This window comes from Ylistrum balloti, unplaced genomic scaffold (genome assembly GCF_031769215.1).
Source record: "Ylistrum balloti isolate Yb309-2 unplaced genomic scaffold, AGI_CSIRO_Ybal_v1 Utg370700, whole genome shotgun sequence".
Lineage (NCBI taxonomy): Eukaryota > Metazoa > Mollusca > Bivalvia > Pectinida > Pectinidae > Ylistrum > Ylistrum balloti.
In genome coordinates this window covers 262,979-407,157 of record NW_026782420.1, presented here as the reverse complement: position 1 = coordinate 407,157, position 144,179 = coordinate 262,979, and the positions used below count along the sequence as shown (strand labels likewise).

The following is a 144,179-nucleotide window of genomic DNA, read 5'->3' as shown; positions in this document are numbered from 1 at the left end:
AACCAGCTAGTGAGACAGAAAACAGATATGTCAACCAGCAAGTTAGACTCAACAGACAGGTCAACCAGCAAGTTAGACTGAAAACAGATAGGTAAACCAGCAAGTTAGACTGAAAACAGACAGGTCAACCACCAAGTTAGACTGAAAACAGATAGGTAAACCAGCAAGCTAGACTGAAAACAGACAGGTCAACCAGCAAGTTAGACTCAACAAACAGGTAAACCAGCAAGTCAGATTGAAAACAGACAGGTCAACCAGCAAGTCAGACTGAAAACACACAGATCAACTGCAATTTAGACTGATAACAGACAGGTCAACCAGCAAGTTAGACTTAAAAAGACAGGTCAACCAGCAAGTAAGATTCAACAGACAGATCAACCAGCAAGTTAGATTCAACAGACAGATCAACCAGCAAGTTAGACTCAACAGACAGATCAACCAGCTAGTGAGACAGAAAACAGATATGTCAACCAGCAAGTTAGACTGAAAACAGACAGGTCAACCAGCGAGTGAGACAGAAAACAGATAGGTAAACCAGCAAGTTAGACTCAACGGACAGATCAACCAGCAAGTGAGACAGAAAAAAGACAGGTCAACCACCAAGTTAGACTCAACAGGCAGGTCAACCAGCAAGTGAGACAGAAAACAGATATGTCAACCAGCAAGTTAGACTGAAAACAGACAGGTCAACCAGCAAGTGAGACAGAAAACAGATAGGTCAACCAGCAAGTAAGACTAAAACCAGATAGGTCAACCAGCAAGTGAGACAGAAAACAGATAGGTAAACCAGCAAGCTAGACTGAAAACAGACAGGTCAACCAGCAAGTTAGACTCAACAGACAGGTAAACCAGCAAGTCAGATTGAAAACAGACAGGTCAACCAGCAAGTCAGACTGAAAACAGACAGATCAACAGCAAGTTAGACTGATAACAGACAGGTCAACCAGCAAGTTAGACTTAAAAAGACAGGTCAACCAGCAAGTTAGACTCAACAGACAGATCAGCTGCAAGTTAGACTGATAACAGACAGGTCAACCAACAAGTCAGATTGAAAACAGACAGGTCAACCACCAAGTTAGACTCAACAGACAGGTCAACCAGCAAGTGAGACAGAAAACAGACAGGTCAACCACCAAGTTAGACTGAAAACAGATAGGTAAACCAGCAAGTTAGACTCAAGAGTGAGGTCAACAAGCAAGTTAGACTGAAAAAGACAGGTCAACCAGCAAGTAAGATTCAACAGATAGGTCAACCAGCAAGTAAGACTAAAACCAGACAGGTCAACCAGCGAGTGAGATAGAAAACAGATAGGTAAACCAGCAAGTTAGACTCAACAGACAGGTCAACCAGCAAGTTAGACTCAACAGACAGGTCAACTAGCAAGTCAGATTAAAAACAGACAGGTCAACAAGCAAGTTAGACTCAACAGACAGATCAACCAACATGTTAGACTGAAAACAGATAGGTCAACCAGCAAGTTAGACTGAAAACAGACAGGTCAACCACTAAGTTAGACTCAACAGACAGGTAAACCAGCAAGTCAGATTGAAAACAGACAGGTCAACCAGCAAGTCAGACTGAAAACAGACAGATCAACAGCAAGTTAGACTAATAACAGACAGGTCGACCAGCAAGTTAGTCTGATATCAGACAGGTCAACCAGCAAGTATGATTCAACAGACAGGTCAACCAACAACAGAGATTCAACAGACAGGTCAACAGCAAATGAGACACAACAGATAGGTCAACCAGCAAGTTAGATTGAAAACAGACAGGTCAACCAGCAAGTTAGACTCAACAGACCGGTCAACCAGCAAATTAGATTCAACAGACAGGTCAACCACCTAGTTAGACTCAACAGACAGATCAACAGCAAGTTAGACTTAACAGACAGATCAACCAGCAAATAAGACTCAACAGACAGGTCAACTAGCAAGTTAGATTCAACAAACAGATCAACCAGCAAGTCAGATTCAACAGACAGGTCAACCAGCAAGTTAGACTGATAACAGACAGGTCAAACAGCAAGTTAGTCTGATAACAGACAGGTCAACCAGCAAGTCAGACTGAAAACAGACAGATCAACAGCAAGTTAGACTGATAACAGACAGGTCAACCGGCAAGTTAGACTCAACAGACAGGTCAACTAGCAAGTTAGACTCAACTGACAGGTCAACTAGCAAGTTAGACTGAAAACAGACAGATCAACAGCAAGTTAGACTCAACAGACAGGTCAACAAGCAAGTTATACTCAACAGACAGATCAACCAACAAGTTAGACTGAAAACAGATAGGTCAACCAGCATGTTGGACTGAAAACAGGCAGGTCAACCACTAAGTTAGACTCAACAGACAAGTAAACCAGCAAGTCAGATTGAAAACAGACAGGTCAACCAGCAAGTTAAACTGAAAACAGACAGATCAACAGCAAGTTAGACTGATAACAGACAGGTCAACCAGCAAGTTAGTCTGATAACAGACAGGTCAACCGGCAAGTAAGATTCAACAGACAGGTCAACCGGCAAGTGAGACTCAACAGACAGGTCAACCAGCAAATTAGACTCAACAGACAGGTCAACCAACAAGTTAGACTTTCACTATACAGTTAGCTTACAATTGAACAACAGACAGGTAAATTCTCGATAATGTATCTCGATATTTTTTCCCAGTATAAATTTGGTTAATAAAGAAATTTAACATATATGAAATTATTCCTGTATTTTTAAATACTGTACTAGGAAAATGTTTTGGGCAAAAAGGATATTTTTCCCCATTTAGTGAATTTCTTGCTGCATTTTTTCGAGAACAAAAGTACGCTAAAAGAGTTGACTATAGGTGAGGGTTGACTTACAGAATTTCAAAACACACAAATGGGAGAGATATTAAAATTACAGAAACAGTTTTCACATAGAATATTAACTATCTATGGAAATTTGAGTGTTAAGCAATGTCGGGAAGCACCAGAAGAAATTCGGTCAGTTGACGAGGAGACGCAGATTGTTACTTGTTAACATATGGCGTCTAAGGAGTTTATAAAATGTCTGTCAAATGTCTATAACATTAACAGTAAGTCAACAGTTAGTACACACGCGGATGTTAATCAGTTTTCTTTACCTGACCACTCTGGTCAGCTCTCAAACTGTCCATGGAACGGTAAATTGAGATTTGTTGATCATGGAACTAGCACAGGAAATAGAAAATATGTAAAAAAAAAAAAAAAAAATGATGAAATAAAATAACGTTAATGAATTTAAATTTTTTTATGTGAATTTCTACATTAAAGTGGTTAATACACACTTCTATGAAATTTAAATAACTTGTATGTGTTGGGCAACACTTACATCAACCTTGCTGAACTGAAAGTCAAAACATTCACCATTGGAGGATATTCGGACGAAAATGACAAAACTGACCAGAAATCCGACTGGATATGTTTTAACGTAACCTAGATCTGACTGAATTATACACTGATAGATAGATACTCAACTGGATACGTTTTACACTGAGAAGGATTCTGACTGGAAATGTTATAAAGTAAGAATACACGGATAGATAGAATACTCAACTGGATATGTTTTACACTGAGAAGGATTCTGACTGGAAATGTTATAAAGTAACAATACACGGATAGATAGATACTTAACTGGATATGTTTTACACTGACAAGGATATTGACTGAATATTTTGTAGATTGGCAATACATCCAAATCAACAGTATTGTGATATAAACTGAAAAGAACCCTGCAGGATCAATTTTACACTGACAAGAAATCAGGATGACTTAAATTATCTGACGTTTAATTAAATTATGAGAATTCTCAAAATATAAGCGGTTCTTATATTAGTTTGAAATATTTCAAGATTACATTTGCTTAATGTACATGTACTTTACAACTCAAAAGAAAGATAAACAGCAGCATTATTCTAACACTTAATAACCCGGAGACAAAATAGAGGATCGAAGCGACTTATGTGAATACATACTGGAACCATTTGACCCGGGAACGTTCGACTGGTGGCTGATAATGGAGCGTAACTTCTGTAATCTTCCGCCATGGATTGACCATGGGCCGTGTAAATGCTCCTTTTCGTATCTCTTAATGCCATGTGGTTCGGGTCCTGATATTTGTGGCGTAATCTGCAAATTCAGAATAATGGTCAGAACGATATGACTTTTCGCAAATATGGGACAATTGTCAAGGTCAGTGACGCGATATCACAGAAATGGTAAGACGTTAAATCAGGTCAAACATCACAAATAACTGTAAAATAACTTACTTTACGAAATGGTAAGTTAGTACGAGTAAGGCCACGATACCGACACCCAGAACACCGGCTAATACCAACATTGGTATGAACCACTGGTTACTGGTGTCTGGAGAGGGTCTACAGTCGACGGGGTCTCCGGTGAGGACAATCTCCACAGAACAGTACCTACAACATTTATATTTACAGACTCATTTCAACCATTTAGTAACAACACAATATAAAATTTGTTTTAGTGACGCCGTTAGTCTGACTGGGTCACTTAAATAGACGGATACAAACTCATTCAACGTTTTCAGTACAGAGTATGGATGATGGGAGGTCAAGGTAATCTAATTCCCTACCAGTAGCTTAAGATCACAGTTCATTACTTTTATAGACGTTAGAGTTTGTATGTGGGATTGTTAGTGGACAATGTTGAATACTCAATACACACCAGCGCTTGATTTTCGACAACATACCCCGTTTTTGGTATAATCCCTCCATCCTTTGCCTGGATAGTCATGTTAACGATATTTGTAGTAAGGTCGATGACATAGGCAACAGATAGTTGTCCTGTTAGTGAATCAATGCTAAAAATATCCTGTAAAAATAATCACGTGATACCTAGAAGTAAATACATACCTTAAGCTGTCATTTGGTTGCAATATTTACACCATGAAAGTCAACAACACCAAATTTCTGACAACTAATATTATGCTCCGAACTTTTTGAAACATCGTCAAAACCGTTATTTAAACGAAATTGCTTTAAATAACACAAATCTAATCTTTATATTATTTGGCTGTAACCTGCATTAATGGTCATGGAAGGTGTCTAAAGGAGCTCTTGAGCTCCACATTTTTATATGTCATCATGGTCACCGCGAAAAAATCCGAGACAATCATTCTCTATGTGTTCTATCTCTAATCTTGCTGAAACGGTATTATTTCCATTTCCATAAAGTTCTAATTTCCAAATTAGTTCAGTGATATTTACGTAAGACTGACTTGACTTATCCTTACCCTGATATTGCCAGCTGTAATTCTATAACTGATCGCTCCGTCAGCGCCGGTGTCACGGTCAGAAGCTGTCACATTGATGTCCAACACTGTTCCAATAGTGACTGATTTGGCTAACGAAGTGCGATATTTATCTGCAGCGATAATAGAATTATAAGATGAGTTATTTTAAAAAGACATCTCATAGAGTGAAATGATGGTAGGCATCATTAACAAATAGAACCACAGGATGTATTCCTTATCAGTGTTGGATAAACAAACTAGCCAATTTATAAAAAAAAATGGTGCTTCATGAAAACCAAAGAGAGAAGAAATTCACCATGATAATGGTTACATGCCCCTTCAGAACTAACTAGAGGAAAGAGTGGCCATGACAACATGCTCCTTCAGAACTAACTTGAGGAAAGAGTGGCCATAACAACATGCTCCTTCAGAACTAAGAGAGGAGAGAGTGGCCATGACAACATGCTCCTTCAGAACTAACGAGAGGAAAGAGTGGCCATGACAACATGCTCCTTCAGAACTAACGAGAGGAAAGAGTAGCCATGACAACATGCTCCTTCAGAACTAACGAGAGGAAAGAGTGGCCATGACAACATGCTCCTTCAGAACTAACGAGAGGAAAGAGTAGCCATGACAACATGCTCCTTCAGAACTAACGAGAGGAAAGAGTGGCCATGACAACATGCTCCTTCAGAACTAACGAGAGGAAAGAGTGGCCATGACAACATGTTCCTTCAGAACTAAGAGAGGAGAGAGTGGTCATGACAACATGCTCCTTCAGAACTAAGTCAAATGTTTCTGGAGGATAAACAAGAGTAGAGTGTAACCAAAGTAATTTGTTTCTGGCGAATCTGGAAAGTAATCATATTGAAACATACCTGGATGGTAAAAAGGAGTGGAGAGTAATCATAGGAGTGAAGAGTAATCATAGTGAAATATACCCGGAGTGTAAAGAGGAGTGGAGAGTAATCATAGTGAAATATACCTGGAGTGTAAAGAGGAGTGGAGAGTAATCATAGTGAAATATACCTGGAGTGTAAAGAGGAGTGGAGAGTAATCATAGTGAAATATACCTGGAGTGTAAAGAGGAGTGGAGAGTAATCATAGTGAAATATACCCGGAGTGTAAAGAGGAGTGGAGAGTAATCATAGTGAAATATACCTGGAGTGTAAAGAGGAGTGGAGAGTAATCATAGTGAAATATACCTGGAGTGTAAAGAGGAGTGGAGAGTAATCATAGTGAAATATACCTGGAGTGTAAAGAGGAGTGGAGAGTAATCATAGTGAAATATACCTGGAGTGTAAAGAGGAGTGGAGAGTAATCATAGTGAAATATACCTGGAGTGGAAAGAGGAATTGAGAGTAATCATAGTGAAATATACATGGAGTGTAAAGAGGAGTGGAGAGTAATCATAGTGAAATATACCCGGAGTGTAAAGAGGAGTGGAGAGTAATCATAGTGAAATATACCTGGAGTGTAAAGAGGAGTGGAGAGTAATCATAGTGAAATATACCCGGAGTGTAAAGAGGAGTGGAGAGTAATCATAGTGAAATATACCCGGAGTGTAAAGAGGAGTGGAGAGTAATCATAGTGAAATATACCCGGAGTGTAAAGAGGAGTGGAGAGTAATCATAGTGAAATATACCTGGAGTGGAAAGAGGAATGGAGAGTAATCATAGTGAAATATACCTGGAGTGTAAAGAGGAGTGGAGAGTAATCATAGTGAAATATACATGGAGTGTAAAGAGGAGTGGAGAGTAATCATAGTGAAATATACCCGGAGTGTAAAGAGGAGTGGAGAGTAATCATAGTGAAATATACCTGGAGTGTAAAGAGGAGTGGAGAGTAATCATAGTGAAATATACCTGGAGTGGAAAGAGGAATGGAGTGTAACAAAGATAACTGATTATCTAGGAACTGCTGTGAGTGATAACATAGGAAGTGTTATGATCTTCAGTGTCTATAGTAACAGATTTACCATATACTGGGGAAACCTAGGAGTAACCATGGTTACCTTGAGAAAACTCCGGACGGTAACCGTTAGGATCTTCGTAATCCACCTGGATGATGACTTTTGTTTCTGTGGCCTTTAAACTGTCCTTTGAGTCTTCAGCTCTCACAACCAGCTGTAGAGAAAACGATGCGAAGGAAAAGATGTAATAAATTCTTAACTATAATACATATACTTTGACTGAATTATGCTTTTTTAAAGTCTGTGTGAAAATGATACACAAAACTTAACTCACAACAAATTAATTTTAAGCAATTTAAAAAAAAAACAGCTGGTAATGAACAAAACTTAGACTCACTAATTCGATCATGTCTATGGGTATAAGATTAGGAAGCTGTAACGATATTTGAAACACGCACCTCAATGTAAAAGTTTCTTGTAGCATTAAGATCTAAAGAGCCGTTGGTGAAGATGGTACCATTTTGAGGGTAGATACCGACAGGTATGGCCGAGAATAGGTCTGTGGGGTTGGCTATCAGTGGGGACCAGGAATAACTCGCACCTCTTAATGAATATATTGGAATGGCGTTTTCCTCTGCATCCGCGTCCTCAGCAATCACAGTCCCCACGACGGAGCCAACCGGAGCCGCCTGGAGCCAGGGTTCAACGTGTATCATTTATTAATAAATAAGCTTTTTATATAAATCCAGTTTCATTGATAATATAAGAATGATTCAAATGCAAGTACGAGCAATCTAGACGTGATAGCTGTGTGAATATTTGACATCATTTCAGGTTGAAAGCGTTGATATCAGCGATACTAAAGTGTGACCCTCACCTGTAACAGTGTAAATCTATAGTCTCCATCCCTAATGTCCGTAAAGACAGGGCTTTGGTCATTGATGTCCGCTATAGTGAGTGTCAGACTGACAGGTAGGGAGTCCTTATTACCAGGATCAGTAGCTATTATATACAAGATGATTTCTGGTGTTTTTTCTCTGTCAATGTCAACCCCCTGCTTGACGTTGATTTCGCCGGTGGTGTTGTTGATTTCAAAGGTTTCTACAGATATGTGTGAAATAAAACTATAAAATCTCAACTCAAAATATAACAGCTAAATACACCTATGTTGTTTTACCATCTATTCAGGGCATGAACAATCATCATGCATATGCATCTTTTGACAATGTATTCACAAGTAAACTTATTAATCAAATGTCAATTACTCAAACAATACCCACACAATGAGATCGTCCAACCATATACTTTTAAGCATTCTATCTGGTGCTTCTTCGTTAAATCAGTTTTAAACATATTTTCACGTGACACCCTTTATCACAAGCATAGGTATGTAATTTTGTTTTCCGGGTAGGAACTGTGGATCTCACTTGAAAATAAGTTAGCATCATTTCCCCTTAATTGTTGAAAAAATGAAGTCTTTATTACAGGAACACGCACCTGAAGGGGTTTCGAACCTATAGGTACAGTTACAACGTTCAGGATCCTGTCTTCCGACACGGTCTGTTGCCACGGCGGTGAAGATAGGATTGACAACACTAGCGTGTTCAATAAGTTCCAGTATTTCCACGGGTTTTTCAAAGACGGGACGTATGTTATCATCCTTGATTGATATGCTAACCTAATTCACAAAAAAGAAATAGAATCAGCTTATTCATCGACAATCGAATGTCCAGTATTGATCGCTCACTTCCGTTTTATTTAGCATTTTGTGTCAGAATAGAAAAGATGTGTTAAGTTTGCAGCTACTTTAGTGTCAGTAGCAGTGCCATAACGTCTTGTTTTAAATATAGAAAGAAAACCCGGATGTAGCTGTAATCGGTGCATTCTCAAGCAGAATACCTATTGACAACTGTTTCACTGACCGAATAATTGCCTTACATCTGAGACCGTCACGTCGCAAGTACCTTTCTCAAGATATCTATTCTTTTTGTTTCATTTCTAAGACCATGCAGTCCAACACTTACAGTGGCTGTAGCCGACAGCGGCGGGAGGCCTCCATCCTCTGCTATAACGTTTAGGACCAAGTCATCTCGTTGGAGGTCAACAAGTTTTAAGTTCACTGTGATTCTAGCCGTTACAAAATTGATATTGAAGTATTCAATATAATCCATTTCATCAGACGTAGGTGCAGCTGAAACACAAAGACAGTAATGATATTTGTATTTACTTTTTCTAGCTTGGTCTCAAGGTTGGGTTAGGTAGATAATTAAAGAATTATCACAAAGAACTTATTTACATTCACTTCAACGCCACACACATAAAGATTGAATTTGCCACAACTTAGTTTCAATCAGCGCTCTTCTTGGTTTCAAAATTTAGGTCCTTAGCATCACGGACGAGACCTTGAAGCACGAATCAGGTGTGTAATGAAGTTAAATTCATTTAAAATTAAACTTTATTTATCTTACAACATTGCGAAACAAGCTTTTCCAGCCTATACTGATAATGAATGAAACTGCTTTTTCGTTCTTCTAGGATTCGTCAGCAGCGCTAAGGGACTTAATTGTTGATACGGAGGAAGATCCGAAATGATCCAATATATGTAAGAAAAAAAAAAAAAAAAAACAGATGGGGGTGTACTAACACGTAAATTCAGTTTATTTCATTATTTTAGATATTTATTTTTTCAAAAGAACGTCAATTACACGTGTACATTTTGATATGAGCCATTATTCGAATGAATATAGACTACGGTAACCTCGAGGATTGAACGTCCACCAACAGAGTCTACAACCTGTTATGAACGTTGACCAAAAGTATTTTTATGCACTCATTGTAATGTTGTTTCATCATTTACGACAGCAAATAGATATATAGGATATAACTTAACCTTAAGTATGATAATATTGACAAACTAATGACATTCCGTTACATAGACTAAGATGTCATTCACTTCTGTCCTCATTACCTCCTCCTTACCTAACTTAAAGCTTAGATCTGTTGACTCCGCATCAGTTGCATTTATTTCATCAGTTATCACATGACCTATGTTTGCATCACGTGATACGTCAACGTTGTAATTTTTAACAGAGAAGACGGGTGGGTTGTCATTCACGTCAGCGACTGTGATATCGACCTTTACAGTGTTGTTCAAGGATGGTATCCCTTTATCGAACACCAGTACTTCACAAGTATGGAACTTCACTGCTTCATAGTCCAGTATGGATGCCAATGTGAGGATGATTTTGAAGACATCGGAAATGACAACTGTTGTGAATTCTATTGAAAAAAAGTGTTTTATAGGCTAGGCTTGAAAGGAAACGACTTAAAAGCGGAGACATAACTATTCCCTCCCTGCCAGCATCGTGTAGTGTTATAACAATCATCATAAGCATGTATTACATTATTGGGCTACATAATGGTAAGAACTAGCATCGTCAAGGGAAACTTATATACTACCACTATACAGAGAAAATTCCATCTTGCTTAAAAACAAATTCTTGTCAATATGATAGGTTCATGTGACTCATTTACAAAAACTGAAATAATATCGTTTACAAACTTGTGAAACTGCATTCCATGACCGATTCCATGAAAAATCAACGTTGACTTAATAAGGAACCTCTGATATCATCACTTCAAGGAAAAGAAGCAAATTACTTTTTTCATTCCAAACTAAGCTTCATCGGAATTAATTGTTAAGCCTTGGGCAAGAACTGATGAAACCCATAAAATACCACTTAAAATATTAACATATTTATGTATGAGGTCAGATTGAAGAAGAGCCCTACCTGGTGTGTTTCACTAAAATACATACCTAACTTAGCTGAAAAAGGACAAAGAGCATCTGGAGAGAGAGAAATATCTACAGCACCATTCGGTCCTATGTCAGCATCAGTGATGTACCCAAAGGGCTCCGTCTGAAAGCAGTTATCAAAAGTACCTGAATATTGTTAAAAAGAGGTCCATTTCCCTTGCATATATATGTAGAATTTTGATTACATGATGTTTATATAATGTGACTATCATACAAATTTTTATACTTGATACTTGATATGAATCCTTGACACAGGTCCATCCCTCATGAATCCACAATGTCAACTCTCCTTTCCTTCACAATGTCCAGTCTATATTTCCCCCTTTCTTTCCCCATGATACCCGTCTTTACCTGGTCACTGATACGCAGGTCCTCCATCACTGTAATGTCATACCCCCCTGTAGAGGACAGATCACTAAAGAGCGGACTGTTGTCGTTAACATCAGTCACTGTCACTTCTACTGGAACAGTAGCTGTAAGACTTGGACTGCCTCCGTCCGTGGCCTGCTCATAACAGATAAACGGATGGCCATGATATTTGTTCTTCAAAGTAAAAGCAATAATACTGAAATTTAATTACCTTAAATTACCAACAATTTGATCACATTCTTTATTACTTTTTTCATATCAGAATTAACATGACTCTCCATAGTAATGTCACCTGATGCCAGGCTGAAATACAATATTAAAACGTGTTCATCTGTGAAACCCATTGTAGATACTGTCCAATCTCGGTATCGCGAACTCACTTAACTCGATAACCGCGTTTAATTCAATGCATTTATATTATACAAAATAATCGAACTCGCTTAAATCGAATATTCAGTTATCTCGAAGTTTTTCCATGGTCCCGCCGAGCTCGAAATAACGAGGTTTAACTGTATATAGAAAACTGTCTTATCGTTCAAGTTACTGCATTTTACGTATCTAAATCCATTCTACTTACTTTAATTGAGAAAGCACAGAAAGAAAATGACCCTTCTCGGTCAAGGTTTCTGTCCAACGAGATGATACCGGTTGTTGAGGCAACAACAAAATGGTCAGAACAATCTGTCAAATAGAGATTACGTTCATGATTCAAATGTACAACATCACATATCCCATCGCATATCCCCTGTATGTACAACATCACTTATCCCCTGTATGTACAACATCACTTATCCCCTGTATGTACAACATCACTTATCCCCTGTATGTACAACATCACTTATCCCCTGTATGTTCCACCAACATCAATACCCTGTATGTTATAAACATCATATATCCCCTGTATGTACAACATCACATATCCTGTATGTACAACATCACATATCCCCTGTATGTTCCACCAACATCAATACCCTGTATGTTATAAACATCATATATCCCCTGTATGTACTACATCACATATCCCTTGTATGTACAACATCACATATCCCCTGTATGTACATCACATATCACCTGTATGTTCCAGCCAACATCAATGCCCTGTATGTTATAAGCTTCACATATTCTCTGTATGTTATAAACATCACGTATCCCCTGTTCCACCAACATCAACATCCTGTATGTTACAAACATCACATATCCTCTGTATGTTCCAATCAACATTAATATCCTGTATGTTATAAGCATCACATATCCCCTGTATGTACAACATCACTTATCCGCTGTATGTTCCAACCAACATCAATATCCTGTATGTTACAAACATCACATATCCCCTGTATGTTCCAACCAACATTAATATCCTGTATGTTATAAGCATCACATATCCCCTGTATGTTACACCAACATCAATATCCTGTATGTTATAAGCATCACATATCCCCTGTATGTTCCAACCAACATTAATATCCTGTATGTTATAAGCATCACATATCCCCTGTATGTACAACATCACTTATCCGCTGTATGTTCCACCAACAACAATACCCTGTATGTTACAAACATCACATATCCCCTGTATGTTATAAACATCACGTATCCCCTGTATGTTCCACCAACATCAATATTCTGTATGTTATAAGCTTCACATATCCCCTGTATGCTTCAACCAACATCTATATCCTGTATGTCCCAAACAACATTAATTTCCAGTATGTCCCAAACAACATTAATTTCCAGTATGTCCCAATCAACATTATTGGCCAGTATGTCCCAAACAGCACTAATTTCCAGTATGTCCCAAACAACCTTAATTTCCAGTATGTCTCAAACAATATTAATTTCCAGTATGTCCCAAACAACATTAATTTCCAGTGTCCCAAACAATATTAATTTCCAGTATGTCCAAAACAACATTATTGGCTAGTACGTCACAAACAACATTAATATCCAGTATGTCCCAAAAAACATTAATTTCCAGTATGTCCGAAACCACATTAATTTCCAGTATGTCCGAAACCACATTAATTTCCAGTATGTCCCAAACAATATTAATTTCCAGTATGTCCCAAACAACATTAATTTCCAGTGTCCCAAACAATATGAATTTCCAGTATGTCCCAAACAACATTAATTACCAGTGTCCCAAACAACATTAATTTCCAGTATGTCTCAAACAATATTAATTTCCAGTATGTCCCGAACAACATTAATTTCCAGTATGTCCCAAACAACATTAATTTCCAGTATGTCCCAAACAACATTAATTTCCAGTGTCCCAAACAATATTAATTTCCAGTATGTCCCAAACAACATTAATTTCCAGTATGTCCCAAACAACATTAATTTCCAGTATGTCCCAAACAACATTAATTTCCAGTATGTCCCAAACAACATTAATTTCCAGTATGTCCCAAACCACATTAATTTCCAGTATGTCCCAAACAACATTAATTTCCAGTATGTCCGAAAACACATTAATTTCCAGTATGTCCCAAACAATATTAATTTCCAGTATGTCCCAAACAATATTAATTTCCAGTATGTCCCAAACAACATTAATTTCCAGTATGTCCCAAACAACATTAATTTCCAGTATGTCCCAAACAACATTAATTTCCAGTATGTCCCAAACCACATTAATTTCCAGTATGTCCCAAACAACATTAATTTCCAGTATGTCCCAAACAACATTAATTTCCAGTATGTCCCAAACAACATTAATTTCCAGTGTCCCAAACAATATTAATTTCCAGTATGTCCCAAACAACATTAATTTCCAGTATGTCCCAAACAACATTAATTTCCAGTATGTCCCAAACAATATTAATTTCCAGTATGTCCCAAACAACATTAATTTCCAGTATGTCCCAAACCACATTAATTTCCAGTATGTCCCAAACAACATTAATTACCAGTATGTCCAAAACAACATTAATTTCCAGTATGTCCCAAACAACCCAGTATGTCATTAATTTCCAGTATGTCCCAAACAACATTAATTTCCAGTATGTCCCAAACAACATTAATTTCCAGTATGTCCCAAACAACATTAATTTCCAGTATGTCCCAATCCAGTATGTCCCAAACATTAATTTCATTAATTTCCAGTATGTCCCAAACAATTTCCATTAATTTTAATTTCCAGTATGTCCCAAACAACATTAATTTCCAGTATGTCCAAAACAAAATTAATTTCACAAACAACTTTAATTTCCAGTATGTCCCAAACAACATTAATTTCCAGTATGTCCCAAACAACATTAATTTCCAGTATGTCCCAAACAACATTAATTTCCAGTATGTCCCAAACAACATTAATTTCCAGTATGTCCCAAACAACATTAATTTCCAGTATGTCCCAAACAACATTAATTTCCAGTATGTCCCAAACAACATTAATTTCCAGTATGTCCCAAACAACATTAATTTCCAGTATGTCCCAAACAACATTAATTTCCAGTATGTCCGAAACCACATTAATTTCCAGTATGTCCCAAACAACATTAATTTCCAGTATGTCCCAAACAACATTAATTTCCAGTATGTCCCAAACAACATTAATTTCCAGTATGTCCCAAACAACATTAATTTCCAGTATGTCCCAAACAACATTAATTTCCAGTATGTCCCAAACCAATGTCATTAATTTCCAGTATGTCCCAAACAACATTAATTTCCAGTATGTCCCAAACAACATTAATTTCCAGTATGTCCCAAACAACATTAATTTCCAGTATGTCCCATTTAATTTCCAGTATGTCCCAAACAACATTAATTTCCAGTATGTCCCAAACAACATTAATTTCCAGTATGTCCCATGTCCCAAACAACATTAATTTCCAGTATGTCCCAAACAACATTAATTTCCAGTATGTCCCAAACAACATTAATTTCCAGTATGTCCCAAACAACATTAATTTCCAGTATGTCCCAAACAACATTAATTTCCAGTATGTCCCAAACAACATTAATTTCCATTTTTCCAGTATGTCCCAAACAACATTAATTTCCAGTATGTCCCAAACAACATTAATTTCCAGTATGTCCAAACAACATTAATTTCCAGTATGTATTAATTTCCAGTCCCAAACAACATTAATTTCCAGTATGTCCCAAACCACATTAATTTCCAGTATGTCCCAAACAACATTAATTTCCAGTATGTCCCAAACAACATTAATTTCCAGTATGTCCCAAACAACATTAATTTCCAGTATGTCCCAAACAACATTAATTTCCAGTATGTCCCAAACCACATTAATTTCCAGTATGTCCCAAACAACATTAATTTCCAGTATGTCCCAAACAACATTAATTTCCAGTATGTCCCAAACAATATTAATTTCCAGTATGTCCCAAACAACATTAATTTCCAGTATGTCCCAAACAACATTAATATCCAGTATGTCCCAAACCACATTAATTTCCAGTATGTCCGAAACCACATTAATTTCCAGTATGTCCCAAACAACATTAATTTCCAGTATGTCCCAAACAACATTAATTTCCAGTATGTCCCACAACATTAATTTCCAGTATGTCCCAAACAACATTAATTTCCAGTATGTCCCAAACAATATTAATTTCCAGTATGTCCCAAACAACATTAATTTCCAGTATGTCCCAAACAACATTAATTTCCATTAATTTCCAGTATGTCCCAAACAACATTAATTTCCAGTATGTCCGGAACCACATTAATTTCCAGTATGTCCCAAACAACATTAATTTCCAGTATGTCCCAAACGAAACCACATTAATTTCCAGTATGTCCCAAACAACATTAATTTCCAGTATGTCCCAAACAATATTAATTTCCAGTATGTCCCAAACAACATTAATTTCCAGTATGTCCCAAACAACATTAATTTCCAGTATGTCCCAAACAACATTAATTTCCAGTATGTTAATTTCCAGTATGTCCCAAACAACATTAATTTCCAGTATGTCCCAAACAATTATTAATTTCCAGTATGTCCCAAACAACATTAATTTCCAGTATGTCCCAAATTTCCAGTATGTCCACAACATTAATTTCCAGTATGTCCCAAACAACATTAATTTCCAGTATGTCCCAAACAATATTAATTTCCAGTATGTCCCAAACAATATTAATTTCCAGTATGTCCCAAACCACATTAATTTCCAGTATGTCCCAAACAACATTAATTTCCAGTATGTCCGAAACCACATTAATTTCCAGTATGTCCCAAACAACATTAATTTCCAGTATGTCCCAAACAACATTAATTTCCAGTATGTCCGAAACCACATTAATTTCCAGTATGTCCCAAACAACATTAATTTCCAGTATGTCCCAAACAACATTAATTTCCAGTATGTCCCAAACAACATTAATTTCCAGTATGTCCCAAACTATATTAATTTCCAGTATGTCCTAAACAACATTAATTTCCAGTATGTCCCAAACAACATTAATTTCCAGTATGTCCCAAACAACATTAATTTCCAGTATGTCCCAAACCACATTAATTTCCAGTATGTCCCAAACAACATTAATTTCCAGTATGTCCCAAACAACATTAATTTCCAGTATGTCCGAAACCACATTAATTTCCAGTATGTCCCAAACAACATTAATTTCCAGTATGTCCCAAACCACATTAATTTCCAGTATGTCCCAAACAACATTAATTTCCAGTATGTCCCAAACAATATTAATTTCCAGTATGTCCCAAACAATATTAATTTCCAGTATGTCCCAAACAATATTAATTTCCAGTATGTCCCAAACAATATTGATTTCCAGTATGTACATATAGACAATGTCTAACTAATGGATTATTTACTTCGTTTGAGATAATGTAAAACTACTTATGATAAGGTGATTTTTAAGCTTATATTTTCACATCTACATTCCTTTGAGGAAAGGCTGTGCACATAGGTTAAGGGTGAAGATCAGGTGATTTTGTCGTTGTATCAGAACAGTGATTTGGTTGGTCTCACCAGGATCAAAAACAAGTAGTTACATGGGAGGGTGCACATAAAGAGTTAGTTGTTTTCTTCTAAGTAGGCAATATTTCAAAGTCTGACATTTTTTAATGAGCATAAACAATATTTGACCTCTTTATATTGAAAATGATATTCAATAATCTATAAAGTACGTGGAAATCAACAGGTCGAGAGTAAAAATTCCCTACTTACCGCCAGAAGTTATTATTGTGTAGGTTATTTTTTGATTGGAACCATCATCCTGGTCTGTAGCCACAGCAGTAGCTACCTCATTATCCATGGCGAAGTCTTCGGCAAGAATACGACGGTACTTGTCCACTGAACCAAATGTTGGATGGTTGTCATTCAGGTCATCAACGGTCACTGTTAGCTGTAATATCCATCGTCTTATATACTACTTACTTTGGTACATAAGGATACATCACTTTATAACTATACCTCGTCAAACTAGTTCTTACTTCATATCCCAGTGTTATCTTTCAAGCCTAACTAGGATAGCATGCATAGGGATATCCTCATACCAAGAAATCATAGGATGACGCCAAAAATCAAAGGTTTAACAATCTGTCATCAATATTTTGACATTTTAATTTTTTAATTATTAGTGAACTCCTAAAACGATAGGCAATTTAAAATGGTATATCATATATCACCCCTAGACAATACACGATCTCAAGTTAGATTCTACGATTTCAGATCACTGCTACTACCATTGCTGATCGCCCATACTGTTGTTGCCTAGATGGTACGACGATGTTATAAAATAGTTTTTGGGTGATCGAAGAAATTACAATTATAATTTCGTGTAGTAAGGAATACTTTGGCCATATCAAAAGTATAAATAAGCCATAAATTTCCGTAATGCTGCTTAACATTACACCTCTTCCATAATGAAACACAATTAGTGTTATTTGCGACCAATTAAGACGGAAGTTTCATACAAAACAATGAGAAAACTTACAAGTGCCAAGTCTGATTCGTCATCTACAGTAGCTCGAACAACGATTACAGTTGAGCTTATCGTTTCTCTGTCAAACGGATCTTCGACCTTTACAATGCCGGACGAATCAATTTTCACGTTTTCAGCTCCCGAAACTTTGTCGAACAAGACTGTTGCACCAGGTAAATAAGTCACCCGACTGGCCAACGATCCAATTTCTCTGTTGGAAGTGTTCTCTTCAATATTCATTGAAATGTCCTGATCCTGAAACTGCACTTTTCCTTCTGTCGTGCCGTCATCCACTATTTCCAAAGTCAGTGTGGCCGTGGAGGAAAGAGATGGAAAGCCTTTATCCGTGGCTGTCATTATGACTGTGAGATTCTGGATTGGAGGATCGGATCTGTTCGTGCGCAGAACACCACTCTCTTCAAGAGTGAGACTTAGTCCAGTTGGCAAGGTAAGACCGATTGGTGTCTTAATTTGGCCGTTCAGACCACTGTCCCGGTCAACAACGGTCACTACCATGACTGGCTTTCCAGCCTGACCAGCGAAATCCGACCTGTCAGAATGAAGTAAGAGGTCGATTCAAAAAAGAAATATCAAAATATGAGAAAAAAAAATTATATTGGCAACCACATTTGTGAATAAGCTTAGTTTGGAAACAATTCTTTAAGACACTAAATTAATATAAATTGATATAATGTCAGACAATTACGTGTCCTTCGTGAGAGTAAAGAAAACTAAGTTGGTGATCAGTGCCGTTTTCCATCGACCGTCTCCTTGCTGGTAACGTTTCCTGGAGACGGCAATAGCAATTCGTGACAAAAATAGAGGATAGTTTGCTTGTTTCCTTTTTTTACAAATATACTGCAGATGAAATAATGCATTTTGTTAAAACGTCGAAATTCATTTATCGTCTAAAACGTCGAAAAAGATCACAAAGATATCATCATCGTACTATCCCCCTTACATTTCGATGACATAGTCGATGAGGTCGTAATCACAAACTTTTCCAATGATGAGGTTGATAATCTGCTTCTGTAGCGAATATTTGTGCAAGCTAGCTTCCTATTCATGTATTGAGTATTACCACTGACCTAGTGGTATTAGCAATTTCCTGTTCAAAACGAGTCCATTTAGAGTATTTTGTTGTGAAAACCTGTTATCTTCATTTCAAAAATTTCTTTTCTTTCAAATAAACAAATTTTGTGCATGGTTCTCAATTGAACACTTAACTGCTACATTAGTGTGAAATGTTACATATCGTGATTGTTTATATGTTTAAAACATACCCATATTTACTGACGTCACCGCTAAATGAAAAATACATTGTCGGTAACGAACCCAATGTTTCCAGGATACTGTATTTTACATTGCTACACTACAATGCATAGCAGTGCAATGTATAAACTTTGTGTTAACTTACTTCCTGATTTTTATGAAGTGGGACCCAGAAGAAAGTTCTTGTGTAAACGAAGGTATGTTGTCGTTAATGTCGGAGATCGTTATTGTGACAGTGGAGGAGCTGCTTCGGGGAGGATTTCCATTATCCGTTGCTACGGTAACCAGTTTATACTCAGCAGTAGTTTCGTAATCTAAACCTTTGCTACATCGAATTACTCCACCAGTATCGATTGTAAAAACTCCATCTTCATTTCCTCTGAAACACAAGAGTATCAGCGAAACTGATGAATGCTTCCCGAAAAGGACTTTATTGGACACAAAATTGTAACAAAGGGCAATAATACTGTAATCAAGTGATTATAGGCACTGAATTTGGTACACTGAACATCCGCGTAGTATGACCAATGTCTCCACCAAGTTACATTACCTAATTCAAACCAAGGCAAAGTAATGCTATCGACAGGAAATTTAACAAAGATGACTAACTAGCAATAAACGGATTGTTGGACTCGAATTTGATTAATTGCACATCTCCCTCGTATTCTCAATGTGTAGAATAAGTTTCATTATCCTAGTTTTAATGCAAGCAAAGTTATGCTCAGGGCAAGGTATTTTAACAAGGGGCAATAACTCTATAATTGAGGGTCGAGGGCCCTAAATTTGGTACACTGCACATCATGTCACAGTATGATCAATGTATACACCAAGTTCCATGATCATTGCTTATCTGTGGCCAAAGTTATGGACCGACGAATGAACAAAGCGCCGTCTATATGCTCCCCAAATTTTTTGGGGCACATAATTAAACATATTAAGAGGAAGTTAAAGTGAAAACATATCAAATACATAATTAAATTTGAAATATTGAAATCAACAGCTCATTACCCGGTGAAGGAATAGCTTGCAATCTCCCCGTTCGAACCGTCGTCTTCGTCGGTAGCAGATACCGTCAACAAAGGCGCACCAATTAGTGCACAAGCGTCCTCTGGTTTCGTCGTTTCTAGAGTAGTGAAATTAAATACGGGGTCGTTGTCATTAATGTCTATCAGGCTTACAGTTATCGATGTATTTACGCTTAGAAACGGAATTCCATTGTCACGTGCTAGCACAGTAAAAGTGTGAACTGGTTTTTCCTCTCTGTCTAAGTTATGCGCAACAGTGATTACACCAGAAAGTCTGTCATCCATTCGGAAGTAGCCAGAGTCTCCTTGGATACTGTAAAATATTCTGCCATTTTCGCCAGCGTCAAGGTCGCTCGTTGTAACTGTGGTGACGACATTTCCAACGGAGATTCCCTCACTTATACTTGTTGACCTCCTTAAGAAAAAGTATACTTGAACTAAAAAAAATCTTTCATAATATGTTTCATCTTTTCAAAATATCATTTTCCCTTTTTTTCGTATTATCATTTCAGATTTTTTCAGTATGTTTTTTTCCGTATTACAGTAAACCACTGTTTACATGGTAAAGGCCTTCTGTACCTGCGATCGAAATTATTTCGCAACCGAATTATAATCGCGAAAATGAATAGCTGCGACATAGTTTCAATCTCAGGTCCAGTAGGCCGTTAACATGTAAACTTTAGTTTATTTTTCCAGTTGACCGACGATACATGATTTCTGAAAGGAAAGATAATTTCCACATAGCAATCACAACAAAAAATTGATTTACTTTCTTGAGCATAAAGCGAGAAGCAAGTAAATACTATACAAGTCAGTTATGAAAGTACAAGATGTTTGCTTGTCTGGTGTAAAATTGAATGGTTGTAACGTTAGAATGGAATTTGCGGTAAGAAGTCAAACTTTGAACGCCAGCTCGATAAGACATACGTACGAAAAGAGAAATGAACAGTGTTCACAATACAATCACCTATATTTAGAAAAACTAACCTCATGCAGCATATATGCCATTACTAATATGACATTTTACTCTCATTAAAATTTGACAGAACTAAAAATCCGGTCCTAAATATCCGCATTGATTTTATCTATTATTCGCAAAATTAAATCGCCACAAAAATTCGTTACACAATGAACACGCGAAATCAAGCTGGTAGTCAGTATAATTTTTACTTCTATACATTGTGATATCAAATCGTTGTCCTGAATGTTTGATGAAAAGTAAGCTCACCTATCCTCTACCACAGTATTGAAAAGTAAGCAGAAAATGAATGGAAATATGCCTTCTTCGGTAACATTTCTGATCGGAGTGAAAAAAAAGCCTTGGAAGATTGGTGTAACTTTTATATACACTTTCTTCCAGGAAAGGAAATAACAAAATTGTAATCAACACTGAAACATTAACAAAAAGTATTCAAAAGCTTATCAAATTTTCCTACATAAATAGTGAAAAGGAAACCAACAATGTAAACAATGGAATTGCATGAACAGTATAACAGATGCCCAAACAGTGAAAACACTATCAACAGGTGTTAGATTTTTAATGCTATAATGAACAGGAACATGATGCAAAGATGCCTTTGTCAAAAGAAAGTGAATGAAAGCATCAATAACAGACATACCAGTTCCCTGCTGTGAATGTGAACGCTGGTGGATTATCATTGACATCTATCACTGTGATGACTATGCTAACAGAAGCTGTGTTAACGCCGTCGTCAGCTGTAACGACAAGAGTCATCGTCTCCATCTCCTCGCGATCAATTTCTGAGATCGTTGTTATTACGCCTGTCATTCCATCAATCGCAAATTTACTGCTGGATACACCAAAAGTAAAGGATGAGTCCACATCAGCATCAGTAGCTGCGATGGAAACTTGAAGCTGCAAATGATAATAATAAAGGTTAAAAGTATAGCCATTAAAAAGTCAGGAAAAAATGACTGGGAATATGTCTTCTTTTGATAACATTTCTGAGTGAAAATGATCTTGAATGTTACTCAACCTCAAATACACACCTCAACAGTTCTACCAGTAGTGCTACCCTCCGCTATCTGACCCGTGTACTCCGAATGTTGAAACACAGGCGCGTTGTCATTGACATCATCCACCGTCACTTCAAGATCCCCAAGTACCTGTTAAATAATAAAGAAAAAATCAGATTCCCATCTGCAAATTACTTTTAAAATCAAAATGTTTACTTATTACCACCCTTTGCCACAACCAAGAAGAACGCGTCTAAATCTTAAGAACAGAGACAATGACTCTTCTGAATTGTTAATGTCTGCTCGAATCATTTTGTCATTTATTTAGTTTTATTTGCACCAAACACCTCTGGAAAGTCCTAAAATGATAAAATACTTAAAGGATGTAGCTTAATTCATCGGAAAGGGGTCACTGGTCTTTCGAAACACTTCTCGAAGTTATAATGGCCGCAATGATAAAGGTTGTTCATTTTCATTCCTAATTCTAACAAAATTAATTCTGCCCTAATAACTGTGCATGAAAAATGCAAGTAATGGACGAGATAAAGAAAAAAATACATAAACAGACTTACGGTGAGAGAGCAGGTCGTTTCACTGCTTTTGAATGCCGTAATTGCAAACCGAAGCTTATTTTCATCCTCGTTTTCTCGGTCAAGTTGTTTATTGGTGAAAACCTCCCCCTTAAATAAATCAAATAAATCGAAATTCAAACTATTTCATAGTACAATATCATACAAGTGCATTTACATTTACAAGACAATCAAAAAAAAGATAAAAACATTTTTTACCGTAGTAATATTGAGAGAGAAATACTCCTGTGCGCTATCGCTCGCAAACTCGAAGTTGCTGTAATCGCTGATATTTGCCGTCAAGACGTATGTACCAGGTGGGCTGTTTTCAAATATATTGGCAACAAAGGTCAGCCCTAGGTTTGTTCCTGGTAGACGAGCCAAGTTTACGGTGACCTGTGCCATTCCGCTTCTCACTCCGTCACTCACTGTCACGTTTAGAAGGTATTTTGACTCTCCTGTTATCTCCACGAATGGTATAACTTCAGTCCTAGTCAATGTCTTGATGACGCCTTTGCTGTCAATACCGAAGTATGAGCTGTCCACGCTGAAGGACAGAGATGTCATGCTGTCAATATCAGTTGCTGTGACTGCACCGACTAACAAACCCGCCAGAGAAGCAGGAAAGATATCAAATGAATATGTGCTACTTGAGAATTGAGGTGCAATGTCGTTGACGTCCGTTATATGTAAAACTACTTTTGTCGAAGCCGTCAATGAACATACCCTGACTTCAATGTTGAAAATAATCGGTGACATATTGCTCTCAAAATCTAGGCGACCAGATCCAACTCTAACGTTGGAGACTCCAAGTGTCAGATTTGTATATGGTAGATCTGTAGATATCAATGTAAATGAATCTGAAATTGAATATTTTAATATAATTGAATTTGTTGACGTGTCCTCCCTTTTGGTGACGTCCATTTCAACTCTAACAATAAGGAATTTTATCGTTAAAGTTTTCGACCCATAAGTAAGGATAAACTTGTCTAGAAAAGCAGCAATATCGGACTGTCCCGTGATGGTAGTGAGGTTGATAGAATCTCTACAGTACACATTTTCCCCTTGTAACGCGTATTTACTTGATACTGGTGCATCGTAAGATTCTCCAGACCGTAAGGTAGGTAAAGTGGCCAGTAACTGGCCGGAAAACGTTCCATCAGTCACAGTTACACATAATTCTGTGGGTATGGAAACATCCGAGTATGTCTCAAATATGGTGACAATTTCGTCAGAGATTATCAGGTCACTAAATGTCATCTTCGCTTGAATGCTTAAAGCAAAACTCGTATCAGTGTCGGACAATGAGGAATCCAAAATCACTGACACAGCAGTACAGTTAACCTCATACCGGAAGTTGTTATCTGTGAATGCTTTTACAAAAGAAACCTCTGGTATGGTAGTACACAAATTAGCGACGTCATTGGAGAAAGGGATGGAAAAAACTGCAAAGACAAAGAGATAGATATGTATGGTAAGTATTAAAAACCATTCTTTACCTAATCAATGTAACAGTTATTCATTTCACAAGGGGCTGAAATCATGATCCAACATTCACCAAAGAATTCAATCAATAGTATGACAAAACGTTTTGAAGGGCGTTCGAGTTTACCGCCAACTTTTTTTCTAATCGTTTTGAATAAATCACTAAATAATTCAAAACGTTTCTGAATACACAAGATCGAAACAACCACCATTTTGATAAGTATTTACAATAGTATTGTGCACTTACGTTGTGTTCCGACAGGTTTTGGTACTTGCAGAGTTACAGTGAGGTTGTGATAAGCAAACAGGTCTGTCGGTGCTATAGACAATAAAGTAATAACAATCAATAATCGATAAGCACATTTTAAAAGCTAATTGATATGAAAATAGATCAATGATAACGAACTTTCAGAAATAATTTGAGTTTAAAAGTGACGCTGATATCGCTATACCAACGAAATTAAACAAGGATTAGGATCAGCACATTTTTGTTAAAACAGTCCCTCATACATGCTTAGCCAATCAAAATATTCCTTTCAACCACCAATGATTTAAAAGCTAACGAGGCATTCAAGTCATCGATCGATAAGGATGAGGATGAAGGCCGAGGTATATAAAAATGCTTTAAATGTTTATCTCTACGTGGCATTTCTGCCAAATTGTTGTCCTCATTAATACCTAATGTACGTATCCGTACTTCGTCGTGTCTATCCCTGAACGGTAAAGGTATTAGAATAAACTGATAAAACAACGGACATCATGGACATGCTTCGACAAGTGATATCAGATTCATCATACACTAACTGTTAGTACATTCTGTGATTTGAACATATGTATGTATTTATCCAGTAGCAATAGGAAACAGTGATATGTGAAATGTAATTTCATTTAGTTATCATATTACAATTGTAACTGATCCCTGAATTGAAAAAGTCTGCCGTTACCGACAAGCTCATTTGGAAGTTGAAAAAAAAAAGAATCGGAATATGTCTCTATCATTTTATTCTCCAGCTTACACGTCCTTAGCATATTCATAATCATACAAGTCTACAATGTAGAGGTCGATTAAAATCTGATAGTTTGAATAGTATCCTATATGCATTTGGTGTTTAACTATCTTTCTGCAAATATCAAACTTTTCACGGTTTCGGAGCTGACTAGCCTGAGCTGGCCCACTCCTTTACAAGAAACCGTAGATTTTGACACTCCCGAATCCTGCGGATGCGTGATATTGAATCTATTTAGATTAACTTTTGATACGACGTAGCTATACTGAAGTTAACATTCCTTACAGAAAGAGTATGTATTACATGGGTTTAGCTTACATTCATTACTAAAGGTAGTTAAAGCCCTTCAAACAAAGAAACTGGTCTAAGTATATCTTCATCAGTTAGAAGGCAAAATTACACAGATTCATGAAGAAAAGTTTAAAGTTAAATATGACAATATAAGCAGTCCCAGACATTTCTAGCATATATATATATCAGTTGTAACTTTATAATTTGGGTTCACACAGAAGTGTTGACATGAGGAGACACCTACCAGGTGTGCAGTTCCTTTGGTCCTTAGTTTGAATGAAGCCCGATTCACAGCGACATCTCCAAACTCCTAGCCTGTCCACACACGCACTGTTAGGTGTCACACAGATACCAGTGGCGCTGTGATCTCCACACCGACCGTTCAGGGGGATATCTGTTCTGTTGGCCGAAGTCTGCACACAGGGTACTTGCTCTACAATGGATAACACATTTTTTCTTACTGGTTGTGTAATATGGTTGTTATTTCATCTTGGTTTCTACATATCTATATCTTTATTATTTTGATGAAAATATTGTTGTAATAACAAGTTCTTGAAAAACGCCACCCATATTCCGTTTGCATGAAAGAAGCTGTTTCTGTTAAACTTATCGATGAAATTATGTATATTCTAGATGATGGCATGTTATAACTGACCAAAATATCTCAAAAATCTTAACACTTGTAACTTGCTGAAGTTCCCAATTTTAGGGAAACATACTTAACACGAAAAATAATCGACATCTTTCATCATTTAGGTGTAGAACATTTACAACATTTACGATAGACACAATATAACAGATATCATAATCATTGATCAGTCAAAACGAAGATTAATATTTTGCAAAACATCTTGCACTATAACGGAAGACATACAAAAAATAAATGTTATAATGAGTTTATTACTATTTACCTATAAATTATGGATAAAGCTTCCGAACAATGTAATTTTATCTCTGTTCATAGAGATAAAAAATAATCTCTAAATATCATACCAAAAGGTGTTTTCGCAACAATATGAAGTATTTTGGTTTATTAGACAATACGAAGAGGTTCTGTGGTATATCATTATAATACATTCTGTTAGATGAAACAAATGAGATATTTGGTAGAAAATGAAAATGATGCGTTTATGAAAAAAAGTCCTGCTTTCCTGGGGCTAAATTTTCGTAGTCTTTTTGAATGCCTATTTTCCAGACACTTGCTTTCGTGAATAATATAGCTCAATGATTTTTTTAGATAAACAGAATAAAATGTATACGGAATATTCCAAAAACCCTCTTAGATATTGGGCGCAGATAGCAATCGAAAAAGAAACACTGATTGACTGAAATGTGTTTAAGGTCAGTCCAAATGATCAGGCTTAGTAAAGTAACCCAGATATATTGTGTTTCTATAGATGCCAGACAACGCCTACCTGATTCAGTAACGGCGATAGAGTTAGGATCAATGCTTGTGATGAAGTTCAAATTGTTGAGATTAGCCGCTTGACCATTGACCACAGCTGTTTGCAGTGTATCAGGTGTTACGGACTTGGACAGTGTGACAACGTAGTCTATTTTGATACTGCCTGGCCTTTGAAAGACAATGTACACCTCAAATAAAACTTTTGCATCAATCTAGATTTCATTGCTTCATTCATAAAATTGATTCTGGTTGATTCTAATTAAGAATGAAAGAGAACAGCATTTTAACGAGCACTAAACTAATGCAGCAACAATAAGGTGCTGTTGATAAAGAGGATGTCAAGGTTATTACTGATGGAGGGGATGTCAAGGTTACTGGTAATGTAGGGGACGTCAAAGGTTTCTGGTGATGTAGGGGATGTCAAAGGTTGCTGGTAATGTAGGGGATGTCAAAAGTTTTTGGTGATGAAGGGGAGGTCAAGATTACTAGTGACGGAAGAAATGTCAAGAGTCAAGAGTGCTGTTGATAAAGAGGATGTCAAGGTTATTACTGATGAAGGGGTTGTCATGGTTACTGGTAATGTAGGGGATGTCAAAGGTTTCTGGTGATGTAGGGGATGTCAAAGGTTGCTGGTAATGTAGGGGATGCCAAAGGTTACTGGTGATGTAGGGGGTGTCAAATGTTACTGGTGATGTAGGGGATGTCAATGGTTACTGGTGATGTAGGGGGTGTCAAAGGTTACTGGTGATGTAGGGGATGTCAAGATTACTGGTGATGTAGGGGGTGTCAAGGTTACTGATGATGAAGAGCGGGTTAAGGTTGCTCCGGAGGAAGAGTATGCTGATGATATAGGTGATGTGTAGGTCGATTGTGATGAAGAAATCAATATAACTGTGGACAAAAAAAAACTTACGATAAAAGGGTCAGAACAACTGCTAGCAGTACGTTACCAAGTTCGCTTTGAAGGATTATTCTAAGCTGAGAAAGAAAATGAAAGAGCATTTACATTATGGACATTAAAGTATCGATACACATAGGAATCAGATCGTAATCAGGTCTGGTGGTACATTTGAACTAAGATAGTACGCAATACTGTTTTATAACCGAATAGCGTTTGAGATGCAATGTAATTTCAGCGAGTAAAACAAATCGCGGAAGAAAGCCTTTCTAATTTTTTGAATGATAACGGAAGTAGATATGTTCATCCTTACATCTCCTGCAATTTGTTTAGAAGCGTCACTTTCCAGATCGTTCATTTCTATTGTAAACACCTGATTCAATGTCAAACTGCAATCATATGTTTTAAGTTCAGGCTCGCTGTTCCCTGAAAAGTGTCAAACCGTAATAACATTAATATATTTGTTTGAGAAATCCTATTGTAAAGTACATTATGTATAGGTCACTACAAAAATACATGTCCGAGAAACGATATATAAATAAAGACATTGACTTATCCTTCGAACGAGGCTTACTAACATATATAATAACATGGATATACTCAAATTCAAAGTCGACAATCAATTAGGACAGGTTCGTTTCTAAACCGTACTTGGAGCACAGGTACCACCAGTCTCTGCCCCGTTAGTGTCGTAGAATCCTGTTACACAAGCACAGTTCCCCTTGCACTCAGAATCGGCCGTTCCGCATTCACCATCAACATTGTTACACGTGTCACCAAGTTCCAGTTCTGTTAACAATGACCAAAACAGCTGATTCATTTACACGTGCAGATGAAGCAGAGAGTAACTCCATTTACATAATTATGCTAATTTTTATTTCTCATTTATTATTAAACATTATGACAATGTTATCTACCGGCGTTGTATCATTTACAATTAAATTATATTTTGTACATACCTAATAAACAGAGATAATGTTTTCAGGGTAGTCAAAGCCATTACTCGCACGACCACTACAATAAATTTTATAGCAATCGGGATGGCGTCATTGCATCGTGTAAAAGGACAGCTTTGTCACTGAATAAGTATCACAATCTGCTAGATCAAATTGGAATATAACGACCAAAACGTTAAGTGTAACCATTGCACTCTCTTTAAAGAGTATACGAAGACAATATGAATGACATTTGAACATAACTTGCAAAGCTCTCTTTCACACTGATTAGAACACCTGAATACCAGATCAGTAATTTTCCAAGCTTGATTGAACCAACCTGCAGCACAACTGCTTCCAAGTATATAAAATCCGGCGTTGCAATCACAGGTGTTGGTGTCTCCACATTCTGCATTTTCGTCCGCGCATTGGTTAGATACACCAGAAGCACAGCTTGCCCCAATGGCTATTTCTGTATTGAAATAATAAAGGTTCATATATATATAAGATACGCTGACAATATGCTGAAATGATTTAAACTAGTATTCACAACAAGGTTATGGTTAAGGAATTCAAACCTTTGTCATCAACTCCACATAATGAGAAGAGAATATTGAGCAAACAGGTATAAATGCATATTGTAAACATTTGCTACGAAAAAAAGAAACTGAGTAATGATAGCTTATCAAGCTTGATTATAAGAAGATTATATCACCTTTGATGTAAAATAATCTCAAAACAATTTCCCCTGGATGAAAAATATCTTTACAGTAATATCTTACTTTCTTCACATTTGCCAGCAGGGCTCCTGTAGAATGCCAGCTGACAGCCACACGAGGCAATGCCACCATTCACCTTGCAATCAGCGTTAGGATCCGTACACTGGTCAGGGATTCCAAGAGAACACGTCTGACCAAGTGATAATTCTGTAGAACGTAATCGAAAGGATAATTAGAATTATGTAAGTGATCAAACGCAAGAATGCATCAAACATTAAACAATGAAGAATTAGCAAAGACTAGTTAACATTATTCATTGAAATGGTAGATAAGGCACGAAATTCTCTGTAAAAGGATCGATGAATTTTAGCCATTTGGTGTCCATGTCTTCCCGTTCGAACGACGCATCACATGTATTTTGATCATATATGTTCATGAGTATAATCATTTATGCCTGGTGTAGCTTTGGCAGAGCTGACTAGAGTAAAAAGTATCTCAGGGTTGTTTTTCTTCAATGTGGACGTATATCCATAATGTACTATTTTCCGGCTAAAGCCAAAACGAGAATGCGACTCACTCACTGTATTGTTTTCTACTGGTGAGCATATTTTAGTCGTCTTTAAAGGAAATCCATTTTTCTTTATTTATTTATTTATCTATTTTTTCGTAGTGCGTATAAAAAATATTACAAATACTATTTAAAATGAGAAAATCGCACATTCACATTTTTTGCGTGATTTTCATCATCGGAAAAAGATATTTACAAAAATAAACATAGCGGTAGAACGGTAATACACTCTCTTTGTAGTCTGAAATCCTATTCGGTGGTCAACATAGCTTTGATTCCTTCAAAATCTTCTGCTTAACTAGGTCAATATGTTTTTACCAATATAACAAATGAGAGAGTTTGGTAAAATTAGCAGTACATTCCATGTGTTATATGTTTTCAAACTTACCGCTGAGACAGCTTCCAGCATCAGCAAGTCCGTTCGAGTCGAAAAAATCATTCGCGCAGACACATTTTCCTTGGACACACTCAGAATTTGATTCATTACATGCAGAAGGTGCGAAGGTACAGTTAGCTCCAAGAGGAATTTCTGACCATAGTAAACGTATGTATTTACAGTAATTACAATAAACATAATCTATACAGTACATTCCCAGGTAAAGATTAACAGGGATAACAGCATTGGTCTCCAGTATTTAGATATATAAAGAATACATTTAACATGCATAGAGAGTACCAGAAACATGACATCATATGTATTATCAATTACAGATGGTAATTGACCAAACGGCACGAAAAATCCAACATTACTCTTTCATTGAAGAAATAATGAAAAAGATGTTGTTTAATATAGCTTTAATAAAAACAGAAATGATTGAAGTATGCTCGTACACACACTGAGTAAACAAAATACACGGAATCACAAAACTAATATTATATCATCATAAACAGAAAAAGGAAACAAAGATAAGAAATATTTTAAGTTTTAAAAAATGCACAGAATTAGAAATATCTATGTTAAATTTATTGCAGACAATAAACATTGCAACATTGATATGAAACATTGAAACTGAAACATTGAAATGACATGCTAAAACATTGATACAACACACTGAAACATTGATATGACACACTGAAACATTGATATGACACACTGAAAAAATGAAATGACACACTGAACATTTATATGACACACTGAAACATTGATATGACATACTGAAACATTGATATGACACACTGAACATTTATATGACACACTGAAACATTGATATGACACACTGAAACATTGATATGACACACTGAAACATTGAAATGACACACTGAAACATTGATATGACACACTGAAACATTGATATGACACACTGAAACATTGAAATGACACACTGAAACATTGATATGACACACTGAAACATTGAAATGACACACTGAAACATTGATATGACACACTGAAACATTGAAATGACACACTGAAACATTTATATGATACACTGAACATTTGAAATGTCCATTAATATGACACATAGAAACATTTTATGCCACAGAGAAACATTCAAATGACACACTGAAACATTGATATGACACACTGAAACATTGAAATGACACACTGAAACATTGATATGACACACTTAAACATTGGTGTCGCACATTGAAACATGGATATGACACATTGAAACATGGATATGACACATTGAAATATGGATATGACATATTGAAACATGGATATGGCACATTGAAACATGGATATGGCACACTTAAACATGGGTATGGCACACTTAAACATTGGTGTCGCACATTGAAACATGGATATGACACATTGAAACATTGATATGACACACTGAAACATTGATATGACACACTGAAACATTGAAATGACACACTGAAACATTGATATGACACACTGAAACATTTGACACACTGAAACATTGATATGACACATTGAAACATTGAAATGACACACTGAACATTGAAATGACACACTGAAACATTGATATGACACACTGAAACATTGATATGACACATTGAAACATTGAAATGACACACTGAACATTGAAATGACACACTGAAACATTGATATGACACACTGAAACATTGAAATGACACACTGAAACATTTATATGATACACTGAACATTTGAAATGTCCATTAAAATGACACATAGAAACATTTTATGCCACACAGAAACATTCAAATGACACAATGAAACATTTATAAGGCTCATTGACACATGAATATGACACATTGAAACATTGATATGACACACTGAAACATTTATATGACACACTGAAACATTGATATGACACACTGAAACATTGATATGACACACTGAAACATTGAAATGACACACTGAAACATTGATATGACACACTGAAACATTGATATGACACACTGAAACATTGAAATGACACACTGAACATTGAAATGACACACTGAAACATTGATATGACACACTGAAACATTGAAATGACACACTGAAACATTTATATGATACACTGAACATTTGAAATGTCCATTAAAATGACACATAGAAACATTTTATGCCACACAGAAACATTCAAATGACACAATGAAACATTTATAAGGCTCACTGACACATGGATATGACACATTGAAACATTGATATGACACATTGAAACATTGAAATGACACACTGAACATTGAAATGACACACTGAAACATTGATATGACACACTGAAACATTGAAATGACACACTGAAACATTTATATGATACACTGAACATTTGAAATGTCCATTAAAATGACACATAGAAACATTTTATGCCACACAGAAACATTCAAATGACACAATGAAACATTTATAAGGCTCATTGACACATGAATATGACACATTGAAACATTGATATGACACACTGAAACATTGATATGACACACTGAAACATTTATATGACACACTGAAACATTGATATGACACACTGAAACATTGATATGACACACTGAAACATTGATATGACACACTGAAACATTGATATGACACACTGAAACATTGATATGACACACTGAAACATTGAAATGACACACTGAAACATTGATATGACACACTGAAACATTGATATGACACACTGAAACATTGAAATGACACACTGAACATTGAAATGACACACTGAAACATTGATATGACACACTGAAACATTGAAATGACACACTGAAACATTTATATGATACACTGAACATTTGAAATGTCCATTAAAATGACACATAGAAACATTTTATGCAACACAGAAACATTCAAATGACACAATGAAACATTTATAAGGCTCATTGACACATGGATATGACACACTGAAACATTGATATGACACACTGAAACATTTATATGACACACTGAAACATTGATATGACACACTGAAACATTGATATGACACACTGAAACATTGAAATGACACACTGAAACATTTGAAATGTCCATTAATATGACACACTGAAACATTTTATGCCACACAGAAACATTCAAATGACACACTGAAACATTGATATGACACTGAAACATTGAAATGACACACTGAAACATTGATATGACACACTTAAACATTGGTGTCGCACATTGAAACATGGATATGACACATTGAAACATGGATATGACACATTGAAACATGGATATGGCACATTGAAACATGGATATGGCACACTTAAACATGGGTATGGCACACTTAAACATTGGTGTCGCACATTGAAACATGGATATGACACATTGAAACATTGATATGACACACTGAAACATTGATATGACACACTGAAACATTGAAATGACACACTGAAACATTGATATGACACACTGAAACATTTGACACACTGAAACATTGATATGACACACTAAAACATTGAAATGACACACTGAAACATTGAAATGACACACTGAAACATTTGACACACTGAAACATTGATATGACACATTGAAACATTGAAATGACACACTGAACATTGAAATGACACACTGAAACATTGATATGACACACTGAAACATTGAAATGACACACTGAAACATTTATATGATACACTGAACATTTGAAATGTCCATTAAAATGACACATAGAAACATTTTATGCCACACAGAAACATTCAAATGACACAATGAAACATTTATAAGGCTCATTGACACATGAATATGACACATTGAAACATTGATATGACACACTGAAACATTGAAATGACACACTGAAACATTGATATGACACACTGAAACATTGATATGACACACTGAAACATTGAAATGACACACTGAAACATTGATATGACACACTGAAACATTGATATGACACACTGAAACATTGAAATGACACACTGAACATTGAAATGACACACTGAAACATTGATATGACACACTGAAACATTGAAATGACACACTGAAACATTTATATGATACACTGAACATTTGAAATGTCCATTAAAATGACACATAGAAACATTTTATGCCACACAGAAACATTCAAATGACACAATGAAACATTTATAAGGCTCACTGACACATGGATATGACACATTGAAACATTGATATGACACATTGAAACATTGAAATGACACACTGAACATTGAAATGACACACTGAAACATTGATATGACACACTGAAACATTGATATGACACACTGAAACATTTATATGATACACTGAACATTTGAAATGTCCATTAAAATGACACATAGAAACATTTTATGCCACACAGAAACATTCAAATGACACAATGAAACATTTATAAGGCTCATTGACACATGAATATGACACATTGAAACATTGATATGACACACTGAAACATTGATATGACACACTGAAACATTGATATGACACACTGAAACATTGATATGACACACTGAAACATTGAAATGACACACTGAAACATTGATATGACACACTGAAACATTGATATGACACACTGAAACATTGATATGACACACTGAAACATTGAAATGACACACTGAAACATTGATATGACACACTGAAACATTGATATGACACACTGAAACATTGAAATGACACACTGAACATTGAAATGACACACTGAAACATTGATATGACACACTGAAACATTGAAATGACACACTGAAACATTTATATGATACACTGAACATTTGAAATGTCCATTAAAATGACACATAGAAACATTTTATGCCACACAGAAACATTCAAATGACACAATGAAACATTTATAAGGCTCATTGACACATGGATATGACACACTGAAACATTGAAATGACACACTGAAACATTGTTATGACACTGAAACATTGATATCACACACTGAAACATTGATATGACACACTGAAACATTGATATGATACACTGAACATTTGAAATGTCCATTAATATGACACACTGAAACATTTTATGCCACACAGAAACATTCAAATGACACACTGAAACATTGATATGACACTGAAACATTGAAATGACACACTGAAACATTGATATGACACACTTAAACATTGGTGTCGCACATTGAAACATGGATATGACACATTGAAACATGGATATGACACATTGAAACATGGATATGGCACACTTAAACATGGGTATGGCACACTTAAACATTGGTGTCGCACATTGAAACATGGATATGACACATTGAAACATTGATATGACACACTGAAACATTGATATGACACACTGAAACATTGAAATGACACACTGAAACATTGATATGACACACTGAAACATTGAAATGACACACTGAAACATTGATATGACACACTTAAACATTGGTGTCGCACATTGAAACATGGATATGACACATTGAAACATGGATATGACACATTGAAATATGGATATGACATATTGAAACATGGATATGGCACATTGAAACATGGATATGGCACACTTAAACATGGGTATGGCACACTTAAACATTGGTGTCGCACATTGAAACATGGATATGACACATTGAAACATTGATATGACACACTGAAACATTGATATGACACACTGAAACATTGAAATGACACACTGAAACATTGATATGACACACTGAAACATTTGACACACTGAAACATTGATATGACACACTAAAACATTGAAATGACACACTGAAACATTGAAATGACACACTGAAACATTTGACACACTGAAACATTGATATGACACATTGAAACATTGAAATGACACACTGAACATTGAAATGACACACTGAAACATTGATATGACACACTGAAACATTGAAATGACACACTGAAACATTTATATGATACACTGAACATTTGAAATGTCCATTAAAATGACACATAGAAACATTTTATGCCACACAGAAACATTCAAATGACACAATGAAACATTTATAAGGCTCATTGACACATGGATATGACACATTGAAATGACACACTGAAACATTGAAATGACACACTGAAACATTGATATGACACACTTAAACATTGGTGTCGCACATTGAAACATGGATATGACACATTGAAACATGGATATGACACATTGAAATATGGATATGACACATTGAAACATGGATCTGACACATTAAAACCTGGATCTGATACATTGAAACATGGATATCGCACACTTACGCATGGGTATGGCACACTTAAACATGGATATGGCACATTGAAACATGGATATGGCACACTTAAACATGGGTATGGCACACTTAAACATTGGTGTCGCACATTGAAACATGGATATGACACATTGAAACATGGATATGACACACTGAAACATTGATATGACACACTGAAACATTTGACACACTGAAACATTGATATGACACACTAAAACATTGTTATGACACACTGAAACATTGAAATGACACATTGAAACATTTGACACACTGAAACATTGATATGACACACTGAAACATTGAAATGACACACTGAACATTGAAATGACACACTGAAACATTGATATGACACACTGAAACATTGAAATGACACACTGAAACATTTATATGATACACTGAACATTTGAAATGTCCATTAAAATGACACATAGAAACATTTTATGCCACACAGAAACATTCAAATGACACAATGAAACATTTATAATGCTCATTGACACATGGATATGACACATTGAAACATTGATATGGCACACTGAAACATTGATATGACACACTGAAACATTGGTGTCGCACATTGAAACATGGATATGACACATTGAAACATGGATCTGGCACATTGAAACATGGATATGGCACACATATACATTGGTGTCGCACATTTAAACATAGATATGACACATTGAAACATGGATATGACACATTGAAACATGGATATGACACATTGAAACATGGATATGACACATTGAAACATGGATCTGATACATTGAAACATGGATATGGCACACTTAAACATTGGTGTCGCATATCTAAACATAGATATGACACATTGAAACATGGATATGACACATTGAAACATGGATCTGATACATTGAAACATGGATATGGCACACATATACATTGGTGTCGCACATTTAAACATAGATATGACACATTGAAACATGGATATGACACATTGAAACATGGATATGACACATTGAAACATGGATCTGATACATTGAAACATGGACATACATTGAAACATGGATATGGCACACTTAAACATTGGTGTCGCATATCTAAACATAGATATGACACATTGAAACATGGATATGACACATTGAAACATGGATATGGCACACATATACATTGGTGTCGCACATTTAAACATAGATATGACACATTGAAACATGGATATGACACATTGAAACATGGATATGGCACACTTAAACATTGGTGTCGCACATTTAAACATAGATATGACACATTGAAACATGGATATGAAACATTGAAACATGGATATGGCACACATATACATTGGTGTCGCATATTTAAACATAGATATGACACATTGAAACATGGATATGACACATTGAAATATGGATATGACACATTGAAATATGGATATGACACATTGAAACATGGATCTGATACACTGAAACATTGGTGTCGCATATTTAAACATAGATATGACACATTGAAACATGGATATGACACACTGAAACATAGATATGACACATTGAAACATGGATATGACACATTGAAACATGGATCTGACACATTGTAACATGGATATGGTACACTGAAACATTAATAAGGCTCATTGAAATATTCATATTGAACACTGAAACGTTTATATTGAACACTGAAACATCGATACAGCGCATTAAAACATTTAAAAAAAAATCGCAATTGACACCGAGAAGACACCATAATGATATAGAATGAACATTGAACACTGAAATGTAGATTGAAACGAAAAACATGAGCAGCTAGCTATTCACATGTTAACACTGGCAATACAAGATAAAAAAAACACCGAGAAAGCATAATGTTATAATACCCAGTAAACAGTGAGAAAGCATATAAAATTGAAGATCTGACAATCAAATTAAAACATGCATAATACTTACCGAAACACTGACAAAGCATTATAAAGCCACATTAAGCGCTTGGTGTTTCATCATTTCACAATATCAAAATGTAACAAGTGACACAAACCCCTAACGAGTGTTACTCTGTTCATACATTATTTCCAAGGCCCCTGTCTGTACATGTCATTCCACAAGTTGTTTGGTAGGTCCCTCTTTATGCATGGCCTTCAATACTTTATTTACTAGGCCATTCTCTGTATATGACCTTTCATACTTAATTTTAAAGGCCACTGTTTGTACATGACATTTTATTCTTTGTTTCTAGGCCCCTGTCTGTACATGGCCTGCTATACTTTGTTTCTAGGCCCCTGTCTGTAAATGACCTTCTGTACTTTGTTTCTAGACCCCTGTCTGTACACGACCTTTTATACTTTGTTTCTAGGCCCCTGTCTTTAACTGACCTTCTATACTTTGTTTCTAGGCCCCTGTCTTTACCTGACCTTCTATACTTTGTTTCTAGTCCCCTGTCTTTACCTGACCTTCTATACTTTGTTTCTAGTCCACTATCTTTACCTGACCTTCTATACTTTGTTTCTAGTCCACTGTCTGTACATGACCTTTTATACTTTGTTTCTAGTCCCCTGTCTTTACCTGACCTTCTATAGTTTTTTTCTAGTCCACTGTCTTTACCTGACCTTCTATACTTTGTTTCTAGTCCACTGTCTTTACCTGACCTTCTATACTTTGTTTCTAGTCCACTGTCTTTACCTGACCTTCTATACTTTGTTTCTAGTCCACTGTCTGTACATGACCTTCTATACTTTGTTTCTAGTCCCCTGTCTTTAACTGGCCTTCTATGCTTTGTTTCTAGTCCCCTGTCTTTACCTGACCATCTATACTTTGTTTCTAGTCCACTGTCTTTACCTGACCTTCTATACTTTGTTTCTAGTCCCCTGTCTTTAACTGGCCTTCTATACTTTGTTTCTAGTCCCCTGTCTTTACCTGACCATCTATACTTTGTTTCTAGTCCCCTGTCTTTACCTGACCTTCTATACTTTGTTTCTAGTCCACTGTCTTTACCTGACCTTCTATACTTTGTTTCTAGTCCACTGTCTTTACCTGACCTTCTATACTTTGTTTCTAGTCCACTGTCTGTACATGACCTTCTATACTTTGTTTCTAGTCCCCTGTCTTTACCTGACCTTCTATAGTTTGTTTCTAGTCCACTGTCTTTACCTGACCTTCTATACTTTGTTTCTAGTCCACTGTCTTTACCTGACCTTCTATACTTTGTTTCTAGTCCACTGTCTTTACCTGACCTTCTATACTTTGTTTCTAGTCCACTGTCTTTACCTGACCTCCTATAGTTTGTTTCTAGTCCACTGTCTTTACCTGACCTTCTATACTTTGTTTTCTAGGCCCCTGTCTGTACATGACCTTCTATACTTTGTTTCTAGTCCACTGTCTTTACCTGACCTTCTATACTTTGTTTCTAGTCCCCTGTCTTTAACTGGCCTTCTATACTTTGTTCCTAGTCCCCTGTCTTTAACTGGCCTTCTATACTTTGTTCCTAGTCCCCTGTCTTTACCTGACCTTCTATACTTTGTTTCTAGTCCACTGTCTTTACCTGACCTCCTATAGTTTGTTTCTAGTCCACTGTCTTTACCTGACCTTCTATACTTTGTTTTCTAGGCCCCTGTCTGTACATGACCTTCTATACTTTGTTTCTAGTCCACTGTTTTTACCTGACCTTCTATACTTTGTTTCTAGTCCCCTGTCTTTAACTGGCCTTCTATACTTTGTTCCTAGTCCCCTGTCTTTACCTGACCATCTATACTTTGTTTCTAGTCCACTGTCTTTACCTGACCTTCTATACTTTGTTTCTAGTCCACTGTCTGTACATGACCTTCTATAGTTTGTTTCTAGTCCCCTGTCTTTACCTGACCTTCTATAGTTTGTTTCTAGTCCACTCTCTTTACCTGACCTTCTATACTTTGTTTCTAGTCCCCTGTCTTTACCTGACCTTCTATAGTTTGTTTCTAGTCCCCTGTCTTTACCTGACCTTCTATAGTTTGTTTTCTAGGCCCCTGTCTGTTCATGACCTTCTATAGTTTGTTTCTAGGCCTCTGTCTTTACCTGACCTTCTATACTTTGTTTCTAGTCCCCTGTCTTTACCTGACCTTCTATACTTTGTTTCTAGTCCCCTGTCTTTACCTGACCTTCTATACTTTGTTTCTAGTCCACTGTCTTTACCTGACCTTCTATACTTTGTTTCTAGTCCACTGTCTGTACATGACCTTCTATACTTTGTTTCTAGTTCTCTGTCTTTACCTGACCTTCTATACTTTGTTTCTAGGCCTCTGTCTTTACCTGACCTTCTATACTTTGTTTCTAGTCCCCTGTCATTACCTGACCTTCTATACATTGTTTCTAGTCCCCTGTCTTTACCTGACCTTCTATACTTTGTTTCTAGTCCCCTGTCTTTACCTGACCTTCTATACTTTGTTTTCTAGGCCCCTGTCTTTACCTGACCTTCTATACTTTGTTTCTAGTCCACTGTCTTTACCTGACCTTCTATACTTTGTTTCTAGTCCCCTGTCTTTACCTGACCTTCTATACTTTGTTTCTAGTCCCCTGTTTTTACCTGACCTTCTATACTTTGTTTCTAGTCCCCTGTCTTTACCTGACCTTCTATAGTTTGTTTTCTAGGCCCCTGTCTCTTCATGACCTTCTATAGTTTGTTTCTAGTCCACTGTCTTTACCTGACCTTCTATACTTTGTTTCTAGTCCCCTGTCTTTACCTGACCTTCTATAGTTTGTTTCTAGGCCTCTGTCTTTACCTGACCTTCTATAGTTTGTTTCTAGGCCCCTGTCTGTTCATGACCTTCTATACTTTGATTCTAAGCCCCTGTCTGTTCATGACCTTCTATGTCTTGTTTTTAGCTTTAAGTGTTGAAAGGTTTGTTGTAGCCTTGGAAGTGGTGATCGTAGGTGTGAAATTGGTAGGTGTGGAAGAGGTTGTTGCATAGGCGGTGATGGTTGTATGTTGTGTAGTAATAGCAGGACGTGGTGTAGATGTAGTGGTAATTGTTGTGTTAAAGTGTATTTTAATGTTTGTTAATACTGAGGATACTGTTGAGGCGACTGAAAAAGAACAGGATGAAAAATATATTTATGGCATTTATCATCACAGTATCGTCATCATTATAAATACTTACATAGAGAGTAACCTATAAGAAGTATAGTCCGTCGACCGGCTCCTCAGGGAAGAAATACATCAGCATTCTTTCTTCTACTTGTCCGTTGTAGCAGAACTTTAAACGTATAAAGATGAAATTAACTCACCTGGATTGTCTGTCGTTGTTGTAGTAGTTGGTGTGGTAGTGGTTGTGGGAGTGGTAGTGGTGGTTGTGGGAGTGGTAGTGGTGGTTGTGGGAGTGGAAGTGGTGGTTGTGGGTGTGGTAGTGGTGGTTGTAGGTGTAGTAGTGGTGGTTGTGGGAGTGGTAGTGGTGGTTGTAGGTGTAGTAGTGGTGGTTGTGGGAGTGGTAGTGGTGGTTGTAGGTGTAGTAGTGGTGGTTGTGGGAGTGGTAGTGGTGGTTGTAGGTGTATTAATGGTGGTTGTGGGAGTGGTAGTGGTGGTTGTGGGAGTGGTAGTGGTGGTTGTGGGAGTGGAAGTGGTGGTTGTGGGTGTGGTAGTGGTGGTTGTAGGTGTAGTAGTGGTGGTTGTTGGAGTGGTAGTGGTGGTTGTAGGTGTAGTAGTGGTGGTTGTGGGAGTGGTAGTGGTGGTTGTAGGTGTAATAGTGGTGGTTGTGGGAGTGGTAGTGGTGGTTGTAGGTGTAGTAGTGGTGGTTGTGGGAGTGGTAGTGGTGGTTGTAGGTGTAGTAATGGTGGTAATGGGAGTGGTAGTGGTGGTTGTAGGTGTAGTAGTGGTGGTTGTGGGATTGGTAGTGGTGGTTGTGGGAGTAGTAGTGGTGGTTGTGGGAGTGGTAGTGGTGGTTGTAGGTTCTGTAGTTGTAGTTGTAGGGTCTGTAGTTGTAGGTTCTGTAGTTGTAGGTTCTGTAGTTGTAGTTGTAGGGTCTGTAATTGTAGTTGTAGGGTCTGTAGTTGTAGGTTCTGTAGTTGTAGGGTATGTAGTTGTAGTTGTAGGGTCTATAGTTGTAGTTGTAGGTTCTGTAGTTGTAGTTGTAGGTTCTGTAGTTGTAGGTTCTGTAGTTGTAGGTTCTGTAGTTGTAGTTGTAGGGTCTATAGTTGTAGGTTCTGTAGTTGTAGTTGTAGGGTCTGTAGTTGTAGGTTCTGTAGTTGTAGTTGTAGGTTCTGTAGTTGTAGTTGTAGGTTCTGTAGTTGTAGGTTCTGTAGTTGTAGTTGTAGGGTCTGTAGTTGTAGGTTCTGTAGTTGTAGGTTCTGTAGTTGTAGTTGTAGGGTCTGTAATTGTAGTTGTAGGGTCTGTAGTTGTAGTTGTAGGGTCTGTAATTCCCGTTGTCTGTGCGGTCGTTGATATGGTCGATTCGTCTGAAAAAAAAACAATAATTAATACAATTGCTCAATTAGTGTTAAACATAAAATCTAAATAAAGTATAGGTTTAAAATAGATACTTACCATACTCACCTTCCCGCCAATCGGGTGACCTTGATCTGCTGAAATGTACCAGTACATACTTACCAGCAGTGTCCATCTTTACTTGCCTATACTGCTATCATGTCAGTGTCATAGTCCTTTTAATGTTGAGAAGAACCAGTTTGCTGATTAAATGCGTGCTGATTGAGGATATACCGCTTCATTCGGCTATTACCACATGCTTCCCATTGTTTTCTCTGATGGTATCTACAAATACAATACGTGAAAAAAACTATCGACCACAACTGTAAACTACTATGGGTAGTCTTCAACATATCCTGTAAACATACCAATTATCTGACTGACGTTCGACATATCCTGTAAACATACCAGTTATCTGACTGACCTTCGACATATCCTGTAAACATACCAGTTATCTTGAGTAACCTCCGACCATTCCTATAAACTTACAAATCATTCTTAGTAACCTTCGACAACTCATATTAACTTACAATTCACTTTCCTTAACATTCCACCTCTCCTGTAAATTTAAAGTTAAGTTAAGTTTACCCTCATTGTACTTCTGTATATAACATGTTAAGTTGCCCTCATTGTACTTCTGTATATAACATGTTTAGTTAACCCTCATTGTACTTCTGTATATAACATGTTAAGTTGCTGTCATTTTACTCCTGTATATAACATGTTAAGTTGCCGTCATTGTACTCCTGTATATAACATGTTATGTTAACCCTGATTGTACTTCTGTATATAACATGTTAAGTTGCCGTCCTTGTACTTCTGTATATAACATGTTTTGTTAACCCTCATTGTACTTTTGTATATAACATGTTAAGTTGCCCTCATTGTACTTCTGTATATAACATGTTAAGTTGCCCTCATTGTACTTCTGTATATAACATGTTAAGTTGCCGTCATTTTACTCCTGTATATAACATGTTAAGTTGCCGTCATTGTACTCCTGTATATAACATGTTATGTTAACCCTGATTGTACTTCTGTATATAACATGTTAAGTTGCCGTCATTGTACTTCTGTATATAACATGTTTTGTTAACCCTCATTGTACTTCTGTATATAACATGTTAAGTTGCCCTCATTGTTCTTCTGTATATAACATGTTAAGTTCCCCTTATTGTACTTCTGTATATAACATGTTTTGTTAACCCTCATTGTACTTCTGTATATAACATGTTAAGTTGCCGTCCTTGTACTTCTGTATATAACATGTTTTGTTAACCCTCATTGTACTTCTGTATATAACATGTTAAGTTGCCCTCATTGTTCTTCTGTATATAACATGTTAAGTTGCCCTCATTGTACTTCTGTATATAACATGTTTTGTTAACCCTCATTGTACTTCTGTATATAACATGTTAAGTTGCCCTCATTGTACTTCTGTATATAACATGTTAAGTTGCCCTCATTGTACTTCTGTATATAACATGTTAAGTTGCCCTCATTGTACTTCTGTATATAACATGTTTTGTTAACCCTCATTGTACTTCTGTATATAACATGTTAAGTTGCCGTCATTTTACTTCTGTATATAACATGTTAAGTTTACCCTCATTGTACTTCTGTATATAACATGTTAAGTTGCCCTCATTGTACTTCTGTATATAAACATGTTAAGTTGCCGTCATTGTACTTCTGTATATAACATGTTAAGTTGCCCTCATTGTACTTCTGTATATAACATGTTAAGTTGCCCTCATTGTACTTCTGTATATAACATGTTACGTTTATCCTCATTGTACTTCTGTATATAACATGTTAAGTTTACCCTCATTGAATCTGTATCTGCCCTTAGACTGTTCACTTGGTAACATAAAATGAACTAAATTGATCCTGGCTCGCATCAGTACCATTTAACTCTATGTTTGTTTTCCCTTCTTTGTTCTTTTTCATGAAACATATCTTTAATTTCGAGAATATCATTAAAATACTTTGATTATCTTTAAAAAAAATACACCATAAATCTTTGATACACTAGACTAGGTTTAAGTCTCGTGACGTGGTTTACAAATCACCCAATGTGCGATTCGAGTTTAATTTTACACATGTGATGAACATCTTTCAATACAAATATATATAACAGTAGAGCCATATAATTGATTAAAATGAATATCATAAAGGTGCTCTTCTTGGACAGTTATGCTGAAGGGCCTGAGTTGAAAATCGCAGGAACTGACCGAGAAAAATTAAAATTCATCAGAAAAACAAGAAAAGGTGCGAATTCCAGAGAATTTCATAATTTTCTATTTAGGATAACTTTGAAAGATGCGTGTGTATACTGAACCGTGCCATTTTTCATGAATATTAAAGACATTTGTTCCCTCTTTGCGTCTGATGACAGGTCTTCCATGACGCGATACAAGCATGTTGTTAAGTATTGTCGTCGTATGATATATTGTAGCAGGGTGAAACATCATGCTGGTGAACAAAAGCCATTCACTTCCTGTTTGATAAAGATCTAAAGAGGTGTCAGATTAACATTCATGTCAGTCAGAGATCTTGGAGACTATGACCAAAAACTTAGAAACAAACTCCTGATAATATATATATGAAGGATATATATATGCCAAAAAAATGAATAAGATAGATGGGTTGTCCTTCTAGGACTTGGTGATTATATGGACCTAAGATGTAGAAATCTAACAGGTGAACTCCTACTTGTATCCCGTAATCCAATATAACATAGCCATACCCGATATCTGTCAGCTGTGAATAGGTTCAGTAGACTCGGGTAATACTTCAAGTCGGTAGCGATCAAACTAGCCCCCTATCTACCTATGAGTTGCTCAATTAAACATCTGGGCGTAAGGTAGTGAATGTGACACAGACATTGCATTGAAAAAGAAAAAAATTGTTAAGCTAAATTCCTGAGAAACCTGCACCCGTGTATTAATAAAACACGCAATATACATTGCATGACTTGTTGGTCACTGAAAATGACTCAGGATCTTACGTGTGTAACTTATATTACAGGATGAGAAGTGATTTTATGTAAGAAAACGCCACACAGAAAGAGTTCTTATGGTCCATGTAACAGGCGTTGTTCCCACGTCTAATCCTAAGGTGAATGTAAAATAAATAAATTCATCGAAAATAATGAAATAATATTTGCATCAAAAACTGTTTGGGAATAATTCAGAAAGCCCCCCGGGTTTACTTCGGTTTGATTTCCAAGACTTAAATGGCAGGTATCGTCGACGAAGCAAAAGACACTCACCCTTCTGGAACACTTAGTCTTATTTTTCCTTGTACATTTCAGTCTGTGCGTCTTTCTTTAGTTTCATCTATCAGGAGTTTGAATAAAAATTCTTTTGACATGTCGGTATTCTCTTTGTTCATATTGTGCAAATGGCACAAGGTGATACACTTTTTACTAACAACTGACTTTACAAATGATGTAACTATTTAAAAGTGTGCCATTGTGTCCTCGAAGGAATTGGAAATCTAAATATCAAATGTGGCCAAAACACTTCCCTGTAAACACGACTAATTGTACATTTGCATATATGGATAATTTTAAGAGGTCAAGCACGAGTGTATACGGCACGTAACTGATAACAGGGTTACGGCAAGCGTTGGGAGTTTAAAAAAACTACCAGCAAAGCTTACCAACCTACAAAATCTAACATCAACCGGAACACATTTGCTTTACTTTTCTATAATACGAAGTGTTTACTCACCATAGTCATTTCTTAGTAACGTTAACAAAAGCCGAACACTTCAGGAATATTTCACATCAACTCCAGTGTCATTCAGTGTCATTCATACCCGTTCACGGAACCAGCAGCATCTGATACAGTATTTTTTACATCTGCACACAGTACTTACAGCATCTGATACAGTATTTTTCACATCTGCACACGGTATTTAAAGTATCTGATCCAGTATTTTTCACATCCGCACACGGCACCTACAGCATCTGATCCAGTATTTTTCCACATCTGCACACGGTATTTAAAGTATCTGACCCTGTATTTTTCACATCTGCACACGGTATCTAAAGCATCTGATCCAGTATTTTTCACATCTGCACACGGTATCTAAAACATCTGATCCAGTATTTTTCCACATCTGCACACGGTATCTAAAGCATCTGATCCAGTATTTTTGACATCTGCACACGGTACCTACAACATCTGATCCAGTATTTTTCACATCTGCACACGGTACTAACAGCATCTGATACAGTATTTTTCACATCTGCACACGGTACTTACAGCATCTGATACAGTATTTTTCACATCTGCACACGGTATCTAAAGTGTCTGATCCAGTATTTTTCACATCCGCACACGGTACCAACAGCATATGAACCAGTAATTTTCACATCCGCACACGGTACCTATAGCATCTGATCCAGTATTTTTCACGATACACGGTAAATACAGCATCTGATCCAGTATTTTAGACATCTGCACACGGTACCTACAGCATCTGATCCAGTATTTTTCACATCTGCACACGGTACCTACAGCATCTGATCCAGTATTTTTCTCATCTGCACACATTATCTAAAGCATCTGATCCAGTATTTTTCACATCTGCACACGGTACTTACAGCATCTGATCCAGTATTTTTCACGATACACGGTAAATACAGCATCTGATACAGTATTTCTCACATCTGCAAACATTATCTACAGCATCTGATCCAGTATTTTTCATATCTGCACACGGTATCTAAAGCATCTGATCCAGTATTTTTGACATCTGCACACGGTACCTACAGCATCTGATCCAGTATTTTTGACATCTGCACACGGAACCTACAACATCTGATCCAGTATTTTTCACATCTGCACACGGTATCTACAGCATCTGATCCAGTATTTTTTACATCCGCACACGGTACCTATACCATCTGATCCATTACTTTTTTACATCTGCACACGGTACCTACAGCATCTGATCCAGTATTTTTCACATCTGCACACGGTATCTAAAGCATCTGATCGAGTATTTTTCAAATCTGTACACGGTATTTAAAGTATCTGATCCAGTATTTTTCACATCTGTACACATTATCTACAGCATCGGATCCAGTATTTTTCACGATACACGGTACCTACAGCATCTGATCCAGTATTTTTCACGATACACGGTAAATACAGCATCTGATCCAGTATTTTTCACATCTGCACACGGTACCTACAGCATCTGATCCATTATTTTTCACATCTGCAAACATTATCTACAGCATCCGATCCAGTATTTTTCACGATACACGGTAAATACAGCATTTGATACAGTATTTCTCGCATCTGCACAAGGTACCTACAACATCTGATCCAGTATTTTTCACATCTGCACACATTATCTACAGCATCTGATCCAGTATTTTTCACATCTGCACACGGTACTTACAGCATCTGATCCAGTATTTTTCACATCTAAACACGGTATCTACAGCATCTGATCCCGAATTAGCCAGCATTTGATAAGTTACCCGTCACGCTAGCACGGAAAAGGTGGTATATATTCTAGCTGTTTACACCAGGTGAAGTGGGGTAAAGTAACTTGATTACAAGGAATGATAAGGTCATATATCACTTCCTTGTCTTCAATACAACAGGTCTGTGTAATGTAAATACCATAGTAATATCTATCCTGGTAATTCAGGAATACTTCTTAATGTGACGCAAAGTATTTTATTGTGTGGAACAACTGTGATATGGTGTTTGTATATTAGTGTGATATAGCGGTGTTATGGTGGGTGTATATTAGTGTGTTATAACGGTGTTATGGTTGGTGTATATTAGTGTGATATAACGGTGTTATGGTGGGGTATATTAGTGTGATATAACGGTGGTATGGTGGGGTATATTAGTGTGATATAACGGTGTTATGGTGGGTGTATATTAGTGTGATATAGCGGTGTTATGGTGGGTGTATATTAGTGTGTTATAACGGTGTTATGGTTGGTGTATATTAGTGTGACATAACGGTGTTATGGTGGGGTATATTAGTGTGATATAGCGGTGTTATGGTGGGGTATGTTAGTGTGATATAACGGTGTTATGGTGGTGTATATTAGTGTGATATAGCGGTGTTATGGTGGGGTATATTAGTGTGATATAGCGGTGTTATGGTGGGTGTATATTAGTGTGATATAACGGTGTTATGGTGGGGTATATTAGTGTGATATAGCGGTGTTATGGTGGGTGTATATTGGTGTGATATAGCGGTGTTATGGTGGGTGTATATTAGTGTGATATAGCGGTGTTATGGTAGGGTATATTAGTGTGATATAGCGGTGTTATGGTGGGTGTATATTAGTGTGATATAACGGTGTTATGGTGGGGTATATTAGTGTGATATAGCGGTGTTATGGTGGGTGTATATTGGTGTGATATAGCGGTGTTATGGTGGGTGTATATTAGTGTGATATAGCGGTGTTATGGTGGGGTATATTAGTGTGATATATCGGTGTTATGGTGGGTGTATATTGGTGTGATATAGCGGTGTTATGGTGGGTGTATATTAGTGTGATATAGCGGTGTTATGGTGGGGTATATTAGTGTGATATAGCGGTGTTATAGTGGGGTATATTAGTGTGATATAGCGGTGTTATGGTGGGGTATATTAGTGTGATATAGCGGTGTTATGGTGGGTGTATATTGGTGTGATATAGCGGTGTTATGGTGGGGTATATTAGTGTGATATAGCGGTGTTATGGTGGGGTATATTAGTGTGATATAGCGGTGTTATGGTGGGGTATATTAGTGTGATATAGCGGTGTTATGGTGGGTGTATATTGGTGTGATATAGCGGTGTTATGGTGGGGTATATTAGTGTGATATAGCGGTGTTATGGTGGGTGTATATTAGTGTGATATAGCGGTGTTATGGTGGGGTATGTTAGTGCGATATAACGGTTTTAATGTGGGGTATATTAGAGTAATATAACGGTGTTATGGTGGGTGTATATTGGTGTGATAAAGCGGTGTTATGGTGGGTGTATATTAGTGTGATATAGCGGTGTTATGGTGGGTGTATATTGGTGTGATAAAGCGGTGTTATGGTGGTGTATATTGGTGTGATATAGCGGTGTTATGGTGGGGTATATAAGTGTGATATAGCGGTGTTATGGTGGGGTATATTAGTGTGATATAACGGTTTTAATGTGGGGTATATTAGTGTGATATAGCGGTGTTATGGTGGGTGTATATTAGTGTGATATATCGGTGTTATGGTGGGTGTATATTAGTGTGATATAGCGGTGTTATGGTGGGTGTATATTAGTGTGATATAACGGTGTTATGGTGGGGTATATTAGTGTGATATATCGGTGTTATGGTGGGTGTATATTAGTGTGATATAGCGGTGTTATGGTGGGTGTATATTAGTGTGATATAACGGTGTTATGGTGGGGTATATTAGTGTGATATAGCGGTGTTATTGTTGGTGTATATTAGTGTGATATAACGGTGTTATGGAGGGTGTAGATTAGTGTGATATAATTCAATGTGCCAAAAAGTCGAGAATTGCGGAAAATATGAAGGAATCTTACAATTGTAAAGAGTCATTCGCTACTGTTAAGTTAAATGTTGATGGAAAAACTATTTCTGAGAGGGCAGATGGTAACGCACGTAACCTTTTTTCACTGTAATGCTTTATATGGGTTAACATTGCGATGACATTTTATCAAAAGTAGATAGTTTTGTTATTGACAATCCATGTTATTAAAAATTTCAAACTAGATTTTGTTTTTGCTAAAATCAAGCAAATGACCGATGGAAAAGCTGCTGGTTTAGACGGTATTTATGTAAAAATGATGAAATTAGCTGGTGATATTATGCCATTTTTAGCCTTTCTGTCAAATCAAAGGCAGTTTCTTCCCGGTGAGTTGAAAAGGGCCATCGTTACCCTTATTTTTAAAGCGCGTGATCCTACCGTAGTCGATAGCTATAGACCTATCTCTGCGTTATGTGTTCTCAGATTTAGAAATACAAGGTCATCATTTTCTCATGGTTTGTATTTCCACAGCTAGATCTACTTATCTTACTACCGATGAAGGGAAGGTGTGAACGTTTCAAGTACTGTAGTACTGAACAAAGTATTGATAGTATTGTGGGGGGAATTCCTTAAATTTATGCAACAAGCTCTCTGATTGGCAGAGCCAAGTCTAGATCGATTGTAGGTGGAGCCAGGTGAAAAAATACTGTGCAGACATCGGCATTTTACAAACACTCGACTGTCGCGATAGGTTAATTGGAAGAGTCCAAGTCACAGGTGGCTTCAGATCAGACCTAATTGGGTTGTCCCATTTTTTTCGTTCTACACCCAATGGTACCTTGCTTTTCCATCGATGGTACAACGAGAAAACGAAAGTTACTCAGTACTAAACTAATTTACGTACAAAATATATATCAACAGGTTAGACCACTGGGACCGGAGAATTCATAACATCTTAACAGTGAATATAGTCATATAGTCATTCTGTACTAGTTTTATTCATATATTTATTTTTTTGAAAGGGGGGGGGGGGAGAGAGGTTGGCTCAAAATATTTCGGTTTAAGCCCAAGCTCTATTATATGTAACAAAGAATTACGAATTACCTGGGACCTCCTGATATATGCCGATAATTCATACTGCATTAAAAGATAAAGGAATTCTGTGGTCCCATATATTTTTTATTTTATTTTTGATCTTTCCATCGAAAATTATACATATCCGCAACATGTGAAAAAACTTTGAAGTTGGTTGGGCGGAATATCTAGAGCATTTACTACTGCAAGTTCCAGAAATTCTGACACAAGTCGGGTATTTGCCCGAAGCCTCTGTCTCATGACATTGAATACATATTCAGTTACGTTGTATTCCGGGGAATAAGGCGGCTGAAAAACCAGGGACACGCCATATTCTTTCAGCATATTTCTTAAAATGCGCTCTCCCTGTCTATGGTGATGGAATCCACAATTATCTATCACAACCACATCGCCTTGTACAAAAACAGGATTCCCCATATCGTTCGTATCGGACATAATTTCGTCGAAGAAAATTTTGCGTACTGTTGCCGTCGTCGGACATGTTTCCAGCGATTACTTAGTAATTGTTATGTAACTGATAGTGTACAATAACTCCGCCTACCGGAACAAATTGGGTGTCAGATCAACTATTCAGGTTGTCTAAACTCCGCCCCCGACCAATCACAGAGGTCGTTGTATACTTGACTCGATTATTTGAATACTTCAATACAATAGTATCAATACTTTGTTCAATACTATAGTAAGTGTGTCGTTCACACCTTCCCTTCATCGGTAGTAAACTGTCATCTATGTACACATATTCTGTTTTACTGAATGATCGAATGCAATTATTTAATGCTTGTAATGCCGCAGCTTTTTAAGGAAATACTTGAGGATTTTTTTAAAGCAATAGTTTGATACTGGTATGCAGTATGTATAGTGATATATATGTCTTGTCGGTGTACTTAATCTATCCATTATACTCGCATATCTTTTATGTCTTTAGTGTACCGCCGATGTCTTTGTACCGCTCCCCTTTATATATATCGGGTGGTTAGGTGGCACACTCTCCTTCCACCAAGACATCTGGGTTTCGTTTCCCCAAAGGAAAGCGTAAAGGGTCACCTGCTGGACTACGTGGGTCTAACAAGCGTGATTAGTATAAGTCGTAAACTTGTTTCGCAGTTGTTGTCAAATAAAGTTAACATCTTACATCTGTAGACTTCGTCTAAACATGTAATCCTGGATAAATGTTCGTTAAAAAATATATTTATCATTATAATTTTATTTTCTGGTACGATAACTCATTATTGAAATTTTGCCAGATAATGTACATATTTCATTAAACGACCCTCTCACAACTGTCGAGACATTAAACAAAACAGTTAACTCTGCTGTTAATACAGTGACATACTCACCGTGATTATTTCTCAAAGGTGCTAAATCATGCATATACGTATGGGGGTTCCGTGTCGTCACATATAATCTGATAAGGTACAGTTCATTGCTGAATTTTTTATGCACAAAGCGTACCTGGAACTCTTCACAACCGCGTGGAACCTGACACACAATTGTAAAATGGCGAAGCTGGTGTTCCCAACCAAAGTGAATTACTCCTGATTTGTATACCTGTATACTGTCGCGGCACACTGTACTCGTGTGTCGGGATAGATTAAAGACATTTTGTTTTCTGTTCAGTGCATCAGTTTCCATTCTTTAAGAAACAAAACACAGTACACCAAGTCATCAAATGAAATACTGGTTTCACTCTTCAATGGAATATTGGATTTCTGAAGAACACTTGCTGGTTGTTGCATGTAGTTCGTGTGTTCCGGTGATTTCCAATGAACAATGTTTACATCTTGCGATCTGGTACATTTGCACTAAAGAAAATACTTGTTTTCTGTCAAAAGGATGATGTAACTGGATTCAATTTTACATTCACTAAAATCTCGCTTTTTAACATGTACATGCTTAATTTCCATTATGTGAACACGATCACCGGACATTCACAAAGTTATCTGATAAAGTTTCCGCCAGTTACATAGAGTAGTTATGTAAACAACAATTGAGGCCATTTTATGTCCAGATCGGCTGGTAGTGGTCTGAAATGCGAGTTTTCATAGCTCTGTTTTAAAATACACAACAGTTCAGCTTCGCTGACAAAGCTCAACCAGGAAGTAAATACACGCGAATGTGTAACAACTACGCGTTATGTACATCGCACGGACAATAGTGTGTTACCTTGTTAAGATGTTAGGCAATTTTTTAAACTTCACGCTCATGGAGTCAGTATGATGTAAAAGGTATTAATGTGATTTTAAAACTTCATTATTCATATCCATACGCCTTGCAGCAATACCTGGTGAAAACCCGCAGCCTTTGATATGAAAGTGTAAGTGACAAACAGATCCTCCTTGATATGTTGGAGACATGGAAGAATGTCATTTCAATGTTCAAGGTATTATCAGGATTATAAAAGGTAACATATTAAGGAGTAATCATGTCATTGAATTAATAATTTGTTTCGCATTTTCTTGTACATTTCCCGGCTTTAATCGTAAAATCACTGGCTACACACACCACTTTCCGGACGCACATGTTCTATATTTAGACAGGTGACTCCAAAAGCACGTTTTCAGATCAACAAGGCGATGAAGTATATTCTCCGGTAAAGCGCCATACCTCTTTATTACTGTCAGTCAATTGGTGAAGAAAACTACATATATAACAGCCCGCGACGAAGAAAATCCCAAGCTTTGTGTGTCCTAAGTAACGGACTGTTGTGGCGCTACCATGTTCAGGTCTTTATATATATATATATATTCACAAAGTTATCTGATGAAGTTTTGATGTCCAGATCGGCTGGTAGTGGTCTGAAATGCGAGTTTTCATTGCTCTGTTTTAAAATACACAGCAGTTCAGCTTCGTTGACAAAGCTCAACCAGGAAGTAAATACACGGGTATGTGTAACAACTACGCATTATGTAGATGACACCGACAATAGTGTTGCTTGTCACAGGATATCGTTTTTATCCCAGATCGTTTAGCAATTACCTTGTTAAGATGTTAGGCAAATCTTATAACTTCATAAGTAACTGCCCGCGACGAAGAAAATCCCAAGATTGGTGTGTCCTCAGTACTGCCATTAGACTTTCCACCCTGTGTCACCTAGCTGCCATTAGACTTTCCACCCTGTGTCATCTAGCAGCCATTAGACTTTCCACCCTGTCACCTAGCTGCCATTAGAGTTTCCACCCTGTGTCACCTAGCAGCCATTAGAGTTTCCACCCCGTGTCACCTAGCTGCCATTAGAGTTTCCACCCTGTGTCACCTAGCAGCCATTAGACTTTCCACCCTGTGTCATCTAGCAGCCATTAGACTTTCCACCCTGTCACCTAGCTGCCATTAGAGTTTCCACCCTGTGTCACCTAGCAGCCATTAGAGTTTCCACCCCGTGTCACCTAGCTGCCATTAGAGTTTCCACCCTGTCACCTAGCTGCCATTAGAGTTTCCACCCTGTGTCACCTAGCAGCCATTAGAGTTTCCACCCTGTGTCACCTAGCAGCCATTAGACTTTCCACCATGTGTCACCTAGCTTCCATAAGAGTTTCCACCCCGTGTCACCTAGCTGTCATTAGAGTTTCCACCCTGTGTCACCTAGCAGCCATTAGACTTTCCACCCTGTCACCTAGCTGCCATTAGAGTTTCCACCCTGTGTCACCTAGCATCCATTAGAGTTTCCACCCTGTGTCACCTAGCAGCCATTAGAGTTTCCACCATGTGTCACCTAGCTTCCATAAGAGTTTCCACCCTGTGTCACCTAGCAGCCATTAGAGTTTCCACCCTGTGTCACCTAGCAGCCATTAGATTTTCCACCCTGTGTCACCTAGCTTACATAAGAGTTTCCACCCTGTGTCACCTAGCAGCCATTAGACTTTCCACCCTATGTCACCTAGCTGTCATTAGACTTTCCACCCTATGTCACCTAGCTGCCATTAGAGTGTCCACCCTGTGTCACCTAGCAGCCATTAGACATTCCATCCTGTATCACCTAGCTGCCATTAGACTTTCCACCCTATGTCACCTAGCTGCCATTAGAGTTTCCACCCTGTGTCACCTAGCAGCCATTAGACATTCCATCCTGTATCACCTAGCAGCCATTAGAGTTTCCACCCTGTGTCACCTAGCTGTCATTAGAGTTTCCACCCTATGTCACCTAGCTGCCATTAGAGTTTCCACCCCGTGTCACCTAGCAGCAATTCGACTAAAACAAATCATTCCTAAAGGAGAAATAGGATTTTAACGAATTCACACTATTTCACATATTAGGTCCCTCCCCTCTTGCCCCAGGCAACTGTGGTCTAACTTTATACAAGACTGATTCTGCTTTACCAAAGAATTCTTCAGATCAAATTTGGGCAATATCCATTCTTTCCTACAGAAATTAGGACTTAAAAGAGTTTATTCTTTTTCCCTACTGAGCCCTGTCCCGCCTACCCAAGGGAGCTGTCCTGCCTACCCCAGGGAGCTGTTCGCCTACCCAAGGGAGCTGAGGCCTAATGTTCATACAAAACTGATTGCAATTCTCTGAAAAATGCTTCAGACCAAATTTGCAATATCCATTTATTCCTACAGGAACTGTAAGATTCTTTAAGAATTTAATTATTCCCCCTTAGCCCTGCCCTTTTGGGCCCCACCCCTCTGACCTCTGGGTACCAAAAACCAATATTTATTCCCCCTTCCCGGGAGGGTGCTTCCCACCAAATCTGGTCAAAATCTGCTCAGTCGTTCATAACTAGTAGTCATTTTTAGGGAAAAGTTGACAGATGCTGGACATACAAGGGACCACGTGAGCTAACAAACCCAGAACCTAAATGCGTTGTTTACTAGTAACACAACCTTCAATTCCATTTTAACCTTCATTTCCTTGGAGGTCAGTAAACAATGTAAGCCAGTGTCTTATATTACCTTATCAGAGGTCAAACCCAATCCCCAACAAACGTCTTAAAACTGGAGCTAGACATTTCAAGAGTATATGTGTCACCAACAGTAACAGCTAGTTTGCTGCCATATTATCAGCAGCATAGTAACTTGTCACAGTTTAAACTCCCTCAGAACACTTTATAGCAAATTGTTATCTGTTAGTGATATGAATAAGCAACACTTTCTGTGAACATGAAAATAAATTTACGTTCGTTGTTTCCATGTAAAAATGTAATAAATAGAATATCTTATAGTGTCTTAAGTAATAACAAATTATTTCACTTGTGTGTATAACATTTCATATAATTTTCATGAGTGCACAACACTAAAATATCAGACACTTTTGAAAAATGTACATGTATTTGTTACTGCTGAAGACACTCTAGAATATCCTCTATTTAGCTGAATTATCAAGAATTCCATCTCCTCCTAGTCTTAATCAGACATGAAGAGTGGTTCCTAGTTTATTATCCCAACAAGGACCATGTATTCTTAACATCAATATTTATTATGTATAGGCTTTATACATATATATATCAATATTGTTTTATTGTTAAAAAACATGTATCATGATAAACATCTGAGATATCTGTTTTGGAAGTCCACATTGAACACAACAGAGAAAGGCACATCACTGTAAATAGCTGCCAGTGAATTGATTTGTCTATCATTTTGGCATTCCATTGTGTTAGACTGGTATGACATACTGTCATAGTTACTGAGTTGTAAAAATAAATACACAGCTCCTATGTACACAGATAAAAAAATTTCTGGTTACAGATGACGTTAATGATAACTTTTCCAGGTATCCATAGCTCTGGTCACCCACAATTTAAAGGTTGGCTAGCATGACACACAAATGATCAACCATCACAGAAGTCATAAGTTTTCAAACTTTTGTGCTGTGACAATATTTTCCTACACACAGCCACTGTCAATGATGTTTAGTTCGTCTACTTCTAGACTCGCTGGATGAGGATGATGTCAGTCTTTTTCTTCCACTTGCCTCTCCTTTCAGACTGAAAAAAATGCAATAAAACTATTACACAAACACCAACCACAATCTATTTGAAGCAATGTGATATATAAAAAAGGCTACAGGAAGTTATTGATTTTAGTACAATTGTTTCTATATTGATTTAAAAGCACTTTTGGGGGGCAGAAGTTGTTGTAGATTAACAAGGAACAAGAGTCCCATAGGGCCTATATAGTGCCTCACACATGCCTATAGGTTAGGTATTTCAAATATTTCCAAATTAAAGCTCAGTCGCTTAACTTCTTTGATGGAAAAAGACCAATGGGGAAATTCTTATATCATTACTTTTTTTCTCTTTTGATGCTCAGAAGGATTTACATTGTACTCAGATTAGTATCTCAACTATGTCAAAAATATGACCCAGAAATAATTTCCCTCTTGATGCCAAGCAATTCTATATATGGTTGTGGGGTGGGTATTTCAATAGTTTCAAGGACATAACACAGAAATGAAGTCCAAAGGGTGGGGCCACAGACAAGGCCTGTTCTTACATCACTAATGTGTTTATCCCTTGATGCCCAGTATTACTGTTTATGGTTTAGGGGTCGAGATTTCAATCGTTTCAAAGAAAGTACCAAGAGTCCCTTGAAGTAGGGCCAGACCCCAGAACCAATTCTTACATCATAATTGTGTTAATCTCTTGATGCCCATCATTGCTATATATGGTTATAGGGTGGAGATCTGTTTCAAAGGTATAACCCAGAAATTAAGTCCAGAGGAGTAGAACCAGACTCCAGAGCCAGTTCTTACATCAAGATTGTATTTATGTTATTATGTCCAGCAATGCTTTACATGGTTATAAGATGAGAATCTACAAAGATATAAAACATATCCCTTATTCAGTTCCTCCCCTCCCGCCCTAGATTGATTCTCCTTTGATTCCCTGCCCCTCCTGCTCCAGGGGGCCTTGATCCATCATTTATATAAAATCGATTTTCCATTACCCAAAGATGCTTCTGACCAATTTTGGGCAAAATCCAACCATTCTTAGAGAAAGAGTAGGATTTTAAAGAATCTCCTCTATTTCTCCTATTAGGTGGCACCACACTGTTTATATGAAAATGCTTCCTTTTCTTCTAAACATGATTCACAACAAATTAGGATAAAATCCTATCATTCCTACAGGAGGACAAGAATTTTAAAGAATTTGCTATATTTCACCTATATGGCCTCACTCTTTCTCTGGATGACAATTTTAGTGGATTATACAGTAACAAGCATTGTACATACCTTACAACAAGTGCAGCCACTTCTTGAGGACAGAAGTCTTCAGGGCGTGGTGGGGGACTGTCCGTCAGATGTGCAGCTATGAAGTCAGGGCGCAAACACATTACATTGGCACTGAGCAGTACCTCCAGGTCTTCCTGTGACCAGACATGAGAAAATTATCAGTTACTGATCCTTATCAGCAGAAAATAGCAAACAGTAGACATGTATTGCAATAATGCTTTTGTCATCAAATCAGCAGAAAACAAGATGCTCATCGGGCCTGTGTTGCTCATCTGGATTTTAAAGCCCAGCAATGGTATACGTGCCTATAGTTTGGGTATTTCAAATATTCCCAAATTAAAGCTTAGTCACTTAACCTCTTTGATGGGGCAAGACCAATAGGGAAATTTTTGTATCCTTACTGTCTTTCTCTTTTGATTCCAAGTTATCGGGTTGATATCTCAACTATATCAAACAAGAGGCCCATGGGCCTTAATGGTCATCTGACATAAAATATAAAATAAAATACATGTAGAACTTGAGAAGAAGTTGAAAATGTTTACGACAGACGACAGTGGATGAAAGGCGATCGCAATAGGTCATCAGACCCTTCGGTCAGATGACCTAAAAATAACGTCCCTCGAGTTGTGCCACAGCCAATGGTCAACTCTTCTGAGAAACATTGGATAAATTTTTCAAAATACAAAGTAAATGATTACATATAAATTCGGGAGGTGGGAACCCACTTTCTTCTGAAGACTTATTTGCAAATGTATTTGGTAAATTCTACTGACCTGTGACATTTGATATTTTGCCAGTTCAATAAAGGCATGTGTGGCAGCGACTGTCCGAGAGAAAGGTGGTCTGAAACACAATAATTAATCAACACTTCACTATTAACAAAATCAGACATTTCCTCATTTTACAAATCAACAGAATACAAAGTATACATGAATACAGGAGGTAAAACTTATCAAGAAATAAAAGGGACTTTTTATCAGCCTGTTTTTTTATCTCAGCAACTTAAATACTTGACAGACTGAAGATGCAAGAAAAACAACAGACAGACACAAATTGGAATCTATACTGGCACAATTGATATTTTACATATGCGGTTTGAGGGGACAAGCCAAGTCTGTTCAAAACTAACTGGCAGACTATTGCTAGTTTTTTTTAATTTCTGACTGACACCAGGTCACACATATATACCCAGAAATGTTTGGAAATTCAGTACAGGAAAAATCTAACACATTTTAAAATTGTCTTTTTGATTTTACTTTAGCATAGAAATTCTGAAAATGTGAAATTTGAGCTGTACCTGTGAGATTTTCCACATCAAAGGTGTGTAAGTTTATCAAAGAATAATCCTATGCCTCTTTGACTGTTTCGACCATGTTACACAACACTGGCCATTTTGAACTTTTACACTGGTACAATGAAGATATTACTATCCTCATCTCATTTATTTTAGTTTACCTACTTGTTATTGAGGACTGTAGCACCTCCAGCAGCCAGTAACCTGCGGAAACTCGCCTCTTTGTTTGGGTCAGAACACAAAAGGACTTTCCAGCCACTGAATGCTCCTTGGCAGGTATTGGACCTCTGTCAGATATAATGAACTTATAACAAAGATGTTATATGTGATAATGACTTGTACAACATTTGCTAACATGTGGTATTTATCACGAAACTTTAATGCCTGTTTGATGAAATAAAAAAATTGGAGTGGTGGAAGGGAATGAAGGTTTTTGCCCCACGTTTAGACAGATACATCACTGTTTGCTCGTAGCAGAGAAACCTTGTCCTAGAAGTCGGCCTTTACAAATTGAGGTGTTGAGATCAATGATAAAGTTACTATATTCATCTGTACACAAATTTTGTACTTCACCTTGCGCTCCTCTTCCACAGAAACCCTCCATGAGTGTGCTGCAGCAGCAAGCTTTACTACGACCTGGTTCTTACTACTGGCAAGTCGAGAAGTCCCCTCTCCTCCCCACTCATACAATGCCTCCTGTTAATTGAGATGCATACACAGAATCATAATAAATGTACCAACATGCCCTGCATCGGTAAAACAACTTATAAGTTTGCGACGAGTTTTCTTCCTTCAGAAAATAAAATCTATTGTTTGTTGAATAACAATACTAACTATGACAATGGCTTCGCTCTAGTTACTTCAACACCAATTACTGTACAGCAAGAATTGTTTTTATGTTTGCTGCAAAGATATAACATGTATGTTATTCCTGTGCCGTAGCGCTCACAGTATCAATTTATTTTGACAGATGTATCAAAGCAGTTATTTGAAAAGACCATTAAAGCATACGTAAAACCTACCATCTGTCAAACTTACCGCAACAAACCTGCCTTCTTGTCGACAGGCTTCAAAGTATGACTTATGAAGAACCCATTTTCCTGATGCAACACTAGCAAGGAACTTCTCATTACGGGATGGCAGACCTACATTAATGAGTATAAATCAATTTAAAGTTGCTGTAAGCACGCGCAAAATTTAACCTACAGCAAGGTAAGCACAGGTGACAATCTTATCCATAGCGAGGTAATCACAGGCGACAATCTTATCTATAGTGAGGTAATCACAGGTGACAATCTTATTTATAGGGAGGTAAGCAGAGGTGACAATCTTATCTATAGTGAGGTAATCACAGGTGACAATCTTATCTATAGTGAGGTAATCACAGGCGACAATCTTATTTATAGTGAGGTAATCACAGGTGACAATCTTATCTATAGTGAGGTAATCACAGGTGACAATCTTATCTATAGTGAGGTAATCACAAGTGACAATCTTATCTATAGTGAGGTAATCACAGGTGACAATATTACCTATAGTGAGGTAATCACAGGCGACAATCTTATCTATAGTGAGGTAAACACAGGTGACAATCTTATTTATAGGGAGGTAATCACAGGTGACAATCTTATCTATAGTGAGGTAATCACAGGTGACAATCTTATCTATAGTGAGGTAATCACAGGTGACAATCTTATCTATAGTGAGGTAATCACAGGTGACAATCTTATTTATAGTGAGGTAATCACAGGTGACAATCTTACCTATAGAGAGGTTAGCACAGGTAACAATCTTACCTATAGAGAGGTTTGCACAGGTAACAATCTTATCGATAGTGAGGTAAGCACAATCTTACCTTAGTGAAAAGGTAACCACAGGTGACAATATTACCTATAGTGAGGTTAGCACAGTTGACAATCTTACCTATGACCAGATGGGTACAGGCAGAATTGTACATTTGACCATCCAGCATCTGTCCTCCTAGCTGTTCCACCAAGGCTCCATAGTGATCCTTCTCCTGAACAATATTGAAACAAATAATCTTTGTAGGTAAAAGTAGGAATTAGTGTTATATACCATTCAGAAACTAATATATAAATAACATGCAATAAAACAGCAATTTATTCAGAGAGAGAGCTTCTTTATCTTGATTGACTGACTACACATACTTATCAACAGTATAGTATCAGGTCAGGACTGGATATGGTAGGAAATACAAACAAATACCACTCTGTGAAACTCAATAATTCAGAGATAATTGTAGACAGCTCTGTAGTGAAGATACATTGTATACGCCAAAACAAAGCCAGCCACAGCAAACAAAAGGATATTACTCTATACAAAGTGAGGAGGGAGACCTGGGTAGCTTTCACATAAGTGGGTCAGCTGAACCTGAACGCCAGGCACTGATCAGGACCAAGGCTTCACTGATGAATATTCAGCAAGTGCAGTTTGAGGGGGACAACCATACCTGTCTAAAGTAACTCACTGAATATCATCAGTTTTCAGAATTTCTGCATAAGTGGGGGTTGGTGTGAGTGCATATTCCTGGAAATGTTATGATATTAATCATGGGTTAAATTAAACATATTTTAATGTTAGTGCACTGTTTTATGTTTGCGAGAAAATTCTGATAAAACTCAAGATCTATTTCTATAACTCACACTCAATCATCCAGAGAGGTACCTACATAGAGAATATTGCAAGATAAGGTGACCACTGTACTGAATAAGCTACACTCTGAATAACAAATAATATAGGCCCTTCTAGTATTACCAGCAGGGAACCACCTGTGTCCCCATACATCAGCAGTACAGCTGTGAGAGAGGGATTTACCTCTTGTGATACTCCAGACAATAAGAACACTGGTGTAGGTCGAGTTGTCTCCCCCTTGGTCTTCTCTTCAGTATCACTTATGGCAACCATTGGCTCTGAGGTATCTCCTTTAGTGGAATGTCTTGGTCTTGGAAAAGCTGGCAGAACCCAATTCATATAGAATACAAGACAAGAAGCACCAGAGTTATTTGTGTACATGGTCTGATTCATTCGGAAAAAGAAGGGCTTGATATGAAGAGACAACTTAATTCGTCACTAAACCTCCTAGATTCATTTTGTAGTTTCTAATTCTGAAAATAAACTCATGCACAATAATGCATGGCTGACTAAAACTGAAATCGTAACTTCATTTTTGCCTTTTTTATCACGTAATTCTTGAAACTCACTTCAATATCTAGCATTATCTTATAATGTCAGATTTACTCTACAATGTTCTCAGTGAATTTAATTTTGATGAAATTGAACATTTCCAAAGAGCAAACGATTTTAAACATTGATTTATAAATACATATATTAACTATTTCAACAGCAAAAATGAACAATAACAATATCTCAGAATCCATCATTCCAATGATCTCCTTCTCTTCAATGAATTTTTTTATTCAGCTATTCATTTGTCAGTTGAAACTAAGGTAACACTTACCCAGTGTTGGAGCTTCAGGTGTCTTTATCCGCTCATCTTCAGGTTGCCGATCTGACTTCTTACCCTACAAGATAGCAGTCACAATAAGTCATTCACATTCTTCCGTCATTCATCAGTACAAACTAACAAAAAATCATACCAGATCAGCTGGCATATTATAAATATCAATCATTTATATAAATTTTTGTGAAACACAAGCGGAAACATCCAATCAAATATGGACGTTGAAGTATGATCATTAAAAGATTTAAGGCTATTGTCAACATTCAGAAGACAGACTAAGATCTTTACAGCCAGAGCTTGAGTTAAAGCAATATTTTTTTAAATAGAATTTTACATAGTGAGGTAGGTGTGGCACTGGTTGTTCTTCCTCCTCCTCCTCTACTTCAGAGAACTCAGCATCAAGGTAGCCTGGAGGTAGGGCAGGGTCCTGTGTCGGACTACAGGCTCTCTCCAGCTTGTGCGCTAGTTTCTCCTCTTCCAGTCTGATAAACAGTATAGCTATTATTCTATGCAGAGCAACTGTTTACTGAAATTGTTCCTTATCAAGAAAATAAAATAAGATGGTAGCTGATATTAGAAGATTAAGTACAGTATGCCTCAAGAGCTGTGTTACTTAAAATACCCTGTTGGTGTAGAATATCACCTGGGTATTGGGGATAAAGTATGGGCTGTGTTTCAACCTGGGTGTTGCTGAGACGAGTGTAGGGGATTATAATTATACAATGGGTGTGAAAGTTTACAGCTAGATGTTGTAATGATGACCAGTCATTAGGTACGTACTGGCTACATTCTAGGCAATATATGTTCACAGGATAGTATGTGTTGTACCATCATGTAACCACTCAATTTTCTGAGGAAGGCTTGTTTATTTCCAGATGCTGTCGCTGATCAAAGGTCAAAATATACTAACTAATCAAAAATCAAATATGAAAGAATAGCAATTGTGTTGTTTTAGCCAACTAGAAATGCAATGAGTCCCTGTAGCTGTTAGGCAATGATGTAACTGAAACTACTGCACTTTCTAACCACAAATGGCAATGAAAGCTCAGAAGAAAAGTATTTATGACTAAAACCAAAGCATGGCTGTGTCAAACTTAAGATGTGCATTAGAATTAAAATTCAATCCTGATTAAGGCAAAGTCGCCAAGATAGGTTCCAGTCTAAAAGGGTTAAACGGCAGGTCATTCAAGTGTACAGCTATCTACATGCATTAGTATTGGTATTATTATGTTAAAATACATAGAGTACTCACTGCAAATGACTATGAGGACATTACATCTTTCCACAGAAGAAATATTGTTTAGGACATTAACTTGATCTGCTACTTGTATACTGGTGCAGCTTACAACCCAGATAATTACAGTATTCTACCAAATGCTGGTAAAAATTGACAGCACATCTGCTTACCTGGTATTTATTTCTTCTTCAGACTCTCATACTTTTCCTCAAAATCACATTTATTTAAAATTAGATTACACCTTCAACTGAGTCACCTTTACTACAGAATTTTAGGGGGAAGTGAGATACCTCCGTCAAACTTATTTCCTTTAATGATTAAAATGGATTTACATCTCCAGCCTCTTGATTGCACGGGGTGGGTTTATCACACATGGATGTGACTTCACCTGGATGACAATTCAATGTTTTGAACACAAAATAATCCTGCTAAGATTTACTAGATTGCAATTTATGTCCTAACTCCCTCTATTGTATTGTATCGTATTGAATTTAGGTCTCTTGAGTACATCAATCAAACGCATGTGTTTCTATAATCAGCATGCACAAATATCTTCAAACATTAAATCAATTTAGAATTGTTGATAAAATGTTTGGCATATTGGTTAAAGTTTAAATCTTCCTACACTAGTCAAAAATGACAGGATAAGGATGTCAGGATATTCAATTTGATTGTAAATACAGCAAAAGGACTAATCCCCAACACTTGTCCAAAGAGGTGAAAGCTTTGGTGTTGAGACGGTGTGAACCAGGGTTTCAACTGCATTTCAAATGTGTCCACAAAATTTGATGCATAATGTAAAAGAATGCATCACAAGAATTCCATGTAGTTATATGTCTCACATGTCCCACTTCATTAGTATGGTTTTTGACTTTGTAGGCTTTTAATCTGGAGTTTTTTGTCTCAAAGATTAAGAAATCAAAATGAAATCTCATATAATCAGAATTTTTGCCCTCGCCCCCTCCACTATTTGGTGGTTTCTGATGTCCACACTACCACAAAACTATATTCCTTCTTTGACTGGAATAGCATTTGTACTTCATGAAAATCTGAGCAAAATACAAAACTTTGCAGTCCAGCTTTTCAGCATCCCTAATTTTTAGAGCATCTAATTTGGAAAAATTTGCAAATGACAACTATATACAAAGTATCCAGTAACAGATTTAAACTTTAAAGTTAAATACTGATAACATTACAATCGTCTTCCTTGCTGCTGGAAAAGTAACACCATACAATAGTCTCTGGTACTTTTCATCGTGAAAAAGATCAAAATTGCTCCTGACACTCAAATAAGAAATGAACACAACAATTAAGATTGTTACTGATCAATCTGTAGAGAGAAACAATTATTTGAGCTGGTGGAAACCTACCTCCCTGTGGGATCATCCCAGGTGATCTGTACACTCTGTGAGGCCTCAGGACCAGAGTTATTCTCCAGGGATTTGGCTGTTTGTGTAAAATCTTACCATTAATTATCATCTATGTATTTACAGCATGTAGCTTTTTTTGTTTAAAATTTTTGGCTTGTAAGTTTTTTATGGCCTCAGACAAAAGTGATATTTCAACCCAATGCCCAATCCTGCAGCCATTAGCTAATATGGACATATAAGCTCGACAACAATCCAAATTTGTGCCTATATGAAACAATGACACAAAGGTTCTAAAAAGAAGAATATATAACCATGCAGTTACACAGGCTTATGGAGGGCAGATATCACCGATTCACTATCTCATATTCGTTCATACAATATACAAAAAGATGAAAAAGCAGCATGACATTGAAATTACCAAAAGATAATGTTAGATACAGAAACTGAAAAATTAATGTATTTACCTCTAGATGTTTGTCTATTGTTACGTCGCTCACTCTGGCCTGCCTGTTCATCTGAGGATAATAGATAACAGACATCAATAAGCATGTCACACTTAATCTTTCAGCATCACAGAATGAATTATAATAAAACTGTGTCCAGTTTTCAAATGCTGATTCACAGGATAATATTCAGTTTTTGCAATGCTTACTTTTCTATACTGCCTATTGTTTGGTTTTTACATTATGCTGTGTGTATTCCTGTTCTTAATGAATTGTTATTCATTAATTTGAGCTTTACAAATATACAGTGGGTAGCACTCACTGAATCACAATGGAGAGTTCTCCTAAGCAAGGCATCAATAAAAAATGTTCTTGCCATGAATATGTCAGAACAATGGTTTAGATATTAATCCATACCTTGAAGACTCCAGCGGTTCTGACGGGAAGAAGGACGACTCTGGTTACTGCCCCGGCCCTCTCCAGATAGTTCCCCCGAAGTCTCCCCCGACATGTTCATCTGTCCACTGGCTGTTAAATCAAATGAATTACACCTGTGTAAAATGTTCTATCCATCAATATATTAATTGAATCAAACTTCAGTGCAGAAAAATAAAGGAAAAATCCCTTTGATCAAGTTTACATTTACCACTGGTCATAGTTGATCAGGCAGTAGTATTCTGCACTGCATTTGTATACATGTGTATGTACTGTTTGTTTTTCAATTGTTTCTAATTTTTTGAACCCATCTGAGCAATGAAGACATGTGTATACATACAGTTCAGCCTTTTGCTTTTTCTCCTGGTATTTTTCTTTGCTCTGTCAATCAACAAAATAAAGTGAGGTGAAGTTAGATAAACTGCAGTACAATACAGAAACCTATGTATCTGTTTATGTGAGCATACATCTAGGAAAACAAAGAGACTTTTACCTAAGATCATTTGTTGTGAATATTTCACTTTTTCTCTGGATAATATGTTAAAATACTAAGTATATAAATAGATAAATAAATCCATTAGAAAGAACATTTTGTCAAACAGTTAATTCTAGAAAAGTTAAAAAAACATAGTTACTTTGAACCCATCATCTTCTCAAGCTGTTTGGAAAGGACTTCCCGGAGTTCTAGTGTTCCACCGATTTCCAGTCCCTCCTGAAGACCGCCAAAACGAGGAGTGAAAGTCACACGATAAAGATATTTCCGTAAGATGTATCAACAAAACAAGCACTTTTTTCATCTTAATATGAGTACAGAAATGAGTTAACCTAGTTTGTTTTCTATCATAACAATCACTTGAAATATAACTTTCTTGCAGATTAATAATCAATTTCAAATATACAGAAGTCCGTAATAAGTTAATATTGGTACTTAAAGGTACAGACAAGTAATAAAATAAGATCCTTCAATGCTTTATAGACAAATTTACCACTGTTAACATCCCTGTTAGTAATCACAATACAGATATGACATGATCATTACCCAACAGATTTCTTCTGTTAAACTTTCTAAACACTTTCTGTTTTTAACAATATCCAGATATTTGTGACAAAACCTTTAAACACCCTTATCATTAATAAATAACCTTGAAACTCACCCTAAAATTATAAAATTAAATGTGCTTTTGATTCTATCCTGATCTTTGAGACTTACCTAGAAATGAACATGCTTTGATTTCTATCATTAAAATTTGCACCCAGCATCATCCTATCTTAGCTAAGGAATGGAAATTTTGTCCCCATACATTCAGTGACCCAGTCCAATAAGCTACAGTAATTATGGCTATTATAAAACTGGTTACCATGGTTACCAAGCAAAGGTAATATTCAAATTTTGAAATTGGCTTTTCCTAGTCAATGAGTAAGAATGGTCAAACAAAATGTTACCAGGGGTTGGTTAATATGTTCATTCTTATTTGGGGAGAGGCAAAATATACCTACCTTTTCTGTGGAGGCACCTTCTTGTTCCATAGCTTCCTCATCTGACCTCTGTCCTCCCTCCTTTGGTGATGTGTCTGGGTTAGTCTTGAGAGGTGGAGAAGAAGATGCAGACCTAATTGGTGAAATTTCTTGTTTGGTACTAGACTGGTTGTCCACAGATTTTGGCAATTCTGATTCAGAACTCAAAATCTGTTGTGTATTTGGAGGTGGCATCGGCTGCTTGGAATGTGATGTAGATGCAGCAGAACTGGAATTTGAGGTCACATCCTCTCCCTTCTTTGACAAGGCTCGTCCTGACCGGCGGCTGGCACGACCAGGTGTCTCAGTCCGTTTACTGCTAACCACAGACTATAAACAAATAACAGTCACAAAGGTTTCAGTATGGAGTTTGTGAAATGAAGTGCACAGTAAGTTTAGAAGTCAAGGAAATCCTGGATAACCCTACTTTTGAAGTTTGTTGCACTAAGGAGATAAAATTATTGAAACTATGAAGAATGATTTTGCAATAATGAAGCATAACTGAAACGTTATCAAGCATAGTTTATAGCAGAATGGTCAAATTTGGGCATCAATTTCACAATGACAGACAAACATGGCATGACGTTGGTGATTAAAGGGTCAAATTTCAAGATCTGAGTTTCACTTACCAAAGACAGATTAGGGTTGAAGGTGTGTGGGAAGAGTGTCTCATCCACCCTGGCCATTTGTTCCTTACACTGAAACAGAAATCTTACAATCAATTATTCTTCAAAATAATACATGGTCTCAACATATCTTCAAAATGGCAAATATAAAATTCCTCGGATTTCAACATGTGACAACAGCTATGCATTACAGAAGTAGCAAGCCATAAAATATAAACAATGAATAGTCATAGAAAACAACAAATGATGTAGACATATTCATATCAAAGATTTTTATACAGCAATGGGCTTGCTGAAATTCTTCAACATTTGCTTGGTAGAAAATAAGCAAATTTAATACTTGAAAATTTGTCCAATGCAAATCAGAGTCTGATCAGGTGTAGAACTCGATGTTATGATGCTATGGAGTAAATGTGAATCAAATCTGTGGAGAGGTTCTCAAGATATAACATTGATTCAGAATGGGATAAGAGAAGGCAGAAAAATGTTAACAATACTATAGGCACACCCTTCCTCAGTCCCTCTTGCCATTAAATAGTGAGGGCATATAAAACTTGAAAAGCAGTTCTAATTCAGAAGTATCTATGACAAGTGAATGAAAGGAAAAATGAAATTCTTGTAGTGCTCGTACCATGTGTAGCCAGTGTGGAGAGACAATTATCTTGCCCTGATCACGTGCCAATCGGAACTCTTTTGTTGTATCATTCGCACGTCCCTGTGATAGAAACCAATACAAAGGAGTATATTTGTCTGGAGAACACCAAGATGAATATGTAAGCATATATCTTTCAAATTTTTGATTGGTCAAATTTTTAGTGATTCTTATAAACTGTAAACTAATCTGAATTTAATTCTTTCTGTTTTCATTTCAAATGATTCATATACCTTTACTTGATATATTTGGTCGAACAGAGATTGTGAAGATGTTAAAATCCATCTTTTGTGAAAAATTGTTTTCCCATACTTCAAATTAACAAAAATTTGTTAAATTATCTCCCTTTACCTGTGATACAATGGTAGTATCAAATTTTTGATGAATTGTCTCCCTTTACCTTGCAATAGATCGTTAGTATAGAATATTTGATACTTTGCTCTTTTTACCTGGAATATGTAATGAGTACAGGAGTTATCATATGACCAGCGGTAATCTCCTCCAAGATCCGACACTATATTGTTGAATTCTGATTGTTGAGAAGACAGCTTCTTGTTGACAACAGCGATGACACCATGAAGGGGAGCAACCTCTTCGTCCACCTTTGTCTTCAAAATTTTATGAAAATCAGAGAATTTTCTTATCATAAAACATCTTGCTTTATCCTAAATTTTGTAAGGAATACATGAAAGGCCCGGGAGACAAATATTCATTAAAGTCACTTATTAGTTTCTGTATTTGTTATTTTCTTTATCTTGCCACTTACAAATCAGGCAGGCACTGCTTAATCTTCAAACATTTGAGAGTTTGGTGAGATTACTGACCTTTACTGGAGTATTCTCAACGTCGGGCTGGGTTTCCTCCATATTTTTCAAGCCTTTCTCTATTTGTATCGTGTACAGCTCATCCAAGGGCTGAATAAAATGACAAGTAGTAAGTATTCAGCAACAGCATTAACAAGTTTAGTGACTTCTGTCTATATTCAAGAAAGGACTGATACCTTATTAAATAGTCCTACAGTTCTACTTGTCATAGGTAACAATAGAAGTCCTTTCAGCAAGGGTAATCAGGTATTTACCATATTTAATAGCAGAAAAGATGTTTCAATTAAGATTTATTTCCCACAAAAACTTACCAAGCTAGTTTTCCGCCTGTTAACTTTGCGATGTCCTTCTGGAGTCTCCAGGGAGGCCAAAGCATCCTACAACACCAATTGATTCATAGCTCACATCACTCAATTCCATTTTTATATCTTAAGCTTATAGCTCAAGAGATGTTGAAGTAAAGAAAGTAAATTTCATGCACTGAAAATACCAGACATGACTTACATGTTTCAATTGGCAAATGTGGACATTTCAGCTTTTACTTACAGTTAAATCAAATACAGGGTGGAAGTCTTTACTCAGGTCCAGAAAACGGCCAGGAGATGGAGTTTGGAGTCCTGTACGGAACCTGGAACCACCCTGGGGGGTTGTATCCACCTCTGCCTGCAGGGCCTTAAAACAACCAAAGTTAAGGGATTATGCCATCAAAGCATTCTGTAAAGCTTGAAAGTATTAATGATGTCTATTTTTTGGTGTTGATTACTTATGTTAATATGTAGGTATCTGTCAAAGGCACAGTACAACCTATTCTAGTGTAACTCTAGTTTGTCTGACAGGAAAAACTCACAAGGCACTTGAAGAGATTTCTTTATTCTGCTGTTAATACCACATTATTACTACACATCTGATAAACAATGAAGAAAATAAGGTCGATTTTCAAAGCAGTGTAGAAACACAGCGAAGTTGAATCATCGGATAAGTAAAATGTTTCAGTTGGTCTCATCAACTTCAACTTATGTGTGTTTTAATGTATCGCAGCCGATTCAGCTGGGAAACCATTTTGTTCATAAGCAAGGGTGTTTATTGTACATGTGTTATCATATATGACACAAAAATTTACAAATCAAGACTGTTGATTTCCTTATCATAATTATGAACTAACCTCATTATGTACATATTGTAGCGAAAACCAACAATTTTTCATAAGGTGATAAACTTGATATATATATGCAATAAAAAAATAGTATTACTGTGATGTTGATTTAAACATAAATTGACATTTACACTTCTTTGCTAGTATAAATATATTTAAGTGGAAATTTATCTGTGATATCAATCTGTTACCCAACTTGTGTATAATGTTTCTCCTCTTGAGTAATTAAACAATTAAGATAAGTAGGCCTAACTTCGTTGGTGCAATCCATTTAAAGCCATTCTGTTATGCCCTCACCTTGACTCTCTCGTTTACAGCACCCCTGTTTACTCGGCTAAGGTTTTCCTTCTGGCTGCCCTGATAAGGCTTGTCTACAGGACGTGAGGTCGACTCTACTGTACCTACATCTGCCTGTCTACTACTTTCTTGTACATTTTCCAGCATCCGTGCCACTTTCGAGGGTCTGCTGTTCTCCTCACTGACTCCTGGACAGTCCAGGGTTGAGCTGGTGCGTTTTAGACTTTTACGGCTCTTTGATTCCTCTTTTGATTCAATCTCTGAATTGTCTTTTATTGAAACAGCCTCCTGAATATCTGTTATGTTGTTCTGGTTTCTAACTTCCCCTGTCCCCAATGATGTCACCTCAGGCTTCCTATGATTGTCTGCCATTTCAACTTCTACTGTCCTTAATGCAGTTTCTGATTTGTCCATCTCAACTGAGGTAATGCTTTTGTTGTCAATATGAAATTTTTCTTCTTTTTCTTTTTTTCCAGACTTAGCGCAAGCAAAAAGCCAACTGAAATATTAACAAAAGAACACTTTGTGGTATGTTATATCAACAGATTTTCACTGGAAAATGGTCCTATTCATTTGTAGTAACTTTTTAATATTATAGTAAAATAATCTCCAGATACTAAATAACTGGAGAACACTCCAAATTATTTCATGTTACAATTAAACAACCGTAAAAAACAAATACAGGTATTAAAAACATTCTATCAAACAAATATCTGATCAATTACAAAATATTTCCGGACATTTTGCAACAACCCTGTAAAAGGGTAGCATTAATTTTCATTCTAAATCATAATAAGTAGATAATAAAATTTAAAAAAAAAACAAGTTTGAGACAGAAGTGACTGCTACATGTACCTGTTGGACACAGCAGGGATATTCCATTTCTTGGCAGCCTCATACTTAGATCCCTCAGCCTCACGTACAATGAGGTGAGTACTTGGCTGTAGTCCTTTACTGGCCTTCCTCACAAAGTAGTCTTGGCACCTGAAAACAGGATAGAGTTAAACCATGATGTAGACCTGAATATTACAACACTACAATGTGACAAGGATTGATAACAGGCTCTCTTTTTGATAAAAGGCAACCCATAGCAACATTATCTAGCATTATATATTTCTTGGGAGTAAACTTACTTAGCACCCAAGAGTTCAGCAATGTGCATCAGGCAATCTCTTTCCGTCCCAGAATAGCCACTGTTAAAGGGAAAAACACACACATGTGAATGGAAAGTCAAAACATGAGCATGGAAAACAAACTTTGTTGAAAACCATGTTACTATTACATCATACCATGTTACTACCACATCATACCATGTTACTATCACATCATACCATGTTACTATCACATCATACCATGTTACTATCACATCATACCATGTTACTATCACATCATACCATGTTACTATCACATCATACCATGTTACTATCACACCATACAATGTTACTACCACATCATACCATGTTACTACCACATCATACCATGTTACTACCACATCTACCACATCATACCATGTTACTATCACACCATACAATGTTACTACCACATCATACCATGTTACTACCACATCATACCATGTTACTACCACATCTACCACATCATACCATGTTACTACCACATCAAACCTTGTTCCAACCACATCAAACCATGTTACTACCACATCAAACCATGTTACTACCACATCAAACCATGTTAAAACCACATCATACCATGTTACCATCACATCATACCATGTTACTATTACATCATACCATGTTACTACCACATCATACCATGTTACCATCACATCATACCATGTTACTATTACATCATACCATGTTACTACCACATCTACCACATCATACCATGTTACTACATCATACCATGTTACTACCACATCATACCATGTTACTACATCATACCATATTACTATCACATCATACCATGTTACAACCACATCAAACCATGTTACTATCACATCATACCATGTTACTATCACATCATACCATGTTACTATCACATCATACCATGTTACTATCACATCATACCATGTTACTACCACATTATACCATGTTACCATCACATCATACCATGTTACTACCACATCATACCATGTTACTACCACATTATACAAACTCACTGTCATATGTTGGGAGGAGGGGACTTATTTGAGGTAAACCATGGTACCTGATAGAGAGAACACAGCCTGTTAACTGTTGAGGATCCAGATTAAGATCTAGAGGATGATACAGCTCATTAGCATCAGTCATCAGAGTGTCATGCTCCAGGCAGATTTGCTGGGAAAGAAAAGAGTAAGTATATCTAGACACTGCACTAAGTTTCTGTTGAATCCCACATATTTTGTTTATCTTTAATATTGGCAAAACCAAAACATAAATTTCTAAAACCTAACATCCAATAAGAATGAGGAAAAACCTGTTACGAAATTTTAAATCAATGCAAATTTTTTTGATCATTTTGCCCAAGTATTATCATCATGAAATTTATAGTACTGAAGTTTGGCTGACAAGTTATGCTGATATCTATAGCACTTACAGTAATAACAGTTTGTGTGTCTCAACAGAAAATATATGTTGGATCCTGCCATCACCAATATTTCATCAATTACACATGTTTCCTGATATACTATATCTGAAGCTGCTTTTAACTTGACAGCCTAATGTCTAGTCTGCTGACATGTGAGTAAATTAACAGCCATGAACTACTGCTATACAGACTATTTGTCTGTTGATGTATATTCTATTTACTGGCATATCACATCCTACTGATGTATCACATCCTATTTACTGATGTATGTATCACATTCTATTAACTGATGTATCACGTCCTATTTACTGATGTATCACGTCCTATTTACTGATGTATCACATCCTATTTACTGACGTATCACATTCTATTTACTGATGTATGTATCACGTTCTATTTACTGATGTATCACGTCCTATTTACTGATGTATCACGTCCTATTTACTGATGTATCACATCCTATTTACTGATGTATCACATCCTACATATCACATCCTATTTACTGACGTATCACATCCTATTAACTGACATATCACATCCTATTTACTGATGTATGTATCACGTTCTATTTACTGATGTATCACATCCTATTTACTGATGTATCACATCCTACATATCACATCCTATTTACTGACATATCACATCCTATTTACTGATGTATCACATCCTACATACTGACATATCACATCCTATTTACTGACGTATCACATCCTATTAACTGACATATCACATCCTATTTACCGACGTATCACATCCTATTTACTGATGTATCACATCCTACTGATGTATCACGTCCTATTTACTGGCATATCACATCCTACATACTGACATATCAAGTCATATATACTGATTCATATTTCATACCAGCCAAGCATTAGTGACTACTTCACTTGCTGTCCTGTCTACAGGGAATCCGTCGAGGGGAACAACTGCATAATCAGGTACCAGACGAACTTTTGGATCTAACACACGTCCTGTCAAACAAACATTTTACTTCAAGATGAGATAGACTTAATGTACATATAGAACTGCAACAATTTCGGTAACAGTTACAGAATGTAGTGTATTCGTCTCTTCAAAAACAATTCAAGGATTATATTGGATAACTATACTAATGTTTACTAGGAGTTTCTAAAACCCAGGAAGAACAAATAAAACAAGAGACCCATAGGCAGTTCAGGACCATCACAGCATCATTTCAGGCAAGTTTCAGCGAAATCCCACAATTAGAACTTGAGAAGAAGTTTAAAATAGGTCTTGTTCAGGGAAACCATGAATGCGTAATATGTTACAATATGGCTGCCAAATTGAACATGTGAAGAGGTTGAAAAATTATAATATTCAGTCAGCTTCCTTTCTTTTACATTCAGCTCAATGGCACCAGTGGAACTTCTGAAGATGTTTTTCAAGATGGTGGCCATACTGGATTAAGGATCAACTTGAAAAACATCAACACTTGGTCAGGATCATCTCACGATTATTTCAGGCATGTTTTAGCTTAATCACATTAGTGGAACTTAGTAAGAAGCTCAAAGTGAAACAACAGCCAAATGACAGGTTCAAATAGCTGACGTTCTATGCAGCTTAATTCTAACTAAATTTAGCAACACTAAATATAACACAAAACTCACCACGTCTCTCCACTATGAACTCGCTTAGCTCCTTAACTGCATCTTCTTCAAACCCAAAGAACATGAAGGACTTGCCACGAAAAATAGGTTTGGGACTTCCTTCCATTTCTACATCCTCTGTAAAACACACATTCAAAAATGCTACTGAAATCTTAACTGAGAGAAACAAAATCAAACTGAAAGAAATCTTGAGATACAGAATGTTGGTCATATAGGAATACCATTAAAAAAATATTAACATTAAACATCAAATCAATTCCTGAAAGATAACTGATGCCTCTGAGAAGTGTTCTAGCAAAATAACTGATCTGCTGATTATATAATTTATTTGTAGACATGTGAAGATGATCTCGGAACCACAGACGTATTTGCAAGTGTTTAAACCTGTAACATCCCCATCTTCTTTAGTCTTGTCCTTCTCCCTTAAAACTTTGTCTGCTTCCTTTGAGGGTACTGCTGCATCTGATGTAGTAGCATTGGGATCTTGGGTCTGGTCACGGTCTAACACTGTGGCATCATCAGACTCTTTCCCTATCAAACAAGGACACAGCTAAGAGGTAGATAGATATCTTAAACAATTAAACAATCCTTCCCTAGGCCCAGTTATCCTAACAATTGTTTTTACTGACCTTGTATTTCTTTTTTATTCTCATTTCAAATAGTAATATCAAATACAAGATTTCTTTTCCATATATTGACAACTGTCAGTAAAACCTGTTGTGTTGTTTTTTTTTATGTTCAAATTGTAAAAAATTTATCAAAAGCTTAATGAAAAATGGAAATATTTTTTCGTGGAAGTCATGAAATCAACTATTGCTTCCTTTATTTATATTTTCAATGTATCTCTTTTTCACATATCATTCCATTCTCAAGTTAAAAATGGACAGTATCTTAAAATCAATAACGCAAACTTAACCATTGAAGTATTTTACAGAACCCCTAGAATTAACGACCTTTACAGTATCTTATAGAACCCCTAGAATTAACAACCTTTACAGTACCTTATAGAACCCCTAGAATTAACAATTTTTACAGTATCTTATAAAACCCCTAGAATTAACAATTTTTACAGTATCTTATAGAACCCCTAGAATTAACAATTTTTACAGTATATTTAAATAAAGAATTCTATACCCAACATATCTTTTTAATCTGACATGTTCAAAGAGTATTTCTATTTTTTGGACCTAACACTTTATATAACACACCAGTAAAATAATTTTGTTATTAGGAGCACTGTGGTACATAATCTGACAACCAAATTTATTCCTGGAAATGCTTCTTATTTTGGGTTTTCAGACCTACGTTTCAATACGTAAGTAATCTCTTGATGAACAATCACTTGCTATTTATAGTCCAAGCATTTAGAATTTGTGGAGAATATTTGGCTGTTATTAACGTTTATGCCTCAGATATCACAAGTTAACATTGAGTATGTGAGCTCAACAACCACTAGCATATCTTTTTAAACTCTTTACATGTTGCAAAGAGTGATTGGTCATTTTTTGGCTAACACTTTATATAACACACCAGTAAAATAATTTTGTTATTAGGACTGTGGTACATAATCTGACAACCAAATTTATTCCTGGAAATGCTTCTTATTTTGGATTTTCAGACCTACATTTCAATATGTAAGTAATATGGTAATCTCTCGATGAACAATCACTTGCTATTTATAGTCCAAGCATTTAGAATTTGTAGAAAATGTTTGGCTGTGATTTACGTTTATGCCTCAGATATCACAAGTTAACATTGAGTATGTGAGCTCAACAACCACTAGACAGTTGGAACTTCACAAACTCTTTAATTTTGCGCAGTGATTGGTCATCATTGGCTAAAGTTTTTTTTTTTCATCTGGTTTCTAACATATTGCTGTGTTTCATGAAAAATATTATATTAAAGTATCAAAAGCTTTGACAACAAAATGAGGTGATAAGTAAGCTTAAGGCTAATGAGCCATCAAATATCTAAATTTTAATGTTTCATTTTCGATTTCAGTTTTTTGCTATGCATATATCTATAGAATATATATATTGAATTTGTAGAAAATGTTTGGCTGTGATTTACGTTTATGCCTCAGATATCACAAGTTAACATTGAGCATGCGAGCTCAACAACCACTAGACAGTTGGAACTTCACAAACTCTTTAATTTTGCGCAGTGATTGGTCATCATTGGCTAAAATTAGTTCATATTTACAGTTTGGAAAAAGCATAAATGTGTTTATTGCTGAATTAACTGATGCATGTGATTTGATAATATATTGTCCTTAATTCTGTCAATGTTACCCTCTAAGGCCTGTGTCTGGTATGACCTTTTATATACTGTGACCACTATGCCTCTGAGCCAAGTGACTACTGTATCTAGTGAATAGCCTACCAGAATCAGCTTGAAGCAGGTATTGACTCATGATGTCCTCCATATCTGTGTCCTCGTTACCAGCATCGGGTACTTCATCTTTTGTTACAGGATTTGTCACTTCTTTAGATGTTGGCTTCCTGCAATGTTTAACCTCCATACTGACAAACTTGGCTTCCAGTTCTGAGAAAATGTCAATCTAAACATGCACTTAGACTCAACGTTTGTAATTTCTTTAGCCTACATGAGTCAAAACTTTCAAACCTTGACAAATTGTAAACTGTGCAAAAGGTGTTTATGATTTATAGATACTGCCAAACCTTTTTTTCCCCACAAATTTAACACAATTAATATAGATCATTTGTCTCTTCAGTTTTGACATAAATACTTCATGAATCTGGATTGTTTAGTTTGATTCAAAGTCTTGAAATATAATGTCACAAAAAAATTTCAACATTCCTGCTTGTTACTTTTTACAGACAAATGTAATTCAATTAAAACCAGAATCTAATTCACTCAGACAGCCCCTGGAGTATTGAGGATGAGTCGATTATGAAATAATTCTAATCTGTCTCCTATATATTTTGACAATTTTCTACAGGCAAAAGATCAAGGTAGCAATCAAAGTTGTTTTACAATGCCGCAGAAACTGCAGTAAATACAATCTACCATAATACTATTTGAATGATCACAGGACAAGGATTACCCTATAATTTTAGGTGATGTCGAGATATCCGATTCATACTCCAGACAAATGAAGGGCTGTTCATCCACTGTGTTTCCCTGTCTGTAACACTCAGCTAGCCAGGCTGCTCCCACAACATAGGGTCTAAAATCACATCAAAACATGTCCCAATTCATACACACCATACAAATAGCTTGGTTTATTGTGCAGAGATGTACATTTTTAGTATCAGGAAAAACCTATACCATATATTTGTTAGCACAATCTGTAAATCAAATGTTTAAGCAAATTTGATCCATGTGACCTTGAATATTTGTAATAGAAAAAGGTTACAGACTTTATATTGCTAAATGGCTGTAAATTTCAGGGTAAAGATTATTATCAGCATCTAAGTCCTTTCAATTAATCAAAAGAAGAAATTGCTATATCTTATAGGACAGGACTCCTTTTGATCAAGGTAATTCATTTTTAACTTTTTCTGGCTCTTTCCTAGAAAAATAAAGTATAAACAAAATATCTTAATTCTAAGCCATTTTGTTATTAAGGGTTGTTTGAGGGTTTCATCTACAATATTTAAGGTGATTCTTGTGAACTATACATTGAGTCTGTCATTCCTTTCCCAACACTTCGTTGAGTTTATATATATCTTAAAAGCTACAAAGCAAATATCTTCAACCTATGTCAACTGAATCTGAAGAAGTTGCTTGAAGACAATTTTGCAGGAAACAGAAAAATGGAAAATGGATGACACCTTAAGGCATTAGCATATTGCATTTAGCTCTAAAATAAATATCTTACAATAACACCACAGATATGGTGTGACAGCCTGTAAATTCTTGGTCTCAAGACTAGACAGGTACATGATCAATATAAATGTTTTTGAAAAGAATGATATTTACACCACATACCTGTACAATATTGGTATAGGTATTTATATATAAAAAGATGTATAGATAATGTCTTTTTATCTGTGTTTTGAAGTTGTCAATTTCAAACAAGATGCCTCATGGACCTGTATTATTCACCACTTCTGCAGCTTTGAGGATAAGACCAGAATACCTGTGCCTTTAAAGAGGGTCATGGATATTCATTCCAATATACACTGAAAACATTTCTTTTAAAGTGTGCTACTATTCAAATATCTTGACTTGGAGACTTTTGGTTATTGAGAAGATAAGGAAAGATTTAAACGCGTCAACAGTCCAACAAACTCATAACACAAGGTTTTGAAAGATGCAGTATGATGAAAATTATGGGGAAGCTTTATGGTCGTTATGGTTATCTCATTCAGAAATATTCTTTTTCTTTGTGCAATATGAAGCTGGATGTGTTTGACGCTCGTAAGTTCGCCAGTTGGTTTTTGTTGTGGGTGTTGTCAACGAAGCACAAGAAGCTTAATCCTCCAGAGCACCTGGTCTTGTTATCCTTGTAATTTTTTTCAGGAATCAGTATAAACTTTCTTTGGTTAATATTTTGCACTAGTCTTATTGAATTTGAGTTTTGATTACAATTTTGTTGACATTTCAGAATTTTCTACCATAAAATGGCAATAAGTTTGTTGGAATGTCAAACACAGTTTCCTTTTTTAAATCTGAAGCCCTTACCTAAATGTACATGCAGCTGATTTGAGAAAGTCCATGTCTTTATCCACACGTTCTCCAACAATCACGTGAGTGACATTCTCATTTAGCTGGTTCAGGCTGCACAAAGACAGAGTAATTAGTAACATTTCAAGGAGACACATCATATTTCTATCCTTACATCACAAATCTTACCAATAGTGTGTATCATGTAGTAGATATATTACTAGAGGAGCAGATGTATGTGTTTTTCCAACCAACAAGTACCACTTTTGATGTAAAATCACAGAGTTTCATCTATCATCCACCTAAATTTTATAATTTGTATGTTGTATTTGAAGCTAGTTAATCATTACTTTTAATATCCAGTTCACTTCCTAAAATTGCAAAGCAAACAAATCTATAAAGGGGAAAGGATTACAATATAAATGACAATAACAAAAGCAAAATCTTCATAAATATACAAGAATTATCATGACTATTGTTTCCTGCCTGTATTAATGATAAAATTCAATGTTGCCAGAGAATACTAAACATGACACTCAAAATGTTACGATTTAGAAATTACTCTATAAATCTGACCATATTCTTCTTCCTTGGTTATAGGTACAACTAGATGTTGCCCTACATTACTGACCGTGTTCCCCCACCAGCGTTAATGACCTTGCGGACTTTCTCAAGTGCCTGTCCTCTAAATCCACTCAAGTAAACCTGGAAGAACAGCAACATACAGCTTAACAGCTGAAGTCAATTGCACATCACTAATTCATCAATCAATGATGCCAACAGTAGTAAGAGGATGAGCTAAGCAAATATGTATGAAGTTAGGTAGTTAGATGTATTTGTGGGAGGTGGGGTACCTTTGTATTTACAAGGGTAGGTAAATATGCTTTGTGGGGTTAGATTTGTTTGTAGAAACTGAATCTAATGATAAAATTCCAGGATTCATAGCTCCAGACATTGTGAAATTCTAGACAATTCAGAATCTTAACCTAAAGGTTTAGATTGATGAATTTTACTTTGGCTATCCCATCTACTTGACACTGGTGCTCTGAAATAAGTTACTACTGTCTATGGTTCAGTTTCCGGGATGGAAGATAAACTGGATCAACTTAAGGTTCTTTCAGGACTTACCTTACATCCATCCAGCAGGAGGTCAACTGGAGGCTGAGTTAGATCAATACCACTGAGTGTGATGTCTGTCTCCTCAAAGGACTTTTGTTTGGTAGTGACGGCAGCAGTTTCATTGACGTGGCTAATCACCGAGACGTTGGCTATACAGCTCAGATCGGCAATGGTGGATGCCCGAGCTGTCAATGAATTAGGTATTTCATCTACCAACAGTTTATGATTAACCACTTATCACTGGCAGGTTACAGTCAAAACATACTGATATTAACTTTAAATATTATAATATTTCTGTGTTTTCTGGTGGGAACATTCAACAGGCTGTACTTCCTTCGGGGAACACCATTCCCTGGGTAGAAGTTTTTGCAGAGATTGATCATTCTATGCAAGAATTTTGTATTACATACTTACTGTAGGGAACATCCTTCTATGAGGTAAAAGCTTTGCTAAACATTCATCAACCTACGCGAGTAATTTGCATTCCATACTTAATCTAGGGAACATCCTTATATGAGGTAAAAGCTTTGCTAAACATTCATCAACCTACGCAAGTAATTTGCATTCCATACTTAATCTAGGGAACATCCTTATATGAGGTAAAAGCTTTGCTAAACATTTATCAACCTACGCGAGTAATTTGCATTCCATACTTAATCTAGGGAACATCCTTATATGAGGTAAAAGCTTTGCTAAACATTCATCAACCTACGCGAGTACTTTGCATTCCATACTTAATCTAGGGAACATCCTTATATGAGGTAAAAGCTTTGCTAAACATTCATCAACCTATGCGAGTACTTTGCATTCCATACTTAATCTAGGGAACATCCTTATATGAGGTAAAAGCTTTGCTAAACATTCATCAACCTACGCGAGTACTTTGCATTCCATACTTAATCTAGGGAACATCCTTATATGAGGTAAAAGCTTTGCTAAACATTCATCAACCTATGCGAGTGCTTTGCATTCCATACTTAATCTAGGGAACATCCTTATATGAGGTAAAAGCTTTGCTAAACATTCATCAACCTACGCAAGTAATTTGCATTCCATACTTAATCTAGGGAACATCCTTATATGAGGTAAAAGCTTTGCTAAACATTTATCAACCTACGCAAGTAATTTGCATTCCATACTTAATCTAGGGAACATCCTTATATGAGGTAAAAGCTTTGCTAAACATTCATCAACCTACGCAAGTAATTTGCATTCCATACTTAATCTAGGGAACATCCTTATATGAGGTAAAAGCTTTGCTAAACATTCATCAACCTACGCAAGTAATTTGCATTCCATACTTAATCTAGGGAACATCCTTATATGAGGTAAAAGCTTTGCTAAACATTTATCAACCTACGCAAGTAATTTGCATTCCATACTTAATCTAGGGAACATCCTTATATGAGGTAAAAGCTTTGCTAAACATTCATCAACCTACGCAAGTAATTTGCATTCCATACTTAATCTAGGGAACATCCTTATATGAGGTAAAAGCTTTGCTAAACATTTATCAACCTACGCAAGTAATTTGCATTCCATACTTAATCTAGGGAACATCCTTATATGAGGTAAAAGCTTTGCTAAACATTTATCAACCTACGCAAGTAATTTGCATTCCATACTTAATCTAGGGAACATCCTTATATGAGGTAAAAGCTTTGCTAAACATTTATCAACATACGCGAGTAATTTGCATCCTTTACTTACTGTGGGGAACATCCTTCTCTGGAGTAGAAGTTTTTGCCTGAGATTTATCCTCCACTGCTAGTACTTTATATTTTTCTGAATCCTGACAGAAGCTCTTCTCAATGGAATCATACAACCATTCAGTTCTCACAATGTTGAGCTTCCACTTTTTAGCAAACTCATATTTTGTACCTGATAAAAGAAAACTTTTTATCCTATACCTCACTATTTTGAAAAATCAGGATTAACAGATTCTGAAATGTTACATTACAATGAAGCACTACAATAAGATGATATAGTGAATGACTTATACAATAAAAAGGTTTATACTCAATATTAACATATAACTTAACAAGACTGATTCTATTTTGACATCTATTGTTTCTAAATACTCATCAAATTAGTTGTTGAAGTAAATCAACTGCTATGTATAGTCATCACTTGATATAAGCATTTATGTGAACAAGTTATAAAGTAACTTGTACTTTGTCCACTTGTTATATGACTTCAATAATAGTGTGAATGCTATGGTCTTGACTCATGTGGATATTGCGAGAAATCTCACCTTTGGGTTTGTTGATTATCAAGTGAGTACATTCATTCACCTTCATTTCACCACTATATTTCCCTCCTGTTAAAAATAATCAACCAACAGATTATTTCAAAATAATTTCAAACTTTTTATACATGTAATCCGATCAGACATTTACTTCACGAAAAAATACTGAAGGATCAGAAAAAAAGTTCTTCCTTTGGAGAACTTCCTGTCTGCCAGTAAACTGTCAATAATTGTCAAATCAAACATGTATAGACAAGTCTTATAACCTGATAAATGCTACCTTTCTATACAAGTCACTTTTGTTCTCCCTTCAACGACCTTTATAGACAGGCTTAACCAATCTATTTTTGATGTCAAAAGCCAGATATCATGTTGAGAGATTATATTCAGACTGAACTTATCAAAGTTATGTGTTGAATACAATGATCTGGAGGAGAAGAAGACCATTAAGATTTCAGTAGAACAGAGTAATGGGGGACTACAGCTAGGTGTCTCTGTGATAACATCCTTACCTTCAGAGTTTATGAGTTTCTTGACGTCATTGCGCTCCTTAGGGTCCAGCCCAGACACTGTGATAACAAGCCCCTTGAAAATCGGACAGCGATACTCTTGTAGTGTTGCTTCCATTCCATGTACAGCTCTGTTCATATAGCATCAAGAAATTAAAATGATATGTGTAGTGTCATGTACCGCCTGTTATTCAGATTGAAGGACATTACATAAACTGTAAAGTATATTTATCTTTCAAGATTCTCTGGAAATTATTAAGAAGTTATTAGGATATCTGCTGTGTGCATTTTCAGGAAAACATATTTGTGTTTTATGATATTTTTCACTGTAACATAAACTTATTTTCATTTTTAGATTCCTATTACGTTCTCTGTTGAACATCTAAGCTATTCTGTAGATTAAAAAACAGGAACATGAGAGGAAATAACCTCCACAGTATACATGCTACTGCAACTTACCTATATTTCATCTAAGGTTGTTTTTCATTAATATTTGAGGAGTGTCAATCGTGAATTCAAATCTCTTTGCTATTATTTTTATGGATTAACAATGACATCCTTGTTATTCTTTTGTTATCAAACCTTGTTTATATAGACATTTCCATTGAATTTACGTATGCCTTATCATATAATCACATACAATCTGCTAGGTATATATTACAATCTGCTAGATATGTATCACTTTCGAATTCAAACGTCTTTAAAACCCTGTGTTTAAATGAAATCCCAATATTGATGACTGTAGAACTCCACAAAACAGAATCAGTCAGATCTGCAGCTACAGGTCAAAGGTTGATCATGTGTGCCGCAATAGTTTTATTCATAAATCACAGATGCTAATTTAGTGTTGGAATGCTAAAATGTTTACAACAGAGTATATAACATGACAAATATCAATTTTACTGAATTACAAAATAAACACAGACAAACATCAGTCAAAGATGTTACTGATAGGAAAACTACTGCATAACTAGTAGGATTACATTACAAAGTGTAATGTTAAACACTCACAAACGTGTCTGGCCTAGTGAAACCCTAGAATCTTATTTTGAAAACCACTTACCTGACTATTAAAACTTAAAAGCACATGGAGTGATCATGTTTGTTTCTTTTTTATGTACTAGCCTGTACTCAGATAAATACAATTCAGTATGGACGTGCATCACATGACTGAATCATATGGCTTTTAAGGTTTAGTCACATGACTCTCATCAGGAAAACTGTAATTAATATGAAGGTATCAGTTACCAACATAGGAGTCTTTGAGAGTCCATGTCTCTAATAGCTCATGATTCATGAATTCAAAGTTATTTCTAGATCAGCATTCCTAAAACCATACAATCATGAATAGCAAAATAAAGCATTTGAAACATGATATACCAAAAAGTGTGAAAGAAATCGGTGACTTTGGTATGTCATTTGTTTACATCCATCATAAATTTATTGTTATTAAACAGCTTATCAAAACATTTCATGTTCTTTTTATCATGCAGATGTAATGTTCCTTTTACCTTGTCTGAGAAAGCTCCCACACCTTAGTCACCCAGTCTGCTGACATGATCTGCTTACCAAGGCTGGCTGCCACCTGAGGATATAAATATGCTCTTATTTTGGTGTATCCAAATTTTCTTTTGATAATTCAGCACAATAATGGTTTTGCATCTATATTGACTATAAGGCACACCTTTTTTCCTCATGAGTTGGACATGTGGCTTACATGTAGACGAAAAAAAAAAAAAAAAAAATAAAAAAATGGAGCGACTGAAAAAAAACAACAGGAAGTGTAGCAGTTCACTAGTATGAGACAGTACAGAGTTTTTTTTATGAGTACCTGCCTGTCACATGTTTGTGACTGAAACAGATCGTCTAGAATCATCATTTGCAATCGTATACAGGATGATATTGAAGCCATAGCAGAAGTTTACAATAGCCTTTTGCATCCTTGGATCAATGATTTATCGGGTAATATGTCAAATCCTAGAATGACCGCCATGCTTGTTTACGACATGAATGACTTTCTTATAATTTACAAAAAGAATTAATATGGGACTATAAGAATTTTGACAGCATGTAAGGGCCTTCGTTAATATTCAACAGTACAGACAGCGATGGAGACATTGTTTAGTACACCGTATGTAATGTCAGGCACTATATCTGTGCGTAGACAATCTGTTAAAGCACCTAAGCCAAACAAGTTCAATATTTCCTTTCTTATGTTTTTTGAAACACATCAATAAAATAAATGATTATCTGAGTATAATTCATCTCCAAACTTTATGAAACGTTTCACTGATGATCTTGTTAAATTGCTCTACTTTGTCTGTTTTATCAACAAACTTTGGTCAATGTAACGGTTACCACTTCCTAAGAAAGGGTGTGGCTTATATGTGGAACAAATTGAAAAAACAAAAAAATCAGCTCTGCATCTTATATATTGTTGGGGCTTATAACCCGAAAAATATGGTATTCAAGAAACCTCCAAACTGCTGAATCGTATTCAAGATGACCCTTCCAATTCTAGTGTTTTGAAAAACCTGGCAACATATTAATTATCCATATTACTGCACAATGAAATATAGTACAGAAAACATTTAAAATCCTGAGTCAATACACAATCAAACTATCACTTTGTCAATATAGGTACCTGGTACTTCTTGCTTCCAACCTCCCCTGCTATAAGGTGAGTCACAGCTTCAGTGAAATCTTTCCCCACACTCCCACTCATCAATTCAATCTTTTCATGAACCTCATCCTGAAACAGACAAATCACTCATAAAAAAGAAAAAAAAAGTCAACAGCATCAGAGTGAAATTTGTTTTGTGTTCTTCATTTACCTGGTAAGCCATCAGACTTGACTGAATTATGTACAAACCTAGATTGCTTGTTTTGTCTTATCCTGCATATGGACCTCACCCTGGTTTGTTATTGACCTTGCCCTGGTTTGTTATTGACCTAACCCTGGATTGTTATTGGCCTTACCCTGGTTTGTTATTGACCTTGCCCTGGTTTGTTATTGAAATTATCTTGGTTTGTTATTGGCCTTACCCTGGTTTGTTATTGGCCTTACCCAGGTTTGTTATTGACCTTGCCCTGGTTTGTTATTGGCCTAACCCTGGTTTGTTATTGACCTTGCCCTGGTTTGTTATTGGCCTTACCCTGGTTTGTTATTGACCTTGCCCTGGTTTGTTATTGGCCTTACCCTGGTTTGTTATTGACCTTGCCCTGGTTTGTTATTGAAATTATCTTGGTTTGTTATTGGCCTTACCCTGGTTTGTTATTGACCTTGCCCTGGTTTGTTATTGGCCTAACCCTGGTTTGTTATTGACCTTGCCCTGGTTTGTTATTGGCCTTACCCTGGTTTGTTATTGACCTTGCCCTGGTTTGTTATTGGCCTTACCCTGGTTTGTTATTGACCTTGCCCTGGTTTGTTATTGAAATTATCCTGGTTTGTTATTGGCTTTTCCCTGGTTAGTTATTGGCCTCACCCTGGTTTGTCATTGACGGTACCCAGGTTTGTTATTGGCCTAACCCTGGTTTGTTATTGACCTAACCCTGGATTGTTATTGGCCTTACCCTGGTTTGTTATTGACCTTGCCCTGGTTTGTTATTGAAATTATCTTGGTTTGTTATTGGCCTTACCCAGGTTTGTTATTGGCCTTGTCCTGGTTTGTTATTGGCCTAACCCTGGTTTGTTATTGACCTTGCCCTGGTTTGTTATTGGCCTTACCCTGGTTTGTTATTGGCCTAACCCTGGTTTGTTATTGACCTAACCCTGGATTGTTATTGGCCTTACCCTGGTTTGTTATTGACCTTGCCCTGGTTTGTTATTGAAATTATCTTGGTTTGTTAGTGGCCTTACCCTGGTTTGTTATTGGCCTTACCCAGGTTTGTCATTGACTTTACCCTGGTTTGTTAATTTACCTAACCCTGGATTGTTAATGGCCTTGTCCTGGTTTGTTATTGGCTTTTCCCTGGTTAGTTTTTGGCCTCACCCTGGTTTGTCATTGACGGTACCCAGGTTTGTTATTGGCCTAACCCTGGTTTGTCATTGACGGTACCCAGGTTTGTTATTGACCTTACCCAGGTTTGTTAATTTACCTAACCCTGGATTGTTATTGATTTAACACTGGTTTGTTATTGACTTAACACTGGTTTGTTATTGACTTAAACCTGGTTTGTTATTGACTTAACACTGGTTTGTTATTGACTTAACACTGGTTTGTTAATTTACCTAACCCTGGTTTGTTATTGACTTAACACTGGTTTGTTTGACGTCACCTTTGTTTATTATTGAAATGACCCTGGTTTGTTATTGAAATTACCTTTTCATGTTACAGAACTCTGACCTTAGCCTGGTTCATTGGTTCATTATTGACCTTTGGCCTTACCCTGGTTTGTTTGTCCAGATTTGTACAGCAAGCAACCACATTCCTCATAGCCAAGTTATACACAGGACGAGCTTTTCTTGGAATCTCCTACAAATTGGTTTCAAATTTGAAATTACATCAGGTAAAATGAAAATCAACAAAAAACAACAAGCAAATTTGTAACAGTAAATACTCAAAATCTGGATGAATGATAACAAAATCTGATTTATTTATTAGGACCTACGGTAAAAAAGTCTGTAATTTAGAGCTGTTCAAGTCTTTACCATCTATATTAAGTAATACATATTAGTATCAGAGCAGTAAACTTACCAACTTGTACTCCAAGGATTCAAGAATGCAGCGTGGACCAAGGATTCTAAGAATATTAAAAGATTCTTGTAAATTTTACTTTCATCAATACTTGAGCTCCAGATAATTTTCTTTGCACATATGTTGTAATTTATGTAGATAAATGTTGCTCAACCTAAAAAATGAAAACCTTCAAATGCTTACCATCACTTTTAAGTAAAGGGTTTAATAAACCAGTACCCCTGAATAAATGCCAAAAGCTGAGTGCAAGACACATTAAAGTCCAAACACTACATACCTCCAAACTATATGGCCAAATTCCCAAAAGATAAGTTTACTCCTTAAAATTTCCTTCTCAGTTGATGAAATTTTTTCTATGAGCTAAGCATTCTAGTGTGAGCATACATGTAGCATGGTTTTAGGTTTGAGGTTAGCATTCCTAATAGAGGCATACATGTGGCGAGGTCTTAACAATTTTCGTTTATTTTCATTTCTTATCCCTTAGTGACTTTATGTCGTGTCTTGACAAGAAATAGTTTAATAACACACAATCTTGTCACAGATAAAGACACTACAATATAGGCAGCTAAGCTCAGCTTAGTGGTAGAGAAATATGAATGAGATAGTGATCATTAACCAGAAAATCACATAACAAACCTGCAGCATAGACTCTTGATGTGATCAAATGCTTGTCCTTCAAACGGGTCAAATAGGTACACACAGTTCTTTTCTTTCCTCTTGATATTTAGACACTCTCCTGGGGTCATCCATACAGGTGTAAAGCCTTCTTCCTTCAAACTCTGTTAACAATCAACATGAAATGGATCAGCTTTTTCATCCCACCATACACAAAGTTAACTTTCAAAGCTCTATTCCTTCTTTCTACAGAAAACTGTTTTCAATTGTTTGTTCATGTTCAGTTGAAACTGTAGGGTATACAAGATCATTAACCTTACACCAAAGACCTGAAACCTTAGGATGACAACTTTAAGATTTTTTACAGGATCAGGTAACCTTCCATATAATTATGATGAAATAATTGTTAATAGGTTTTCAAATAGTACCTTTATGCTAGTACTCGGAAATCAAGGTAAAACCCTATGAAAATGCAGTGAATAGTGATGATGTTTTTTAAGAAGGTGAAATTTTGATACATGTTCATGATAAACATGTTTTATACAGAGAGTTTCATGAGCTGTTTCTAATTCTGTACATACATGTATACATAGATATTAATGCTTCAGTTAAAGATGTCACTTCTGTAAAATTTTACCTTGTAAGCATCCATCATAGCTCTGGTAACATCATTTTCATCCCCAGAGTCTGATGCCTTTACACATCGCACTTTAAACTCGTCCTCCCCCATAGCAAAGCCAGGGATTGAAGCCTCAGCACTTATGAAACACATAGAATAATCATCAAAATTTGTGTATGGACTGCAGACTCAAATTCAATCCCAGAATTGATCACTTTTCTTAAGAAAGTTTTATATCTATAACTATACCAATATTTGATATCTAATAACAGCCATATATTAGTTATATTCATAGTACAAAATTTATAAAAGAAAATGGTATATTGTATGAATGAAATTTAAACAAGATTATTGAGCAAATTATGGTCCCCATTGACATAATGCCTCACCAAGGTGAACCCATACCTCTCTTTAAAGGAGAGATAGTGTGGGAAATAGAGTCCAACTTTTTTCTTTGATGTATCGATTAAGGTAAAAATGTGGTCAGAGTAACCTCCTTTTATGTGTGACTCATCACCTCACCAAATTGACAACATATCCTAAAGATAAGTTCCAATGACTAGTAGTGATAGTGTAAGAGACACAAGAATAGACAAGGTTTTCCTGATGTCTGTCAAATGTCAAAATGTAGGTCAGGGTGACCAACTTGTTGCCAGTAGTATGTGAGGTATAACCAAAGGAAATTGTTTTTCTTTGATATTGGTCAAAGTTCAAAATGTAAGTCAGAATGACCTACTTTTCATACATTACACATCACTTCTCCAAGGTAAACCCATATTTAAAAGTTTGAAGTCCCAGCCAGTGACAAGTAATAGGAGACAGAGCCCAGTCAAGACAGCAGGACAGATGGATAGAAAGACAGCTCCAATGAAAAGCAGTATATAAGATAGAGTACAGACAAGATTGCAGGATAGATGGACAAAAAGGTGGGTGGACACCCCCTCACCTTCATAAGCTTCAGAGGTTTGCCTATTTATTCTGTGGTCCAACCAAACAAGCTATAAATTAAATGTTGATGTATGGCAAAGTTATTCTTATATATGCTACATGCAGATTCTTGTTTTTAAGAAGCTGCAATTGTCCCTGACTCCCCAAGTATTATATACTGATTATATGCATATGTGAACAATAATTATAACTGTGTTTGAGTACATTTCAATGAATGCTAAGTTTGAGCGTGTGTTGCATAAACTCCTGCTTCTGTTTACATGCTTTTTGATTTAAAAATCATTCTGTTTTTATAACTATATAATAATAGCTCCTCAGAGCTTGTTTTTCATATAAATAAAATTCCTTAAATCTTGACAAAAGAAACCTGCAAATATAGCAAATATACTGTAATTATTCTTATGTACATAATATGAAATTATACAGCTGTTACACATGCAAATGTATATTGTAACTACCCATCAACTCACCTCAGATGCTTTCATGATTGATGTTGCCATTGTTCACTATCATATTGAGCAAAAACTTTCATCAAAGGACAAAGAGCATTGTGGCCTTCATATTATAGGGTAGACTAACATGACCAGTGCTTGAACACTTTTTAAACTTTCGGTTCTCATTCCACAAAACAACTAATTTGTCTGCATACTATGCATAATAATTTTGGGGTATATTGACACTTCTATACTTCTGATAAGAAAAACTCTAATTACCATCAGGGTTTTCCATTTTGTTAGTAGTAGGTTGAGTAGTGAAAGTAGGAGGCTGGCCTGCCGTGCACGTGTAGTCGTGTACGGAACATTATTATGGAACTGGATTGGTGTAGGCGGCCAAATGATCAAGGTAGCCGGTCAAATTGGCCGGCGGCCGGCTCTTATGGAAAACCCTGACCATGGTAATCTAAATCCAGCAGATGACTGTGCATGACAGCTATTAAAATAAACTTTGTTTACTAGAAAGTTTGCATATTCATTTTTTTGCCCACTCTGACATAATCATATCTTATTTAAAAGAAAAGAATTGTATCAAATGTGGATTTGACACATTTTACAAAATACAGAAAAAGGCAAAATATTGGTCCAAAAATTACCCTTAGAAACTCATGCTGATCTGTGATTTTGAGCACTGATTAGTGCAAAAGATGTTGCCTTTTATCTAGTGTATTTTTACAACATTATCCATTTAGAAAGTACTTTTTGTGGTTTTTGTGTAGGAGATTTGAATATCATTATACCAAATGTCATCACAACAACATTTCAAATATTTGATATTTTACTTCAGTTGATATCCTCTATTACACTGATGTCGTTTGACCAACTGCCGGTAACTGAACGACTGTACTGAATGTAATTCTAATAGAGCTGGAAATGTTCGTGACATGTCTCTTTGAAGTTTACACAACAATAATTGAAATCATTGACAAATATTTAGAATAAAACAACAAAAAACTATGTCTAGTGCTCGAGCACTGGTCAAGAGAGTCTAATTTCATTTATATTCATGACCATGTAGGTATACATACAAGTATAAGGACCCACAAGTATACACTATTCAGAAATATTTACAGGTACAATCTACATATAACTGGTCTAAAATATTAATAAAAGAAGTCACCTTTTTAAAGTTAAGACATTTAGTGTCACATAACATCCGATAAAAACCATTAGGTTAACACTTGAAAGTCAGTCCTACAGAACAGTCACATTAGATTTCGAAGACACCAGAGGCAAGATGTAAAGTCATAATTTTTCAAAATTGGGTTTATTTTCATTTGTGAAGTTTGACAATCTGAAATTCTATCATAAATAATAACAATAACATTATTCATTGGTGTCAATTTGTTTGTTTTCATGTCGTATCATACTTTACCATACCTCAACAGATTACTTCCGAAACCATTCCATTTTAGACCTATCAGACTTCTGCCATGCAAAGTTTGTGAACACCCGCCATTTTTATACTCTCGTACGCAACGAGATGTCATTGAAAATAATGATGATAATAAATGAAATTCGTTTTAATTCTTCAATTGTCATTTAGAATCAGCAGAAGACAAGAAGACAATATATTTGAAATTTGTGTATAATAGGTTATTAGATATATGCTTGGACAAAATATTTAAAATAAAAGGTGATATTATAGGTAATACTAATATCCGAACGAGAAAATAATGCCAACAACCACTTACCTCAAATTAAAATGAGTTCAAGACACTGTATAGTAAAATATAATATCAATGTTTACATTGTAATTGAAATCTACTGATTAAATAATGTTAGCAATAGTAATTTCAGACTTAGTCAATTTAGTAAGAATAGTGTTTAAATGTTGTATGTCATGTTTTGAGATATGGATTGTCTTTTTGCGCTTTTAGACATACAATAAAGCGACGCCATATTCGACAAGGTGGTGCTTTGTTCAATCCCTCGACTATGAAGTCTCGTTATTTATCAACGTAAAGTTTTAAGCATTTAAATTGGGGTAAGTAGCTATATTAATAAATCAGACAATATTTTTTTGTTGGATGCAATACTCTAGACGTGCAATATATTATGCCGTTACGGCAAAATAAGAGTTAAAAGAGAGTAGTCTCGCTCCAATGAATCGCTTTTTGCTTTTCACTGACCGGGTATTGTACAGCCCCGTATTTGGGTCATAGTTCTGCATCTGAGTGATAAATTTGTTACTTTTGCTGGGTAATTTGAAAAGGAAACATCTCATTTTTTAAACATTTGCAATTTGCCAAAGAGCGTCTGAATTTTACATTATCTTTTTTAACTTGTACCAAAAAATGAATAATACAGTCGTCCGGGATTTTGGAAAATCATGAACTTTAATCACTTCCATTGTTTGTAGTGTGACTAAATATAGAACACTGGTAGATTCATGCTCACCGATGACATTTGCAGGGAATGTCTATACTTTGAAGTAAATTGATATCAAGAATAGCCGGAAACAGCAAATTTGCATTTTTCCAGAAATTATTGGTCATATATGAGATAATCAAATGAACAAAAATATCACCCATGGTCACACCGAGAAACCAAAGCTAGATATTAATTGTCATTTTAGCACTAATATAACAGAAATAATTGTAGGGTCACATTGGTTGCTAGGCAGTGATAAAAAGATGACATTCATATTTTTTGCAAATATTATGTAAGATCGGGGCAAAATATACATTCCAGTTGAATGCCAGAATTGAATCCAATAAGCATGCTCCATCAGCTGTGACAGAGGCCATATCTAACACTATGTACAAGCCACACTGACCCACTCCTTTTACACTACTACCATTGATTTTTCTTGTGATTTCCAAAATCTGAACTGGAAACTCCAAATACCACAACCCATGGGATTTTGTTGGGTGTCAATATGAAAGAACAGGGAAAATGCACATTCCTGCTGAGTACACTGACCAGGAATGAAACAGGGTCTCTGATTTGTCAATTGACCCGCTCTAATGGCCGAGCCAAAAAGCGTGCTCCATCAGTTAAGTGACAGAGACCATAACTACACTTGGTACATGTCACACTCACATGCTCCTTTTACAGTATTTCAAAGGACTTTTATGTGTTTCTGTTTTAAATGATCAGGAATTTGATAACATTGGTTAGTTAAAGAAGTTGTGTTACTTCACTCAAATGCGGGAGTAATGCCCATATTGGGGTTGTGCCCACCCTGTTTCACATTGTGCATGGTATAGGTGACCTTACCCTATGCAGTAGGCACAGTGATTACTCTTTGTTAGCTCATACGATGAAGGCCTTTTCTTTTTTGGTTGCTGAATGATAAACACACATGCTATTTAAGTAATATTTGAGTATTAAACTTTCCAGGTATACTTTCCTGTGGCAAGATGGCACTGCCGATGTACAGAGGTTCCCCCCACCCACCTCCAGTAACTCGTAAGTTTCATGATGCAGATCTACTGTTAGATCAAAAGAAGTCTACTCAGTTCTTTGAAACTTAAAATCAAAAATATAGTCAAACATACTTCTGTTATGATATTTCTGCTGATAGGTATGTACTTGTTGTTTACTTTTACAAAATCTAGGATAGGAGCAGCTGGCTATAAGTCTGCTATGTTTATATGGAGAGGCAGGACAAAAGATGATGCTATCACCTGATACATTATACTGAATTTCCAAGTCAAGGAGTACATGTCCTCAACATCCAGTGCAGTTATTTTCATTATGGCATAGCGGACAAATTATGTAGTATTAAACACAACTGCACTTGATGTTGAGGATCTTTATTCCTAGACTTATATGAACCACATTGTGAGAATCCTTACTGAATATCTCATGGTATCCATCCAGCAGTGAGATTGCTTTTTAATTCCTTAGGAGTGTTGGTTCTCTTTCTGTATATCTTGTTTTTCTCTGAGTTTTTATGCACAAAATAGCTGTAGGAATGATCCTCATCTGAAATGTATTGATTTTCTCAGCTGTAATTCAGGTAGTTTACTACACTTAATTTGTTCTATTTTTCAGCTCGATCTCGGTCAAGTTATGACAAATCGGTAAGCAGCATGGCCATGTCCAAGGTATAGTTTGTATAGTATTCTTGATGCTGTTGAAGAAATGCACTGAGCACCAACATATTTTGTATCTGCACAACTCTAACTTTTGTCCTTTTGTCCAACCTGTCCATTTGATTTTTACTAACCACTTCTACCTTATATTCTGACTGATGAACCTAATTTAGCTGAGTGATACAAGATTAATTTTTTTGAAAAAAGCAAGAGACATCACATATTAATTCTTGTATGTTTTATCTGCTGTGGACTATTGCAGTTACATACACATTAGAATACATTGAATACCCCAAGACTCCAGATATCAAATTTCATGAAATAATAGTCAAGTAATCATCAGAACTGCAAGTTCTAGGGTGTTGTAGATGTCTTTACTCTTGATCCTGGTACTGAATCCTGTTCAAAACAGTTTTTGATATATGTACCAACATATGATACCTGAAGTTTTAGTGATCACTGCAGTTATAATATGACATGACTGTATCACATTATCTGTTTATTTATCAGTCACTATCAGAGCTATGACTCTTCCACCCCAAGTGACAAATGATTTACACATTATTAACTGTTGCAGAGCTCCAGTGCTAGTCCTTTTGTGTCCTCATCTCATGGACACCCGTCCTTTAATCCCGTCAAAGTCAGCTTCAGTAGCAGCAAGACTGCAGGAGGAGTATGTATCATTCAGAATTTATATATTACACTGTTCATTGTGTCCAGGATTTCATTTTTGGATATAAGTTAAAATGAACTTCTTAGGAGATTTACAATATTAAAGCTAAACAATTTCTATTAAACATATGTTATAGAAGAAATGAAATAAATCAAACACTATCTTTGACATATGATTTTGTGCTGTAATTTCAAACATGAGGCAGAATCATTTCAACTTGTTATTCAAATGCTTGACAAAAAAAAAATAATGAAATTATTATTGAAGTCTGTTTACATTCTGGAAAAGTTTTTTGATTGTCTTCTGATTTCTTTTTTGAGATATGTGTATATAATATGGAATACTGAAATGAAATTTGTGTTGTAGGGAGATTCCAAAGTACCAAAGCCACCCAAACCTCCAGATAAACCTCTGATGCCCTACATGAGGTACAGCAGGAAGGTAAGATTGTTAGCATGCAGCATCTGAAACCTCCTTACATACAGATGGCTTCTTCACTCAAAACCCACCTTTGTGAATGTTATTGAGTCCAACATCACTTTCTAAAGATGAACATATAAGTTTTTCAGCAAAACCATCTTAAAAACAATTTGGAGCATATCTGTTGTACTTAAGCTGATAAGAAAACAGATATCAAAAGAAGAGTTTTCCAATGTAATGGGAATGACATTTGCCTGAAATTTTCAAGAATGTAAATCATGTACCATTTAATGTGATGAAATGACTGTTAACTTGCTTCCATTTGTTGTGCATCCCATACAGAATGTGTCGCTGTGTAAAGTTGATAATTATTGAGAGTGAAGAAGTGGACTTGTAGTATATATGTTGTGCACACTGCTTTATACTTAATTCATAATTCCTGTGTGCTTTTATTTAGGAACATGCTGGAATTCCAAATGTGTTAAAGAGTTTAGAAAAAACTTGAACTGCACAGATCTTTTATCATAGGAAGCTTTATTTGGCTTTTTCAAAGACAACAATTTTTATACAATAATCAAATATATTTGTTCAGAAAATGTAAGTCTTTCATTATAGTTTTGAATGTTGCATACTAATATTCTATTTTCAAAATAGTAAAATTTTCTGTTACAAGGCATTTATTTGGAATATCTAAAATTTTCTATTGCGGAGAATAGAAAATAGTAGTAGTATGATAGGGAAAAACAAAGAGATGAATATTTTTGATATAATCCAAGGTTTGGGACCAAGTCAAAGGAGCTAACCCAGACCTGAAACTTTGGGAAATTGGCAAAATTATTGGTCAGATGTGGCGTGATTTACCTGAAGCTGACAAGCAGGAGTTCATGGATGAGTATGAGGCAGAAAAGGTATATTGTTGTTGAATGAATATGTCGTTTTTATGCCTGCTTTATATATATTTATATATACAGTATACTTGTTTTTAAATTTTGTACTTCTGTTCCCTGGTTGAATATCATTTCTATTCGCAGTTTAAGAAATGAAGAGTATGCTGCTGAAAGTAAATTCATTATATTAAAAAAAGTACTAAAGCACCTAGAAAGAGACATGTTTGCATTGTGTTATCATTATTTGATAGGAAGTACACATATGTAACCTTGATAAACTCAAATTCAGTTTGCATGTTGTACTGTTGTATTGTTTTGTATGACCATTGTCAAGCTGTTGAGATTATATCTCTGAGGAAAAAAGGGGATGGGGTAAAGATTAGTCAAGATACAGGTAGACAATTGGGTTTTTTTTTTAATGTTTTATACTAAGTCGTGAGACTTTTCACTCAAATGGCTGTTATTAAGTCTGAAGTCAAAAATTGTAGCTTTTCTGTGATGCAAACTATAAAATATTGCAGGTCCAGTACAGTGAACTGATGAAGGCCTACCACAATTCTCCAGCTTATCAGGCCTGGGTAGCAGCAAAGGGCAAAGGAAAAGGTAACTTTAGCTAATTCTAATCTATAATAGACTTCTTCGTGGCAGTAATAACATGGGCCAAGCTTATTCTGTACTGATATTTATAATCAGAGGATGAAGTTTGCTAGATTGATGTGCACTAAGGGTCTGATCTGACCTGGTTCGTATTTGAGATTGCGACATTGCTTATTTGAATTGATCAACATTTATTGAATTAATGTTACTACTACATACATTATTGTAATATTTTAGACTTAAGTATCAAATTATAAAATGTTGTGGCCAAAACTCTTTAACATGTCAGTATTTCCTTTTGTGTTGATATTGTCAGAAACTTTTAATTTCTTTTCCAAGCTGCCGCTGCTGCTGCTGCAGTTGTTGCCGATACATCAATGGATGATGAAGAGCAGCAACAAATTCCCCAAAGGACCCCGAGAGGTCAACAGGTAATTGCTACATGATTCTCATTGTTCTCCATTGATTTCATTTGCAAAAAAATATTTATTTGTACCTTCCAAGCAATTTGATGTAATGATTAGTCTGCATGGCTATTATTCCACAAGCACACAATAGATCAATCCTCAGAAATTGGCTTCACCTCCAAATCCATCAGAGCAATATTAATTCCTAAAAACAACACTAAAAAAAGAAAGGCAAAAAAAAAGAACAAAGAACATAAAGCATGAACTATCTGAAACATTCACATCAAAGTATTTCAAAAAATACAAATTAGATTTAAGTATAGATATAACAATTTGACAAAGAATCAAGGTTAAAGATAAACTTGGGAAATTACCTTGTAATCAGCATAATGTGTAAATCTATCAGACTTAAGAAAGGATAACTCCAACTTCAGCCAATAGGAAATTTATTCATCTCTGACTTCTATTTAATTTTGTTTCAAATGTCATTCTCTGCTTAAAGATTGCCTTTTAGTCATATCTTCATCAGAATATGGTCAGGGACATGTGTATTTTTCAAATATTTTGTAGTTTTCTTTTATATTACAGAATTCTAAAATGGATACACAGGGGAGGATAAGCATCCAGCAGGCAGATGATGATGATGGTATGTGTTAAGACTGGTTATGTGGATATATCTGTATGAAGTATTGGTGTTATGAATTTTATGACATACTAAAGTCTGTATGTTACCATTAAGTTTCCTGCTTTATTATTTGCCAGCTAAGGAGTTTAGAATGTTCATCTTCCATTCTACTAATGATTGGTTTTGTCTGCAGATGCTGATGATGGCTTTCTTATTAAACACATAGCACACTCACGCTATGTTCGCAATCATAGACTCATTAACGAGATATTTAGTGAAACAGTTGTGCCTGATGTACGGACAGTTGTTACGACAACACGTATGGGAGTGTTGAAGCGTCAAGTCCAATCTCTCACAATGCATCAGGTATGTGGATTATAGATATAATTAAAAGTTCAAAAATGCTCTTCAAATGATGGTACGTTACAAATATAAAACAAGTGGTTTTGGTGTCTTTGACCACTGCTGCCAGTGCTAGATGATGTTGTATCGTTTAAAACCTGTTTCGAAACAGCAGTTGCAATATTGGTAGAAAGACTTCAACTTACTATGGACCAGTCTAGGAAAGTAAATCTGTTTTGATACATCGATTGCAAATATAATGCAAGTGATCTTCAGTTTTCCGGATTGATGAATGAAACAATACAATTTAATTTGTTCCAGAAAAAATTGGAAACTGAACTACAGCAGATCGAAGAAAGGCATGAAAATAAAAAGAGAAAATTTCAAGAGGGCAGTGAACAGTTTCAAGATGATCTTCAAAAGGTATATAAATTATTAAAAGTTGTGAATTTTTAAGTCCCCTGAGACAAAGTATTGTGGTGACCTACCTATTGCAATCGCCTTTCATCTTGCATTGGGTACTTTAAACTTTAAACTTTTTCTACTTATTCTGGAAGCCCCCTGAACTGATATCAAGTAAATTTTGCAGAAATATTCCATGGCCAAAGGTGCGTAAAAATTGTAAATCATGACCCCAGAGTCTCACATTTCCCCCAGGGGAAGGGTTAAAGTTTACCATAGTTTATAAAGGAAAATTACATTTTTGAGCATGGTTTTTTTACATCGTTTTGGCATTAGTTTAAACTTGGTTAGAATTTTCACTTTAGGATAACAGTTTTATGATATGTGCAGAAAAAATTTGACCGAAATTTCAAAGATCCTCTGAAATCAGATATGATAGAATCTATTAAACATTGTACATGGAGCTAATGTAGGAAAATTACATTTTTGAATACAATTTTTTACTGCATTGGTAGTTAGAAACCTTAACATAGGACTGCAGTAAATGTTAAGCACAGTATACATTTGTGTAACATGTACAATGTTGTTCAAGTTATCTACTTTATTAACAAGAATGACAGCATTGTAGCTCAGGTGATCATGTAGGCTCTTGGGCCTCTTGTTCTTGTGTATGTATTCTTTAGGGGGATATTGGGAATGTTTGAATAGAGGAATTGTGGTGATCCTTACATCCTGCTGGTTATAATCATAGGGTACTAAGTAGTAACATTGGACTGCTGACACGCTTGAATGATAGACAATTATTTCTATGTACATAAAATAGCTTGTTCCTTTTATTAGGTTACAGGGTATAACCCATGCTTAATTATAAACTCTATGTCAAATCCATGAGGTGTAATATTTGTCCTTTTGGTTGATGAAGAGATCAATAATTTTCAGGTATCAAAATTTTTGACAACATCTATATATAAAAAAAACCTGAAGTGTAATTTTGACTTTACAGTTATGTGAGGATAAACCCCAGGTGACAGAGGAGATGTTCAATAACATGGTGGCTGTGGCACGGGAGGACCTGAAAGTACGGCACCAGCAATACCTACAGCAGCAAGAAGAGGAGAGGAAAAAGGCGGCAGAGCTGGCTGAAACCATGAAGGAGGAAGGTGAAAATCAGCCAGATGATAACAAAAATGTCATCAAAAGTGAGGGGAAAACTGGTGTTGAACAAATGGATGTTGGTGTAAGTAGGACAGAAAAATTGGCTGGATTTAGATAAGATAATTCGTAATCAAGATGAAAGAAAAGAAATTGTCTATGGATATCTACTTATCTTGACACATGCTCAAATTTTCGAGTATTTAAGCAAAAAAATTTAAACTTTAAAATGTTTTATACAATGTCATGTCCAGGAACTCATTGTGGTGAATACCTGTCAAATTTTTCTTTTGGATAGCTTGACTATAAATTAAAGGTCAAAAGGTTGATAATTTTTGTTTTTAATTGGTGCTTGTGATCTTTATATAGTACATATTAGATATTGTAACATTGAATTCATCAAGTAAATAATTACTCCCAGATGAAGAACATGTAAGTAGCTTTTGAAGGAAAATATCTAGATGTGGAAATTGTTGATATTTTAGGAGGCTGTTGTGGATTCGACAACCACAGAGCTGACAGTCATTGATAAACCCACCCTGGCTGAGCCTGCTAAAGATACAGACCTGGACACATGTAATTCCCTGGTGTGTACAAGTGGTTGTTTCAGAACTACCATCTATTGTAACATATATCAACAATATCAAACCAAATAATCACTGTCCTTCCTTTGTTACCTCAAAGATCACTTAGATAAATCCTTCCTAAACCTCAAAGATCACTTAGATAAATCCTTCCTAAACCTCAAAGATCACTTAGATAAATCCTTCCTAAACCTCAAAGATCACTTAGATAAATCCTTCCTAAACCTCAAAGATCACTTAGATAAATCCTTCCTAAACCTCAAAGATCACTTAGATAAATCCTTCCTAAAATTTTTGAATTCAAGCTTTCACAAATTGAAATTTATCAGCAACAGAATCAGAAGGAACTCTCAGTGGGTTTATAGCCATAAAATTATATTAACTTTTTTTCTGGAGGTAAATTTAGAAACAATGAAGAAAAAATTTGATAAAATCATTAAGTATCCACCCCTTAGTATGAAAACTCATTTCATTATTTGAGTTGATAACAAGTTCAGTCATAGAAAGGTTCAAATCTCAATGCACATTGTAATAGATTGATTTTAACACAGATTTTGATAAAAGCTTTGTTTCATAAATCTTCGTTTAGAATGAGTATTTCAGAAACTAAATCACTGAACATGTTTTGTAATGGTTTCTGAGGACAAAGACCATACATTGTATGGAATGTTTGTTGTTTGTAGGATGGACCTGGCTTAGAGGAAGGCAGTACCCTGGAGGACTTGGGGGTCAACAGACGAGAATTGGATAGTCCTGATTCCCAAAAAACAGAAGTCAGTAAAACAACTTACATCTTGTGTGTAAATACATGCTGGAGACCTAGTGTCATAGCTTTGGAAACCAAAAGTTTGAATGTAAAACTGCAGGATTGAAGATATACTATAATTTTAATTATCATCTGTTTAAATAAGAGGAATCTTTCAGATATAAGAGATAGAAAACATTTAAATGAGCCTCTGCTGTTTTATTTATAAAACTCATGGGAATTAGGCTAGGTCTTCCTTAAGATCAGTTTGAATCCATTCAATAGTAAGCAGTAGTGTTAAATATCTTTAAAAATGAAATTTTAAGGTTGGACATCTCTTTTAAAGGCCTGTTACTGAAAGAACCAGATTTTCATGTAACTTACGAAGTTCAGTGGTGAAGAAATTTGATGAAAACAATTACCTTATCTTACCTTCATGGTTGCAACAAGAAAGTATGTTAAAATTTCAGACAGCATCCAATGATGTGTGAAATAAAATATGTGGTGTGTAGTTTGGGTGGTCTGAAGGACTGTCAACATTGTTTTGAACCTACCTGAACTACATGGTGCATAGATTGTAAATATGACAAAGACAATACGCACTGGAGACTTGTGTAGCTGTCACTGATTTTCTCACTTGAAGACAAGTGAGAGTGTAAATGTGTGGACATATTTATGAAGTATCATATTGTCTGTGAGCTTACTAAATTGTAATGGTGAGGAGGTGTATCTTTATCTGTAAGGACAAGAGCTTGTTGAAGAATGGTATACAAAAAGAACAAGGAGCAGAATAAGACATATATTTCAAATGTTATTAGCATGGTAAGTGAAATATTGTTTTATGGGATGTTAGTGTTTAATTATGCTTTGCAGGACCTGTCTCAAGATGGCATGCCTATGAGTATGATGCTGGATGCCCCAGGAGATGAAGGACTGTACTCCCCGGAGTCTCAGGGCTCTTCTCCTGATCATACCCCAGAAAAAGGTGACAGTCCTGAGTCACAGGGTGAGACTACACCAGAAAAACCCACAAAGGTACGAAGAAAGAAGGACCGTAGTGACAAGGGAGAGAAACAAGACAGTCCTGCTGGGGAACGAGGAGCTGGTAAGAATCTTATTTACTGTTGTCACTGTGCATGTAGTTTGTGTGGTTTTAAAAGACAACTGCTAGGACAAGATCTTTGGTAAAAAGTGCATTGATGCATCTCAGCCTAAGCTCTGGAAGGCATTGGTATGTATGGTTAATGTGGGAGGATGATAGGTGTTTTGTCTGAGGTACAATGTTTAGGAATGGAGGCATGCGGTACAGATCTGATGGAGACAGGGCTTGGTTTGAGGGTTCCCCTATGGCTATAACAGCTTTATACTGGAGTAGACCCTGTCATTTGTAATGTATAGAAGCAATGAGTAATAATGACAGTGCACAGCATATGTAAAACCCTTGTTTGTAGATCCCTAATAGATATGTGTATATTGATGTGTGTAAGGGTGTTAGACTAGTCCAGTGCTTGTCATACAATATATCAACAAATGCTGTGTCAGAGCAAAAGAGATGGCAATGAGGTGCATGTGTAGGGCTGGTCAGCATGTTGAGTGTATATTTAGCCATGATTAGTGGACAATGTGTTCATAGCTCTAGAGTATATTTTCTATTAAATGAGGTAAAACATTCAGTATCTACCTAGTTTCTGTCATATACATGTTGACTTTGTATGTCAGAAAATGGTACTTAGTAGTTTTATTTAGACTACTGTAGATCATGTGTTTATTAAACCCTTTATGCCCTTTTGAAAATAAAACCAATGTTTGATAACAAAAAGGATTGTCTAAACATCAGTTATGTATACACAAAAAAAATGAGTTAAACTAAAGGTGTATGGTGTGCAAAAATCAAGGTCATGCATGGTGCACTTGTAATATAATGTATGCATGCAGTGACAGCTCGTACATTTATATATTTATATATATAACATAGGAACAACATCAATGTTTCCTTCGGTTCAACTCGTAGTGCAAGGTCAAATTCGAGATGTCAAAGGTCACTGCAACATCAGCTAGATTTTCAAAGGTGAATTCTCCTTGGCCTGTTTTACAACATGGATCAAAAATTAGTATTGACTTCACAAGGGAAATAAAGGGTGTCAAAAATTGCATGTCAGAAGTAAAATATGTTTGTATGAATTGAACTTGCTGTTTTTGAGAGAAGGTAAGGGTAATCATTGACTGAAATTAAACTTCAATCTTGAAAAGGAGCATGGTATGCCTATGTAAGTTTACTTATGTCATATATCCTCATTGTGATTCTGAACACAATTTATAGGTTTCTGAAATTAATGAAATAAAAATCAGTAGCACATATATTTACCAAATATCCATGGGAAAGCTTGTATATAAAACCAATTTCATTATAATACATTTGTCTCTCTTTGTATCACCAAACTAAGTCCCGGGACAGTGATACAGTGTCTACCTGTCAGTACGGTCAGCCACAGCAGAGTGTGACTACCTGTCATTAGGGTCAATGATTGTTTGTCTACCTGTCTGTAGGGTCAGTGATCGTTTGTCTATCTGTCTGTAGGATCAGTGATACAAAAGTTTGTCTACCTATCAGTGAAGTCACGATAGTAGAGATTGTTTAAAGTCAGTAGTGTTAGTAGTACAAAAGTTTGTCTACCTGTCAGTAGGGTCATTGATAACAAAGCTTGTCTACCTGTTTGTAGGGTCAGTGATAGTTTGTCTACCTGTGGGTAGGGTCAGTAATAACAGATATTGTCTACCTGTCTGTAAGATAAGCAATAAAAGAATTGTCTACTAGTCATATGAGTCAGTAGTGAATGTTTGTTTACCTGTCAGTAGGGTCAGTGATAACAAAGCTTGTCTACCTGTATGGTTAGCAATAGTTAATCTTCCTGTCAGTAGGGTCAGTGATAACAAAGCTTGCCTACCTGTCAGTAGGGTCAGTGATAAAAAAAGCTTGTCTACCTGTCAGTAGGGTCAGTGATAGTTTGTCTACCTATCAGTAGGGTCAGTGATAACAAAGCTTGTCTACCTGTCGGTAGGGTCAGTGATAGTTTGTCTACCTGTCAGTAGGGTCAGTGATAACAAAGCTTGTCTACCTGTCGGTAGGGTCAGTGATAGTTTGTCTACCTGTCAGTAGGGTCAGTGATAACAGTGATAATTTGTCTACCTGTCAGTAGGGTCAGTGATAGTTTGTCTACCTGTCAGTAGGATCAGTGATAACAGAGCTTGTCTACCTGTCAGTAGGGTCAGTGATAGCAAAGCTTGTCTACCTGTCAGTAGGGTCAGTGATACTTTGACTACCTGTTAGTAGGGACAAGGATAGCTTGTCTACAAGTCAATATTAACAGTGTTACTGAGTTTGTATTGCAGTCCCGGGACAATGATATCAGAGTGGTTTTTTAAATCTACACATAGCCTGGTGTTATTAGTTCTAACCGCATGTGTATACTACTGACCACTCACACATTAACAAAATACTAATATTATGTATATAACCAGCATTATATTAATGGGGATGGCCTGTATCATATTAAAGATCTTGCTCTTTGCTCCTTCTGTTTATTTATTTTTTTTTTGTTTTTTTTTTTTTTTTTTTTTTGTTTTTGTTTTTTTTTTTTTTGTTTTATTTTTTCTATTTCAGTTTTGTTCTGTTAACCCTTGTTATTTTTTGTTTCTTTCCTCTTGTTATGATATTCTTTTTTATATTTATTTTCTGTTCTGGTTCCATATTTTATTTTGTGTTCAAATTACCTCACATTGAAACCTATGTAAGTTTTATTTGATCACCTTCCCTTTAAACCCACACACATTTTGCACACTTTCGAAATGGTTAGAGTGTGGTTTTGACTTCAACTTCATGCCATCAGTGGTTCAATATTGACAGAGCACAGAACTACAGCATGTGGAGATTTCTTTAAAGGGAGATAAGTCTTAATGATACAACTACAGCATGCACCACAGACTGTCCTAGTTTCTAGGTCCTCACTAAATGGGAATAAACAAAAAGAATTATCATTTTATATGTAACACACCAAGGATTACAACCATGGGAGTGTTTAAAAACTAGGACCTTAATTTTTCTTTTGCTGAATCATCAATGTCACTTTACTAGAAATCTGATAGCTATTGAACTGTCCAACAAGATATCACATGGAACAACAATAACTGGTACCTGAAGAATGCTTTACCCTTGCTTTGTATTGAGTGGAATAATCCAGGTTTTGCAATGGGTTGACACAAACCATCAAGTTTTCGTTAGGATAGTGTGACAGCATTTACTTTCTGTGCATTTACTTGTTCCAAATGTTTGCCAGAGCCCAATATTTATTTGATATTACAGTCCTGCTGATCAATTCTGATAGATATTTGTTAGTACCATCTTACTCACCAACACTGATATTTATTTGATAGTACAGTTCTACCCACCAACACTGATATTTATTTGATAGTACAGTTCTACCCTCCAACACTGATATTTATTTGATAGTACAGTTCTACCCACCAACACTGATATTTATTTGATAGTACAGTTCTTCCCTCCAACACTGATATTTATTTGATAGTACAGTTCTACCCACCAACACTGATATTTATTTGATAGTACATTTCCATCATCCAACACAGATATATTTTTGATAACAGTTACTGACACTGAGTCCATAGCCACAGTACACTGACCACTGTAGTTTTCAAGGTATTACCACTATGTTCATTGACCACTCCTACGTTGACCACACACACTGTTAAACCCACAATAAAATAGACCTGGATTCAGTCTCCTCCTCTGAAATGGTTCCTAGTTGTCTGTAGTGAGGGGTCAGGAGGTGCTGAACACAGAATATGAAGTACTTAAGTTTGTGTTTACATTCCAAGTAACAATACTGAACTTGTGCTGTTTTTCATTTATTTAAAAAAAAAAACATTAATCATATCTGAGATTGACAGGAGTTTGTTCTAGTGATGACACAAAGATTTATTTGTCTTTTGAGCAAATACCACCAAGAGCTTCAAAACAAGAGGACTCAATACTAGTCGCTGTAACTTTTACAAAAGAGAACCTTCAGCAGAACTAATATTCTAACCTCTTTTTACTTGTACCTATGTCAGAGCAGTCAAGTCATTTGGGGGGTTTGTACTCATCCTTTTGTCAGTGTTGCAGGATTGTGCTTACCTCAGTATTGGTGCTGCAGGACCTTTCAATATGATTTTATTTGTTCCTGTGTCAATGCTGCAGTATTGTTTGGTGGGATTGTACTTGTTCCTGTGTCAATGCTGCAGTATTGTTTGGTGGGATTGTACTTGTTCCTGTGTCAATGCTGCAGTATTGTTTAGTGGGATTGTACTTGTTCCTGTGTCAATGCTGCGTGATTGTTTGGTGGGATTGTACTTGTTCCTGTGTCAATGCTGCGGTATTGTTAGGTGGGATTGTACTTGTTCCTGTGTCAATGCTGCGGGATTGTTTGGTGGGATTGTACTTGTTCCTGTGTCAATGCTGCGGGATTTTTTTGATGGGATTGTACTTGTTCCTGTGTCAATGCTGCAGTATTGTTTGGTGGGATTGTACTTGTTCCTGTGTCAATGCTGCAGTATTGTTTGGTGGGATTGTACACATTCCTGTATCAATGCTGCCGTTTTGTTCGGTGGGATTGTACTTGTTCCTGTGTCAATGCTGCGTGATTGTTTAGTGGGATTGTACTTGTTCCTGTGTCAATGCTGCAGTATTGTTTAGTGGAATTGTACACATTCCTGTGTCAATGCTGCAGTATTGTTTAGTGGGATTGTACTTGTTCCTGTGTCAATGCTGCAGTATTGTTCGGTGGGATTGTACTTGTTCCTGTGTCAATGCTGCAGTATTGTTTAGTGGGATTGTACTTATTCCTGTGTCAATGCTGCAGTATTGTTTAGTGGGATTGTACTTATTCCTGTGTCAATGCTGCAGTATTGTTTAGTGGGATTGTACTTATTCCTGTGTCAATGCTGCAGTATTGTTTAGTGGAATTGTACTTATTCCTGTGTCAATGCTGCAGTATTGTTTAGTGGGATTGTACTTGTTCCTGTGTCAATGCTGCAGTATTGTTTGGTGGGATTATACTTATTCCTGTGTCAATGCTGCAGTATTGTTTAGTGGAATTGTACTTGTTCCTGTGTCAATGCTGCAGTATTGTTTAGTGGGATTGTACTTGTTCCTATGTCAATGCTGCGGGATTGTTTAGTGGGATTGTACTTGTTCCTGTGTCAATGCTGCGGTATTGTTTGGTGGGATTGTACTTGTTCCTGTGTCAATGCTGCAGTGTTGTTTGGTGGGATTGTACTTGTTCCTGTGTCATTGCTGTAGTATTGTTACCCTTCTTGAGTTTTTAATCATGTTTTGGCATGATCAGTGAAAACATATTTGAGCCATTTTATTTTGTTAAGCAAGTTAGATAAATTTCTGATTACATTAGTTAGTTTCCCATCTCCTTCTTGAGAAACATATCAACTCCATATACCCTGTATTTGGTCGTTAGGAATTGTTTATTTACCCTTATTTCTTTAAATTTTTTTTGTGAAAAACACATTGCAAAATGTGACCTGGTCATATATCATTATTCTGCCTTTGGTTCTCTGTAATTTCTCTTTATTCTGAGGCATCTTAACCATTTGTATTATTATCCCTATTACATAGTCTTCATTAGAAATGATTAAGCCATTTAGCTGGATGTTGAATGACTTTTTCGCCCTCACCTTTTGCTAATTGAATCATAGAACTTTAAAAAGTATCTTTGTTATCATTTATTATTTCTTAATTTTACAAACCAAATTCACACGGGTTTTTTTTATTATTTTTTTTTCGATTGATTTTTAAGTATGAGGATTTTAATTTACATTTGAGGATGAACATTTTTCTGCCTGTGTTTGAAAGATTCTGTTAATTTTGGAGAGGTGACATGGATTATAGAGTTTAATGAGTAAGTGATGGTATAAAGCAGGGACAGTGAGTTTGTATATCGAGTGTATCATGATCTAACATCTAATGTGTCATCACAATACTTCATCATCCTTCTGTACTAACTGAAGTCTCACAGAACCCACAGTAGATGTGGACAACTATTTCTTTTAATCATCTCTTTGAGTACTGTGCTTGAAAATAAAGCCGTCTTGACTACTCTTTTCTTTGAGAGGTGATGGGTCTGACAATCTTGTGTCATCTTTTACAACGTAACAACACTAATGATTCAATGTAATCTAATTCTACTTGTTTGTAGTTTGTTGAAATATCAGCAAAACTTTGTTTAGGATGATGTTCTGAAAGGATACGATAATTGATAGTAGAAATTACATTCTGTTACTAGATTTTAACATACCATTGTGAAAATGTAAATTTTTTTGTATGTTAGGTATATACGCATTCAAAATTTTTATTAATGGTTGGATTAATTTTTGATTTTCATTATTTGTGTTAAGTTATAAACTAAAGAAACATGGATATAAAATTTTTAAGATATTTGAAAAGAAAGCTTTTTAAAAGTGATTTTTGTTTACATACTAAATGAACATTTGGAGCTTTGCTGAAACTAACTCAACACTCCTAATGCTTTACTTAGAAGTGGCCTGATGACTTGACAGCTATATATGTATATATATATTGGTAATGACTTTTCAGTTAACGACAGATGACTACCAACTGACACAAACCACAAAATTACCTGTCCAGAGTGCCCATCAACATCTTTCTACACAAGTTTAAAGGATCATTACGAGCCAGAACCTGATCAAAGTTTAGGAAAGATTCCTCAAGTTCTTGTGACTAGTGGAAAGATCTTCTTTGCTAAAATTGAAAATACTTTTTAAAGTAAAAACAACCAAAAACAAAAATAATCATGCTCACTGATATGACTTGACAGAACCTAAAATAGAGCCTCTCTTGTCATGGACTGACCAGAACAGACTGACCATTCTCACCACAACAAATGTTCACTGATGCTTTGCTCCTTATTACCGCCTAGTCTCCCAGGTAATTTTCCTCATGAGAAATAAGATCATTTCTATCCTCTCATAATTCTAAACATGCTTACACTGGTGCTGCTCCATTTGTCCACATGTTACTTATTTTCAGTGTTGAAGGTTGGAATTTTTGTCTGGAGATGTAAGAAGTCATATTTTAGATGAAAAACATGTTTGCATTGCTACTTCAACACCATGAACATTACTCTGCACCATAGCTTGATAAGTTGTAGTCAGTTCAGTTGTAGAGATGAGTGACTACCTCTGCTGAACTAGAAGTATTGTTCATTATGAGTGTTCATGATCAGTGAATCTGGTGTTCATTGCTATTTTTCATTATTTTTTTATTTCGGAAGAAAATGATGTGTCTGATATTTTGACATTTTCTGAATATAAAAGCAGAGGCACCTTATGGGAAGACTGCATATGACTGTTTTTTGTAATGAATTTGTGGTGTGTTGAACAGTCTCTAAACAGTGACTATCTCAAGTTACTTCCTTTGTGATTAAATCAGTTTAACAATATGATTGGAAAAGACAAAAAATTATATTCTAATCATAAGATGTTTATGATTTTACAGTTGTAAAGGGAAAGCGACACCATCCTTTGTTTATTCTGAATTTAAATGTCATTTCTCTGACATATTTGACAGTGAAGTGATTGTTATTGATATGCATTGCATTAGTCTCGTTCTGAGTTATGATAGTGTAAGAAACTATAAATCATGATAACTGTAGATAATTTAGGTGTGTACCCTCCCTGTGTTCACCCTCCTCACACACAGTCCCTAACAGACACCCAATACCACATGCATTGCCTATACCTAGTTGACGCACAACATTTTCATCCCAAACATTACTGTAGGTCAGCTTTGTGATGGACTTCCTACACCATATTTTTGTCTTGCCCTTCCATTTGACTCCCCTCAGACCACTGTATAGGCCAGCTGTTCCTTTTACCCAACCACTTAGAAGGTTCACCCAACTTTCGTACAGGATTTAGAGCTTGATCTCATTGGGCCTCCCTCCACAACCTGTGTATAGAAATCTCCACATGCTGTAGAAGTAAAAGCACCTGCTGAGCATTCGTTGCCATATTTTCTTAATATAACAAACTAAGCCTTCACTGCAAACTTAAAAAAGCCTTTTAAAAAAAAAGACATAATTTCTAAATAATCCAAAGGATTTAATACCTTCTGAATGTATTTGATAGATATATGTCTTAAATTTTGAAAAGGAGTTTGGTTCACTTTTTAGATGAAAAGAAATATTGTACAAAAGTGAGAGAAAAAAGAATTAAAATGATGCTACATTCTTAAAGGTAAAAAAAATGAAATTTGGAGCTTTTTCTTTATGAAGTTAAAATGGTTGATCCACATGATGAAGTATGTCTGGTTTGACCAGACCTGTAGAGTATCAAGGCTGATGATCTAGTCTAGAATTGCGAAAACCAGACTCAACATTTTAACTACATGATTGAAAGGCTATGGAACAGCTCTAACCATTTCTAAGTTTCAGACTATTTTTGTGTATAGGGTAACGTGGACAAGAGATTCTTTGTTCTCAGTGAGTACTACTGGGAAGTATATACGCTAGGTGCTGCACTGCAGAAGTCCTCAATTCAAGGTGATACTGGTAAAACTTTGGTAGCATCATAGGTGAGGAAACTGTTGTATGTGATGTGTTACTGGCGTTATTTTTAGGTCCGCGTCGTTACCCGTGCGACATCTGTGGGAAGGCGTTTAAGCACAAACACCATATGACTGAGCACAAACGTCTGCACACCGGCGAGAAACCGTTCAGATGTGGGCGCTGTGGCAAGCGCTTCTCCCACTCAGGCTCCTACAGTCAGCATATGAACCACCGACTGTGTAAAACAAACAGCAACAATGGTACGTGGCCGCTAGGACTAGACACGCTGTAGGGACAGTCAGTGGTAGTCATGCCCATAGACTTGTCACACAAGTCTTGCTACCAGGACAGTTGACAGTAGATGACCGTCAGTAGTTGTTACCTTAGAGCTGTTTAGTTGTAGTAAAGCTAGTGTTGAGACAGAGAAGTATTGACCAGATAAACATATCATCATTGATTTGACTTATATAGAAATGTGAAATTGCTGTTTGGCCATAAACAGAAAAGAATACTTTTTAAAAGGTTGTAAAACTTGACTTCTACAATGTAGTGACATTGAAATATGACAGTGGTGCTGAAATTATGAGAGATTAATTCTATGATTAGGTCCGCGATAATGACTTTAAACTGCTGAATTTATCTACTCATTTCTAGACAGAGTAATTCTAGTTTCTAGTTATTGATTCGACCATTAAAAACATGACTGGAAAAAAATTATGCTAACAGACAAAGCTTGTGACAAGAAACATTAGAATCATGTGACAACAAGGGAAAACAAATCTTGGTTTATTCTTATTCAGTAGCAGACAGATACACTCTTGGCTTGTGACATTTTGACTATCATAAACCAGACTTTAAGTATAATTCTGCTTATGGAACTGTGTGATACAAGACCCTAGAAGATCCCTACATAATCGTACCAGATTTAGGATATACTGGAGACGCAAGGTTTGAAAGACTGAGACACGCTGTGCTTCATCAGAAAATTTTCAAACTTGACAGTGTAGTGGCTAGTTGTGCAACATGAAAAAACATGCTTCTTAGAGAGAGAATCAGCTTTAGAAGGGTTTATATATCTTAATATGTATATATCAACATGAGAGTTTGCCACATCAACCACAGTCTGGGTACTGTTAGTGGACACAGTGTGTTTCTTGTGTGCTGTACACCTCTAGGCTTCACTCCCTTCTCTTACTGTATTAGTGGTCAGTGTGTGGTCATCTGGTGCCCTAACATCTAATCCAGCCAGCCAGTGGACAGCTTGGATATGAGGGCGGTCCGTTAATACCACTACCTCGAATATCATCACCAATGAGGACTTTCAAAAAATAAACTAATCTTCTGTTTATTGTCAGATTTCACCTTGTTTCAATAAGTTTATTAGGGATCAAATTAAATATTGACATGATGGCTTTCTAGTGCAGTGATTGGATAGTCCTCCAGTCTGTTCATTGGCTGCTCCCGTAGGTTTGTCCTCGCACCACACAGCAGGTCTCATCAACTTCCAATACATACCACCTGGGGACGCAGACATTACAGATATTTTATCTTCATTTTCTTGTCATTTTTTTCACTCTCTTTTTCTCTTTGCCTTTGTTTGTTATTTTTACTCCTATGCTTGTTTGATGTGTGTTCTGTATGATGACATGTTGTGCTTTTGTATTGAGCATGCCCAACCCTTGACTGAATATTGTTGGTCATTTTGAAGCATTTGTGTGATGCGGCCTGTTTGTGTATTAGAAGCAGTATAAATAAACTACATAGCTGTCACTTCATGTTCATAACTTAAACATTGATACAAACTTAAATATTGTTGTACATAAACTTTCATCATCATTACAGTGTTGATAGTTCTAGATGTAACCTTCAATATGATCTTGATGTTGAATTGTGTTCTTTGTTGTGCAGAAACTTACAGCATAAATACTACCAGGTCATGTAATGATACAGTATCATTTATAATGATGGGTTTTTGCTGCATATAAACTCGAACTTTAGGTCAATGTTTTCAATTTTGCAGCATCATCATTGTAATATCTATAGGCTCAATGTTGCTCATCAGAGCAGTTTTCTACTTGTCTCCCTTTAGTAGATGTTAATGACAGTGTGCAGTAAAGGTTTGTACATATTCTCATTTTAGTGAACATTTCAGAATTTGAATTTTTTTACCCTGTGTTTGTTAAAACAAAAGGATAATTTTTTATATTGATTTCTTGTTTAGATTTTATTAATATCCCTGTGTTGCGTGACTGTTGATCACTTACACTGATTTTCTTGTCATTTTTACAATCTAATTGTTCCTTTAATGGAGGGCCATCTCCCCTATCCATCGATGATTGACCTGGTTTACTGTTGACTTGGTAATCACCTCTATTGATGGTACGATTGTTCTTGTCATGATGTTGTAAAGGAATACTGTAAACATATACAGGTATATAGGCTTGTTCTCCACACAGTAAAACAGGACTAACCCATGACATAGTGCTACATCCATCTGCTACAAGAATATGATATTTGGATTTATATATATTTCATGATTATTTTTGTTTTAGTACTTTCAAATTGGTCTGGAATCTATCAGCCTGGTTACAACCAGTTGTTACATGGCTTTGTTTACTATGATGTACAGATGCGGTACATAGTGAGCAAATTCATATAACATTCAGATTAGCAAAGCATGAAATTATGAAACAAAATTCAATATGTTTACAGTATTATCTTTTTTAATGTCTTAACTGACCCCCACCCCTACCCCAACTTACCAACACATAACTGTATTTACAAATTTTTGCCTCCATCACAAATTGCAAATGGTATTGAAAGATTCCATTTGTCATTATTTGTAAAGTTTCTTTTTTCCTAAAACCAGCAATTTCATGACCCCGTTTTTCATTATGCTTAAAGTTTTTACCTCCAAAGATACCAAGTATTCCGAGAATCGCCATCCTGAAGCAAATTTGGTCAGTTTTTTTGCACATTTTGTAATACATGTACTATCAGTATGTATAAAAAACATACATTTATAGTTGTGAATTGCAGATTAAGATGGTTAAAGCAATACAAGTCTATCCTTTAACCTGTTAAGGGTTATTAAGCCTGTTTGAACAGGTGCTTACTTTAACCTTGTATTACTGATGTAATTTCTTCAATTACAAAGCCAGGTTAAAGCCTTGTATTTGGAGAAAAATTTCGAAAAAACTTTAAAAAAATGTTAGGTTTTAATTTTCAGTATACTATTAGATGAGCAGCAACTCTTTCAGAAGAACCACATAGATTTCTGTATTGTTATGTGTCAGGTACAGCTTTTCAGGTTTGAATAAGTACTTAAATTTAATTAGATGATTGATACAGGAGGAGTTGAGGAAAATGCTTGAAAGCAGTGTAGAAAGGAACGGTTCTGTCACCCTAACAATCAAAGTGTGATTCATTGTGTCCTGTCAAAAACATAACAGTTCTGTCTTAGCTGTAAACATAGCCAGATTCATCTGGTCTTTTGAAAGGGCATCAGTTCTGTCTCCTTAATAAAAATATCAAGATTCTTCTTGTCTTCTCAATGAGACATAAGTTCTCTCTCCCTTGTGAACAAAGCAAGATTTTTTCTTGTCTTCTCAAAGAGATATCATTTCTGTTTAAAGGACATCAGTTCTGTCTTCTCTATAAACATCAGAAGATTATGTTGTCTTTTCAAAGAGACAACAGTTCCGTCTTTCATTTAAACATAGCATGACTTTTCTTGCTTCCTCAAAGAGACAATTCTGTGTTTTGTAAACAAAGCAAGATTCTTCTTGTGTTCTAAAAGAAACAGCAGTTTTGTCTCCTCTATAAACATTAGAAGATGGCTTTTTCAAAGAGACAGCAGTTCTGTCTTTTTTTCTTTTTTCTTTTTGTCTTTTCAAAGAAATAGTAGTTCTTTCTGCTTTATAAATATGAAAGGATTATTCTTGTTTCTCACAAGAAGACGTTGGTTCTGTCCCCTTTATCAACATGGCATGAACATTTTCTCCAGAAAGAGTAGCTTTGTCTACTCTGATTGAAGAATGCTCCTTTTTGTTTTTAAACTTTAAGAAACACATTCTTCTTTTATTTTTGAAGAAAGAGTAGTTTTGAACTGTTCTTTCCATTTGCTCTGTTCAATGTCAATGATGCATAATGTTAAATCATTAATGACCAGTCAATGATGCCCAAATTTTCTCTACTCTGGCCACTCACTGATGCCCGAATTCTATCCTTCCTGGCCACTCAATGATGCCCAAAATCTATCCTTCCTGGCCACTCAATGATGCCCAAAATCTATCCTTCCTGGCCACTCAATGATGCCCAAATTCTATCCTTCCTGGCCACTCAATGATGCCCGAATTCTATCCTTCCTGGCCACTCAATGATGCCCGAATTCTATCCTTCCTGGCCACTCAATGATGCCCGAATTCTATCCTTCCTGGCCACTCCATGATGCCCAAATTCTATTCCTGGCCACTCAATGATGCTTCCTGGCCACTCAATGATGCCCGAATTCTATCCTTCCTGGCCACTCAATGATGCCCAAATTCTATCCTTCCTGGCCACTCAATGATGCCCGAATTCTATCCTTCCTGGCCACTCAATGATGCCCAAATTCTATCCTTCCTGGCCACTCAATGATGCCCAAATTCTATCCTTCCTGGCCACTCAATGATGCCCGAATTCTATCCTTCCTGGCCACTCAATGATGCCCGAATTCTATCCTTCCTGGCCACTCAATGATGCCCAAATTCTATCCTTCCTGTTCAATAAATTCTGTTATCAATAATCAATTAATCAATGATGCCCAAATTCTATCCTTCCTGTTCAATAAATTCTGTTATCAATAATCAATTAATGATGCCAAAATTCTATCCGCATTGGTCAGTGAATAATGCCAAAATTTCATCCTTTGATGCCCATATCTCTCCTTTCTGGCTTTCAGTGATGTCCAAATTCTGTCATTACTGGCCTGTCAACATTACCCAAATTCTGTCATTACTGGTCTGTCAATGTTGTCCAAATTCTGTCATTACTGGCCTGTCAATGTTACCCAAATTCTGTCATTACTGGCCTGTCAATGTTGTCCAAATTCTGTCATTACTGGCCAATCAGTGATGCCCAAATTCTGTCATTACTGGCCTGTCAATGTTGTCCAAATTCTATCATTACTGGCCTGTCAATGTTGTCCAAATTCTGTCATTACTGGCCAATCAGTGATGCCCAAATTCTGTCATTACTGGCCTGTCAATGTTGTCTAAATTCTGTCATTACTGGCCAATCAGTGATGCCCAAATTCTGTCATTACTGGCCTGTCAATGTTGTCCAAATTCTGTCATTACTGGCCAATCAGTGATGCCCAAATTCTGTCATTACTGGCCTGTCAATGTTGTCCAAATTCTGTCATTACTGGCCAGTCAATGTTGTCCAAATTCTGTCATTACTGGCCAATCAGTGATGCCCAAATTCTGTCATTACTGGCCTGTCAATGTTACCCAAATTCTATCATTACTGTTCTGTCAATGTTGTCCAAATTCTGTCATTACTGGCCTGTCAATGTTTCCCAAATTCTGTCATTACTGGCCAATCAGTGATGCCCAAATTCTGTCATTACTGGCCAATCAGTGATGCCCAAATTATATCTTCTAGCCAGTTGATGATTACCAAATTCTGTCATTACTGGCCAGTAAGTGATACCCAAATTTTATCATTTCTGGCCAATTGATGATTCCCAATTTCTGTTTTCTGGACCGTTAGTGCAGGGCTAGCACTGGCTTTTAATTTTGATTCGCAAACAATTTTTAGAAAATTGGTTACAGTTTCACACGACAAATTCGTCGTTTGATTCTTTATACCCTCAGCCCTACCAATTTAGTACAGTAAGTAATAATTGGTGCTGGACAGCTTAATCAACATGTTCTATATTTATGAATTTTTTAAATAGTACTTTCATTTAAAGTTGTAAAGATTTATTTGGAAGAATTTTCTTTCTCAAACTCATAAATACATGTAATAAGTAAGTATTTTGTAACATTTGAGAATAAAAAGGACAAGAAAGATGAGAAATGTTTATTCAAATGAACATAAATATTTCAATGATTGACAAGTCAAATTTAACAAATAATTATTGTAAGCTTACTTATAAATTAATGAATACAAAGAAATAGAAAAACTTTTCAATTATTTATTGACAGCCTCCATATTTTTGAAGAATTATTTAAGCTTAATGAAGAAAAAAAATTATAGCAAAAAGAAATAAAGATTTTTTATTTGATGAGTTAATGATAATGCTTTTACTTATATTTAACATTTATTTTTTTGAGTATTTAACATTCATTATGATCTATGCTGAACATCTGGATTTTTCATCCCAATTTCCGTTTTTTTTTTATTATGCACGGTATGTGTATTTCTTCTTTAACAAAGGCTGTCCAACTGCCAACGTTTTTCATAAAACAGAGATCATCCTCATTTGAGTAAATTAATGATGGCTATAAACAGTGGGTTTTTTTTTTTAACGTAATGGTCCCAAATTATCACAGGATAATGATTATTAAGTAATGGTGTGTATAGTGATTGCCTGAGGCTGCAGACAAACACCTAGGCACTCCATGGCCCCTCACCTGTGACAGGAACCTAATTACACCCCTTTGTGTACATGATGAAGTCAGTGCCAAGGTGTCTGGAGGTAGGGCTTGTTATGCCCATGACTGGCGATTTTAGTCATAGGAGCAATGAAATATCAGTGTATTTTGGCAACTTTACACTTTTTAAATTGCCATAGAGTATTTATTTTTGCCATTGGCCCAGATGGCAACTGACAACGCGAACCCTGTATGGTCAATCAATGATGCCAAGATTAAAGCCTTTCTGGCGAGTCAGTGATGCCCAAATTCTGTGTTCTCTTGTCAGTAAATGTTGACTGTAGCCTTTCTGGTCGGTTACTGATGCCTAAATTCTGTGTTCTCTTGTCAGTAAATGTTGACTGTAGCCTCTCTGGTCAGTCAGTGATGCCCAAATTCTGTGTTCTCTTGTCAGTAAATGTTGACTGTAGCCTCTCTGGTCAGTTACTGATGCCTAAATTCTGTGTTCTCTTGTCAGTAAATGTTGACTGTAGCCTCTCTGGTCAGTCAGTGATGCCCAAATTCTGTGTTCTCTTGTCAGTAAATGTTGACTGTAGCCTTTCTGGTCAGTTACTGATGCCTAAATTCTGTGTTCTCTTGTCAGTAAATGTTGACTGAAGCCTCTCTGGTCAGTCAGTGATGCCCAAATCTGTGTTCTCTTGTCAGTAAATGTTGACTGTAGCCTTTCTGGTCAGTTACTGATGCCTAAATTCTGTGTTCTCTTGTCAGTAAATGTTGACTAGCCTCTCTGGTCAGTCAGTGATACCCAAATTCTGTGTTCTCTTGTCAGTAAATGTTGACTGTAGCCTCTCTGGTCAGTTACTGATGCCTAAATTCTGTGTTCTCTTGTCAGTAAATGTTGACTAGCCTCTCTGGTCAGTCAGTGATGCCCAAATTCTGTGTTCTCTTGTCAGTAAATGTTGACTGTAGCCTCTCTGGTCAGTCAGTGATACCCAAATTCTGTGTTCTCTTGTCAGTAAATGTTGACTGTAGCCTCTCTGGTCAGTGATGCCCAAATTCTCTCTGTTCAATTAATAATGCCCCAATGTTTTTCTCTGCTCAAATGATGTTGCCCAAATTTTGTCCTCTCTGTTCAATCAGTGTTAGCAAAAAGCTATTCTCTATGATCAGTCAATGATGCTCAAATTCTGACCTCCCTGGTCTGCATCAGTAATGATTAGACTCTATCTTTATTAGTGAATGTTGCTAGAATTCTCTCCTCTCTGTTCAGTTAATGATGCCAAAATTATTTTCTACCTCAGACAATGATGTCCAAATTCATTCCTCTCTGGTCAGTCATTGATACCTGATTTTAATCCCCTCTGTCCTGTCAATGATGCCCAAATTCTGTCTTCTGTTGTCATTGAGTGTTGCTCAAATTCTGTTCTTTATGGTTAGTAAATGGAGTCCAAATTCTGTTTTCTGTGGCCTGTCAGTGAAAATTCAAACCCCTCAATCCTGTCAGTGATGGTCCTAATTCAAACCCCTCTGTCATGTTAGTGATGTCCAAATTCAAACCCCTCAGTCCTGTCAGTGATGCCCAAATTCAAATGCCTCTGTGATGTCAGTGATGTCCATATTCAAACCCCTCTCTGATGTCAGTGATGCCCTATTCTGTGTTCTCTGGCCTGTTGGTGATGCCAAATTCAAACCCCTCTGTAGTGTCAGTGATGTCCAATTCTGTTTTCTCTGGCCTGTCAGTGATTTCCAAATTTAAACCCCTCTGTGATGTCAGTGATGTCCATTTCTGTTTTCTCTGGCCTGTCAGTGATGTCAAATTCAAACCCCTCAGTCCTGTCAGTGATGTCCAAATTCAAACCCCTCAGTCCTGTCAGTGATGTCCAAATTCAAACCCCTCAGTCCTGTCAGTGATGTCCAAACTCAAGCCCCTCAGTCCTGTCAGTGATGTCCAAATTCAAACCCCTCTGTGATGTCAGTGATGTCCAAATTCAAACCCCTCTGTGATGTCAGTGATGCCCGATTCTGTTTTCTCTGGCTTGTCAGTGATGCCAAATTAAAACCCCATTGTCCTGTCAGTGATGCCCAAATTCTTTCCTATTGGGTCAGTTATTGATCCCTAAAGTGATCTTGTGAGATTCTCATTAATATTTGATAGGTTGATAAATATAAAGGTTTCAACTATACAGGTTTCTGTAGATTAAAGAAACCATTCTTGAATGATGCTGACCACAAAAGATAGAATATTGACAGTCAATGATGCCCAAATTCAATTCTCAATGGTAAGTCAATGTTTGCCAAAGTCAGTTCTATCTGGTCAGTCAATGATGCCCAAATTATACCAGTTTTGGTGATTCCTTGATTCCCATATTCTATCCCGACTTCCCTGGACAAGGCCTTTCCTTATTTGTCTTAATTATAGTTGGCCTCTGTATAGTTTCTATTAGGATTGTGTGCAATAAATGACATCCTCAGACCGCCATGCCCATATTTGCCCTTTCATGAAGGAGACTTACTACTAAAAGCAATATCTTGGCCTCACTGACTGACTGTCAGGATTTCTTGTCTGCATCCTTAAAAAAGACATCTCTTGGCCCCATTTTGGTCAATAAGATTACAAGTCATGGCCTCATTTTTTTTTCTTCCTTACCCAAATAAGCCATTGGCCACTTCCTGACCTGCCCCAACAACTTACTGGATACCTTCTGGTTCACTCCAACAACCCCTTTGGCACTTTCTGATTTGCCCCAACAACTCACTGACCATATTCTGGGGTTTGCCCTAAAGACCCATTATTATAACTATAATCCTTTGGGCACTTTCTTAGTTGCCCCAACAATCCATAAGCCACTTTTTTTGCTATTATTGTCACAAGCCTCTGGATTGTAAATTACCATTTGTGAGCCCTTCTATTAAGTACCTCTGTGTAGCACACTTGGGTAGAAAACCATTGTCCAGGATAAAATGAGTGTATGGTGCAATAATTATATGAAGAACTTTTATAATTAAAAGAATATTTATTATGTAGTAACTCTCATTTATTTTCATAACTACAGATGTGGCATCATACAGATAATGAACTTTGTGGTTTCCATTAAAGTTTTTACCATGAAAGTGATATATGAGGTTCAAACCACCTTCAAACACTTCAACAGGATCAATAGATATGTATTGTATTGGCTAGAGCTGATGTTACACTTGCTGGGGTGACAGATTAAAACAGACAATTACATGTGAAGTGAGGTTTAGAACTCGTTTGTTAATACTCATGTCCTTCAGCTATTTCAATTATATAAGTAGCCTGTGCCATCCTTTGTAAGGTTACAACTTTCGAAGTTAGATAATTGTTTTGTCATTTCATGGAATATTGACCTGAAAAATTGGTGACTTTGTGCAAAAGATGAAAAAACAAAAACAGAACAAAAATCATCAAATTCATTAAAATTTTATTTGCTTTTTCAATCATCAGCATCAAAATATTCAGTTTGACATTTCTGTTAACAAAGGTGTTAACCATGGCCAAGCTCTGATTAGCCCATCCATTATTCTCTCAGTGATCAGCACTGGTCACGTTTCTCTGAGGATATAGTGCATTGATGTAGCATTTTAATTCATAGAAAAACGGGAGTTACTTCTTTTTTTTTATGAAAAAAGCTGATCTTTTGTGGAAACAACAAAAATGTCTATTCACCTAATCTTGCAGTCACATCCAAGATGAATTAAACATTGATTAGGACGATATTATGAATTCTAGACCAGAGAGAGAATCATTCTCCTGGTTGGACATCTTTTTATTGTTGTTGAAAAACTTGCATGGTTGTACACACATCAATGCTTAGGTCAAGTGCCCATCACTAAACAGTTTTAATTTTGTCAAATGAGGATGATTTCAGAATTTGCACAATTTGTTGCTTTGCTTCAACACTTACAAAAAAGAAAAAAAAAGATAAAAGCTTTTTTTACATGTGTAAATTATTATAAGGTTGGAGTGTTAAGTAATGGCATCATTACAGTGAACATCCATCTCATCCTAATTCTCTTATAAATGTGATGTAACAACAATAATGTGATTTTGGCGGAGCATTTATTTAGAAAGCACAACAGGATGTAAATAGTTCTTCACATTCCATTAGTTTCAGGCCTTCCTTCACATCACTATGGCAGCAGAAAATGTTGCTTTTGTCGAGCACGCTACTTATTACCACAGTACATCTATCAGACACTTTCTTCCCATCTATGTTGGATATTATAAAAGGAGAAACAAACATATAACTCATTGCAGTGTTTTATCTACTAACACCTTTTTTCTATGTAGATTATTTCCACCACCTAGTGACTGTGACATCAAGTGACTTTCCACCTTTTCATTATTCTTATTTTTCTGGTATACCTATATTTATGTCCCTGGCTTGTCAGTCAGTAAGCAATCAACAAGATTTTTATCCAAGTCTTTCCTTGTACCTCCAGATGTGTAAAGATACCATTACAGAAAAATGGCAACCTTTGTTACACCAGGCCTGCTTAGTGACTTGCTACCTTTGTCACTCTTCTTGACCTGCTAAGTGACTATTGCTACCTTTGTCGCTCTTCTTGATCTGCTAAGTGACTATTGCTACCCTTGTCATCCCAGACATATTAAGTGACTATATATGCCCCGTCACTCAAGAAATAAAAACCCTCACTTGACTCTAGGTACCCTAGTCACTCCAGACCTATTAATTGATATATCGACCCTTAGCACTCCTGAAACAAAAGCCATAAAGGGACTGCAGCTACATTTGTTGTTCCTCTTGATCTGTTAAGTGACTATTGCTGCCCTTGTTACTCCTTCTGTGATCTGGTAGGTGAACATTGGTACTTTTGTCACTCCTCCTGATCTGTTTAGTGAACATTGCTACCTTTGTCTCTCCCCTGAACTGTTTAGTGAACATTGCTACCCTTGTCTTTCCCCTGATCTGTTAAGTGAACATTGCTACCCTTGTCACTCCCCCTGATCAGTTCAGTGACAATTGCGACTGTTGTCACTCCTCCTGATCTGTTCAGTGACAATTGCGACTGTTGTCACTCCTCCTGATCTGTTCAGTGACAATTGCGACTGTTGTCACTCCTCCTGAACGGTTCAGTGACAATTGCAACTGTTGTCACTCCTCCTGAACGGTTCAGTGACAATTGCGACTGTTGTCACTCCTCCTGAGTTGTTCAGTGACAATTGCGACTGTTGTCACTCCTCCTGATCTGTTCAGTGACTATTGCTACTGTTGTCACTCCTCCTGATCTGTTCAGTGACTATTGCTACTGTTGTCACTCCTCCTGAGTTGTTCAGTGACTATTGCGACTGTTGTCACTCCTCCTGATCTGTTCAGTGACAATTGCGACTGTTGTCACTCCTCCTGATCTGTTCAGTGACAATTGCGACTGTTGTCACTCCTCCTGAGTTGTTCAGTGACAATTGCGACTGCTGTCACTCCTCCTGATCTGTTCAGTGACTATTGCGACTGTTGTCACTCCTTCTGATCTGTTCAGTGACAATTGCGACTGTTGTCACTCCTGATCTGTTCAGTGACTATTGCGACTGTTGTCACTCCTCCTGAACTGTTCAGTGACTATTGCGACTGTTGTCACTCCTCCTGATCTGTTCAGTGACAATTGCTACTGTTGTCACTCCTCCTGAGTTGTTCAGTGACTATTGCGACTGTTGTCACTCCTCCTGAGTTGTTCAGTGACTATTGCGACTGTTGTCACTCCTCCTGAGTTGTTCAGTGACTATTGCGACTGTTGTCACTCCTCCTGAACGGTTCAGTGACTATTGCTACTGCTGTCACTCCTCCCGAGTTGTTCAGTGACTATTGCTACTGTTGTCACTCCTCCTGATCTGTTCAGTGACTATTGCTACTGCTGTCACTCCTCCTGAACGGTTCAGTGACTATTGCTACTGTTGTCACTCCTCCTGATCTGTTCAGTGACTATTGCGACTGTTGTCACTCCTCCTGATCTGTTCAGTGACTATTGCTACTGCTGTCACTCCTCCTGATCTGTTCAGTGACTATTGCGACTGTTGTCACTCCTCCTGATCTGTTCAGTGACTATTGCTACTGTTTTCAATCCAGATGATCAGTTAAGTGATGATTGCTTCAATTGTTACTTCTCCTAGTTTGTTGATGTGAGCACTACTACCCTTTTTCACTCCAAATCTTTTAAAGACTATAGCTACCTTTGGAAATGCCCTAGACACTCCTGAATTTTTTTTAAATCCTCAATTAACTATAGCTATCCTGGTCACTTCAGACCTGTTAAGTGATATAGCTACCCTTGTCACTCCTGAAACCAAACCCGTAAAGAAACTATTACTATCCTTGTTACTTTTCCTGTTCTGTTAAGTGACTTTTGCTACCCTTGTCACTTCGTTTAATGACTATAGCTACCCTAGACATTCTAGACCTGTTAAATGTCTACATATACCCTTGTTACTCCTGAAACCAAACCCATGGCTACAGCTGCTTAGTCACTTCTGACCTGTTAATGCCCTTGTCATCCCAGAAACCAAACCCATAAAGTGATTACAGCTACTTAGTCACTCCTGACCTGTTAATGCCCTTGTCATCCCAGAAACCAAACCCATAAAGTGACTACAGCTACTTAGTCACTCCTGACCTGTTAATGCCCTTGTCATCCCAGAAACCAAACACACAAAGTGATTACAGCTACTTAGTCACTCCTGACCTGTTAATGCCCTTGTCATCCCAGAAACCAAACACACAAAGTGATTACAGCTACTTAGTCACTCCTGACCTGTTAATGCCCTTGTCATCCCAGAAACCAAACCCATAAAGTGACTACAGCTACTTAGTCACTCCTGACCTGTTAATGCCCTTGTCATCCCAGAAACCAAACCCATAAAGTGACTACAGCTACTTAGTCACTCCTGACCTGTTAATTCCCTTGTCATCCCAGAAACCAAACCCATAAAATGACTACAGCTACTTAGTCACTCCTGACCTGTTAATGCCCTTGTCACCCCAGTAACGAAACCCATAAAGTGACTACAGCTACTTAGTCACTCCTGACCTGTTAATGCCCTTGTCACCCCAGTAACGAAACCCATAAAGTGACTACAGCTACTTCGTCACTCCTGACCTGTTAATGCCCTTGTCATCCCAGAAACCAAACACACAAAGTGATTACAGCTACTTAGTCACTCCTGACCTGTTAATGCCCTTGTCATCCCAGAAACCAAACCCATAAAGTGACTACAGCTACTTAGTCACTTCTGACCTGTTCAATGACCAAAGCTTCCCTTTCACTTTGTTTGCTTTAACCTTCATGACACATTTTTATTTCATTCAAATAGTGGCAGGGATCAAAATATAAACATGTACTTGGTGTGGGTGGGGGGCGGGGGGAGAAATATTGGATGTATGGAAATTATGAAATGTATTGAATTTAGGGGCTAGTGCACCTCCCCATAAAGATTTGATTTTTCTTTCCATTACTTTAGATTGTCCTCAGTTGGCACCTAGGTTTCAATATTTAGGCCCATAGCTTCACTGATGAGTCCTAGAAGGATGTAATACATGTATGATGCAGTTTAAAACATTATTTGTCTCAACTATATCTACCTCTAACTGTATGTAAAGGTGCTGTTCACTTGTATGTCTTAAGTGCAATCTTGCCCCTTATTATCTGTTAACTACTGATCTGTTAAGTCACTATTGCTACCCTTGTCACACCACACCTGTTAAGTGACTATTCTTACCCTTGTCACATCAAACTGTTGCTACCTTAATCACTTCTCCTGATCAGGTCAGTGACTACTACTACCTTTGTCACTTCCCCTGATCTTTTTAGTGACTATTGCAACCCTTGTCACACCTCTTGATCTGTTAAGTGATTATTACTACCTTTGTCACTTCTCCTGATCTGTTTAGTGACTGTTGCAACCCTTGTCACACCTCTTGATCTGTTAAGTGATTATTACTACCTTTGTCACTTACTCCTAATCTGTTTAGTGACTGTTGCAACCCTTGTCACACCTCTTGATCTGTTAAGTGATTATTACTACCTTTGTCACTTCTCCTGATCTGTTTAGTGACTGTTGCAACCCTTGTCACACCTCTTGATCTGTTAAGTGATTATTACTACCTTTGTCACTTCTCCTAATCTGTTTAGTGAATATTGCAACCCTTGTAACACCTCTTGATCTGTTTAGTGATTATTACTACCTTTGCTCCTCCTAATATCTTAAGTTACTTTGTTATCCTTGTCAGTCTACTCCTCCTAATCTGTTTAGTGACAATTTTGACCCCTGTCTCTCCTAACCTGTTGACACACTTCAACATTTGCCACTTAACCTTATGATATTAATTTCTCACCTTAATCCTGAATCTGAATTTTTCATCATCTTCGATTGTTAATCCTATAAGTCTGGTTAAGTCGGATGAAATATTGCATTATAAAACAGTTTTAGATTTTCATTTTCTTATTTTTCTACTATGACCTACCTAACATCTTGACCACCTGTCTATGTGTCTACCCTGCAAAACCCTTCATTTCATCTGCCCTGCCTCATCCTTTGCCCTAATTCATCACCCTGATTTTGCTGACTTCACCTTTTCATTCTTTAACTTTTTAAATATACAATGCAATTAAAAGTACTGTGCTGTTGACACGATTGACCTTGGACAGTTAGATTATGAATGACCTGAGACAAATTTGTTTGAAAGCTGTAAAAGTTTAAATGACTATATAGAAAGGACTCTAAAAATTTTGCTGACTTTGACAAGACCTGACAACCATGCCTTCTGTGTACAATTATTTATCTCCTGTTTCTACCAGTTTTGTGTTATTAAAGTGCTAATTTGGAATAATTTTGATATTTTGTAAAATAATGATTTGTAAGTGTGGTCATCACAATGACATGTTTTTTTTTTTAAGTAACATCTGTTGATTGAGCTAACATGTATTGAAGGTATCAATATTGGTTTTTCATTATTATTTTTATTTGTGAGGAGGACATCTGCTCTTGACTCCGATCTATATTGTCCCTTTCAGATGATGACATGGATGAACAACATTCACCTGGAGTTGGCTCCCCTGCCCCTTACTCTGATATTGAGAAGATTGAAAAGCCTGATAAGCCCAAGAAGAAATCTAAAGCCAAAGACAAGGAAGTGGTAGTAGAAAATAATAATGGTGATCTGACTGAGGAGGCGGATAAGGCAGGGGACAATCTAGAGCATGAGGAATCCTGAGTAGTCTTGTGGCTACAGATTGTGTTGTAATGGTGTAAATGTTAATCACAAACATTATGCTGTCCTTTGTCACAAATGTAAGGATAGACCCTTCTGTAATTGTGACGTGGCTAGCCTTATCAAAAGGACTCCACGGAGACCAGTCCTTTTAGTGGACCAATGAGGCTAATGCTTACAGAAAACCAATGATGTTTGTCCTAAGAAGACCAGCAAGGTATCCTTACATAGAACCAATGAAGCCAGCTTTTTATTGGGACTTTGAGACTAGTCATAAATTTGGACTGCCAGAATGTGCGTGCATATTAGTAGAGATGTTGAGACTAAGTAAATGAGGTTTGACACAGGAGAGCTGCTGTCTGATGAATTCTTTTCCCATGGTGCTGTTCCTGAGGATTTGAGGTGGACTATATATGTGTATGATGGATGTGGATACGATGATCTTCTGGTTCTGTATAGGTGTACTCTTTTCCCTAGATATCAGCTGAACAAACACCCGTGAGGATCATATTGAACAGCTTTTTATTGTTATATGTTATTAACTGATTTATAAAAAGAATTGCCCTATAGGCAATTGGAAGTTTTCTACTTCTGTTCCATCTTATCCTAATACAAAGTTATCTCATTACCATCAGAGATGTAGAAAAACCCAAACAATTTTCATTTGCAAACTAATGATGAAACATTCAATACCTGCTCTCAAGGGCAGATAATTCAGAATTACAAAGACAGATAGCATAGGTATAATTACAATCTGGACAGAATCTTGGAATACTTTCATGAAATACATTTAGAATCTCAAGAATGTACACAATGTACCAGTCAGGTATATGTTAGAGTAAAATTGTGTATACAATGTGTTGTCATAATCTTGATGTTTGTTGTGTATTTGTGTTGATATGTAACTAGTACACTACTTCAATCAGAAGCTGATATTTGTAATGATAGCAGTATAAGTTGTTTTCGTAAACTTATGGGGTGGCCTCAATTTTGTGCATTTTCCACTGCATTTTCAGACTTGTGCGAATTCATTTGGTGTTTTAGTAATCCTCACAGGATGGCATGATCATGTGTAATACATTTAGAAGTTCTCAATTCAGTTAAATGTGAATATTTTGTTTTCTTGGAATTTCAAAAGCAGAAGGCAATATGAATTTCAGACCATTTTGTTCAATTCACTACATGATGATTGTTTGTTGTCTTTAGAAAGTCTTATTTCAATATTCAAATTGGATGTTTTCGATCTTAGAGCAAGGGAATTGTCTGGTCACAGTGATGAGGAAAAATTAATAAGGATATGTTACATTTTAATTCTTGGTTGAGATTTTTCTATATACATTGTATTAGATGATAGGGAAGATGGTACATTTTAATTCTTGGTTGAGATTTTTCTGTATACATTGTATTAGATGATAGGGAAGATGAAAGCTTATTTCAGCTGTGAAATAAAACAATGAATTTATGAATTTTGTATTTGTCATTTGCAATAATTTCAGCCCACAATCATTTTTGATACCACTCTAAGAGTAACAGCTAGCAGTCTATAATGGCTAACATAACAATACTGTAAAGGTTATTCCTTTGAAGGGGTTCTTATTGATGCTGTTTTGGAAGATTAAATATTGCAAAATATTTCTACCAAGGAAAATAAAATTCATGGAAATAAATAGGTCTATTTCCTGATTTTCCTGAAAAATTATCCTTTTCTCTTCACACCTTTGATACCATGAAATCTATTGAAAATTTTAATAGAACATATAAGGCCAGTTTTTACTGAAGTGTTAGGAAGACTTGGTGTTTGCCAATTCCTTTGTTAGCTTGCCACTTAAAAGTGTTCCCGAGTGTTTCCCTATATTTAGCTATAAAATACTTCATTTTATACAATAAAAGACCAGGAAAGTGTGAATGTCATAGTTAGTTCCGTTTCAAAGATATTGGGATTTATCTGAAATGCACACCATTGACTCAACCGTGATTGGCTGATATGGCTAGCCCACATCTGTAACTTTGTTAATTTTCAGAGGACTGAAGAAGAAGTCACTGTGGTACCACAGTATAACTTTGGAATATAGTAATTCTGGCAGGAAATACCTACAGAAAATGCCTCATCAGTGCTCAAGAAACAATGCTACCGGGCTTCATAACCCTTGAGTCGTCCCTTGGTTTCTATTAAAACAAGGACATAGTCGTCAAGATCTGCTGCCCACAAACAGTTGTAAAATAGATATTTTTAAAGAGAGTAACATGGAAAACTGAAATATTGAAATCATATATTGTTTATGTTCAGGTTAAAGTTCCCTTGAAAGTGATCAATATAATAACTATTTAGTAGCATAATACTGTGAATAGTAAAATCAGCTAATCATACCTTTATATTCCCATCTTTTACCCATTGGTAATGATAGAATATCTGTCACTTCATTTCAGTGATGCTGGATCAATCAATGATTCTATACCATCAAAACGGTGGAATGGCTTATATCAATTAATAAAACACAATACGGCATCTAATAGTCAAATGGCAAGAAAGTTACTATCAGGAAAACAAATCATAACATCGAACATTAGACTTCTAAAAAGATTTTGGAGATTCAAACCTTTTGGAGTTTATTAGGGTTTTTTAACCAATTGGTGAAAAGACCTACTGTTCTTGTTCTGTTTCTTATTAATATTATAATATTTCTTCCATGATTTTGTGACGTCCGAATCGGTAAAAGATATCTTATAGTCTTTTAAGACATGGTCTATATGTTTGCACTGATATTTTACTTCGAAAAACATTATTTCAAATATGGCAGATATATCATATGTCAAAAAGCATAAAACAGCCATAACTCAAAAGTATTACTGTATGGCTTTTCTGAAATGTTACTATGGTAGAAAATATCCGGGGCTAAATATAATGGGCTCGTAAATACCTAGAAGGTCAAACTACAAAGCTTGCTATACGGTCAAAGGTCATGAATTTTTCAACTTTTTATTTTACAACGGTTTTGAGAAAACAGTAGTTGACACAGTATTCCATTCTGATGAAGTCTTCAGTTTGTTACATTTACCGTTAACATGGTACGCCATTTTGACTTTAAAACGACTTCTTCCCAAAAACCAAAAAGCCCAGTCTACTGATATTTGACCTGGATAATGTTGGTATGAAGTGCTACAAAAGGTTTGTTAATATGATTGACCTTGACGCACGTTAAAGGTCACGGTGGTCAAGTGAAATTTAGAGAGAGAAAAACGGGTTGAGTTTGATTAAGACTTCAAAACATTTCTCAATAACCAAAAGGACCAGACTGCTGATTTTTCGCCAGTAACATGTTAGGATAAAAGGCTACAAGGTTTGTCGATATGGATGTCTTTGATCCACTTTCAAAGTTACGGTGGTCAAAAGAAAATAAGAAAAGATATCGGCCAATGAGGTCACAGCAACCTCATTAGATATGTGCAGAATTTGTTCAACTTGAACAAGGGGTTTAGGTTACAAATCTACCAAGCAAGTCTCATCATGATTAATTTACTCCTTCAAAAGATAACATGCGGAAAGCATTCAGCGAAGAGTGCATCAAGTCACAGCAGTCTCATAAAATATGCATTGAATTTGCGCATAGTCTAACCTGAACAAGGAATTAAGGTAATAAGTCTACAAAGCAAGTCTTTCCTAAAATTCTGTTTTTGAATATAGTTCAGAAATAGTTCTTTTTGGCGATTTCAAGGTCGATGTCGAGTCGAATATTTACAACTCATGGAATGCAAATCCACACTTTCTGGAAAATATGGAAAAGTTTAATGACCCTTCATCAAACGTTACTATCTACTCTCACTTATGTTGAATCTGGGATTCCAAAAGTTGCATATAATGACCAAGAAAAGCCCGAAGTACTTAACGACCCAGTTTTTCTTCCGTCTCTAGTATTGACGAGTGTAAGTTTACCTGACTTCTTGAAATGTGCGAATTCTTTATGTGATACCGTTACAAGTGAAACTGATGTTTTCGGTATTTTACCGGTTCTTGATATTGGAAAAGCTGTAGGACCCGACAAAATTAGTCCCCACATGCTATTAGCCACAGTAAGGTCTATTTCTTCTCCCCTTGCTATGTTTTTTTTATATCGTTCTATCCGCGAGCGTTCTTTTCCTGGAATGGAATAAAGCACACGGTTAACCACTATCTAAGAAAGGTGACTATCATCTTCCGGTGACCTGTTGACTTACGTCGCTATAAAGTTGTGTTTCTAAAGTAATAAAAAGATGCATTTTCAAATATGTATGCAATTTTGTAAGAGATAATAATGATATATTTCATAAATATCAAGCTGGATTTCTACCAGGTCATTTGACAGTTTATCAATTAATTGAGTTATTTCATACTATTGTTTCTGCTGTGGACAGGAAGGTATATTCATGTGTTGTGTTCGGTGATCTTATCAAGGCATTTGACCTGAAGTGTGGCATAAAGGCGCTTGTTATTCAAACTTGTTTCGCAATTGTTGTAAAATAAATAAAGTTTATATAAGGCATTTGACGAAGTGTGGCATAAAGGGTTGTTATTCAAACTTCGTTTGTATGGTAATGGGGTAATTTAGTTTCTTGGTTCACTAGCTACTTGACAAACCGTTGTATGGAAATGACATATTTTTTGGAATATAACTGCTGCTGTACCACAGGGATCGATTCTTGGCCCCTTACTATTTCTATTTTACATGAATGACCTTGTTAATCCTGGGCAAACGTTCACTAGACTCTTTGCCGATGACTCCCCCTTCAAGAATTTTCACTTGACTTATTAAACAAAACCTTAATCATGATATTAAATGTTTACAGGGTGGGTCTGACCGGTGGTTAATATAATTTAACCCGGTAAAGACAAAAGTAGTTCTTTTCTCTTCTAGAACACTTGATATCAAACCAAATCTTACTTGAAACAGCGAACCTCTTCCTTTCACTGATTTTTACCGCCGTCTTAGAGAATCTTTTTAGTAGTAGTTGCAAATGGCATGACCATATCCAACAAATCATCAAATCTGCTTCTTCTAAAGTAACCGTCTTAAAACAATTGAAATTCAAAGGAAGCATAAAAACATTACATACTATATCTTTCGTTAGACCGTCCCTCGAATACGTGTCATGCGTGTGGAGTGGTTCTGGTGAACTGCCAAATGCCTTGGAGAGGGTGACGCTCTTTATCTCGAAACGGGAGGAGTAACTCTAAAATTTAGGAGAGAAAAATATAAACTTTACATTTTATATAAGCTTCTTTTTAAAATATTTCCTAATTACATTTACGATCTGCTTTCTCCAAGAAGAAACGATCGAAGTCATGAACTTCGGAGAGAACCAAGTTCAGGAATAAGCTGGTTATCACTATTTGAGAGGGAATGTGATAGTTCTGTTCGCATACAGTAGATTTGGAAAAAGAAATTAAAATATTATCAGATTTAAGAAAAGACAGAATTGAAGGGACTGTCATTAAATTGAAGGCTACATGGTATGAAAAAAGGGTGGGTCAGATTTTTTTTGATTTTTTTTTTTTTTTTGTAATCTTGAAAAACAAATCTTTACCAATAAAACTTTTAAAGGAATTGATTCGTACGGATAGAAATAGTAGGGAAATAGAGACAATTCTTCAAGCAACTTTACAAATGTAGAAAGAACTGTAAAAACTCATTTCCTCATTTTAATCAAAGTAAACAATTACATCAGAAGAAAGATAGTTGTGAAGGTCTTAGTACAATTGATGAATGTAGTAAGCTTTATGTAACATGGAAAATGAGTAAAGTCCGGGATCAGATGGGTTTGATAGTGAATTTTATACATTTTCCTTGAAATGTTTAAAATACTTTGTAAATCAGTGAACTATGCTTAGAATGATTGAACATTGTCAGAATTTCGAAAACAAGGAACCATAACTTGTATACCAAAAAAAAGTGTAAAGACCGGCGATTAATTAAAACCTGGAGACCTTTAACTCTACTCAAGACAGACTACAAAATAACTTCTGTTGCAATAGCTAATGGTATTAAAAGATTAATTCCATCTGTTATAAGTAATACACAAAAAGGATTTATGAAAGGTAGATTTATTGGGGGAAAATATGAAATTATTGTACGATACAATGCACGAGTTAGAAGGAAAACGTTTTTCCGGGTTGTTTTTATTCGTGGATTTAAAACATTGATTTGATAGAATGGAGTTTTATTTTTTACAATATTTCAATTTTGGTGACTCATTGATGGAAGATACATATTTTATATCATAACGCAAAAAGTTGGAATTTTTCTTCGGTTTTTGAAGTACAACGTGGATGTTGACAGGGTGACCCTATTTCTCTATATTTATTTTTGATAGCGGTTGAAATTTTGTCTCTACAATTGAAAAATAGTAAAAATACTATCATTTATATTTGTTTAGGTCAGTGTCTAGTACAATCACTGATGTTGACAGACTTAAATATACAACAAGAGGGTATGGCCGTTAACGGTCATCTGAAAATCGATGAATGGTTGGACAAACCACAGACTTTGCAGATGGTGAATTCCCATGAAAATTTTTCAGACCATGTTTGGTATACATCAATTCAAGCATTAAGGAAGTATAGCGTTTTGAAGCAAAATCATTGACTTACTTTCCCATTTGGGGATAACTCACCTGCAATAATGTTTCAGATTAATTTCCCCTTTTGGGCTCCCAGTTCCATTGGATTGAATAAAAATTTCTGAATTTAAGAAATAATTGCCTATCTTAATTGATGAATCAGGCCAAAGCTTGTTGAAATTCACCCAAGCATGAAGGAGGAGTAGAGTTTTGAAGCTAATTTCAGCACCTATACATTTGAGGCTCAGTCCCTCGACCACTAGGGGTCGAATCAAAATTCTGAATTTATCAAATGATAAACCTCACCCAATGATGCATCAGAATAAATTTGGTTGAAATCCACCTCGGTATGAAAGAGGCATTTTACAAAAAAAAAAAAAAAAAAACAAACAAACAAAAAATACGTACGACGAAGCACGATGGCTATAGGTCATCTCGAACCTTCGGGTCAGAAAAATGTCAACTGATATGGGTTAGTGTCAAAAATACCCTATTTATGTCCAGAGCACAATTTTAATGGTCGTTAAAGACTTCTAAACTGCTAGGCATACATATTTCACCTGAATTGTCAGATATTATCGAACTTGATAAGTTATTAAATATTAAGAAGCTATTAGGAATGTGATTAAATCTTACTCCTGGCGAAAATCACTGTTATTAAAACAATTTCTTTGCCTCTGATTACACATCTGTGATATTCCTTACCAAATCCTGATAGAAAATAGATACATGGAATAAAACTCAATTCTCTATAAGTGGGAATACAAGCCAGACAAAATGAAATCTGTAGTGTGGGCTACCATTCATGTTGGTAACCTTTAATCAATCTGTTGTGTGGGCTACCATTCATGTTGGTAACCTTTAATCAATCTGTTGTGTGGGCTACCATTCATGTTGGTAACCCTTAATCAATCTGTTGTGTGGGCTACCATTCATGTTGGTAACCCTTAATCAATCTGTTGTGTGGGCGACCATTCATGTTGGTAACCTTTAATCAATCTGTTGTGTGGGCTACCATTCATGTTGGTAACCCTTAATCAATCTGTTGTGTGGGCTACCATTCATGTTGGTAACCCTTAATCAATCTGTTGTGTGGGCGACCATTCATGTTGGTAACCTTTAATCAATCTGTTGTGTGGGCGACCATTCATGTTGGTAACCCTTAATCAATCTGTTGTGTGGGCGACCATTCATGTTGGTAACCCTTAATCAATCTGTAGTGTGGGCGACCATTATGTTGGTAACCTTTAATCAATCTGTAGTGTGGGCTACCATTCATGTTGGTAACCTTTAATCAATCTGTGTGTGGGCTACCATTCATGTTGGTAACCCTTAATCAATCTGTAGTGTGGGCTACCATTCATGTTGGTAACCCTTAATCAATCTGTAGTGTGGGCTACCATTCATGTTGGTAACCCTTAATCAATCTGTAGTGTGGGCTACCATTCATGTTGGTAACCCTTAATCAATCTGTAGTGTGGGCTACCATTCATGTTGGTAACCCTTAATCAATCTGTGTGTGGGCTACCATTCATGTTGGTAACCTTTAATCAATCTGTGTGTGGGCTACCATTCATGTTGGTAACCCTTAATCAATCTGTTGTGTGGGCGACCATTCATGTTGGTAACCCTTAATCAATCTGTTGTGTGGGCGACCATCATGTTGGTAACCTTTAATCAATCTGTTGTGTGGGCGACCATAATGTTGGTAACCTTTAATCAATCTGTTGTGTGGGCGACCATTCATGTTGGTAACCCTTAATCAATCTGTTGTGTGGGCGACCATCATGTTGGTAAACTTTCATCAATCTGTTGTGTGGGCGACCATCATGTTGGTAACCTTTAATCAATCTGTTGTGTGGGCGACCATTCATGTTGGTAACCCTTAATCAATCTGTTGTGTGGGCGACCATTATGTCGGTAATCTTTAATCAATCTGTTGTGTGTGCGACCATTCATTTTGGTAACCCTTAATCAATCTGTTGTGTGGGCGACCATCAAGTTGGTAACCTTTAATCAATCTGTTGTGTGGGCGACCATCATGTTGGTAACCTTTAATCAATCTGTTGTGTTGGCGACCATCATGTCGGTAACGTTTAATCAATCTGTTGTGTGGGCGACCATTATGTCGGTAACCTTTAATCAATCTGTTGTGTGGGCGACCATCATGTCGGTAACGTTTAATCAATCTGTTGTGTGGGCGACTATCATGTTGGTAACCTTTAATCAATCTGTTGTGTGGGCGACCATTATGTTTATAACCTTTAATCAATCTGTTGTGTGGGCGACCATCATGTTGGTAACCTTTAATCAATCTGTTGTGTGGGCGACCATCATGTCGGTAACCTTTAATTAATCTGTTGTGTGGGCGACCATCATGTCGGTAACCTTTAATCAATCTGTTGTGTGGGTGACCATTATGTTTATAACCTTTAATCAATCTGTTGTGTGGGCGACCATCATGTTGGTAACCTTTAATCAATCTGTTGTGTGGGCGACCATCATGTCGGTAACCTTTAATCAATCTGTTGTGTGGGTGACCATTATGTCGGTAACCTTTAATCAATCTGTTGTGTGGGCGACCATCATGTTGGTAACCTTTCATCAATCTGTTGTGTTGGCGACCATCATGTCGGTAACCTTTAATCAATCTGTTGTGTGGGCGACCATCATGTCGGTAACCTTTAATCAATCTGTTGTGTGGGTGACCATTATGTCGGTAACCTTTAATTAATCTGTTGTGTGGGCGACCATCATGATGGTAACCTTTAATCAATCTGTTGTGTTGGCGACCATCATGTCGGTAACGTTTAATCAATCTGTTGTGTGGGCGACCATTATGTTGGTAACCTTTAATCAATCTGTTGTGTGGGCGACCATTATGTTGGTAACCTTTAATCAATCTGTTGTGTGGGCGACCATTATGTTGGTAACCTTTAATCAATCTGTTGTGTGGGCGACCATTATGTTGGTAACCTTTAATAAATTTGTTGTGAGGGCGACCATTATGTTGGTAACGTCAATCAATCTGTTTTGATAGGTGACCGTCATAATTGTTTAATCAAACAAAAAACAAATGGAGACTTTTTTTCAAAACTAGCTGATGACCGGAGACTAACACCATTTGTGGAATTAACACAAGTGGTATTTGATTATCGTTACGGTTGATTCAAAATAAGCCATATTTGTTTTTTTTCTGTCTGTGTTTCCTTATCGTTCAAGTCATACAAACTAGATACCATGTCCATATTCACATCAAACATTACTTAATAGTCCAACCAGTTTATCCATCACGTTTGACCAACGGGAAATAGTTCGGTATGATCTACCCACGGGAAATAGTTCGGTATGATCTACCACGGGAAATAGTTCGGTATGATCTACCACGTGAAATAGTTCGGTATGATCTACACACGGGAAATAGTTCGGTATGATCTACCCACGGGAAATAGTTCGGTATGATCTACCACGGGAAATAGTTCGGTATGATCTACCACGTGAAATAGTTCGGTATGATCTACACACGGGAAATAGTTCGGTATGATCTACCCACGGGAAATAGTTCTGTATGATCTACCCACGGGAAATAGTTCGGTATGATCCACCCATGGGAAATAGTTCGGTATGATCCACCCACGGGAAATAGTTCGGTATGATCTAACCACGGGAAATAGTTCGGCATGATCTACCCACGGGAAACAGTTCGGCATGATCCACACACGGGAAATAGTTCGGCATGATCCACACACGGGAATAGTTCTCGTTCTATTTACGGAAAATGATTCGACATGATCATCTTACCAACGGAATGAAGTCGTAATGATCTACCTAAGTTTGTTATGAGTCAAGAAAAAAGAACGGGAAGATCTTCTCACAGAAAATAGTTCGACATGATCAAACCACGTAAAATAGATCGGCGTGATCTACCCACATAAAATTGTTCGGTGTGATTTACCCACAAAGTAAAGATGTTAAAACGTTTCAGCGTTGTACGTGAGATACAAACAAGGATGTTTACGCCACTGATAGATTACACAATTAGGCCTATGTATAATTAATCCCATCTGTAAGTTAGTCTGTTTGTCACATGGGTCTGTTTTAGTTTAAACATTTGACATGTCTAATCGATAGAGACTATCATGTCGTGACTCTGCCTCGCACTTAAAATCGGCGTGTAGCAATCTTCGGATAGCATCAAACGTTACACAACTTGGGTGTCATGATGCGATCTCGAACAACAGGCTTTATGTTTGATGTGTTTCAATAGACACGGTGTTGGTTAGATATACATAAAACGGGCCTTACCTAGAATGTCTTATCTAAGTTCGCGAGTACAACAACAGATCCGTATGTGTAACGAGTATATGTCCGTGAATGGTCTGAGTAAAGGTAAGGTATCAAATGGAAAGGGTGTACAGCATATGTCCACAAGTATGTCGAGTATAGGTCCACAAGTATGTCGAGAATAGGTCCACAAGTATGTCGAGAATAGGTCCACAAGTATGTCGAGAATAGGTCCACAAGTATGTCGAGTATAGGTCCACAAGTATGTCGAGTATAGGTCCACAAGTATGTCGAGAATAGGTCCACAAGTATGTCGAGAATAGGTCCACAGGTATGTCGAGTATAGGTCCACGAATATGTCGAGTATAGGTCCGCGCGAATGCCAATTATGCCGTGTTTAGGTCCATGAATATGCCAGGTAAAGGTTCACGATCATACTGAGAATAGGTTCACGAATACGCCGAGTATAGGTTCACGATTATACTGAGAATAGGTTCACGAATACGCCGAGTATAGGTTCACGATTATACTGAGAATAGGTTCACGAATACGCCGAGTATAGGTTCACGATTATACTGAGAATAGGTTCACGAGTACGCCGGGTAAAGCCCATGAATATGCCGAGTATGGGTTCACGATTATACTGAGAATAGGTTCAAGAGTACGCCGGGTAAAGCCCATGAATATGCCGAGTATGGGTTCACGATTATACTGAGAATAGGTTCACGAGTACGCCGGGTAAAGCCCATGAATATGCCGAGTATGGGTTCACGATTATACTGAGAATAGGTTCACGAGTACGCCGGGTAAAGCACATGAATATGCCGAGTATGGGTTAAATGAGGTTCAAGAGGCTTGGCATTGCTTACCGGGAGGAAGTCACGGCAGTCTCTGGCCCATGTGTTTGAGTATTATTGTCTTGCTGAAAATTAAAGTAATAACTTCTAACAATCATGTCATTTAGGTTTTGTTTCAGGACTGCCAAGAGGAATTCTACTCCGTGTGACTGGCCTCCCAAAACCGTTACAGTAGTCTCAACGAATCTCTCGTTTAGCGTTCACACACCGCGTCTGTGATACACATTATTCTCCCGTCTGAACGAATCAAGACTCGTCGGTGAACATCATGTGCCTTCATCCACGCGTCATATACCTATTCATGCCATGTCTGTGTATCGAATCAAACTGGGGTCAGAGATGGTTCTCTCGACAGAATAGAAATATGGATATGTTTTTCCATGTGTGCTTGGTAGCATGTTCCTATCCAGCAACCCCCGGACGACACATATGTCCCACTTGACTGCGCTCAAGTTCTTTTGCCTCCGAAATGATTTATTTGTTAAGTGAATAAAACGGTATCCTGACATGCGAAAATGTTACATCTGTCAGAAGTGATTACTGTACTGCGTGATGAATTTGTTTTCATATGCGGAGCCGCGACAAACTATGATCGCCCCTTTCCGTCATTCTTAGATTTTGACGGAAGGCCCGTTTGATTTTTACTAACTATTTAATCGTAAGATAAAATTCAAGTGAGATATCGGATACAATCTTAACTAGCTCAATTTGCAGATGACGAAGGATGTACAGGACGTAACACAACGTATCTAATACCAATAATGGTTGAAAGCTCAATAGATTAGAGCGAAAATTGTGAAACCTTTAGAATTCGTATTACCAGAACTAGAAATCTCAAGACTATCTTAAATATTAAACCAAGATAAAATTTATCAAAAATTCAGACTTTAAGACCCATTCAAATTAACTGGAATACTTATTGATTAATATCACAGAACATGTCTAAGATACTAAAACATAAATTTCTTACTTGGCTTTGTAATAAAAACTAAGACGGCTGCTTAACGTCCTCTTCCAAGTTTATCAATGCTAGACAGCCAACGTCAGGTTCACAAGGTTAATACGGGCTAGGCAGTCAATACCTGGTTCACAAGGTTTATACAGAATAGGCAGTCAACGCCTCGTTAGCTTCTGTAATAGGGTATACAGGTTAGGCAGTCAACGCTTGGTTCCCAAGGTTTATACAGGTTAGGCAGTCAACGCCAGGTCAGCTCCTGTAATAGGTTTATACAGGTAAGGCAGTCAATGCCTCGTTAATTTCTGTAATAGGGTATACAGGTTAGGCAGTCAACGCCAGGTTAGCTTCTGTAATATGTATATACAGGTTAGGCAGTCAATGCCTCGTTAGCTTCTGTAATAGGTTTATAAAGGTTAGGCAGTCAATGCCTTGTTAGCTTCTGTAATAGGGTATACAGGTTAGGCAGTCAACGTCTGGTTAGCTTCTGTAATAGGTTTATACAGGTTAGGCAGTCAACGCCAGGTTAGCTTCTGTAATAGGGTTTACAGGTTAGGCAGTCAACGCCTCGTTAGCTACTGTAATAGGGTATACAGGTTAGGCAGTCAACGCCTCGTTAGCTTCTGTAATAGGGTATACAGGTTAGGCAGTCAACGCCTGGTTAGCTTCTGTAATAGGTTTATAAAGGTTAGGCAGTCAATGCCTCGTTAGCTTCTGTAATAGGGTATACAGGTTAGGCAGTCAATGCCTTGTTAGCTTCTGTAATAGGGTATACAGGTTAGGCAGTCAACGTCTGGTTAGCTTCTGTAATAGGTTTATACAGGTTAGGCAGTCAATGCCTCGTTAGCTTCTGTAATAGGGTTTACAGGTTAGGCAGTCAACGCCTCGTTAGCTTCTGTAATAGGGTATACAGGTTAGGCAGTCAACGCCTCGTTAGCTTCTGTAATAGGGTATACAGGTTAGGCAGTCAACGCCTGGTTAGCTTCTGTAATAGGTTTATAAAGGTTAGGCAGTCAACGCCTGGTTATCTTCTGTAATAGGTTTATAAAGGTTAGGCAGTCAATGCCTCGTTAGCTTCTGTAATAGTGTATACAGGTTAGGCAGTCAACGTCTGGTTATCTTCTGTAATAGGGTATACAGGTTAGGCAGTCAACGTCTGGTTAGCTTCTGTAATAGGGTATACAGGTTAGGCAGTCAACGCCAGGTTAGCTTCTGTAATAGGTTTATAAAGGTTAGGCAGTCGACGCCAGGTTAGCTTCTGTAATAGGGTATACAGGTTAGGCAGTCAACGCCTGGTTAGCTCCTGTAATATGTATATACAGACGAGATTAGCTGCCGACTATTTTTTTATTAGAAGTTATTGAGATAACGCAAAAGCACTATGATGAATGACTTCACATGATACGGAATACGGAACAGGCCGTTAAACCATCATCTTTTAAAACAACGTGAGACGAAATGAAATTTCTTGCCAATTTTTCTTTCCCTTTTTATCTTAAAAGCAGTAATAATGTTCATAAAAATGTGATTTTACTATTAGACTGACTGGATTAGAATACACGCAAACATAGATTTAACAGTACATTAATTAGTGGTGTTTTATTTCTGTCACTAGGTCACAAATACCTCCAAAGACTCACCTACATCAACATCTTCTTTTATTCGGTAACCGAAGATCATTATGGCGCCAAGCGTTGTGTTTTGAGTACATGTTTTTTTATCAGTTTTGTTTTGCTTCAGGACAAAGAGTTCCTAAGCTTTGTGTGTTTATGCCCTACAGTTAATACGCTATTTGTGGGAACTGCACCATTGTCATTAATTGCGGACCAGGTATGTAAGTGATTATAGTTCTGAGGTTTAAAGATTCTGTTTAAACATTGTTTAGAATTAAAATATTTAAACCATTCTCATTATATTTTTTCTTCAAATATACTCGCTACAACAAACACACGGATGTCACCTGCTGGTAAATAGCTAGCCTTAATTACAGATACATATATTGATTACCATTATGACATATGCCATTTATTGTGTTTGAAAATCTTCTTCAGACAAATTACACACTACATTTGTTGTAATGACATGTTTACACGGTACAATGTCTTGGACAATGTAAACATTTATATGTACCTGCGGTACTTACATCAATATTGAAATTCAGCTGCCGAACATCCGTGGACTGTAATTAACACTGTTGGCGTCAGATAAGTCGATTCTTCCCACTACAATCAATTGGGTTTAGTTAGAAAAATAAAACTTTTATTATTTAGAAGAATTTGAGCAATTATTTCCAAACTGGACAAAAGTCTCTAATTATTGTGATTATTGTAAGAGCAAAACGTCATCAATAGATCAATAGATGCATGGATTAATCAATAAAGTGACTACTTATATTTCAATGAATATTCAAATCAACTTATCAAAACTAATCATGAAAGTCTATATCAATCACTCAAATCAAAAATCGATAAAACATTGGACATGCAATTTGATATCTAATTTACGGTCACTACAGGCATAGATATATAATGTACAGTCACCACAGACATAGATATCTAACAATCACCATAGACATAGATATATAATGTACAGTCACCATAGACATAGATATATAATGTACAGTCACCACAGACATAGATATATAATATACAGTCACCACAGACATAGATATATAACAGTCACCACAGACATAGATATATAACAGTCACCACAGACATAGATATATAATGTACAGTCACCACAGA

General features: G+C 36.5%; 4 protein-coding genes across 8 annotated transcripts in view; 1 reads left to right on the top strand and 3 right to left on the bottom strand.

Annotated features, from left to right (window-relative positions):
• Nucleotides 1-36,985, bottom strand: part of LOC132557599 (protocadherin Fat 4-like) — a 41,029-nt gene extending 4,044 nt beyond the window's left edge. The window contains exons 1-33 of the mRNA XM_060222108.1: nt 36,898-36,985; nt 30,830-30,970; nt 29,937-30,080; nt 29,495-29,626; nt 28,871-29,008; nt 28,533-28,645; nt 28,235-28,299; nt 27,332-27,489; nt 26,161-26,349; nt 24,866-24,937; nt 23,353-24,578; nt 23,137-23,244; nt 22,598-22,714; nt 22,207-22,463; nt 20,571-21,002; nt 19,708-19,941; nt 18,303-18,840; nt 17,534-17,711; nt 11,946-12,049; nt 11,351-11,503; nt 11,000-11,102; nt 10,164-10,461; nt 9,207-9,360; nt 8,680-8,860; nt 8,060-8,283; nt 7,641-7,871; nt 7,285-7,396; nt 5,271-5,401; nt 4,728-4,849; nt 4,279-4,434; nt 3,985-4,138; nt 3,115-3,180; nt 1,845-2,002 (exon numbers count right to left, since the gene is read on the bottom strand). Of these exons, the coding sequence (XP_060078091.1) occupies nt 1,845-2,002; nt 3,115-3,180; nt 3,985-4,138; nt 4,279-4,434; nt 4,728-4,849; nt 5,271-5,401; nt 7,285-7,396; nt 7,641-7,871; nt 8,060-8,283; nt 8,680-8,860; nt 9,207-9,360; nt 10,164-10,461; nt 11,000-11,102; nt 11,351-11,503; nt 11,946-12,049; nt 17,534-17,711; nt 18,303-18,840; nt 19,708-19,941; nt 20,571-21,002; nt 22,207-22,463; nt 22,598-22,714; nt 23,137-23,244; nt 23,353-24,578; nt 24,866-24,937; nt 26,161-26,349; nt 27,332-27,489; nt 28,235-28,299; nt 28,533-28,645; nt 28,871-29,008; nt 29,495-29,626; nt 29,937-30,080; nt 30,830-30,970; nt 36,898-36,985 (6,677 nt within the window). The remainder of the gene's footprint in view (nt 1-1,844; nt 2,003-3,114; nt 3,181-3,984; nt 4,139-4,278; nt 4,435-4,727; nt 4,850-5,270; nt 5,402-7,284; nt 7,397-7,640; nt 7,872-8,059; nt 8,284-8,679; nt 8,861-9,206; nt 9,361-10,163; nt 10,462-10,999; nt 11,103-11,350; nt 11,504-11,945; nt 12,050-17,533; nt 17,712-18,302; nt 18,841-19,707; nt 19,942-20,570; nt 21,003-22,206; nt 22,464-22,597; nt 22,715-23,136; nt 23,245-23,352; nt 24,579-24,865; nt 24,938-26,160; nt 26,350-27,331; nt 27,490-28,234; nt 28,300-28,532; nt 28,646-28,870; nt 29,009-29,494; nt 29,627-29,936; nt 30,081-30,829; nt 30,971-36,897) is intronic.
• A 4,678-nt stretch (nt 36,986-41,663) lies between these two features.
• On the bottom strand, nt 41,664-43,410 carry LOC132557598 (mucin-2-like). The gene is made up of 3 exons (XM_060222107.1): nt 43,398-43,410; nt 42,083-43,246; nt 41,664-41,881 (listed from the first exon to the last, which is right to left on the bottom strand). Exons 1-3 carry the CDS (start codon nt 43,408-43,410, stop codon nt 41,664-41,666), a joined length of 1,395 nt encoding a protein of 464 aa, XP_060078090.1.
• A 13,862-nt stretch (nt 43,411-57,272) lies between these two features.
• Nucleotides 57,273-93,832, bottom strand: LOC132557576 (DNA topoisomerase 2-binding protein 1-like). Of its 2 annotated transcripts, none has more exons than XM_060222075.1 (44): nt 93,794-93,832; nt 90,990-91,110; nt 90,374-90,516; nt 89,738-89,783; nt 89,429-89,515; nt 87,685-87,792; nt 86,552-86,625; nt 85,044-85,171; nt 84,538-84,603; nt 83,994-84,164; nt 82,293-82,468; nt 81,796-81,869; nt 81,183-81,278; nt 79,600-79,722; nt 78,915-79,033; nt 76,917-77,063; nt 76,533-76,649; nt 75,766-75,875; nt 74,542-74,651; nt 73,512-73,571; nt 73,234-73,362; nt 72,379-72,877; nt 71,475-71,600; nt 71,240-71,305; nt 70,929-71,018; nt 70,554-70,712; nt 70,084-70,167; nt 69,456-69,524; nt 68,809-69,156; nt 67,947-68,023; nt 67,652-67,692; nt 67,294-67,404; nt 66,898-66,948; nt 66,434-66,509; nt 64,161-64,308; nt 63,824-63,887; nt 63,181-63,317; nt 62,269-62,362; nt 61,384-61,490; nt 60,919-61,041; nt 60,511-60,632; nt 59,825-59,894; nt 59,052-59,185; nt 57,273-57,804 (listed from the first exon to the last, which is right to left on the bottom strand). In XM_060222075.1, exons 2-44 carry the CDS (start codon nt 91,080-91,082, stop codon nt 57,720-57,722), a joined length of 5,058 nt encoding a protein of 1,685 aa, XP_060078058.1. In that variant the 5' UTR covers nt 91,083-91,110; nt 93,794-93,832; the 3' UTR covers nt 57,273-57,719. The 2 variants fall into 2 exon arrangements, with proteins under 2 accessions (XP_060078058.1, XP_060078060.1); XM_060222077.1 differs by having other exon boundaries at nt 76,533-76,640.
• A 484-nt stretch (nt 93,833-94,316) lies between these two features.
• On the top strand, nt 94,317-130,214 carry LOC132557579 (SWI/SNF-related matrix-associated actin-dependent regulator of chromatin subfamily E member 1-like). Of its 4 annotated transcripts, none has more exons than XM_060222082.1 (17): nt 94,317-94,400; nt 95,759-95,827; nt 96,416-96,444; nt 97,034-97,129; nt 97,496-97,570; nt 98,326-98,457; nt 98,958-99,039; nt 99,373-99,464; nt 100,029-100,086; nt 100,259-100,431; nt 100,729-100,830; nt 101,813-102,046; nt 102,447-102,548; nt 103,229-103,318; nt 104,164-104,395; nt 112,997-113,185; nt 128,552-130,214. In XM_060222082.1, the coding sequence occupies exons 2-17, from the start codon at nt 95,779-95,781 to the stop codon at nt 128,749-128,751; spliced, it is 1,935 nt and encodes a 644-aa protein (XP_060078065.1). In that variant the 5' UTR covers nt 94,317-94,400; nt 95,759-95,778; the 3' UTR covers nt 128,752-130,214. The 4 variants fall into 4 exon arrangements, with proteins under 4 accessions (XP_060078065.1, XP_060078064.1, XP_060078066.1 ...); XM_060222081.1 differs by having other exon boundaries at nt 96,416-96,468; XM_060222083.1 differs by lacking the exon at nt 98,326-98,457 and having other exon boundaries at nt 96,416-96,468.
• Nucleotides 130,215-144,179: the final 13,965 nt, after the last annotated feature.

Bases quoted from the DNA above. Each gene is read 5' to 3' on its own strand.
- LOC132557576 (XM_060222075.1), bottom strand. From the start codon at position 91,082: ATGGGGGAGGACGAGTTTAAAGTGCGATGTGTAAAGGCATCAGACTCT. The intron at 77,064-78,914 runs GTAGGCTATTCA...CTTGTTTGATAG, and splicing joins CCTGCTTCAAGCTGATTCTG to GGAAAGAGTCTGATGATGCC. The intron at 72,878-73,233 runs GTACATGTAGCA...TTAATATTTCAG, and splicing joins ATCCCTGCTGTGTCCAACAG to TTGGCTTTTTGCTTGCGCTA.
- LOC132557598 (XM_060222107.1), bottom strand. The intron at 41,882-42,082 runs GTGAGTTAATTT...GTTCTTTTTCAG, and splicing joins AACAACGACAGACAATCCAG to TCGCCTCAACAGTATCCTCA.
- LOC132557579 (XM_060222081.1), top strand. From the start codon at position 95,779: ATGGCACTGCCGATGTACAGAGGTTCCCCCCACCCACCTCCAGTAACT. The intron at 100,831-101,812 runs GTATATAAATTA...TTGACTTTACAG, and splicing joins TTCAAGATGATCTTCAAAAG to TTATGTGAGGATAAACCCCA. The intron at 102,047-102,446 runs GTAAGTAGGACA...TTGATATTTTAG, and splicing joins TTGAACAAATGGATGTTGGT to GAGGCTGTTGTGGATTCGAC.